Here is a 144,179-nt window from a genome sequence, read left to right on the forward strand (position 1 = left end):
AATATTTCTCTATAACTGGTTTGCATTATTTCAAGAAATGGTCTTTCATACAGAGGAATTTCCTACACAAAGGTAATAAAAAGTTCTCTGATTACTTCCTCGATAGTGGGTCCTCCTCTTCGTTAGATGAGTGAATGGTATAAGAATCATTCCTGAAAGTACTTCCTTTCCTCAGCCATCACGGCATGGTGGGATTTGCAAGGCCACAAAGGCCAGGTCTGCATTGCGCTGGGCCTGAGTGTTTTTGGCAAACCTTGGCGGATGTGCACCCTTCTCCAATCCCTGAGCAGCCAGCACACTTTCGGACGAGACACGTCAGGCCGCTGCACCGCACACATTTTGATGGATCCGGCGAGGGTGAGGGGGGAGCTAAATGGCTGGACTTGCCTATAGGTGTTTAAAAGGCCCCGAACAAAAGCCTTGTCACTCAGGGTTCTGACCTCATTGGATTTCGAGGTGGTTCGAAAAAGTGCATGTCGCCAGAGGCTGACGCAATGATCCTTTACAGATCATTTCCATGTACTTTTTTTCCCTTTCCTGAACATTTTTCCTCCTTTAAGCACTGCTTTGCTCAGTGTGGAAATACTCATGATATGCAGTTCCCCTTCCCTCTCCTTCTGTCATCTTAGTCGAGGTCCATAAATGTCTGTTATAATAAGACAGCCGTGTTAACCTTGACAAGAGGGCATCTTTTCAGAACTTGCTGTCTTTCTCTCACTTTCTTTTTGTATTATATATATTGTATATATTTATTATATATATTGTATATATTGTAATTTAATTACCCTCACTTTGATATAACACACCAAGGGCCCCTATGCCCTTTGACCAGGAACGAAGGGGGGGAACTCATCGGGATTTGAGGCAGCAAGTTTTATTAGCGTGTATGGAGATTCTGTCAAGTGCTTGGGCTCTCAATCACACAAATATGTCATTTTTGATGAACAGCTCCTATTCCCTGTGGGCTTGATAGCTGTCCAATACTGGCGTGTCCCCAGGTTTTTGCGAGCCAATCACTAAGTCATTACCAGTGGCGTTTTCAATGGGTGGCCCACCACTATAACTCTTCGTGCACTTTCGCAGAACACTGTGAAATTATGACTCGTGTCTTACTGCGCAATCCCTTTCCCATCATTGTTTTAAAATATGCACTTTCACGCTGCGATTTGGGCTTTCACCTTTTGGGGCTTGTCGAACTCATGTGGTCTGGGCAATATACACTGGATCTGGTCGTAATTTCATCCTTCCCTGACCGATTATTCATAATCTGGCATCATTCCATCGCCACTCCTGATATAGGGATACTTTTATTAGCGTTCGCCCATGTCCTCTTAGACCGACTGCAGGTCAGAAGGCTATTGATATTAAGAGATGTTGGCCGAGCTAACCTTAGCTTCTCATCCCTCTTGTTCGAACCTGTATGAAAAACAGGCAGAGAGAACATTGCTGCTGGCAAAAACACGCCGCAACCCTAACGACTCCGATTCACGAAACGCTTTGGTTCGCCTCCGACATGGCGGGTCGTCCATCGGGTGAGGGGAGTCGGAAAATACAAGCAAAAGCAATCGAATCAGGGAAAGTTACCGAAAGAATGCACAATAGAACCTGCCGCGCGGCACAACATGTCAAAACACCGAAACAGAGCGTCAATGATGTGCAATACCTCTTCCTCGAACTGCTCCGAGGACTCGAATTGCTCTAGCCATGTTATTTCAAGCCCGAAATGTCTTGTCACACCACAGATAACCCTTGCATTTTAATACAGAGAGAAATGAATGGAGGCGCCCAGTGATGGTGCCAAAGATAACTCTGGCTGTTAATCTCTGACAGAGATCGGTCCAAAACTAAGCTGATTACACTGTGTTGTTTTTAGCGACTCTAGCAAGTTAACCACTGTAAACAACAAAAACATACCTCTCGCTCCGCACGGTTGCCTGTGCCAGAAGCTGAGGAGCTTTATTACCTGTTACACCTGCCCCCGTGGATAAATCAGCGTTATATTTTTATACCGTTTGTCATCTCTGCTATCCCGATGCAATACATTAGTCGTGACCATGAAAGGTTTTCATCAGAGAGGGATCCAAGTGTCAGACCATCAGCAGCCACTCTGCTTCGGAGAGACCCTTCAGAGTCCTTTTAGACAGCTCATACATAGCAGTGTAGAGGAGAAAAAAAGCTAACGCATTAACTAACAAGGTCAGATGTGTTTCTTTGGTGACATTTCCAGCTCATGCTTTGCTCTGTGGTATTTCCTTTGGCCGTGCACTCGTGGTGAACCACTTCAAAGTCAGACAGCTTACCGTTCTTCAAACAGTGCGCACCATGCTTCCTGCTCTCTCCACATGTTGGAGCATATCATATGTGCATGTAAGTGGATATAGAATTCATAAATGTTTCATCCTTGCACCGTTTGGGTCTGTGCACATGAAAGGGCCAGGATAGGTTTCATAAGATCTACCACATGTGCACACGGCCGTAACTGTATGGAGAGAGGCCTGTCTTCAACAGAAGCAAATATTTAGGTTCGCAGTTTAGAAAACATGACATATTCCAGTAGGTTTAGGTGTGCGCATACGTCTTACTACATTCTAAACATCCGTCTTGGACAATGTTATTATTGCAAATGATCCCTTCATTGTTAAATTGGTTCTGTTTAAGAAAAAACAGCATGTTGTTTTTGGAAATGTTTACCATTTATATTATTTATGAAAAGAACTTTAGAACCTTTACTCTGAACCAACTCAATCATCACCCAGATGTGAGTGGGGAAAAAATGAAACACTATCATTGCCCGCATGTCTTGTTAACAGTAAATCGTCTGTGTGTACATTGTAAATCAACTTGTATATATTCACAAAAGTAAGTATGACAGATGAATGCGCTTAATGCGGGATTTGTAACATATTATTCATCTGAACAGCATGTTCCGCAGCTTGGACTCGTGTGTTGCCCAACTCGCTATGAAGGCACGGTTACAATGACCAGCTGTCCCATTCCACTCTGTTGGAGCACCACCACCGCCTCCACCCCGAGGCAGACTGACAGCATACAGCAGCTGACCCACCATGTAAATAGTGTGCATTTTTCCGAAACTCCCCGAGTAGTAACTGCACCATTAAGGGATTACCATGGTGACAGAATCGACTAAAATCCCTGGTTCTGGGTAACGTCCTCACGCCACAAGTCCAGGAAGACATGTAGAAAAACATCCCGGAGGAGAGGTTTTGGAATGGTGGCCCACCGCAATGCTGTGGGGAGACAGGCGTAGCCTTGTTTAAGGGCCTTATCAGGCAGGTGAAGGGGTCCATCGCTCATTTCCCAGGAGACGGCAGGGGAAGGGATGGGTGGGGGTGCCTCTCTGGATGGCTGTTTGTGGACCCCTTCAGCACACATTATCCATCTTTGTAAGCCAGAAGATGGCAAATGGACTCATTGCCCATGTGCAAATGAATATGTACATTCCTCTGTGTTTGTATGTGAATATGTACATTCCTCTATGTTTGTATGTGTGTGTGTGTGTGTTCTGTTTCAGCAGGCTGGGTGTGCCTCCAGTACAGTATGTGTGTATGTATGAGCAAATGAATATATAAGCAAATGTACAGTGCCTTGAGTCAGACAGAATAAACAAGTACAGTGCATCTTATGGACAGTCTGATTTGACAGGTTGGGAATTGCATAAACCCTTCTCAACTGTCTCCTGTTAAAACTTGCATATCTTTGCATTCAAACTGTACTATATCTGATTGGGAACGTGCCGGCGTGGATGAGTAATATCTTCTGGATTAACCATGCAAAGGGCTGGGAGCCATTGGAGAATGAACGCTGCCCCGTCTCCACGCAAAGCATACGCCTGAAGTCATCGCGAGTCTGCTTTCTCTCTAGCGCCCATGCAATATGTGTTGCTGACTTCATAGTTTGTTAACCAAAAAGAGGGTAAATGATGACTGGATGATGTCACTAGACACCCCCCCCCCCTGCTTCCCGTGCGATGGTGACAGGCACCATTAAAGGTGAGACGGAAAATGCAACGAGACAAATGGCCGCGTGGTGCGGCGCGGTTCTCTGGCCCGCGGAGAGCAATCCAGCTTGCCAAATGGGAGAAAATGAGGAGAGTAAGAGGATATCGGGGGAGTGCTACATCCATTTCATACAGTATGTGGCGCGAGCCAAGCTATGCTCATAGAGCAACAATTAGTGAAGGCCTCAATCAGGGAGATTTTTTTGTAGGCTCGTGTATCATGACTTGTGTCAAACGGTGGTCCAAGCCGCTATAAAACTGGGAGGGTGGGGGGATTCTGGCGTCTAGGATGTTATATATTTATTTATTTATTTATTTGCTTGGTCGCTAACAGTATTACTTACTTATTCGTTCGCACGCTTATTTATTTAGTTATTTACTCGTTTATTTAATGTTCCCTGCGATTGCTCCACCAGTCTTCCCCTGGCTGCGGATAAGGTTGCCATGCTCATAATGATGTGGGAAGCAGCCACAGCACTCCTCCACTGGGTATCGCAGGCTGAGATCTCCTCCCTAGATGAATGCCCCCCCACCCCCTCACCCCCACCCCTTGGCTGTGGAGTGCGTGTGTAATCAGTGGGAGCGGGTGAGGTGAGCGTTTTGGGGGCAGCGAACGCTGTTTTGCAAGAGCACACAGACCACTGCAGACAGCCTTTTGTTACCCAGGATGTTGTAAATAACTAAATGGAGAAGGGAAAAAAAACGAGATTGAATGGGCTCGGGAGAAAAGCCTCGGCACTGTGGTCGGTGTGTGAGGTGGGCTGCTTGGCTCAGCACATTCTGTGCTGCTCTCTTCGGCATTTGTTTTATTTTTTGGGAGGGTGGGTGCCATGGAATTGACTTTAAGGAATTCTGGCTCATTAAGTGGTTCGGTTTAACGTTCCTGGTGAAATTTGACTTGATGTCATTGGGTGGGTCTGTCCTGGTTTGTCTCTGGGAGTGTGTGTGCATGTGTGTTACATTGCATGTGTGCTGCATCTATGTGCGTGTGTGTTGTGTATGTGTGTGTGTGTGTGTGTGAACTGTATACTGACCTGGGAGGACAGTGGGGGGAGGATGAGGTAGTCTATGTTGCCAGGTCTTCTGTAAACACCCTTGTGAAGAGGTACCTCCTCCCACAGTGTGTGGAGATAAGAGCTCGAACTTCCAGCTCTAAGCACTTATTTGCGGACCAGGCCCTGATAACACAGATTAGGGCCGGCTAACGGCGGGGCGAGCCTCAAACAAGTGCGCTTTGAACAGCCCGTTAGCTCAGAGAGAGAGCGCTGATTGTGCTGACATCAGTGGAACACCTGGGACGCCGTCATCTCACCAGAATGCTACATGCACCAGACTTCTGAAGGAAAGGAGTGTCTGTCTGTGTGTGTGTGAGAGAGTGTGTGTGTGTGTGTTTCTTTCTATGAGTACATGTGCATGGGGTCATGTATGTGTTTTGTTTGTGTGTGTGTGTGTGTGTGTGTGTGCGTGTATGTACTGTATGTGTTGGCGCATATGCTTACATGTGAGCGAATGGTGAATCTTGTGACCCAGAACACAATCCTTCTGTAGGCCTGTTCTAATTTCATTTATCTTAATTTGTATTCATTTGCCTCTTCACAGCTGGCGGAGATTGAATTCATTTTGTATGCATACACAGCTGTTGATTACACATTAAAGCATGCCTCACATTTCACAATGTAAACTGCTCTGTGACAAACTTCATTAGAATGATGTTCAGGTAATCCTGTGACTAATGATATAGTCAGTGCTCCAATGCTGCGGTTAGGATTTAAGAAATACTATCACGACACACTCAGCCAATGTTATGATTCAGCACACTGGAAACATTAGCGTTTAGTCATCATGTACGTATGGCATTTTCAGGTCACATTAATGGAGTTTACAGCTTGAAATCACTCATAAGGGCATGAATTAATTTGCAAGTAACAAGTGCATAATGATATTGTGCACAATATAACAGGTGCTAAAACAGAAATAAGCCCTCTTGCTAGCTAATGTCTGTTCTGTGGAACTGAAATCAATATTAGAGTACATTCTTCATGGGTTTTATTCATCACTCAATAATAGATCTCAATAATGTCTTATTAACTATGATGTCAATGTCCTTTTGCCACAACCTGACCTTATCAGTTGAGGCAACAAACTCGAAAAGGTTTCTCGGTCATCTGGCGGTGATTTCTCCCCCCTCTTCTTGGCGCTCCTACTGGTGACGTTGACACATCTGGGAGGTTGAGTCAGTTTGAAGGGGAGTGGTGATGGTGTGGTGGTGGGGGGGGTGAGTTGCACTTTAATCAAAACTACTGATGGACAGGAACTCGCTTACCTTTCCGTAAACTTGACCTGAACTTTGCCATCTTGGGAGAAGTCACTGGGACGGGATGGATGGAGGGAGGGAGGGAGGGAGTGTTTGGGGAAGGATGGAGGGGAGGATTTGGGTAGTGGAGGGGTGGGTGTGGGGGTTCGGGGTGTTGGTGAGGTGGTTGCTTTGACAGGGGACAGACCCTCTCTCCCCGGTGTTGAGTTCGCCCACACGCCCGAAGACGGGGAGGGGATAACTGGGAATGGCAGCGGGGCTCAGCCTAATGGCTCCGGGTGTCATTCTCCCGCCGCCCAGCTCCAACATGACATCAGCCCTGCAGGCATGTGCCACGCCGCACTGTTTAAAGAATCAATCAAGGCATCCGCCACAGGAATTAGTCCAAGGTGCTAGGACGCAGACTAAACATGTCTCTCTCTCTTTCTCTCTCTCTCTCCCTTTTCCATCGCTCCCTCTCTCGCTCCCTCACTCGCTCCGTTTTCTGTTCTTATCCAGGGATACGTTATCAGTGGTATGTACCCAAACCCATGACAAGCCTCTCTCTCTCTCTCTCTCTCTCTCTCTCTCTCTCTCTCTCTCTATCTTGCTCTAGCAAACTCTCCCTTTCTCACTCTTTCTCCGTCTTTTTCTCCCTTTCAGTCTCTTTCACTCTTTGCTCGCGCCTATAGCCCTGGGTGTCTATTTAAACACCCTCGAACAGCCTGGGCTTCCATTGTGCGCCATGTCCTGGCTCCCGCTCTAAAGGCTTGTTTGCGTGAGATGCCATGAGACACCTTTCACAGTCTGAATGGCCACTTCACCATATACATATATACACACACAAGCCTGCATTTCCAGCACTGCTGGGGGAGGCTCCTAAATGAGTCGTTAAGCACCCGCCCTGGTGACAAAGTGTGAAAGGAGCCATTGTGGGACCCTTTCAGTCCTCCAGGAGAGCGTGGGGGCAAAAAAAGGAGCGGGGATTTCTGAATATGACAAGGATAAACTGGGGAGGGGGTCTGGATGGGAGAATGGGGCTTCGGAACGACGTTATTGTGGCCTGGAAATTGACCATGCAAATGTCCGTATTGTACGCTGGCCCCGGTTCAGCATTGCCATGACAAAGACCGACCCATAGTTCAAAATGTTCTGCAACAACCCCCCCTCCCCTCCCCTCCCCTCCCACACACACACACACACACACACACACAAACACACACACACACACACACACACACACACACACACACACACACACACACACACACACACACACATTCGATGTATCGCAAACAGCTAAGCCAGGAGTGGATTACGCAAGCGTGTAATTAATTCAAATTGTCCAGCTTTAATGGAGCTGGTAAATAGAGCAGATGTAAAGATCTGAAGGGGCTATAGCGCGGGCTGCCTCTGAGCCTATAGCAACCAGACTTTTCTTTGTGTTTAAGGATTGCAAGTTTTACTGTACAGAATTTTCATTTGCCTATATGCTTTATATAAATACCATTTTTGATGCTTAAAGTTTGTTATTTGAGTTTTTATTTGTGAGGCCATGTGAGTCAGTAAACATGGAAACTAGGACAAGGATGATAAAGTCCTCCGTGCTTAAGCAATCAGTGAGCTAGCTAGATGTAGGACAAGTTTATGTTTTCATTGAAAGAAGCATACCATATTTTCATTGAAAGAAACACCCTTTTCAAGGGTGTCTTGTTTATTTCACATTTTAAACTTTCTCCTCTGTTTTTTTCCTGCCTTTACTCTTCCCCTTTTTAAATGTTTACATTCCTGTGTGAATTGTGATCAGAGATTGCGTGTCTATTAAGTTGCTGTAAATACAAACAGCTTGGGCATTTCCCTTCTTAGAGCAGCTACTGTTGCAGAATAGCCAGCTAGGGAGAAAAAAAGCATGTGTGTGTGTATGTGTGTGTGGCGGGGTGTGTGTGTGTGTGTGGGGGGGGGGGGGTCTGTCTCTGAGATCTCAACTCACACAGTCACTCTCACAAAAAAAAAAAACTCTACAAAGGGTTTTACAAAAATCAAAATATCTGTTTTGTACCCTGACTCAGGCTTTCCAGTTGTAGGTCTTCCCAAAAACATCTCAAAGAGCTGAACGGCCGAGTAATTGGTGGTGGCAGGCGAGCTTGTTTCCCTTTGTTCTTTTCGATGCATTACGCACTCTTGAGAGATAGGATTCGGCCACATGACGAAATATCAAACGCCGTATTCCCTCACATCAGTGTTTACACGGCGGGATATGGCCCTGTTACAGACGCCATCCTCGTTGGCTCCGAGTGGTGCGACGGGTGGTGGGGCGGGGAATTGCGAAAGTGCGTCAGCACGCACTGAATGAGCGAGCCAGCTCTTTTGGACAAATGTTTGCGCATGCTTTTTGTCTTTGGTAGCCTGGGTTATTTTGGGTTTGTTATCACGGGTTTCCTTCTCCATTAATTCTCACACCAGCTCCACCCCCACCCGAGCACCACCCCCATGTCCACCCACAGCCACCACCACTACTCTCTGTACTCATCATGTGAAACCGAACCCCCCCCCCCCCCCCCCATTTTAAAACCACCCACCATTAGAGGTCATATATCAGCAGACCCGCAAGGGAAAGGAGGGGTGGGCTTGGGTGGACGTGGTCCCTATCTGGTCGTTCAGGGCCTCACCGGGCTAGACGACGTCATGGCAGTGGCCGTAATTGGGACTTGACCCATCACCCCGAGCCTTTCACCGCAATATCCTGCCAGGCACACACCTCCCACAAATACACACAAACACTCTCACACACACACACACACACACACACACACACGCACACACACACACTCATACACACACACAGTAACACACTCTCCATCAACTCCGTCGGCAGCAGTGATGCAACTAGACTGTCTGAAGCACATTTATCTTAGGCTGTTTGTTTTGTTTTCCTGAGGAAAGCTTTCTCACTTTCATGGTAACCAGCAGCTTTAGATCTCAGAGTTCAGATGAAACTCAGGCACCAATTTTAGACAAAAGTGAATTTCTCCACTCATTGCTTCCACTCATGCCTCATGCTATATAATACACAAATGGACCCAGTAGGTGTGTGGGTAGACATGCATTTCTGTTTGAATGCATTTTTCTGTGCGTGTGTGTATGTGTAAAAGCACATGTATCATACATGTTGGTGTGGGTAATTATTCATTTATGAATGTAATATATGTTGGGTATGTGTGTCCATAATTATTTTGTGTGTGTGGGTGTGTGTGTATGTGTGTCAGAGCAGCTTGATCAGACCCAGTGTACAGGGACAGGGCTACCACACAAGCCTGGGGTTAGAGAGCCTGTAAAACGATCCTCACAAGCTGAGCACATCCTCTACGCTGGGGTCCCTGTGTGCTGCCTCCCTCTAACACACACACACACACACACACACACACACACACACACACACACACACACACACATACCCTGTGTGCTGCCTCACACACACACACAGACACACACACACACACACACGCTCACTCACTCTCTCATACACAAACAGACACACTCACACACACACACACACACACACACACACATTCCTCTGCAGTCACTGTGCAAGGGGCAGGCTCAGAGTGTGCTGGAAGCCTGGAGCAGCTCTTCACCCACTCACTCGCTCTCACTCTCACTGGGAGTCAGAGGGAAAACGAAAGACACACAGAGAGAGAGAGAGAGAGAGAAGGAGGACGACAACAGGAACTAGGGGAGGTCTGACGCCACACGCGCTCACACTCTTGTACGGGACAATACAAACTTCTTGTCTGTCTACGTGCACTCCGGTTGCCTGCTCAGTGCGTTAGGAGAACCACCACCACCACCACTGAGCTCTCGGTGCCTCACATGGTGCACACACGCTGTCACTGGGCAACACGTGCAGCGCTGTTTCCCGAGGAAGAGGAAAAAAAAGGAGCCTTCAAACGCAGAGTCCTCCAGGCCAGCCACAAGGTCTGTGCAGCAGGACTGTGTCTTGTAAGCAGCAGGGTTGTGTTGGAGTGTGAGTACATGTAAGAGGAAGTGTGTTTGTTTGTGTGTGTGTGTGTGTATGTCCATGAACGGATCAACGATGCCCTTAAGACACTCTCTCCCTAGGAGGTCCAACATGGACTCGGACGTCCAGCATTCCAAGGCTACGGCTGGGGCTTACCTGGTGGCCCTCTAATTTTCAACCCTGACCACTCTGGACACCTTCTACTTCAACAGATAAACCTCACAAGATCAGAAGATTACATAAACGTCACGCCAGCAAGAACACCACTCAAGTGACCCCTCGAGAACTCACTCTTTTTGTTCTCTTTCGTGGTTTTTCTTTTTTTTTCCTACAAAAAACCTTCCCGTCAGTTGCAGACATGCTTTGGCGTAGGTTTGTGTGTCCTCTCCTCTCCTTGGCAGCCCTTCTGGTGGTTGCCAGCTGCGGAGTGGCAGAGCCGAAGAGGAGCACGGATGGCACCACTGCGACCTCGGTGGGCAAAGGTGGCAGCAGTGGCAGCAGCAGTGGCAGCAGTAGTAGCAGCAGTAGTAGTAGCAGCACAGCTGGTGGGAGGGAGGGTGGCGGTAGCAGCAGCAGCAGCCGGCGCTACCACCGTGTCCAGCACGGCCAGTGCACCTACACCTTCATCCTGCCCGAGGGCGAGGGGGGCCCCGGGGGCACCCCGTGCCGGGAGGCCAAGGCGGGCACCCCCGCGTACAACGCCAACGCCCTGCAGAGGGACGCACCGCCACCCGAGCCGGACTTCTCCAGTCAGAAGATCCAGCAGCTGGAGCACGTCATGGAGAACTATACCCAGTGGCTGCAGAAGGTAAGAGACACTTATCGGCACTCTGGCCACAGAGTGGACGTATGGATCCCATATGTGCAAGTCCAGATCTCGGAGGGAGATTAACGCGGTTACGGCACAGCAAAGGGGGAGTAATAGAGATTATGGTTTGGATTTCGCTTCGCTGTCTTTGCCTGAGGATTAGCTTCATTGCTTGTTCATAAAGAGAGTTTGCGGTGTGTGTGTGTGTGTGTGCTTGAGGTCTATAGAAAATTCTGGTTTATTTGATGATGGGATTCCTGGGACTGCCTTTGTTTTTGTTATGTGAAGCCTGTGTGTTGTTAAAGAGATTAATTTATGTCCTCCGAGCTTTGAGTCGCTGCAAAGTTGCAACGGGTTGTCTAAAATGGGTTTCAGAGTTAACTCCCACAATAATAGAGCCTCGTTAGACAATATTTACTTAAAATCTTTTCAAAATGTGTCATTTCTACCCCAGATAATTATTGATTCTGAGATAGGATCTTACAGTCGCCATATAAATTAGGGTGGTGACCTTTCATTGCTCTCTTAGTTTCAGCGATCCTACAAGTCATCCTTACGTGTGCCATAGCGGCATTGTGCCTTGCAAACAGAGGAAGGGGGATATGTGCTTCTGTGCAGCTCATCGAGTGCACAGATGTGGGGTCTGGTTTGGACAGCAGAGCCCAGTAGTGGCCATTTGTCAGTCACCCGGACCCCTTCAGTATGCTGTCTCTTTAATGACAGGAAGTGCAATACCCTCGAGACAGCACTGGGGAAGAGCTTCAGCTTCCCTAATGTGGAGCTAGCCACTAAAACAGGAGAGAATGAAGAGGAGAAAGAGAGGGAGAGAGAGTAGGGAGTGGGGGAGAGGGGGAGAGAGAGAGAAGAGAGAGAGACCGAGAGAGAGAGAGAGAGAGAGAGAGAGAGCAAGAGAGACTTAACCGTCTGGAGTTTTAGGACAAGAAGTCAGCAGATTTGAATGTTTTAGTGCGAGAGACAGATTGTGTTAAAAATGTAAATATGCTGGGGTTTGAACAGGCACCACTGGCTTCATTTTGGAGACGCTGTTGGCACTGTACACTGTGAGGCTGTGATAAGGGGTGTCGAGGCTGTCGAGGCTGTGAGGCTGTCGAGGCTGTTTGTCTTGGCCTGACGGGCCACTCACGCTGCGACAGAAATGAACACGCTCAGAGCAAAGCTGGGTTTGCTGACAATCACATTCGAATCATTCCAGAAATAAGCAACCATCACGAAATGTACTTCACGGTAATTAATTACAGTTTGACTTATTAGCTGCAGAGCGAGGCTGACCTTCAGTCAGCCTGATGCATGAAGCCATGCTTTTCCCATAATGGGAGTTTGAAAGAGAAGCCCCCCTTTAATCAGTTAATGTTCAACTAATAAATGGATCTCTATGTATTTATCTTCTGTTTGGGCTTTGTTAACTCCAGCTTTACCATAGAAACGAGAATTAACATGCATTGAGCACAATCTAAGATGTAAAGTGATTTAATAAGGCTTTCATCCAGGGGACGTTGCATTTGGCAACTAGACTGCTTTTTTGAGCTTTGCGACAAGCTGTCTCCAAGAGGCAAGCCTATCTCTGAAATGAATACATGTACTAAACAAACTCACTTAAATACTCTGAAGCCTTTGCATGTTTACGTTTCTCTGTATTATTGGGTTTTTTCCTGAAATGGACTAGTAGCCATGCTGTGATTAATTGCTTAATCACAGCTATTTATTTTTGTCCAGTGTTGGCACAAACAGGGTAAATGACCAGTGAGATGGATTACTTCTGTGTTCCAAAATGAATTGCCCTCAATATTGTCAATTGTTGTCAAGCTTACTGTTGGCCTTACTAACTGTATCTCACTGTTCTTCATGCTTGGCATGTTATTACATTGGACTATGTTCTTATATGGTGCTGGACTATGTTCTTACGAGGTCTCACCATTTCTTTCTTTTTCGCTCTCTCTGCTTTGCCCCTCTCCCTCTCTCTCTCTGTTTGTGTGTGGGTGTGTGTGCATATGAGTGGCCGCCTGTGTGTGCTTCTGATTTGAACATTGCCCTGTGAAATAAGGTGATCTATAGAATTCTTATAATAAAGAACAACTGTACGCTCCTAGCGAGCAAATCTGAATGAAAAAGAGATGTATGGCGGGTTCAGTAAGTTTAACACACATGCCTCACATGGTATCTTATCTTAGCGCTTCAAACATCCTGAGAGAACATTTTTCTGGCCGATAAAAACTGCATTAACGCAAACTAAAATACATATTGTATATCTGAACCCATAAAGCAAGGCCCACTAAAAGCATAACGTCAGCTAGAATTAGTGATGTGGTCTGTGAGGCCCCGTTTTTTTAAGCTTCGTTTTAGTTCTTCACACCAAAGTGTTTACCATGTACTTCAGGGATGATGAAATGTTTCATCTTCTGTGGGGAGGACCAGCATGTTGAGCGAGAGGCCTGACCGAACACACACACTGTTCAGTAGAATCCATCTGTCCGTCAGTGCTGTAAAAACACACATAAGCAAACACACACACACACATACAGTACACACACACACATACATGCGCACACACACACACACACACACTCTACACTCTGGGGCATTTGCCGACTGAGTTCTGGCCTAATGAGGCTGTGAGACGAACCTCTTTTGAAACACAGAGAAAAGAAAAGAGGGGAGCTCAGGAGGTGGACGGGGGGGTGGGGGGGGGGTGAAGGCATCTGCCAACAGCACCGATGTCGTAATGCCTTCTTCAGCTCCACAAACCGGACGTCTTTATGGACCTCGAACATTTCTCATCCCGCAGCAGTTCAAAACAAAGAAGACAAACCGCCTGCGATTCCTCCACCAGCCCGTCAGGTCCTGGCGTTGTCCTCGCACGACTAGAGAAATATTTCATCACCAAAGCAACAGGCAACAAGCTTTGAGTGACGAGGCAAAATGAGCCAATGCTCGATTTAAAGCATGAAGGGATGAAGTCGCAAGGCATCTTACTCAATAGCCTCAAACCGCACAATGCTAATTCTCTGCTAGCCTAATGCGGGGAGACATAAGGACACGATTAACATATTTCATCTGACAGCAGATATGCCCATCAATCTTAATCACCTGGTCCCTGCCCAGCAGTGTGAGACGGATGTCCAGATAACACTGGCCAAGGCCCTGAACTGAAGACAGACACTGACTCAGAGGCCATTCATTCTCACCGCTGTGTCGGGACACTTTCTGACATATGGGGCCGTTTGCCCAGGGCTTTGTCCAACTCCGGCGGTCCAGTCGGAGGAATTCTGTTCTGTTCAGAAGAGGAGAGAAGGCACAGATAACATTCTTAACCAGTCAAAGGTGGCTTCTGTTTGTCCAGGGATTACCACGGAGGCTGCCAGGGCAAAGAGAGAAGAATTTAGCTGGATTGCCTCTGATCTTTTATCATTTGTTTCAGGAAAGCAGCCTTCTTAAGTACCCCCTGCAAATTCTAGCCCTGGCTTCTTTTTGCTGTGCCAAAATGAAAGAGACGTTTAAGAAATGGTTTTGTCCTATTTAAGGAACCATTACTGGCAGAGTTTAAAACACTTAGCCAAACATCTAAAAGTGAATCTTTAAATTGTATGCTTTCAAACATTACCTGTTCAAGGATATCTGTGTGCACATGTAATGTGCAGGTTTATCTGTGTGTGTATGTGTGTGTGTGTGTGTGTGTGCGTATGTGCATGCTTGCACGTCCGAGCCTCAAGAATTCGTCCTTCTAAATGTTTGAGTGCAGTCCATTTTGGGACAGGCGGCCTCCCTAAGCTGCGAGTCTATGTGGGAGTCCGCGGGGAGGGGGGAAGTGATAGATCTTCACACTCTCTGTGTCTGGAGGAGACTTTTCAGGCTCATGTTTCTAAAGGAAGGGCCTTGTGCCAAAAAAACTGAGATGCAGCGGCTTAGGGAAGTGAGAGGGATTCAGGGGTGGGGGAGGGAGGGGATGAATTTGTCCATATCTCTGTGAAATCCTCATTGTTCTGCCTTTCGACTCTAGTTATGGTGGTGATGGCTTGAGTAAACACCTTGAGTTTAATCTGGATGCCTGACATGGACAGCTTCTGAAAGCTTCCCCGCTCCCCTTCAACATGCATTTGGTTAGAAGGGTACAGTGCAAACCCCCACACCCCCACCCCTCCCCATCCTCAACTCCACCTTCCAACTGGTGCTATCTGAGGCCCACACAGCATGCCTGTGCATCCAGGCAAAGACCTGGGCTATTTTCGGGGTGACTTCCTCTGTATCAAAGTTTGTTTTTGCTGATAGTGTGGGCCAAAACTAACAATCAAAATGGCGGCGGTGGGGGACGAGAGGGGAGAGTGCTGGAGGAGGAGGGATGGTCAACAGACTCGGAGGCTCTTCTTTTCTTTTCCTTTAGGCCTTTCTGTTTCCTCTCTGTCTTTCTATCTGTACTTCTTTTTTTTCAGTAACCGCTTTGCTTAACTGTATATTTTTTCTCCCAACAAGAACAAAGACAAATGAATACACCTCAAAGCATAAAAAAAACAACAGTGATGAGTCTGTCTCAGTTTCTCTCTTACAGTATTACTTCTTACGTCTTTTGTTTCTTACTGACTAATTCTTCCTTTCCGTCTTTTTTTCTTTCAATTTTCCTTTCTCTCACTTTCTTTCTCTTTTACTTTCAAAGCTCAAACAGATATTCACCAGTGTCACCAGTACCAGTCCATTCGCTCAAACCCGTGTCCCTTCAAGGGGCTTAAAAGAAAACAGAGCTCTGTGCTTAGCACATCAGGGGAATAGCCATGGAAAGCCATTACCGGGCAGTGCCACTCCACCCCCGAGTGGATATGAAAGCTGAGTACGGCATAATGTGTTTCTCCGGTCTGGGGGAAAAACAGAGAACCAGGGGCTACCCGGAGGGTTTGTCACTCTCGATATGGTCAGTCACTTTGTTTCTGACCTGTATTTCTTTTCACTTCCACCACAAATTCATATTTCAACAGGGTCGTTAAGCTCTGCTCTGGCGTTGGGTGTTTGATAAAGGGCAGACAGGGAGTCCTAAACTCTATACCTTTGGCTTACGAAACCAAATAAATGGTCGGGATAATTTCCGAGTTAATTTTTTTCCCCGCATGGAGGCAACCGGCAGGTCTCTCTGGATTTCTCCCTACGTGAGCAGCATCATTCGGACGTGTGGTTAAATTTCCTGCGCCTCTCTAATGAATCACCCTCCAGTGAGCTCTCTCTCTCCGCACAGGATTTATTGAGATTTAATTGCAATTATATTTTCGTATTTTGTTAGGTGCGTCGAGCATTCCATTTGTCCCAGTTCCTGATGTTTTTGCTCATGGGCCGAATCTCAACAGCGAGAGAGTGAGAGTGAGCACAGGATAAATTGAGAATTTCCTGAGCTGCGTTTGGCTTTCCGCATGCCCTCGGGTGTATTTGCTGCTGTAATGGTTGTCATTTTTCTTCCCACTATATAACCACAGGTATTGTAAATCACTGCTCCCGTATGCCTTTCAGGTAACAGAGTCATCGATAACATCGCAGAGTCGGATTGGTCATGTCTCGGTGGCGAGTCCATTTGATCCCCTTTTTCGCAGGAAAAAAGGACTGTTTCAGAGTTTTATTCTCCTGAAGGGAATGGATATGGGCTCTATTGTTTTTGGGAAGGAGAATTAAAATGATTTAGACAGCTTTGCAAAGTAAAAACAGAGCTGGATGTATGCATTAGCAGTTGAGCACCGGTTCAGTTTCTTCTGCAGCGTATAGAGAGCACTTCAAACTGGTGCAATCCATGCAAGCCCAGCAGAGCAGGTGTGCATCTTTCATTTTATCAGTGATCCATCTCTCACTCGGTAGACACACGTGCAGACGATCACTCAGACATACAATAGCCCACATCCTGTAAGTCTCATAGTCACTGAGACTTTGTCCTCTTTAACTGGGGAAGTGGGGAAGGGGGGGTGATTGCACTTGTGTCAGTCCCTGGTGTCGGGCCTGCATGTTTCATGTTATAGGCCTCTTCTGGAGAGGGTTTGTCTCGGTGTCTCAACATTTTACTTTATGGGTCCCTTCAAGACAGCCAGTGTTTTTTAAGCACCCCCATCCCCCACCCTCCACCACCAACCCCTAGTCTCCAGTCGTCACAGCTGCACTCTCTCAGTCGTGTTTTCATCTTTCGGGGGACAGATAGCGTGGGGAGACATGAGACACTCAGCTATTTCAGTCCCTGACACAGAGCGAAATAAATAAGAATGAAATGCTGAGTCGCACGTCTCTTTTTAATCTCTTTTTGGAGCTCACACCATCTTTCTGCTCCTTGATGCTTATTTTCTTAGCTCCATCATAATCTCTATCTGACAATTATTAATCCCATAGATAAGAGGGTTGTTTGGTGGACACTTTTTGTCATAGGGGAGTGGAGGCTATGGTGATGTCACATTCCTTTATCATCCTTGTTCTTATGCTTAAAAGCAGTACCCCTTCCTTAGTACACACACACACATCTGGGTTTCTCATACTGTATATGTAGATTTTGTCCAGTTGCTTGCCAAAGCCCTGGACAATATAGGGACATGGAGAACGTAATTTCACCTTATCATGAGTGTAGATTCTTCAACTTCTTCAAATCTAAAGCATCGCATGGAATGGATGAAAGAGTTGATGAGAGAGTTTATGTCCAAACAGTTAACACAAAACACACGGAAACATATAAATGACCAAACAAAATTTAGAGAAAGCAGATACCAAGGACCTTGCAATGCACTGACTGAGGGGAGGAGGAGATTGAAAAAGGCAGAAAAACAAGAAAGTGAGGGAGATTTGTGGGTATTGTTATCATATCCTCAGGAGCTCTACTATGCTTTGCCTGTGTGGTAGCAAACTGCATAGTATATTGTCGTGGCAGTAGCAGTTAGCTTTGCAGCTGTGATCATGTCCAGTGCAGTTGTCATATGATCATGGAAACTTTGGCAAATCATACACAGTTGTACATATTCCCTTCAGGACTACAGATCCTACAGCTTGTGTGTATGCAGAGTGTGTATTACAGAGCAGGCAAATTGGAAGCGTCCAGAACTCAGGACAGGGCTGTGTGTGTGTGTGTGTGTGTATGCCCTTCATATATTCACCAGGCATGGACACAGCATACAGTTATCCATGTGTAGGTTACATGCACATGTGACTATGAGTGAGTGGCGAGGGTGTCAGAGCGCAGCTTTAGAGGCTAGGCTCTGCGCTCAGCGTGATGCCCTCCACCTCCCTGCCCTCCGCCCCGCTCCCCTCACACCCAGCTCCGGGCTCTGGAGAGCGTCTGAACTGTGGCCAGATCCCTGTCCCGCTCGTCTGGGACCGCGGCCAGCCTTCTCACATTCCTCACAATACCCGGGGTGTGGCTGTCAGGACCAACTGCAGATAATTGCTGAAGATGTAGATATAGGCCATCGAGTAGTCCCTCCACACCCCCACCCCCGACCCCCCCCCCCCCACCACCACCACCACCTCCACCACCACCACCACCACCACCACCACCTCCACCTCCCTCTCTCTCTGTCACAGCAGCCGGTGCTGGAGCTTTTAGAGGGCAGAGGCCAAAGGTCAATCTACATTATGCTTATCAGAGGAAGAAATAACACTTCAGACCCATTATAGTAGCAATCTACACAATTCCACACCAATTACCCCCGTGGTAGAAGGTTTCAGACACTTGAGGTGAAGTTCTGGCCTGGAAAGAGTAGTTAAGGAAGATAATAGCTGGTCTACCATGTTACTCCTTCACAAGGGCATGTATTGCACTCTCACGAATATCCGTTTCATGAAACAGGTCTGAAAATTGCCATTGCCATGGAGAATGTAAAGCAGTGTTATGTAAGAGCCGATTTGTTTGACCATAATCTTCAGAGCTGTTCTTTGAAGGCCATTTTAATCTCCGATTTGTAAGATTGTAAACAACAGGACCGGAGGGACGCTTTTCCTAAGCATCAGCTGCACCATCATTTCTAAAGATGCGCTGCAAGACACAAGGAAACTTCCATCCGTTCCCAAGTACTTAATGTCATGACATGGCAGGCTAACACGGCATGTTTGTGACTGAAGGTCTGGACAGGGCCTCCAGGGTTAATCTCCAGTTGATCTGGCACGCCTGTGTTTGGACATTAGCAGCGAGAGCGAGCGAGCGAGAGCATCTGTTCGTAAGCATGGACAGGATCTGCTTCTGTGGTCGTCCTGGATGACCTCCGAAGATGCCTGCTCCCGTAGTGGATTTGCACCGAGAAGCTTCTTCATGTGGGGTCGAACGAGTGCAATAACCATCATCTCCAGTAATTTTCCATCCATCTCACCCACAGAGAAACCTATCCACACTTGCTGGTGTATATTGCTGTTGAGTGGTGCAGCATGTACGTACCAAGGGTATAATTAGCTGAGACTGTGCACCACAGATATTTATACCACAAGTTGAATATTATGACAACATAAAACCACAAGGAGGGTTAAAACTTGCTACTTTCTCACTTTCTGTGACCAAGGCTCTGTGTGAGTTGCTAAATGCGTGTGCAGGTCTGAGTATGTGGTGTGTGTGTGTGTGTGTGTCTTAGAGGGGGGTTAATTGTTGTTACAGTCACATGTCATTGAGGGTATGCTGTCTAAACTCATTTGATCTCCCCCCTGCTTGTCATTGTGTGTATACACACTTTTGCAGCACTTGAGTCTGAAAAAGCAAAAATAAACAGTGACCCAGACAGATGAAAGGAGAGGGGATACGGCGACCCAGCACTGCGTATCCTCTGCTCTCTCTCTCTCTCCATCTCTTTCCATCTCTCTCTCTCTCTCTCTACCCCTCCACTGCACCCCTTCATTCTTTCCCTTTCTCGCTTTCTTGTGAGCACAGAGGGCACTGTATTTCAGCAGGGCAACGGATACCGTGGCAGATCCCAGACAGTAGTTTACTTGTTGCTCGAGATTGGTCATGGAGATTTATGGAGACCTGAGGCTCTGGCTGGGTGTGCTGCGTTTCATCTACATAAGCACTCAAGCACTCTCAACAGACCAGAACTAAGACATTGTGAACTGCAAAATGGCCTGATTCGATCTAGATTTTTCCATTGCCATCACATTTGAAGCAAGACTTGTCTCGTGTAAATCAGGATGTAGATTATTTAGATGTGTGAATTGATTTGGCAAATGAAATTACTGACACACTCCTCCAGCAGAGTATGTGCTTTGTGTTTTCTATTTTGTCTTCTTGGAAAACCGGTGCAAATTCATTGGTTCCTTGTCTGTTGCCCTTTTCTGTCAAGCAACGCGGATTTAAGGCATTTTCCCTTGTTTTCCCATAAACCTGCATCAAAGCACTTTAATTTAGCACATGTTTTTCTGTTTAAATGTGAAAATGCAAGAATGTTTGGGTTGTTGTTCTGAGGTTTTTTTTTATTCCTTTTCACTTGGGATTGAAAGCAGACAATCTAATCTACCTTGTCTATCCCAGTAAATCCTGTTTGGAGTGGGTAGTGATAAAGGAAGATGTTGCCTGACTACTTTAACACTGTCATAAGTGCTGCAGTGCTGTGTGGCCTTAGTTCATAACAAAACTGAAGTCTCATTCTGCTCCATTGGCCAGCTCACATCTGTGGTCAGATCACTCAGTTTTATTTGAAATGTTGAAACAGTTTTGAAGATGAAGTGTGACACCACCATGTCAGTGTGACTGCTCTTGGTCCCTGTGAGAAGGGCCCACGAAATAGAAATGTACTGAATCATCATCATCTTCTGCTCTCTACTCAAACTAATGTGAATTCCTGCTCAGGAATTCACAGGCCCATCTGGTCTTCTTTTGTGTCCATTGGAGAAGATTAGATTTGGATGTGTGTGAGCAGAGTGAAGGTATATTGACAGCCCCCTCCACCACTCCCACCACCCACCGCTCTGGCAGTCTTACTGTGGACTACTCTGGTGTGTCCTGCACGGGTTCGGAGATGATGACTACTGCTGTCAGCGCCGCTTCTTGGTCTTCAAAGGGCCCAGAGCAGACCCCAACGGGCCCAGAGATGAGGCATTGTATGGGGTCACCAGCTTCTTGGGATGGGGCTTCATAACTAAGTCCTGACGCAAGCGAGTCTCTGCAAAATATTAACGCTGAAGTTGTGCTGAGCCTTGTGCGCTGAGAGGCTCTCAGCTCTTTTTTAAGGGTGTTTTTCAACATGGGTTTCCTGTGGTATCCATCTAGTTGAGATGCGCAGATGGAATGCCAAGTCGTGCAGGATTACTAAGTCATTAGCTCTCTCGTTCTCCCTCCAGGAGGCTGCCCAGTGGAAACATTTCCCATGTGCTTTTCAGGATTTGGCAGAAAGGTTTTTTTTAGAGAGAGAGAGAGCTGAACTCAAGGCTGGTACTGGGGGTCGGTGCAGGTCCCCGATTGTTTTGCCACTTGTTTACATTTCCGCATTCTGGGGTCTTGGGTGAATAGTTGCATTTCCTCTCCCATACATCTAGATAAAACACAATTAATTGGGAGGGAGCTATTTGAACTCACCCGAAATTGCCCAGATATAAGAAGGCGGCCGTAATTCGAGGATTAGAACAAATATACAGTCATGTACGCAAGCACTGCCGAGAAATATTTACTCTCTGTCCCCACAATTTCACATGAATGATGCAGAGGGCAAAGTGCATCAGTCATAAGTCATGAATTTCACAACAAAACTAAAAACTGCCAGTAGGGATTGCATTACTGGGACTAAAGCCGCTTAATAGAGTTGGACCGATAAGACGTTGAGACAGCAAAGCATCCGGTTTTTAACACATTAGGTACAGGATTATAGGAGACGTGAACAGTGGGTCTGACTCGTAGGGTGTAATTTCAATGTCGTCATTTGGAGATGGCAAAATAATCCATGTCTAGACTAACTGAGAAATCCTTTTGCAGAAAATTGATAGTCATAACAAGTGAACATCCACATCGCCACTACCAAAAATTCTGGAAAAAAGTGGAAAGCAAACGTTTCTGTTGGATGTGAGCCTCGCAACCCTTCTGAGGAGTGCTCTGACAGTCAAAGCAAACAATCTCCACCTTTAGTCCTTTTATGTTTTGGTCAAGTTTGTGTACTCAAGGCAGTGTATCAAAAATGAATGGTTTTTCACTTTTTTTGCTCAAACTCTTTTCAGTTTCCCAGTTCTATTGACTCTTAGCTCCAGGCTATACGTTCAGCAAGTCCCCAGTCCCTCCAGTCACCGAGAACACATTCCAGCCTTTCACTGGACTGATATAAAGTCATTAAACTTCTCAAAATATCAGCTAAATGGGGTGGTCCTGCATGGATTAATCATCGTGGGGTTTTTATAAATGTGATTAGGATGAAAAGGGAGAGATTACTGGACTTTAGATATCCTCTCGCGTTTAATGTTGAATGAGCATGTAGTCTAAAGAATGCAGCTCTTGTTTCATGATGGTACCTATAAAAACATCTGGCTCAGATTCATAGGGTTATAATGTGACTTTTTCTCAAAACATTACTCTGTCCTTGTGAATATCTTTTGACCTTGGCATAAGATTATAAACATAGCTGTTCAAAAAAAAACATAAGATTAATTAACTATATTGGCACATTATTATTATTGTTCCATACTATTAAATTATTTTTGTTCCATAAACAAATCTTTTATCATATTGCACCATGAATTTTGATCCAATTTAACAGCAAAAGGACAAAATGTTTGTTGTTCCTAGAGCAAACACCCAGTCTGTAGTGTATTTGTCCTATTTGCCATACACGTCATGGTAAATGTCATGGTTTTTAAGTTGTTGGAAGGGTGAAGTACATGTTGCTCACCATAGTCTTATCATACATCAACATATTCACAGCAGTTCCCATAACAAAACATGATGGCTAGAAAGTAATACGTGACCCATGGCAGTGAATAAAGAAAGAACATGATGCAAACTCTTTCAGTGACAATAAAGACAAACTTGAGTTTTTCATGTGAATCATGTGCTACACATCAATACGGATCAGCCTGCTTTATAGTTGAAGTTAATGTCATATGCATCATTACTTGTATCAGTACTTCCATATTATTACACACACTAGCCTTGCCTTGGCTAATCTTACACAGTTATTGCATTTAGAACTATATAGACATTGTATTCATTTACCAGTACAGAGAAAAATTCGAGAATAAATTGGAATCCATTGAGCCTTCAGGCAAGCACAGCCAACTGAGGTCTGTGTTTGGTTAAGCTACCTCATAATTGTAATCCATACTGTTAATTTTTAAATCAAGTGAAAATAAATAATTAGAGATTGAAAACAGATTTCTCTGGACGTCCAGAGCTTGGCAAGGGGAGGTGTTCTCTTGGTGTCAGGTGCCTGGTTAGCTAAAGCTTTTCACAATGCTTTATTTTTGATTTCCCTTAGCCTTGAAATACACCATTACCATGAGGTATGGCACATTGGCAACTCCAAGCAGTATATCAAGCCATAATCAGATTTGCTTTGATTTACATGTATTTCCATTCTTACCCCAGAGTTCTTGTTTAGATAACTATCAAATTCTACAAGGCCAAACCGAAAGGCAAAGAACGTTAATAGTTATTTAAACAATAATCAAGCACGATAAATCATGCCTTTTGTTGCTGTAAAGCTGGACTCTTTGTTTAGGAATTTGTAATAGTCTTGTAGCCATTCAAATCAACTCAATAGAATCCTAAACTCATGCACATGTATTTGGTTTTGCATATTACTATTGTCAACATTAATTTACAATGTCTAGATATTGATTAACTCAGATGCATTTGTTTTGTTTTTATCTTAAGAAATATGTTCAAATTGTTTTGTTAGATGACAAATCAGAATAATTTAAACAAATAATTCAAATGAAGGAAAATGAGAGACTTTGTAGAGAATTCCCTATTCAGCATCTCTGTCACTGGACAGAGTGTCATGTTTTTTTTCCAGTCACAAGTGGTACATTGTCTCACTTTGCTGTTGTCTTTTCAACATCAAGCTAATTCTTTGTGATTTTGAGGGATGGTTGGTTTGGTTTCAGCTTGTGTATACAAATGACACACTTGGACGTGTTTTCGGGGGCATAATGAAATGAAATCAACACAGCCACATCCCTCACGGCCAGGGCCCAGAGAGGCTCTGGCAGCAGGGGCGCTTGTTTTCAGGATGGCAGTCCCGCTCTCCGCGGATGAGTTGCACCCTGGAATCAGGATCCAGCCAAGGGGGTTGCAACTAGTGATGAGTCAAGGCACAGGACCACCCACACGCGAGACCACTGCTCCAGCACCCCCAACACACACACACACACACACACCAAACTGGCCGAAGAAGTAACACATACACACATCTACAAAGACAGAGAGAGACAGAAAAAGGGCTATGGGGGTGGATGGATGATGTGATCATTTACACAGCATTTTGTGTAAATGATCACAGCAAGTGTGTGTGTGTGTGTGTGTGTGCATGTGTGTGTGTGTGTGTGTGTGTGTTTGTGTGTCTTTGAGTATGCTTGTGCGTGTGAGTTAGAGTGTGATAGAGCTGTGGCAGAAAAAAAATGAGGCAGCTGAGGGAGTGATTGTGATTGAGCGAATGCTTGGAAACGAGCTCACGGTACACAGGATCACAGAGGTTAACTACATGGCAGCCCTAAACTGTTACTTCACTAATCCTCCGTCCACACACATAGCCTCCCAGGCTCAGTGTGACTTATATAGGCCCCTACAAAACAAGCCTGGGCAGTGTGAGTGACTTATATACAGCCTGCGCTAACTTATATAAGCACAGTGAGCGAGGGTGCCCAGGGCACAACCTTGTAAACTCGGTTAAAGGCCAAAGCCGCAAGTGAGTTATGGCCATATACCTCTGACAAATAGGTTTCAAATAACATGGTAAACATACCAGTTAATTATAGTGCTGTTTCAGTCGATAAAGTGATGAGGGTTTTACCTTGTGTAAAAAAAAAAAAAAAATACTGGAAGCTATACTGCTCTGTAATTCACTTTATGGTGTTGATTGGTGTTAATTACCGCTTTTCAGTGTCCATTACTGTGATTTCAGACGTTCCTCCTTGGAGAGGGGTGGGTGGGGCAGGGGAGCGAGGCTTTTCCAAAATCCAGTCCACCAGCATAGATAAGCTAAGGTTTGACACTACTCAATCTGGGAAGTGTCAAACTACGCAGACAGGCCCTCTGCTTTCTTGCCGTGACTGTACTGCCTCACACTGCTCGATGTTTACCAGACGTAAATCCTGTCTGGCTCCCAAAACACAGCTTGCTTTGAGGAGCGGTAAACAGAGTGCTAATCTATCTAGAGACACAGTGTGTGAGAACTTGTTTTATGTTCTTCCACATTTGTTTCAAGAACTTACAGTTATCCATTTTTTTTAAAGTGTGCTTTGGGTCGGTGTGTTGTCCCCTCACGTCTCTCTCTCTCTCTCTCTCTCTCTCTCTCTCTCTCTGTCTGTCTCTCTTTCTCTCTCATTGTGTGTTTTGCACTCACACACACACCACACACACGTTTTAAGCACTATCCTCACTAGGCCAACAGCAGCTTAAGCAGATTGTTTTACCATTAACTGTGGGTCGTAACTCCGTTCCCAGTGCTCGTAAAAAACAGCTTCAAGCGATCCAGAGACGAGGTTGAACGTGCTACGGACTGTGCTTCTGGCCTCCGTAAATGGTGAGAATGAGGTTGGGGTGGTCATGGCGACAGGGGTCGGCGTGTCAGACACCGTCGTTAGCGCGGTATCGTGGGGAGTCTTTGCTCGACCTCGCCAACCGACGACGGCAGATTCCCCCCTTAAAACCTTTGACGCTGCAGCTCTGTCAAGGAGCAGTTTGGGAAACGTTAAATTCTGTTTATGCAGCTATCACTTAGCTAGAGGTGATTATAGTGGAAGGGGAGGCTGAGATTTAGAGACTCAAAAAGACCAGCTTCAATGTTATTGCACCTTCAGGAATGTCCCAAAGCATAAATCCTCCCCGTCACCTCAGAAAATATAGAAATGGCGAGAGTAAGGGGGAAGTCTAATGTATGTCGAGATTTGTTTTCATTTTTGTGGACAGGCTGTTATAGTTTAAAGAGTTTTTCCACCTCAGATTTCAAACTGGGAAGGTTCTATTTCGGATTGATGGAAAAATGGTAGCCCTCCACAGACTTACAAATCAAAGAAAAACCCCTGAAAAATAAATGTGAAATGAAAGCCAGTAATAATGTGCAAAACTACTTAGATTCGTATATCATGTCGTGTTGAAAGATGTATTCACCAGTCAAGAAAAATGCACTGTAATGTAAAATAATCACAATTTACCCTCCTTCCCAGGCCAGATTTAATCTAATTTTATAGTATGATTTCAATCAGCTAAAATATACTCCCGAAAAATCTTCCAAATAAACAAAATCCGTAAAAAGATTAATCATTCCAGACTCAAATGTCAAATATCCATGCAGTGACTTAAAAATCACTGCATGGATATTGTTATGGACCTTGTAGTTTAAAGGTCAGATTTGGGCCCGTAGATAGAGGTGACCCAGGCTCATTTGGGGGTGACCCCTGGTTGGTGGGCGCTGGGAAGATGTAAGCCAACCCTTCCAGCTGCAGTTAGGCCAGGCTGGATGCATTTCCCATCCATTCCAGATCATTTTAGCACGACTGAGGACCCAATTACAATTAATGGTCCATGTGCACTGCCACATTGATGAAGAACTCCTTTTGACTTATATATTTGCTGTAGATGATTGTTAATTATGATGCTTTATCTGACCTCTCTCACTCTCTTTTTCTTTCTCTTTTACACCCTCACTTCATCTATTTAACTTTTCATTAATTTCTTCTCTTTTTTTTGATTTGTTTAGAATTTTTTTCATCCAAATGCACTTTCACATTTAGTTCTGCTCCTGTCGTTACGCCAGACTTAACAAATGCTCCACGTTATTGTCTATTAAACCACAAGTGAGTGTTACTTTCTCTCTCAGCTTCTTTGTCTCATGCACAGCAGTTTTTGGTGCAAGATAGGAAAATAAGACTGGAAAATAATGTGACACCCAAACTTGGCAGTTTTTTGTCTTCCGCCAGATGTATTTTTACACAAAGTTGGGGGGGGGGGGGGTGTTTGTGTAATCTTTTCTCCTTGGTACTTTCCGTTTATGAGGTCCGTCAGTGGACGCCATGAGTCAGGCCCATTCCACCTCGCTGTGTTCAGGAGGATGATCTCTGAGCTAATGTTTCTGCTGGGAGCTGGCAGGTCACACACACACATACTCATTCAAGGTGATTTCCAGGGCTCAGAACTACGTCCAAAAGAGTGGTACGATAAACCTGAGATGCATACGGGGGGGGGGGCGTTTTGAACAGATCTGTGTTGTGCAGTGTGAAACCCAGTTCTCCCTGGCGCTTGTTAATCGAAGACACATTTTTACATGGTATGCAAAGCCAATTCAGCGTGAAATTAATATTGCTCTCGCAGCGTTCTGATCTCTCCATGAACTACTGATTAAATGCCAGTTCAATCAGTTCTAATAGCTGAGCTGTATCAGCAATGGCTTCGGACTCTCTGTGCTCCTTCCAATTACCTCCGCCTGGGCCTGAAGATTTATTGAAAAGTGACACTTAGATCAGCTCTCAAAGGCTTCACAGCCAGGGAACCATATTACATGTGCAAGCGATCCTCAAACAATGGACACTTTTTAGTTAAACATCAATGCCAAGAGGGGATATTGGACCGTTATTGCTAATTCTTTATGGCAGACCATTGATGATGGCTGCTGGGTAGAGGCCCCTCGTAGCGAAGGAATGAAACAAACTGTTTTAGGTCGTCTGTCTGGCACCGCAGCATTCGAAAACTATTATTTTATGTAAGGAAGAGGGAAACGACAAGTCCCTGCTCCCCTCTGCACATAAGGAGGACCCAGTTTTGTGAACGTTTATAGTGATTTCACGCTTATAAAGCCACATAACCTCTGTCTATTACTGTGTCTCCAGCCAGACAGACATGTGCTATTCGACTTTCGAAACATTGCGGTTTTAGCAATTTAGGCCAAAACAAACACACATCTGCCATTTTTTAGGCCAATGGGACATTTGGTTGGCAAGTCATCTGTTCACACCATAGCAAGCTGTGCTCTGTTTAACCAAATATTTGGTATCATTTAGTCTTTGTTTTAGGACCACATCCCACACAAATGGTGGTGAAAAGATTGAACCATAAAATCATCAATTGGGTCTGCTTAGGTGCTTGCCTTGAGCATGCTTGCCCAATGGTGTCAGAGAGTCATGCAATGTATCATGTCATATTATCAGTCCATAGACGTGAGTCAGACAATCCTGTTGGTCCACTTTCTATCCCACGGGCCTGCATAAGAATCCTCTGAGCATTGGTGTTAGGCTCAACGTAGTTACAAGAGAAAACTTTGTATTTGGAGACATGGAAAAGAAGAAACCAAAACAGAATGAGCAACTCGGTTGTCACCTCATCTCTCCACCATACATGACTCACAGGCAAGAATCTCCCGACGCCCCCAGACCTTTCCATTGTCCACTGATTGAATCTGCTCACAAAGCCTTGTCTGAAGTCTTTATTCCTGTCCGATGCTATCAGTGGCTTTCTTGCAGTCTTAATGGGAAACTATTGCTGTGTAAGTCGCATTAGGGCGTGGAACTGTGGAATGTTTGGACATGGGGTATTTCTGAGGGGATGCTGACCCGGAGAAGACAGTTCAGCCGAGGCTCTGTGTTTGGCGGTATCAGACGGTTGATCATCCAAATATGTGCCATGACTTTTCTACGCCGTGTCTCAGAACTGTGAAATGGTCAGCGGGTCAGGGCTGCCGGCATGCATCAAGCTCCACGGGACCTAATCCACATTAAGATCCGTGGACTGCGAAAAACCCCGCTCTGGCCTTGTCGTCCACACTGCCAGAGAGATAAGGATGAAAAAGGGCTTTCAAGATAATCTTTGTGTCTGTCTTTCCATCTCAATCCTTCAGCTTTTCCTCCCTCCCTACACCACAAATGACCCACATCTGCTTCCACCTACAGGATCGCCTCCAACACCCCTGTTTCAACTCATCTGGTTTGAGTGGCTCATTGGAAGGGCTTTGTGTTTGCATAATGTTTAACGGAAATGAAGGATCATTTCTTTTCATCTTGGAGGATGACTAGAGGGAACGATAAAGCATTCTTTGAAAGACTCCCAATCTGTCAGCGTGTGATTAAAAGGCCAGCTTCACAGTCTGCTTCTGTTTAACGAAACTGTTGCTTTTACCTTTTGTGTCCTTACATGTCAAAGTAGCCGGCCCAAGTTTGATGTCTTCTTATCTTCGTTGTCATATACAGTTATTTTCTCATTCATTGCGTTGACTCCTCAAACAAACGGAGGCCGTTTATCTTGTCATTCCTCTCTCTTCTTTGTCTTTTCCCCCTTTTGAGTCTTACTTGACTTTTTTTCTGTGTTGCAGATCGAAAGCTACATCAGGGAGAGCATGAAGATGGAAATGGCGCAGCTGCAGCAGAGCGCTGTCCACAATCACACGGCGGCCATGTTGGAAATGGGCACCAGCCTCCTATCTCGGACGGCGGAGCAGACACGCAAACTCACAGATGTGGAGACGCAGGTATCGGTCACACCGCCACCCCCCTCGTCCCTCCGTGTTATGCCTGACCTCACATGCTGACTCGCCTTAGCAGTGGCTCTGTTAATAGCCCCAAAAAAGGCAAGGGGGACTCTAGCCAAAGAAAATACTGCTGCCTTATACTGCAAATGCATGCTCCCTTCTATATGTAATGTGCATATGTTTGAGATTTTGTCCCTCTTATATCTTTTCGAATGAGACAACCCAGATCATTTGGGGTCCTTAGTGTTTCACCGCTTTGTGTGTGGGGAAAGAAAGATGGCTTGCTTTGCAAAATGACTTCCTTTATAAGTACCTGAGTAATATGTAAGCATTACCATATGTCGGATGACTGTTTTTATTGGGGCTATTGTCCATGCTTTATTGCTTTTCTGTAGTCTGCAAGTTTTCTGCAATCAATTTTTTTTGGACCACATTGCAATGTACAGCTTACTCTCAGAAAACATACAAGGCTAAGAGGTCCCGTTGTTTTGGCTCAGGTCCTCAACCAGACATCAAGGCTGGAGATTCAGCTGCTGGAGAACTCGCTGTCCACCAACAAGCTGGAGAAGCAGCTCATGCTGCAGACCAACGAAATCAGCAAGCTGCATGACAAGAACGGGTAACTACACAGCGGCCCACTCACACTGCCTGGCTTTCGTATCTCAACACCGCTCCTGTAGACAGCCCTTTCATCATGTGCTCCGCATTCGTAAACCTGGACAAGCCGTCTGTTTCGTAATGATTTTGCAATGCGTGCATATGGAGTTAACTTCTGGACGGCCGTCTAGTGTCGTGTGTGGAATAGCACACCGAGGGGTCTGTCCTCTCATCGAACGCCCAGCATTACTGTCCCCAGTGTGCGTCGCAGCATAGCAACTCAGCTGCGTTGGGCGAATTCTCAGTATGTGACTTTCAGATTTCCTCCGTAGAGAAACAACATCTCCTCTCTCTGTAGAGCAGAGAGATTTATGCACATGTATGAGTGCAGTATTTGGAACAACATCCCAAATGTACAGTATAAAATTATGAACTCCTCTTGTTTTACAATTTGTTATTTTACCTTGTACTTACCCTCATTTAGCCATTTGGGATGAAGGATGGATTTGGGATAAGTCAATAAATGATTGTATATCATGTAACACAAATGAACAGTTAAAACGTAAGATGTGGGGATTCAATTTAGACTCATTCTCTTCAATTCAGAGATGTTAATCTGCGAGTGGTATGGGGAAATGCATACATGTTTGTTTTGTGTGCAAGTCATGGAGATTCGTGTAAATGTTTATGTTCCCATTACCGCGGTAATATGTAAGGTGCCCTTCCTGTAGCCTAAGCGTATCACAATGTAAACTCCATACCCAGGCTTTTGAGCTCAGGCTATTTTCCACTTCCACTTCAGCTGATGGCTTTTTGGCGCTCTTTCCATTTCCCTCCTCCTCTCCCTCTCTCCACCTATTCATCTCTCTCTCTCTCTGTGTTTCTCCAACTTTGTCTTTTCTGTCACTTTTCTTGCTCTTTATTTTTATGTTTTACTCACACTTTCACACTTTGGTCTGGAATTTCTCTCTGTCTCTCTGTCTCTCTCTCTCTCCCTCTCTCTCTATGTATGTATGTATGCATGTATCTCCATTCTTCTCTTTCCTACATTACATTACATTCACGCCACCAATTCCTCCATCAATTATCCCTCCATTCACACCTCTCATCTCTCATCTCTTCCTCCCTCCTTGCCCCCTCTGAACCTCAGCTTCCTGGAGCAGAAGATGCAGGAGATGGAGTCTCGGCACCGTGAGGAGCTGGAGGCCCTGAAGGACGAGAAGGGGGACCTGCAGTCCCTGGTGGGCAAACAGCTCAGGGTGATCCGTGAGCTGGAGGACCAGCTCGGCCGAGCCACGGGGAACAGCTCAGTTCTGCAGAGACAGCAGCAGGACCTGATGGACACGGTCCACAACCTCCTCAACCTCTGCACTAAGGAAGGAGGTATGTTGCCGTCAGATGTTAAACAGGTTTGATGTATCTTCTCCAAACAAAACAAAAGATTGTTGCCACAATGTGATCTGAGCTGAATTACAAAATTAACTCTTTTTTTTCATTTCCAATTGTTTTACAACTTATTGGAGTCAGTCTTTTCATTGCTGCCATTTTAAACACAAAACGTCACTTATGTTCCCATTTTTTATTTGAAAAGAAATTGAGTCCCACAGTAGTCCATAAATACTGCAATACCCTCATATTTGTTACGGGCCATATGGAACCCAATGGCAAACAGTTACACTTTGTCCTCTTGTCATTCTCCTTGAGGGTGCATGAGGTGGGGGAGGAAGGTCCTGACATTTGCAGACCTAAATTCTCTTCGCTCCCCAGGTGGTCTGACAACATTCTAAACACATCTAGGTAGAAAGGCCCTCCAACACCTAATACCCATACGTTTTCCCTCAGGGTAGTAGTCAATGCCGTATTTCCCAAAACCATAAACTACGCTAACCAACCCGGGAAACCATTTATCATGCCACAAAGCCGTCATACTTGAGTGGGTGCACAGTTGGCCTGTCTCCTGGATGGTCATTTATAGAAACTGTTTGTGGGCATCAAGCCATATGGGCTTATCAGCTTGAAACACACTGGGTCGTGGTTAGCAGTGGAGTGAAATGTCAAACAACTTGAGTGTGAGTGTGTCTGTGTTTGTGTGTGTGTGTGTGTGTGTGTGTAAATATATGTGTGAATGAGAGTAATGGACTCCTTTCTTCCTTAGTGTCTCCCCCATTGCAATAGCTGGGGAGCGTGGGACTTCCCCTTTGGTCCTTGGTGCGACCTCAACGGTTTTAACTCTTAGGCATGAACTCATTACCCCCAGTCCCTTTACAGCAGACCACGGCAGCCTTTTGCCCCCCCGCCTGCCCCTTGTTGTCCTGTGGTCACAGGAAATTTACCCTAGACGTCTGGGGTTGAAGTCTTCTGGGTGGTAAGGGGGAACTCAGTGTTCCTGCCCCATTCCTTGTGAGAGCTGCTTCCTTGCTGTCCTTGTCCCCACTCACTCTCACGCATTTAAGTTCTCAACAATCTGCACACCAGGCGTCCTCTCGCCCTCGCATATTCAAGTTCTCACCAAGCGCCCACTCGCCCTCACATATTCAAGTTCTCAAGGATCTGCACACCAAGCGATTAAGCAGGCTTGGGGTCAGTATCAGAATTCTGCTACACATCATGTCATTATCGCACGTTCTGGATTTATGATATTATTTCTGTTATTTTTTATGTTTTTTTTTTGTCAAGTTTCACAGATATTTGATACACTGACTGCTTTCTGTCAAGGCTTTCAAAAACACTGTTTCTAGCTGCTCTGATGGGAAACTGCCCACTAACAGATTGGGTTGTTATCAGCAGAGCTCCTCTGACTCACTGTAGCCTACGAACAAAGAATAGACATTCAGTTCAGTTCCAGTCAATCTTGAAAGTTGTCTTTCCTGTCATTCGCTCATTTCTCTTCCAAGCACTGATAAGTGACTTGCTTAATGACAAGTGAAGGCTGAATGATGTCCACCCCCTGCTCTGTGGTTGGTCATTTCCTCTCTGGTGCCGTGACATTATTGGCCGAGCAGCTGCGAAGGGTCACCCTCTCCACCTCTGGCTGCGAGAGTCAGACTTTAATGGGCCCTGCGGGAGGGACAGTCATCGACAGAAATGCAGAAAGGTAGACATCTGAGATTGCCTTTTGTACGTTGGAAGGCCCCTGTGGTCCTAAAGCACCAGACTGTGCCAAAGCTTAGTTTACCACCCCACCCCACCCCCGGCACCACCACCACCACCACTTCTCTCTCTCTTAGCTGGGGGATGGTACGATGGCGGGTTTGTTTGCCAAACGAATTTGTGTTTTTCGTTTGGGGAGTTATGAGTATCTCATACCATGGCGTGGCGTCTGCGTGAATTAGCCGATGTTTTGAAAGCTGAGCTTAAGCATTTTCCTGAACTCTGTGGCTCAAATCATCAGTGACAATCTAAGTGAGTAAATCTCTCTTCTTAGAGGAGTTACAGCAGCATCAGTTGCTTGTTCATGCACTGGGAAAAATGATGTCTTGTTCTGCCCTACTTTAATTAGCTTGACCCCCTTTTTTCCAAACACACTGGAAGCCAGTGATCTCCTTGTTCCGTGCTGTGCCTCTTTTCTTGTCACCAGATACAACACAGTTCAGATTTGTAATCAAATGACTATCTAAATATTTTGACCTTGTAATGAGCCACGCAGTCATCATTATTGGTTGACATCAGCTTTGGAAGGCCCTTTAAAGCCCTTGGCTGTCAAATAGGATTTTTTTTATACTATTTTCTTATCCCACGTAATGAACAGAATCAATCATTTTTACAGCCATGTTACCAAGGCCCTGAAGGATTCTTATTCAGTCCACACTGCTGGCCCTAACCAGAAGCCTGCCTGAAATAAGCAAGAGTGCGCTCGTTTGAACACAACTCCAAACTAAATATTTCAGTTTGCAAATATAGCAAATGCATGTGCTGTGTAGTGTAGTCTGTACTATTAGCAGCCAGATAACAAGTTATTTTTAGTAGATGTGAAAATATTTTTTTTCTTCGCAAAGTGTAGGGTTGTTTTTATCCTTTGCTGTTTTGCTCAATTTGGCGTGCAACCCTGCCAGGTCTCTGTTAGGTAATGTTGATTATCTTACACACACAGCACAACATTATTTTGCAAGCTGGCAGGCTGAGGACACTTTTAGATTTGTGTCGACTGCCTTTAAAAATGTTTGTCACCCTTGCAGGTTTCTAGTCAGCTGGAACTTTTTTTTTTTTTGGTTCTTCCCACATCCTCAGGTTCTGGTATTGCCAAAGTGGGTCCATTTTGGTCTTTTCAGCGAACCTTCTGATTTATGAAGGCGCTCGAGTCAGGCCGCACTTTCACATGGACACTCCTTTGAATACGAGTCCCAGCTGAACCGCAAAATGTTTGTGTGCAAATAAATAGTGGACAGATAAATACCGCTGTCCAAGCCTGGCCGCAGGGCTGCTTGAGCGCCCACTCCTGCTGCACTGGCTTTCTCTGACCAGCCTGGTCCGATCTGCCCTGGTCTGTCTGTTGTGTCACTCAGTGGCCTACTGGAATGTCCACACAGTGCAGGGGAGAACCACAGCATGGGCTAGCACACCTCTGGCTGACTGATCTCAGTTGCTTCTTAAGCTTACCCCACTTTCCCCCCAGCTTGCGGTAAATTGCTGCCTGTCAGGCCTGGCTTTTCTGTTGTGTTAGACTCTGTGGAGCAAGGTTCCACTCTGTCAACCTGTCACAGCGGGAGATTCTTGTCGCTGACACTCAATACTTTGTAAAAATGGTCGGAATAATAGACGTCTTTAACCAACAGCTCCCTCCTCCAAGGGATGCCTCACTCCAGGCCTTTTTTTTTTCTTGGGTTGGGGGTGGTGGGCGGATCAAAGCTAATGTTTAAGGATAGCTGACACATTTCTCTTTTCAGTGACATCTCTTTTGCATAAACAATCCCAACAGTAAAAACAATAGTTTGAAAGCCGAGATGCGCTCCATAGAGGGCCAAGGGGGGGAAAATAGAAGAAAACTTCGAAATCGGAAGGAATGTCCATAGATGTAACGGGGACCCGAAGAGTAAATATAAACCACTTGTTATAACAGGAACTTGAAATTTATAGCTTGTAGTATTTTGTCCTCAGCCCCTTGCTTGGTTTCAAAATATTCCCGCCATAATTATCTGCAGATGGAAATAGACACAGCTGTGGCTTTGAGAGTCCTGTCAGAGTTAGACGCCCCTCGCGCTCAGAGCAAGAGATCAGCCACTTGATCTCACTCCCTCACACAAAATGTGTCACTCACTTCGAGAGATTTCTCTGGATAAGATATTAAGGATCCTCTCAGTGCTGTGTTGTTCAAGCAACAACTCCTCTGTGTTTTCCTAATGTAGGTCACTTAGATGAGCCAAGTGCAAGTGGGGATTTAAATGGACAGCATTTCAATTGGTGGTTAATTTGTATTACGCTGTTCATGTTTACTACCAGTGTGGTAAACAATATTGATTGATATTGTAAAACAGACAAGAATTTCCTGTCACAAGACAGCCATGTTCTTGGAAAAAATCCTCACAAAAATGTTCTGCAACATCTTGACAGCGATAAACTAGATACTAGATGACATAATGTATATCAGTCGATGATGAAGTTCAAAGCCAGTGCTGTTGGGGACTGAGTTACCCAATTAAGTGATTGTCCCAATAACTGCCAATCACTTGCCAAACTCCTGGGCTTAATTTAATCCTTCAGTGCATGCCTCTCCCTCATTGGATGCCCTTTGAGCATGACATTCCAATCACTGTCCAACACATTCTGCGATGTAGACCACCTGCCCACGAAGTTGTATAGGCTAATGGAAAACCAAAAGCAACAGCAGCTGTCATGGATTGGATCTCATGACAGTCTGTGACCGCAAGCCACAGAGTTCAGCGAAAGTACCTCAGAGATTTTGGTCCATCTATTGATTTTATGGATGAAAAAAAAAAAAAAAACGGTCCGTTGGAAATTATATCTCCTGTGCTGACAGATAAGTGTAGGTTTTGACAATGAGACTCTATCTGCCCCTCCGTTAACCACAAATGTTTATTAGGCTTTGTGTGTGTGTGTGTGTGTGTGTGTGTGTGTGTGTACATTCTGGCAGGGGGATTGGGGGGGGGGGGTGTATAAGGACTAACTGTACCCCATGAGTACTGTATAGGATTTTGTTCTGAGTGCTATTGAGAATCTCATTCCATCTCTGCTTCTCTTCACAGTGATCCCAAACAGCACCAAGCAGACAGAAGAGGAGAAGACATTCAAGGACTGTGCCGAGCTCTATAAAGCTGGCTTCCAGAAGAACGGCGTGTACACCATTCAGATCAACAATCTAGAGCCCAAAAAGGTACAGCAGCAGTAAGCTCGGTCAGAGCGACCACCACAAAAGTAAAAAAAAAAAAAAAAAACGACATGAAGAAAAAAGAGAGAGAACAGCTAAGCAAACTGCATGGCTTGCAGTTGTGAAAGTGTTACTTTGCGATCACCAGGGGTTTTGGTTTGTTTCTGTGTCAGGCCAGGCCAACACCTTGCCCCGCAGAGAGAGCGAGCGCTGCCAGTGGGCAGTCTGATAGATCTAGGCTGTGGGTTTAAGAATAACCAAAGGCTGAGAATGCATTTGGCAGGCTCGACTGAGTGTGTGTGTGTGTGTATGTGTTCGTGTGTGTGTGTGTGTAAGAGGTGTGTGTGTGTGTGTAAGGGCTGAGTGTGGGAGGGGTGAGTGATGGTGGTTTGTTGTGGAGTAGAACAGGTGGCCACTACCTCCACAGGGTGATGTTAAACCAGAGGCACCTTTGACTCTCAAACAGTAGAGAAAGATACAGTTGCAACTAATTTGATAGCTCAATCACTGGGATTTGAGTAAAGAACTGTGTGTGTGTGTGTGTGTGTGTGGTGTGTGTGTGTGTGTGTGTGTGTGTGTGTGTGTGTGTGTTTGTGTGTGTGTGTGTGTGTGTGTGTGTGTGTGTGTGTGTGTGTGTGTGTGTGTGTGTGTGTGTATGTGATAGACAGACGGACAGAAAGAAAGTGAGAACAGGAAAGAGTAGAATCCAGGAGTCCAAAGGGTAGGAGGTTGGGGGGGGGGGGGGTCTGCTCGTTTCTACTTGCGGTCATGTCGGCGGTGCTTCCCTTAATTGCATCCAGACTCAGTTGTGTGTTTTCAGCTGGGCCAGGATGAGGTGAGAGTGACCCCCCCCCCCCCCCCCCCGCCCCATACCACCCCCCCCCCCCCTCAACCCCACATCACCCAGCCCCCCACCCCCTTCTCCACAGCGATCTGCTCCGGCACAAAGAACTGCTGCAGCGGAGCCACGGGCTCTCCTGTTATCAGCTTATACTCTACAGAGGTCACTCCATTGCACACAGGTGTCCACCAGCGCACCAGCACTTTGATCTTGAGATACAACACCCCCCCCCACCCCCCACACACACACACACACACCCCAGCACCCATCTAATCAATGAAGAATTCAGCTCTGAAGATGTGTGGGGGGGGGGAGCTAGGGTGGAAGGGAGTATCGGTAAAGGTTCATGGAGGCGAAAGGGCTGATTTCCTGTCAGGGCCGGCGTGTTTGTGTTGCTGGCGGAAGGGGGAATAGAGGCCTGTGATGGAGGTAAACTGATGCTGCGGGGGGACACTGCCAGACTTCCCAGCTGTCTGGCTGCAGTGTAGGTGGAAGGGGGGAATGGGAAATGTCCTTTGCTGTGTAAAGAGTAACTGTGTGTGTGTGTGTGTGTGTGTGTGTGTGTGTGTGTGTTTGTGTGTGTGTGTATGTGCGTGCGTGCGTGCATGTGTTTGTGCGTGTGTGTGTGCATGTGTGTGGTGTGTGTGTGTGTGTGCATGTGTGTGGTGTGTGTGTGTGTGTGCGTGTCTTTTCACCAAGCAGGTCCACTGCAACATGGAGAGCGCAGGGGGAGGATGGACTGTGCTTCAGCACAGAGAAGATGGCAGCGTGGACTTCCAGCGGACGTGGAAAGAATACAAAATGGTGGGCATTCAGACCGTCTCCACTTTGTGGTTTTAAACAACATTTTTTTGCATCAATCCCACAGCCTCAAAAACAACAGGAGACCTCCGTAAAAGAAACAGTGGTTCCCCCCTCCAGTCTCTATGAAACGGAACATTTCTCCCTCTCCCTCTGTGTAGATTCCAGCGCTCTGCATAAGCAGATCCGTTTGCCCCATGAGGACCGGAGCTGAGGAAGTGGAGAAGTGTAGCACTCAGAAGCATACACATTAATCACCGGCATTGTTTAATCACACGCCCTGCATTACGGCACGTCAAATTAAGAGCCATGTTTGTGTCGTGTGGGATGTAGTATTATAGCCCTCTTAAGATAACACATGCTAGATCATATCTCCAGCCCCCACCCCCCCCCCCCCCCACACACACACACACACACACCCCCTCATGCGTGTGCAATGGGGGCTTCATCTGCATTTAATTTGGGGCATTATGAGGAGTGAGAAGAGGAAAGAGCTGCATTTCCAGTGGACCTCAGGGGGGAAACTCTGCAGAGCTGGGAGGGATTCACCTCCAAACTGCAGATGCAGAGATCGCATATCTCGCCTGGCACTGTTGTCAAAGGGCATGACTCAATGTTTTCTCTTCATTTTCGGCAGGAAAACACAATATGCTCCAGCAACAATAACAATTTATTCGGAGGTTTATGTACTAATATGCGTGGCGTGTCCTCTTAAACGGGGGTAGACAGATTCAAGTAGTCAGGTTTCAGCTTGTGTTTATTGTGGGGTTTTTTTTTTCACTACACAGTCTAAGCCAAAGCACAAGTATGCATGGAGATTACACAGTGAATTAAAACTAATAGGACGCTTAATCTGACCCAAAGGTAAGTAAGTAAAATATAGCGTTTTTCAAACCATGTTAGTTCAAAGAACGCCGTCCCGGTTCATTTCTAAATATTGATTGTGCGTTGGACAGGATGCTTAGACACTGCAGCTGCATGCTGAGTCGTTGCGCACCCAAGCCTCCCCCTCATTGTTTGTAGCGAGCGACACAATGCCGAGCACTCATGGAAAAAGCTGCCAAGGCAATGCCACTGGGACAGTCCTCTCACGATACAGGCTGAATTTAGAGCTTTTGCTGCTCATTCGAATGGTATGAGGTGATAGAGGGAGAAGAGGCTGATGATTGAAGAGGGGTGGTGGGTGGGTGGGGGGGGGGGTTGAACAGGCTGGCTAGCAGAGACAGCAGGGCCAGCTGGTTAGCAGCGATGAGGGAGCAGTGGCCGCCCTCCAGACGCGGATTAAATGAAAGACAGAGGACAGAGTGGACCTTGGCACTGGCATGGACGCTGGCATCGGCCTTAGACGTTGGCATCAGCCAAGGTGCTGGCACAGAACTAATCCTTTTATGGGCCCCAGGCGGGTAACCATAGGTGACTTGGGGCGCTTTTTATAGTGCGCCTTCATCGCTGCGGACCTTTCGGTGATAAACGGCGAATTTCAGATGCAAAAAGCTGGGCTGTTTCGTTCCTAAACAGAGTGGCCTTGTTGTTTTTTGGGGGGGGGACACGCAGTGGGAGAGAAGCCAGAACCACAAACAAAGTAAATACGGAGTCTTTTAAAAGTGCCAGCACATACAAAGCCATTAAGAGCCTCACAAAGCATTTCGAAAGATGACTGCAAAGACGCTAAACAGATGAAGGAGGCGATTGAGGTGATGGCTGTTATTGTCCATCTCAAGTCCGGCTGTGCACTTAGGACCACACACTCAGAGGCAGCACGCCTCGTGGTGACAAAGTGCAGGTGTTCCTTTTAACTGTAGACCGTTATAGAAATACGATGTCGTTAACAGACGAGCACTCATTTTCATTTTAGCTAAAGCTGAAGATGAATCAGAGAGAGAGAGTAAGTGAGTCAACATGGTCAGCATAAACGGAAGCTAAGAGCGGAAAAAACTAATCAGAAGTCAAATTAATTTGTGGCCGTGACTAAGGCTTTTCTTGTCCACCCACATGGCAGGATATGCCTCAAGCGAGAAGAATGCCCTGTATACGGACTCCTTCACTCTCTTTGTAATCGACATAACTGCTCAGCATACAAACACACACGCCAACACACACACACACACACACACACACACACACACACACACACACACACACCCACACACACACACACACACACATACATACATACACACACACACACACACACACACACACACACACTACACTCACTTACAGACACCCTCACCGAGTCTCTGCCTGCTCCTTTCGGAAAGGGTTCATATTAATTGGAATATCAGGCCAACTCCATTATTGCTGTCACGCTGATTTATTTTTCTGATAGAAAAGCAATTCGTACGCAGTCCCTGGTGTGGGCCACTGCTGTCAGAATCACTTTGCTTGCATTCTGAGTCACTTCAACATCACATCCAATCTTCTCAATAGCTTAAATGATTTCAAGAGGGCCATGCAATGCACATTAGTGTTGCCAGCGGAACACATTGCACTATCCAGAAGGCCCCAACAATTGGAATGATTTGCGATGCGAGCTCGGAGAATGGGAAGAGTTGAGACGCTAACATGGCGTGTGTGTGTGTGTGTCCGTTTCATCTGGTCTTCATTCTCGCTGCTATAAACAGGTACGGCTGGCCATGCGCAACATCACTCAGTCCAGTCCAACGAATCCTCTAATGACCAGCACGCAGGCACCTGCTCCAGCTTAGAGCCGGCCGACTGAAAAGCCAGTTGTTTTACTGGTACGCTAGCACACCAATGAGGCTTTGCTGAGGCTATTGGAAGCCCGCAGGGCGCAGGCACACCCGTAAATGTCCATCTGTGCCTTAGCACTGTCTGTAGACCTAATAAAGATACTGCCGAGGCATTTGTGTGTATATTGTCTTTGGTTTGCTAACGTGTGGGAAAAAATGAATAGTTGAAATCCTCCTTATACTTTTTGCCATTATTAAATTATCTATCTCTCATAAACCCTAATGGAAAATTCCAATATGTGAAGATGATATCGACCCAGCTCCGAACTTGGAAGGGGAACGTTCCTGGAATTCCCCACGGACTCTTTTGAGCTTCATCGCTGGCCTCTGCCCGCGAGTCGCATCACTGGTTTCTCATCCGGTTTCCTCTTCTCTTTCCTTCCTCCCTCCGCTCGTCTCCTCTCCTCTGTTCCAGGGTTTTGGCAGCGTGTCTGGCGAGCACTGGCTGGGGAACGAGTTTGTCTACCAGCTCACCAACCAGCGGCAGTACGCCCTGCGGGTGGAGCTGACCGACTGGGATGGACACCAGGCGTTCTCCCAGTATGACCGCTTCCACATCGGCACCGAGAAGCAGAACTATAGGTATGTTTTCCTCTCTGTTTTAGGTCTTTTTTAAGTTTGCAGGTTCCATAGAAACCAGCAGGGAGGCCTAAATATTTGTCAAGACTGGGAAATAATGAATGTACAGACATTTTAATCAAACATCTCAAATACATGGATTTGTTACGGTGCAGTACGTGTGTCATACAACTACAGTACATCACACCAGTTTAGAATGCCACATTTTCACAATGATTGTTACCCACACAATCACTCTTTCTGAGCAGAGCTCTATGGCTCTATGGCTCTTTAACATGATATGGTCAACATGACATGTATTTTTCTGGGAGAAAGGTAGTGTAATTTCCACTAGTTGAGCAATTGCGTCTCCATTCTAACGTCAAGGCCTCATACCTGATGCAGCAGGCACTCAAGGGCCCTCCAGCACTGAGAGTGTCCTCAGAGCACTTCTAGTGTTCACTGAACTGGACTGTAGTGTGTCCTGCACTTGTGCACGCCATACCAAGCCTCTAACCGAACCAAACCTGCTAGAGCTTGGCGATAAAATTGTTGACACCTAGACTGTAACTGACTGACGTCTGACGCTCGAGAGTGGGACTGCTTTGGTTGTACTGGAGGAGATGTTGAGGGAAGCGAAGTAAAAACATTGGAACTACCCGAAGATTTAGAACAATCAAAGAATTTTTAAGGGGAGATGGTCTGACATTTCCAATTTGGTCGATTAGCTAGATCAGGTGTCCCCACTGACATAGCCTCCTTCGGTTTCTCGATGTCCTCCCCTCAACTTTGGGTGGATTTCCGTTTATTTTTCAAAGCTATTATATTATTCTTCATTCTGAAGGGAAAACAGGCGTGCACCATTTACAATCCTACAAGTCAATCAGGCTTCAGGGCCTGGAGTTATCCTTCAAACGGAGATGTCAGATTGGAGCCACGGCGAGGGTTTTCCTGAAACAATTGTCAGATCTGATTTGTCGGAAACGTCTTTGAGCGCGTTGATGACAGGGCTTGCTGTGAGCCTCCCACCCAAAGTGCGAAGCCCCTGCGTTCGCTAGAGTCAAGGCTCTCTCCAGGTGATCTTGAAAATGCTTTTCATGGGCAAAGCCATTGGGAGAGATCAACCAATTTGTTATGATTTGGTGCAAGGCTGTGAACGGGGTTACGTGTTGACCTTTGGGTTCTCTAACCGCAGGCATCATCACTCTTTCTTTGTCCTCTGTGAATACACTGAACTTTTAGACCATGTCCGTCATTCATGCACTCTGGATAGTGTTCTCTGGATCGCAAATGTGAAAAATATATCATTTGTATCTATCTATTGTATCTGTTGTGTATGTATCTATCTATTCTACTCACTACATCTATTACTGTCCTCAACATACACTGCACACTCACAAAACATGTGCGCACACACACACACACACACACGCACACACACACACACACACACACACACAAAATTGAGTTTGGAAGTTGTCTGAAAAGGAGAAGAGCTGCACTAGCCCAGTAGGTGTGTTGATCTCACAGACTCCTTCTTGGGGCATTTGATAAAACAAACGTTTGCTCCAGGCTGCCAAAGACCAACTGGTGGAGAGGCTGCCATGTGAGATAACAGCTCTTTGGCACCTCCGCGGCTCAGCCCGAAACCTCCCTCGACAGCTTCTCCAGCCGGCTCTTGCCACACACACACACACAGAAACAAGGGAGATTATGCCGGCAGATAGCGTACAAAGTTTTACTCTCTGCGGTTTGTGTGGAGTGCTGACTGGGGGAACGTTTGCAGGCACACCTCCTGCTTCGCACGCACCAGCATAGAGGTGCACACATTCACTGTCAAACTGCTCACACATAATGTATAGCGCTGTATGGAAATGAACATACGCTATACCAACACACATATGTGATATTAACACACACACACACACACACACACACACACACACACGCACACGCACACGCACACTCACACACATACACACACACACACACACATGAACATACACTTCACATACATAAACCCAGACAGGAAGGCCCAATGTATACATACTTTATACGTGCACTAGAAACCACAGAGGATTATTTAGCATTAGGAGTATTATAAAAAGCACGAGTATCTCCATTTATCACAAACAATGTGGATGGTGGCCAGCTGGGCCCCTCTGTGCCAAAGCCTGCTTGCTCTCGCCCTAAATACGAAGTTAAACGGGAAATTACTTGCTCTTTAGAAATGCTGTAATTGCTGGCTGAAACATAAGAATGTAATCCTGTAACCTAAATCAAAAACAAGGGCTAACTGTCACATTTATAACCATTTCTTCTCCGTAATGATTTCCAAATTGTTATACGCGAGGAAAAGCTGAATCAGGCTGGTGCATTTGGCTTTGGTCAGGCTTCCCTGCAACTGTATTACAAATGTGAATAAAAGACATATTTTCTGGATTTAACGTTATTAAGCCGGTTTTGGAGGATTAGGGTGCATATGTGAATCTGGTGGAGCGACACATCATATTTATGGGAATCACAGCCGTTTGGGGCATTGTGTGTACTAGCATTGTGGGATGGTGGCACGGTGCCCAAAAACTGCCTCTGTTTTCCAACTTTAGAGACGTGAGGTTTTTTTTGACTGCCGTGTTCTGAATTAGTTGTTCTGCCCGTCGCAAAAAATAAAAGAAACATCAACAGCCACAGTTCTAAAAGTGGACAGCGGACCCCCATCCCCCCCCCCCCCCCCCCGCTATCGCTAGTGCTCCGTCGCTGGAACACCGAAAGGCGCTGTGAGTGAGTGAGCGCTATTTGTGGCTCACGCTTTGTTACCCGCCTCTGCCCTGACCCCTGGCCCCCCCTCGCAGGCCCAGCGAGCAGCCGTTCTGCCTCTTTGTGTTTGGGAGTGGGGAGGTAAACAGGTCATCATAATTACAGTACGCAGAGCATGCTGTTTTCCCAACAATTTGAGCTGATGGCCTTGGCCCAGTGCGTACATGTCCGCCTTGCGAAACACCAGCCGCTGTAAACACTCCAGGAGAAATGCCTTTGTTGCCGCAGGCTACAGGCAGTAATGGAAGGGTTGCTTCCACTGTCGTCCCTCGGAGGGTTGCTCTCATGTGGGTTGCAGTCCATTGTTTTGCGCGTATGCACTTACAATGCCCCACAGTAATATCCCTATCAGGTACACTCGTTAAAAACGGCTCCGGAGAGCACTCTGCAGTACGTGGAGAAAATGGACAACAAATATAAAGACTCTCTATGTGAAATAGCAGAAGAGCATGTATGTATCGTGAGTGTGGTCTTGAGCAAGAGAAAAATTACACATAACAGCAGCCATATCATGTGTTGGAATGGTAGAGCAGAGGCCAGGATTTAAAAAGGTGGATGGGAGGAGGTGAACAGCTGGGCGCGATGCCAAGGTCCTGTTCCCCGCCTGTGTACACTGCTTATGGATACTGATGCTCTTAATTCGCCTGAATGAAACAATCAGCTGCATGGACCTGAGTGGTAATTGCTTCAAGTGATCAATAGTGTCACAATGTCAGGTTGGCCGGTCTCCTAAGCATCACTAGGCTGGACTGAAAGGCCAGTTAGTCCTGCCAATATTTCCTTTAAAAAAAAGCTTCAGTCCAACATAATGGACTCAAAGCATAATCTTGATCCAATAAGCTACTTTTGAAGATCCAAGACAGGACTGAGAACAGGAATATTTAAATGCAATTACTTCCACGGAAAATGTTTTCCTTTTTTCCCTGTTGGTATGTGATATGTTTTCCTGTGTGGTGTCCTTTTTGTTTGGGGGATGTGTGTGCGTGCGTTTGTGTGTGTGTGTGTGTGTGTGTGTGTGTGTGTGTGTGTGTGTGTGTGTGTGTGTGTGTGTGTGTGTTGAAGTGGAGTGTGCAGCAGAGAGTTTTTTATTTTTTGCCGTCTAGGGAAACATTGCTTAGACGTGTGCTCAGAGGGGGTCAAGCGGTCAACCTCGTAAGTTGCAGCGGAGGCTCTGACTTTGCCACGTCGTGTGCTTTCATCTCTTCAGAGGCGCCCTTCGAAAACACACATCCGTAGAGAAAGTGGCTGTGTTTGGAGATGTTTAGGGTTTAGGGTTAGGGGTTGTTACTGGTCATCTGGTCATCTGGCAGGGCCCAGCCTGAAAAGCACTGACCCATCGCCACTGACATGGCCTTGCAGAGACAGACTGACTGTAGTCCTGTTTAGACAAAGCTTTGTGTATTTTAATGAGAGCAACACTGGAGCCCTCTATGTCTCTCTCTCTCTCTCTCTCTCTCTCTCTCTCTCTCTCTCTCTCTCTCTCTCTCTCTCTCTCTATCTCTCTCTCTCTATCTCTCTCTCTCTCTCTCTCTCTTGCTCACAGAATTCTCTGAAGTCCAGGAATAGATGTAATGTGTATGCGTTTTTTTGTGTGTGCGCAAGAGAGTGTGTGTTGGTTTTTATGTTTGCTTACATAATTGCTTTGCTTGTTTCTGTTTCTGTGTGTGTGTGTGTGTGTGTGTGTGTGTGTGTGTGGAGGCGGGTGGGAGGTATAGCAAGAGACAGACAAGGATTCAGGTTGCATGCATACGTGTGTGTGTGTGTGTGTGTGTGTGTGTGTGTGTGTGTGTGTGTCAGTGTGCGTGCCTCCTTCCTGCGTGCTGAAATAAGACATGCATCTCGCTCCGCACACTGAGTGGGATGAAAACGTCTTGGCGTGTGAGACTTGAGTGAATGCGCAAACACAAGTGAGGTTTGGACCAAAATGCGCCCCTGGTGAGTGTGTGGCTCCGTGTGTGTGCACTCGAGCAAGCCTCCGCAGAAGAGCTGCACTGCACCCTATATGTTTATTCTCAGAGACAGAGTTTTACATCTTTATCCAATATCCCCCCCCCCTTCTCCTCCTCCTCCTCCTCCTCCCCAACCAATGCCTAAGCCGGGGGATTTCTTACTCATGGTAATGGAAAGAGCCCCCGCTGGAATCAGGAGATCTCCGCAGAGGCATTTGATGTGGATTTCTGTGGAGTGGGACTTGGCAGCAGGAGCCGTGTAGGAGGGCATTTAGGAGGTGCCGGCCACGTTGTGCACGACTCGCAACATGGTACAGTCTGAGACCGGCCTCGTCTCTCCTTGAGATAACCTCGGCTCAACCCCCTGTCTGTCACAATCCATTTGAAGCATCCAGTGTGCTCTGACTGAGTTTTCCCTTTCTTAGACAGGTGTGGATAAGAGAAACAACTGCAAAATTACTCCCACTACGAGCTGTCATTCTTGCATGGTTACATAGCTAGAAAGACTGGATAAGATCAGTTGTGTGTATCTCAGCCGAAACCATATCGTATGAAATTGTAATTTGTGTAGTGTGTTGGGTGCTGTAGTTTGATGTAAGAGCAGTGTTAGATCAGTATTAAAGTTGCATGGGCGTGAGTTCCAGTGTGTGTGTGTATGTGTTCCAGGCTGTGTGTGTGTGTGTGTGTGTGTGTGTGTGTGTGTGTGTGTGTGTGTGTGTGTGTGTGTGTGTGTGTGTGTGTGTATGTGTTGTGTACATATGCCATGTGTCAGGGTGTAATGTTGGTTTATGATGTTAATGTGTGATGTGTGAATGCACGCTGATTAGCCATGTGTAGTCGTGCGATTTGTGTGTCCAGTGTTTAGATGCACCCTGGACACGGCCGGTAACCCCAGGTGTGATCGGCACAGTCCGGTCATCATTATAATGAGTGCCAGGTGGAAAGTGCAAGACAACAGATTTGGTTGCGCTGGACTCCACTAGGAAAGGAAAAGCGACCAGCAGATTCGGTCGCGCGTCTCGTTTCCAAGATAAAAGGAGCGAGTTTGAAAGGCTTTTTTTTGCCCTTACCAAGAAGGAGGCCATCTTTGGGCTATTAATACCGTATGTTAGAACAAGTGAAGGCTGCTGACGTGCAGTGTGGTAAAGGGAATGCTATCCAAAAAAGGACAAGGGGCAAGACGTTATTGAAGGGATAGCATTCCCAGAATAACGAAGCTCTGCGTGCGCACATGTCTACCTTCACCCTCATAAACCTCCAATCATTTATGAAAATAAACCATTTAGCGGCACCTCAGCAAAGGTGAAGGGATGTTACGAGTACACTGAAATGAAATCGCCTGGCTTTTTTCATGTGGGGCTGGAATGGGCCTAATGAAATTCTTCACTCGGGTTAGCAGACAAGAGGGAGCGTGGTCTTCTTCAAATTTGATCTGGCAGATGAGGTTGAAGGGGTGATGGGGGTCTGTGTACTTACATGGGCTTTGGCATAAGGTGGAAGGGTTGTCAGCACCCATCTCACTCTAACTGAAGCCAGATTCAGTATGTCTTGCCAGTTAAGAGGCAACCTTATATGTTTCTCTCTCTCTCTCTCTCTCTCTCTCTCTCTCCATTGCTCACAGGTGGAACTTTGGCATCTTTTGTGAATCTCTGTGCTGGATATACCCCTCATTGCGCGTTGTGACTTACAGCGCCCCCATACTGTTTGTCTGACTTTCCCTCCTGCTGTTTTAAAGATGCTCTGTGCGCTGGTAAGCTCCACGGTGTCTCCTACACCAAGGAGGCTAGTAGCTGCTCTGTCCGTCTGTTGCCTCCGGCTCAGAGTGATTTCTCTCCGACGTTAAGGACCACCCCACTGCTATAATGGATTTGTCATTCAGGGGTTTCCAAACAGTGTGCTCATTGCACTCTGCTTTCATAAACTCAGGAGCGCCCTCACAAATTCCCCGGGAAGAGAGGGCGGCTGTCAAAAAAAAAAAAAAAAAAAAACATTGCCGAAGCAGGAGGCATGTTGGTTCAGTGAGGAAGCGTTGGAGGGTTTGTCTCCCAGACGTGCTGTGTAAACCTTTTTTTTGCCCCCTCCATCAACCCCTCTCATCTCTCTCTCTCTCTCTCTCTCTCTCTCTCTCTCTCTCTCTCTCTCTCTCTCTCGCTCAATTTCACTCTCACTCTTAGTATTAAAATGAGCCGGCACAAATCGAGATGTCTCTACGGAGCAATGGTGCTGTGATTGGTATTAGGGTATTATTATTTTTACGAAACTCTATAAATGTTTCCATCTCAAAGACCTAATCACAGCCTTCATTCAGGAGTGCTCCTGGGGCAAGTCCTTTCATATTAACTGTAAAATGAAATAGGCGACACACGGAAATAATGATGAGAAATGAGAATGTTACACCCATCCCTTTTTCTCTGTCTAAATGTCACATATCCGGTGATCAAGGAACACTAACAAACCGCAATCGCTTTCGATTATTAGAAAAATAAGATGGCTGGACACCAAGCCCTCTTCCCTCAGGGGGTGTCATTGTGTAAGACTAAATAAATCATTCCTCTCCATTCCTTTCCCCTCCACACCCGCACCACACTCTTTTCTGCACTTTTCTTTTTTAGTTTTCGTCGACCGTAGCTTTTGTTAATGAGCCTTGGCCAATCGTTTATAAAGTTATTTTCACTGAAGCCCATCTGATAGAGGCAGTGAATAGTCTGTAGGGGGTTGTGGGGTCTCCGCTGGCCATGTGGATATTTAACCCCCCACCCCCAAGTGAAATACTGCCCTTGTGCTGTGCTAGCACGGCCAAGACGAGACAACCCAGCGTCTGTGTGCACAGGAAGACCGTCTCTTCCCCTTCACTGACTGCTGCCTCGGGTTGTCCTACTTAGCACTGCCGTCCAGTGCTACATCGTATCGTGTCTGACATGAATTCTCAAGAGGCTATACATGTTTAATGTCACAGTGTAGTTAGCCTCAGGTAAATATGCAATGTTGATAGCCAGCTCGTACGTCCAGCTTCCTGTTTGAGTTGGAGTTGCTCTTGTGGTCGTGGTTGTGTTTTTTTTCCCCTGGCTGATGTTGTCTGTTTACTGTTCCATCTGTTCCATGTGTTTTGTGGTCTAACATGAAGTACAGAAAAGCTTTTATGCCTATGCAACATGACATCCAGCCCAGTAAATACAAACATTACTTAATCAGAACACATGTTGTTTAGGAGCTGGACCCATGACCCTGGCCATTGGGTGAGAGTTGAGTGTCCGTAGAGTGTCCAGTAAATATTTCATTTCATACATCATAGGAAGCCAAGGAGATGCGGTATGCCCCACGCTGTGCATGTAGGCCCACAGCTGGTAGACTTCGTAACGTCTGCAGCTGTAGCCATAGGAGGTTATGGCTCAGTTGCCTGTGATGACAGAAGTCTGCCTTGACACCTGCCATACAGATGGGGCTAACATTTCCTAACCTCTTCTACACTAGCAACCACCAGCGCCCAACTGCCTGCAGTGCCTACACACTATCTTATGCCACCAAAACAAGTTAATAGCATATCAGTAACCTTTTAACATAGTGCTAACGTAGCCAATTATACACTATTGAAATCTGTGTTTCACTTTCAGCATGCTGCAATTTTGATAGATTTATTGCTGTGTCAATACTGGACTGTGTGTTTGACTTGCAAAATGTCCTCAATTCACTCACTCTTCCCGATACTTAAAGCAAACGCCTTTCAAATTGACAAAGTACAGTGAGCTTACATCATAAGCAATAGGTCTGTTTTCTGCTCGGCAAACTCAAGGAGATGAGAGATGTTTTGCAGTACAGTCTTGCACAGGCATTTTCCCTGGCTCAGCAGCCATGACATTTGAATAGCACTTCATTTGCTCTCAATCTTCTGTGCCTGAACACTTTTGGGGTGACAGGTCCTACTTCTGAAACCTTTCACAGCCCTTGTAGAGAACTGTTTACGGAAAAAAAAACGCAAAACAGTTGATAAAAACAGAGCCTTGGGTACCCTGTCAGGCCTCATGCACTAAAACTGTACACATGGACTCCGAGCCGTTTTCAGGCTCAAAGCAAAAGTCAAACTCAGAAGTGAGATTTATGACACACGCGCAGCCCTTGAGCATTCCCGTTAACAGCAGTGGGTTTCAGGAAACCATTTTGCGCTGAAACGTAGCATGTGTGTTCTTATGGGTGTTCTTTTTTGCTGGCGTTGTGCTGCTCCTTGGCTCGCGAAAGTATCTTTGGGGAGCGGGGCTGTGCCGCACGAGTCGTCCATAATAAGACTTCAGAGAAGCGGGCGCTCCACCCGGCTACTAATGATGGGGGTCACAGCAGGACGGACACAGTGGAAAGCATTCACTCTGGTTCCCCCTTCCCTTTCATATCCTCCCAGGGAGCCCCGAGCCAGCCCCCGGAATGGGGCTCCAGAACTGACCATGTCCGAGTAACAATGGTGCGCAGCATGAGGCATGCGTCACTCACAGCTTTTGCATGTCAAGATCTGTTTCTGTTTTCAGATAATGATTGCAAGTTGAGAATACAAGTTCGTAATGGGGAACATGAGGTTGCATTATCAACTGTTTGCATCTTCCGCGAAGACATTGCGGTTCAAAGCAAACCGGAGTCTCGCACATATGCAACTCGGAAGAGAGTCCCCCCCCCCCGGCTTTGACTGGCGAAAGGGAGGGAGGCAGTGGCCGGTGGGGGCTCCAGCAGACGGCTTCCTCCTTGTCCACCCCCTGTGGGCATCACACCTCAGTCCGGGGCCCAGCAAAGCGTCGCGCCTCGGGGGCATGCAGGGCCTCATAGTTCCCTTTCTGTCCGAGCGGCCGAGGGGGTGGATGTCGGGAGACACAGGGTGGTGGCGCAGGGAGGAAGTCCTGATTTACAGGTTCCACATGTGCAGGTTAGGTTGAGCGGCCCCTGCTGAGTGAACTGGCTGCCTGTGGATTGAGGAGGGAGAGTGTGTGTGTGTGTGTGTGTGCGTGTGTGTGTGTGTGTGTGTGTGTGTGTGTGTGTGTGTGTGTGTGTGTGTGTATGTGTGTGTGTGTGTGTGTGTGGAGGATACTGCCCAAAAGGAACTCCTCTCAAAACACTGCCAAATGTGTGTGAGTGAGTATGCACAGTGTGTGCAGCAGCAGTGCAGTAATTCTAATAGAATGGATCATTTCATTCCTAAAGTCTTTATCTTTCACAGATTTGTTCAGTTCCACATCAGTGGTCAATGGTAGTAGACTGCCATCCGTGGTTTAGTGACCTCTCCTTCACCTCTTGTCAATCACCCGATTGAATGATATGTTGTTGGCTGAGGAATTGCAAAAAAGATGTATATCTTATATTCTCTCTCTCTGTCTCTCTCTCTCTCTCTCTCTCTCTCTCTCTCTCTCTCTCTCTCTCTATCTATCTTTCTCTCTCGCTCTCTCTGTCTCTCTCTCTCTCTCTCTGTCTCTCTCTCTCTCTCTCTCTCTAGGTTGTTTCTGAAGAGCCACACGGGCACAGCAGGTAGGCTGAGCAGCCTGGTGATCCACGGAGCAGATTTCAGCACCAAAGACGTGGACAACGACAACTGCATGTGCAAGTGTGCACTCATGCTCACTGGCGGTAAGTCTGCGGCTCTGCACAAATTTGACACTAATGAGATGCCCTCAACACGACCTTCCACCAACATACCATCAACCGAACGCTCCGAGACAAACCCTTCGTCAAAGAGTTTACCGGATTTGAGGTTTTATCTGTTGCCAAGAACCAAACTGTCAACTTTTGCGTCAACTTTCTGCGGCTAAAACCCAAGCCGGGGCCATCGCACCACGCCCATCCGACACTCACGGGTTGAAAGCGTTGGAAACGGTATCTGAGAACGGGGAGTCAAATGTACAGGCCCAAGGGCTCGTGAGGAGTCAATAACGTTTAGTGGTTTCCTGTTTGGCAGAGAGTGTCCGTCGTGAAGTAATGAGGTTTGCATGGAACTCCTACGCATCCCGCGTGAGAATCCCTCACCCCTTAAGCACAAGGCAGGTTTCTCCCCAGTGCCTCTGCTTGACTGCATTGGCCATGGAAGGCCCCAGCACCAAAAACGTCTTTCAAGATTAAAAATGACAAATTCTCCTCCCTCTTGTTGGTGAAAGAATCGCAAAAGTCTGTGCCAAATCTGGGTTTTTGCAAAGGGCGCTCTCCAAGGTGTCGGATCTCAAAGGTTCATCATCATCAGCACCATGATGGCCTGATCGCCTTGAGAACGTTTCCTCTCCACACTTATCTGGATCTGTGCTCACTCCCTTTTGGTTCAGTTGTCATGGCAAGCAGGCAAGTTTGCTTAACAGGACCCTGAGAAAAAATGCACGTTGGGACGTTCCATATCAAGGTTACCGGCAGTGATCGGGCGATGAGGATTAGGCCTCAACCACAAGCCCCTAGGGAAGGACACTCAATAGTGTGCATTCACAGGAAGGACAGATGAGAAGGGTGTTGATGGATCAGGACGGCTTTAGTTCTGACAGCCTGGCTGCTTTGGAAGGCTAAAACGAGCAAATTTCTGAAGAATTCTCATCTCATTCATTCATCTCCATGACTTGTGTGTGTGTCTGTATGTGTGTGTGAGAAAGTGAGAGTGAGTTCCTATTTGTGTGTGTGTGTGTGTGTGGGGGGGGGGGGGCGGGGGTTGGATTTGTTTCAATATCTCAAAGTTGTTTTATATGAACCCATGAAATGCCTGACCTGGAAACAGCAAGGACACTGACCCCGCCAGCAGGCTCCGATTCGTGGCCATGGTAACAGACCCCCCTACACTGTTCTCCAGTAGGGGACTTCTACCACAGCGCTCCCTGACCAATGACATGGCAGCTGTATGACACTGTGGGAGCCTTTCTAGAAATGTCACAGCCCACTGGTATCTTGACATATGAGCTGGGGGTCAGAACTCGGCCACTGGTCACTGGCTGATTGGCATACTGCATGGCACGCTGTTCCAAGAAACACAGTTGAGGGTTCTGCTTTGTTTGTATTGTCCAGTCATACCACCCCACCACAAGACTGAGAAATTCTTGACCAGTAGTTCATAGTTCAGATGGTGCATCGTTTTTATTGAAACACATGTGGAGGAGTAGCAGCAGCGTGCATTCTATGCAGAAATATACACCCAATGTAAATAATGTAATGTTATTGAATAGGATATACTATATTTACATTTGGCATGAGGTGCATCCATGTAAATGAACTGTGCATAACCCTTTACAGTAATCTCCTGTACCGCCTATATAAAAGGGAGTTTAACAAGTAACAACTTTAGCCATAAAAGCTTGCAACATTTCAAGGGCCAAAGAAAAGCACTCTACTGTATAAGGAGCCATGTGTAAAAGGAAACTGGAACACACAGGGGGTATAGTGCACACTTCATTGGGCATGTTGCTTGAGCAAAAAGTTGTGAGACATGACAGGTGGGTGAGCAGTAAAATACACATATATAGCCATCACAACGGCAGCAGCAATGTACAGCCAATATATGAAGGATGAGCGAGTCTGGCAGTAGCAGCAATTAAAGTTTGCCCTTGAAAGTACACTCTCTTTAAATAGGCTGCCCGAGTGGAAACTAATCTCCAGGTGCTCAACACTACAGCCCATGGCATTTTAGAAGAGTTTCCTGGCTGAACCCAAAGATGTCTTTTATTGGCAGCTGTTATGTGCATTCTTTTGACTTTATATCTTATATCTTTTGACTTTATGTGTGTGTGAATGAGTGTATGTTGATATAGTATTATAGACAGTGCAAACACAGGTTTTCTTACAAAGCTTAGAGCTTGCAGAAGTTATTTCTACATTGAATGGTGCCAAATAGTTCCCTTGTAGCAGGCAGTTGTTCTTATCTAAGGTGCACCTACAGGGGTACTGCACACCCTTTCTCCAGATACCATCAGGAGCATCAGGTGCTGCCAGTCATTCTTAACCTGTACCATAGTAACTAGGCCTCTCTGGAATGACAGCTGAACTTTTAGCCCTAGACATTTTGGCCCTAGCCTTGTGTGTATATGCCTTGTTTTTTTTAAAGAACCTTCCAGAATAAGTCCAAGAAAGCAGCTTAATAAAGTTCTGTCAGGACTTATTCAGGACATTTTATAACCGGTATGCTCCATGTCAATTTTGACTGATTTTCTCCTGAATTTCTCTTCTCTTTACAGGTTGGTGGTTTGACGCTTGTGGGCCATCAAACCTCAATGGCATGTACTACAACCAAGGGCAACACGTGGGCAAACTCAACGGCATCAAGTGGCACTACTTCAAAGGCCCCAGCTACTCACTCCGGGCCACCACCATGATGATCCGACCCCTGGACTTCTTATAATGACCCCCTCCCCTCCCCCCCTCCATTCCATACAGAGCACTACTAAGAATGTTCCAGAACAGTGCTTCTCACTGGCATCTTTGCATGACTCCATCCCAGCACCTCCACTGAACTCGTCTGGCGAGCCTTATACTACCTGGTGGCAAGTGACACTTTTGCCTGATAACCTCTCTCCAGGAATTGGGATGGGGGGAATTTCTGGGGCCTATTCTTATCATGGTGTTTCTGCCATGGTAGGTGCTTCAACTCTTTGGGACTTTTTGGAAGACAAACTTGGTTCTGTTATTTTTACATCCAAGGTATGAACTTCAAGTGCCATACACTTCTCACTCCAGATCAGAGGACTACTGTTCTTGCCTTTGATGGGATGGGATGGGCCTGGCCTTTGGTTTATTTGGCGGCTAGGGCCACTCAGCAAACACCCTCCATCTGGAAGGTCATTGGGAAACCAAGAGAAGAAATGTTTGAATTGTTTTGTCATTGCCTTTTTTTTCGTAACATGGATGATCAAATTGCACAATTACCTTTGGGACATGAGATATTTTATATTTTATGCCTTTTTTTTGTATACCAGTACTTTAGTTTGATACATTTGGAATGCTATACTCTTTTGTAAATTATTTTCCCAGGCAACCCGAGAAGACGAATCGTTGCACACCGCTCCATTTACAAGGTCACTTACAGCATAATACTTGTAATATTTGTCTTTCATGGGCAACAGAATGGAACAATGACTCTGAGAGCAAGGCCATTGGTCAATAGTTGTGCTGCAACATGTACTGTATGCTTGTTGGCCTGCCAAAGACTGTTGATTAGTTCTAGAGTTCATACTGCCCCCATTGTTGTTGTTGGCTGTGGCCTATGATAAAGGTTGATCCACATTTATTATTGGATGTTTTACAGCCAGTGCCAATACTCCAAAGTGCAATAATTTCAGCTCAATGTCAGCGATTGCATTAGCGAACATAAAGAGAATGCGACATTGCAACATTGCTATGCAAGGTACATCAGCATAAATCACAAGAAGAATTGAAATAAAAAATGATGGGCTGTTGTATTTCATTATAAATACTGTATTCTGTGGCCATTAAACTAGATGCTGGCAAAACCACAAAATGTCTACATAATTAGATGCTGGAACAAAAGGGCCATTTGTGTATCTGACAGTGGCAGATTAAACATGCCAGGATTCCTGGAGATCTGCTGCTATAGTGGTGAACTAGTCAACAGTTTTATATTTCAATCAGGGCCAGACATTAGAGTTGCAGGGTCAAAACTCAACAGTTGTCTTGTTCCTTCAAATTAATGTTATTTTAGGTAGAATAAAATGTTTATCGGGAGCAAGACATTAGACTACCAAAGCATCTGGTAGTTATTAAATAACATCTTTCATTCTGATACAGTTCTACTTACATGAGAACATTATACAGCTTACCAAGATGCAATTTCAATTGGTAAAGTAGCCTACAGTGTTGAACTTTGCAGAAAGATGTACAGGTTGATTAGCTGATGAAATGCCCTATGTTGACACCAAGGCTACTTTGTAATCAGCAGTAGCCTAACGCAATGAAGCTGTTTCGTCAGAAGCTGGTCAGACAGCATGTGTTCAAACTGCAAGTTAATTTATTTGCTCAGATACAGTACAGGTCAAATTACAGTTCAGTACAGGTCAAGTTACAATGGCATAATTTTACCAGCATCTGGTACAATAGTCAATGCTAATAATGTAACACAGCAGCCCAGAGGCTTCAGTGGGGAAGTCAGTGTGGGATGCACATTGCGAATGCTGAAAAGTTCCCTTTTACAAAAACATAATCTTACTTAGTTGCTAAACCCATTAAACCCATCATATCCCATCAGTCATCCCCACGGCCCTTATACTCCAAGCGGTCCCCGTTCAGAGCTGCTGTTCTGAATATTCTCCCTCACAGTGAGAGATGGCCTCATTAAAACCTGAGAGGTTGCCTCATAAATAATGTTTTTTTTAAGACGTTACCATCTTCATCTGTGTCTGAGGCACTCTGATCCATCATCATCGGTTGAGAAAAACCCATCGCTGCGTTGGCAGCTGCAGTCATCATGGCCTCCTTTCATCAGCCAGGTTTAAAATGCTGTTTTAAAGCATCCCAGCTGAAGCCGTGATAAAACGAATGACTTGCTTCAGTGCTCTGCACACTTCTATTACAAAACCACCAGCATGGAGCGACGACTAGCAAGCATATTTTCAGTTTATCCTTTTATTGAAGGCAGGTACTCTTGTAAAAATAAAATGCCTCATTGTATCTGGTGTGTGTAGCGCCTTGACCTGACATGTTTATTAACATACTAAAATGGTGTAACTGTAATTTAATATGTGTACATATAAAATAACTTTCCTGAGGAAAGCACTGTCATTTATATATCCTCTGCAGGACCATGGTTTTCATTCTGAAGTAATAAGAATAACAATAGAAAAGACCAGTGCCTTCAATGACTCTGCCATTACCTCATAAAAAGCCGTTGTTTTGCCATATTATTTAAACTCTTATTTTTGTATCAGTGGTCAGAATTTCATGATGCTAGACTGAATAAAACCAAGCATGTGATGCAGTTTTGATTGCGGACTGGGACTTAGGAAACCTGTTGATTTTTGTTGACTCAAGTTCTCATTTGTTATTATTGCTGTTCTGCTTTTGATACTTTTGCTTTTTTAATACAAGACTACCAACTGAAAACTGCACTCACAAACACACACACACACACACACACACACACATACCACACACAACACACACACGCAGACACACAACCACAACCACCCCATTCACCAGTCCACCAGCTCATTGCTTGCTCCGCCCGCGTTCCGCATGGAGTCACGTAGCATGACAAAGGACCCGTGTGGACACACCACCCAAAAAAGAAAGCGAGAGGGGGAGTGAGTGATTGAGAGACGGAGAGCGCGCAAGAGAGAGCACTAGAGAAAGGAACGAGTGCATGTGGCCTTTTTCATAGACGAGAGAGCCAGATGGTGCTGAGATAAAGCACTGGTGCTATTGTCCTATAGGGTGGCCAGAACCCTCTTTAACACAGGGGTGGGGGGGTGGGGGGTGCAGCTTGGGGGGGGGGGCTCTCACCGCGGTGACAGATTGCCGAGGTGTCAAGCGATGCTGCCGAGGGAGCCTCCAGCAGCTCCATAGCTGGCATTCCTGCGGCTAATCAGAGGTTAAGCAAACGGCCATGCCGGCCCGCTTGCGGTGGCTTATCCCTCATCACCGCCACTGACCCGCAGCACACCCGCCGGAATGTGCCGGCCATCAACGAGCTCATGGGGACAATGAGAGGAGAAGGGGATCATCAGAAGGAGTGATGATACACACACACACATACACATGAACTCATGCATAGAAGCAAACAAACACCCTCAAGGAGACACATGCACTTAGGCCGACTCGACACAAAGACACGCCTCATCACCTGTGTCAGCAGTGACCCACGGAAAAAAGACACGTGTTGTCATTCACACCCACACATGACTACATACTCGCACTTACACATGCACACATATACATGCAAAAAACACTTAGACATGCACACACAGAAGTTCATGTATTCAAACACCAACACCATCGCCCCAGGCCCAACCTGCTAGCCAGGAGAAAGATACCAGAGTTATCTAGGTAGGAGTTACACTAGGGAAGGGGGTTTGTCATAGAAATGGAAAAGAATCCCTCAAGAGGCCACACATGTCACACTCGGAAAAAGTAATAGATACAGTAGTAGTTGCCAAGCACCCCCATCACACCACACTATGCTAAATCGTGACAGAACCATCCCAGTTAGCTCCAGCCTGGACAACATTAAAAATGGAGGGTTGGACGCAGAGCTGAGTCCTATAAGGGGGAAAGCTTCAGCTTGGAGAGCTAGGGTAACAAAGCTAGCGCTTAGTTCAACCAATGGTTGCACAGGGTAGTGACAAGCCATACAACAAAGAAAAATAGAAACCACATCTAGACACAATGGGACGAATGGACAACAAATAAACTATATAACAAAATCAGTCCATGTACACACACGTGAGGCATCTCTCAAGGTTAATCAAGACATGAAAAGAAATGACAGCATGGGAAGTAATCATGTATGTTTTCTGAAACACTTTGCTGCCAACACCGGCAGCCAAGCAGCTCTCTGCCCTGGATGGTGGAGGGAAGATAGTCTGGAGATACAGATGGCAGGTAAAAAGTTACCCTCAAGAGATCTACACAGGTGGCCTCAATCTACCCTTTTAAGCACACACATGAAAGCAATCCAAGACTGGCTGAGCATTTGCATCCTCTTCATTCTTCACCTGCAAGTGAAAGGCTAGAGAGCATCTGCTGATGACGGACACATGAGCAGTTGTGTTCTGGCCGGTGGAGATGAGAATGGACATGATGACATGTTGCTAGGGTCCAGTGGTGGAGCAACAGCAAATGACCAAGCAGAGGAGTCCCATGACATCTCAAATATTTCAGATGATAGGGAAGCATTGATCCCACCAACCACCCCCCTTCACACACACACACACACACACACACACACACACACACAGACAGAGAGAGACACACTCGCCCACTCCTTACCTTTTCGGGCCCTTGGCTCTGAAGACTGATCATTTCCTGTTTGGTCAGACTGGATGGGACAGGGGGGTGTTTGGGGTGGGAGATGGAGACCCGCAGGGAGCGTGTGGTTGACCAGATGAGTGAGGGCAGGGTCTGTGCCAGATCAGATAAGCCCCACAGAGAGTACCTGCAGTGTAAACACTAGGAGCCAATTTAGCCTCCCAGAGACAGCAAACTCACCACAGCGAAAACATTAATCACGATAAACCTGATGGGACTGATTAGGAAAATACATATACATGGAAGCAGAGTGTCTGCACAAGAACATATCAGATGTTTGGTGATATATCTCTCTCTCTCTCTGGTGTTTTGCTATTTTTACCTCAAGAGGGAGTCTTTATTACTTTTTTGCAGAATACTTTATGTGCTATTTAAATACAAATTCAGAGAAGATCCAACATTGGTAGAATTTCACCACAGTTAACTCTTTATTACCTTGGTAGTCACAAGATTATTTGCAATAGCGTGAACGAGAAGTGTTTAGGAAACTCTTGGAATCTGTTTCAGGTGGAACACTCGAATGAGGTCATTTAATATAATACAGTAAAACCGTACAACGTGGCCACTGAACTCTTGTCAAACAGACACAGTCCAGTGGTAGTTGCAAGTCGGTGATTTATAGCGCTGATGAGAGAGCTGTAACACGGTGAGAGCGTCTGAATAAACCCCAGATGTGTTTGAGAGACAACTGAACTGCGGCCTTTTTTCGTGTATCTACACCCAGAGTGTGTGCTTTTTCTTGCAATCGGCAAATATGTATTCAGATTTGCCTTTTTCGCCCTGGAAATTGAATTTGCCTTCAAACGCACCAGGCTCCCATCCGGAGATGCTTGTGTCAATGTCATAATATTTCTTTCGGACGATAACGCAGTTACCGTTGGCAGATTCAATTTGCCTGTCTCTATCAATGACAGCTGTTTATCGCCGGTGCGGGAGATTAAGGTGAAATGGTCATCTGTCAAAATAATATGGCATGCCAACTGCATAAAAAAGGGGGGCACAGCAAAAGCAAAGCACAGGCAGTTACAGCATAGCATAGTGTGTGGCCAATATTGTGTATTCAGAGTGACTCCTTGATATGTCAACCGTAGAAAGGCTCATTTTGGGTCTCAGTCTGGGGTAGGCACGGATGTTTAGAGGGTATAATGACTGCATGGGGCATTTAGGATTTGATTGTGTTGAAAGCCAAGGAGAGCGCAAAAGGAGTTAAGATTCTGGAGTCACTTCGAAACTCATGTTTGCTCTCAAGAATGTCATAACTAATGGCTCAATGATAATTTTGAAGTTATTGACTGTTTATTAACATGCTATAAAGTATGCACAGAGGGCTAATGTTGATTGATGCGGTGCTTACAGGAAATTTTTCTCTCGGTAGAAAATGAATCACATGTAATAAAAGGAAACCATTTTTGTATCAGCATACAGCAGAAGAAAAGAAAAAAAATCTCCATCTCTCCATTGGACAGGCTGTTGAAATTCAAATCCATGGCTCACTTTCCCCACTGAATTGCAAAGATTAGGTGTTAGGTCAAGCATGTGTTGTTAATGGCCTGATTCTACGAAACCAAAATTACATGTCTTCTTGTGATCCAACGACGCAAACCCATCTTTTCGCATCGCAGACGAGACCCAGAAACAGCCAAAGCTCCGGCAGTTGGCACGAAACCAGGCACCAAATAAATCTCCTCTCCTTCAGAAATAAACACAAAATTTTATTTTAAAATATCCAGGATGCTATTGCGACACTCGGGATTGGACGTTTCCAGGTTATAAAGGATCTATTAGATCATAAGGACTTGATTCCGGACTTTTTATTTGTGAAGTGTGAGACAGGGAAATATTGGCTTGAGTCGCCAGTCGAGGGGAAATAGATACAGCGTGGGCTGGCAAAGAGGAAGGCGGCCGGGAAGGGGTGCATTTCAGCGAAGTCCCTGTGTCATTTCCTAACCAAATAAATGGAAGAGAACAAAAAGTGTAAACACCGAGTTAAGCTGGGGGAGCGGCCTCCCCTGTCCAACTGGAAACCTCCCTCCTCCCTCCCCACTCAAAATTCTCAATAGGTGTTCACAGTGATGGATGGCTTGCGGTAGTGAGAGTGACACTTGGTTTAGATATGGTGTGTGCATATGTGTGTGTGTGTTTGTGTGTGTGTGTGTATGTGTGTGTGTGTGTGTGTGTGTGTGTGTGTGTGTGTGTGTAATGGGGGGTGGAAGGGTGGTGAAGGGGATACTCTTGTGTGTGAATTTGAATGTGTGTGTGTGTGTGTGAGAGAGAGAGAGACTCTTTACGTTCCTTCGATTACTGAACGCTCATATATCCACACATGCACATACAATACTTAGTCTCTTACTCACTCTCTCTGCTTCTCTATCGCTTACACACACACACACACACACACACACACACACACATGCAAACACTTATTGGTCCCACACTTATTGACACTGTGTGTGTGTGTGTGTGTGTGTGTGTGTGTGTGTGTGTGTGTGTGTGTGTGTGTGTGTTAGGGGGTAGTATTTTCTCTCTCTCTCCTCTCTTCTTCAAACATTCACACATACTCAAGCACATGAGACCATGCACACATACTGTACACTGTCTTCCATTCTTTGTGTGTGTGTGTGTGTGTGTCCACATTCTTACACTCTCTCCCTCGGCCTCTCTCTCTCTTCCCCTCTGGTCTGATCAGGCCCAGGGGACTGTCCGCCGTTTTGACCTCACACCACACGGTCGCCCCGTCGTCGTGACAAACTGCCACGGCCAGCGCTGGGAAGCGGCTTTGTTTATTTGTTTTGCGTGACAGCCCCGTGACATCAGCTGTCTCTTTTTTTTTTATTTGACGACAACATTCCACACATTTCTTGGTGTTCTAGGGAAAACGGTAGCCCTTCCCAAGAAAACTTGCATTGGCTTTTCTTGGGGGGGGGGGGGGGGCAGCTGGACAGGCATGTTCAAGTGATGGACATATTATGTGATGGGCCCTATGTTTTTCCTTGGATTCATGTGAAACTTCACTCGAGGCATGCGTTCAAGGACAGCCAAGAGACAGCGATAGAAAGAAAAATGGGAAAAAAAACTGAAGCAATGCTTCACGATAACAAACGAACAAAATCCATGATATTGAGACAAACTGTCCCACAGTTTCCCCTTGGCTGGCACAGAAGCATTCAGAGCCGAAAAACAGTTGGGAAACAGTTGCGCCATTCGCATGGAGGAGGGAAATCTTTTTTTCATTAATGTCTCATTTAAATTCATCCTGATGTGGAATATGTTCTCTCCCTCCATTCCCCTTTGGAAATGTGTCTATTTAGACAGCTTAAAGGGAGTGGATCTCTCTATGACGAGCTGTCTGGACAGCTCTTGCTGGGAAGCTCTTCCTGGATAACTCCTTTTCGGCCTGAGATAACGAGGTGTGATGTCTCACAAACAGACACAAGCTCTGACCAACGCTCCTCCTCTGCCAGAAACCTCGAACATTCTCCTAAAGCACGCACTGACTACACACTCAACCTCAGCCCTACATTTGCACTGCATGTTTTTACAAATAACTGTCGAGCATTGGCTCGATCTTAATGGCTCCAACAACAAATGCCTCTCTGTTTGTCTAAGGAAATGACTTTGAATCATGGGGCCCATCTAACATCTCTGAAGTGGCCTTTGAATCAGACCCCTGCCGCCCGTGAGATGTTTTCCAGGTGGGCCGACAGCCGGGACCTGCTTGGCGTATATTATTATGCTCGCGACTTGAAAGTGTGTTCCTCATTGGGAAATATAGAGAGGCTGCCAGTTATCTTAATAGATTAATCTTTTGTGTGTAAGGGAGAGGCCATTTGAGTGTGTGTGGGGGGGACTCTTTACTGAGTCGCCCCCCCTCCCTCTACCAGTGGGGAACCTTTAATCATGTCGTCTGACAGAGATAGGGGACTCCTTAATCATGTAGCGCACCAGTGCAACAGGGGGACCCTCTCAATGACATGCCGAGATAGGGCACAGGAGGCAGGTTTTCTCATTGTGAATATTCTTTCCCACTCTTGAAAAGATATACTCTCTCTGTCTCTCTCCGCTGTTTATTCACTCCTCAGTCCTCGTAATGCACTCAGAACTCAGGCTGTCACTGCATTTTTTACTGATGATTTATCGACGATACACGTTATTAAAAAAAAAAAGCACACACACACAATTGCTCAGCAGAAATGCCCTGAGTGATACGTTAAGAGTTATGTGCAGGATCACCCCGGGGTTTAGCTTGCGAAACCATTCCCGGTGGGCGCCGAGACTCGGGGGTTCGCTCGTAAAGGCCCGAGCAGCAGATCCCTGCGGATCAATGAGGGTGAGTTTTAGAGGACGTTAACCCGCTCTGCGAATAGATTACGACACGAAAGGGAAACGTATATATTATGGATCTCAAAAAATGTACAGTATGTCCAAGAACATTCTCTCACAACCCAAATGCTAAGCAGAGAAAGAGAGAGAGAAAGAGAGAGAGAGACGGCCTTTGTGTTTTTACTAGGGGACGTTTCAGCAAGGTCAGCTCGAACGTGGAAAACATGAAAAAGTGAAGCGTGAAGCAATTTCAAGCTGATTTGAAATGCAGTCATTTTGGTCTCCTAACCCCTCAAAAATATCTACTCAAACCGCATTTCAGCGCTGTGGGGGAATAAGCAATGAAGCTGTGAAACTGATGTGGACTCCATCCCCCACCAACCCCCATTCCAGCACATGAAAGGGCCCATACTTCTCAGGCTTTGGGCTGAGAAGGTGGATATCTGTGCTCCAGCATATTTTGACACACAAACTAAAACCACAATCTAATGTTGTCAGGGCCCATTGGTAACTGCGGTCCCCTAAAGTGTGAAAGAAAACGTCTGTTTGTCCATGCTATGTTATAGCAATTTCATGCTTTATTTGAAGGTTATGTTTACCAAAGCCTGAATTAACCCGAGCCAGGAACCCCCCGCTAGGTAGAGAAGAGAAGGCTGGCTTTAAACTGGCCTCCTGATGGTCTGTGATGGACTTGTGAAAATAAAGGGCGAAGTGGGAATGTCCAGTTGAGGTCGAGCAGAAGAGATGAGGCCTTTCATTGGCCATCACCCTCTGGGCTTTTCACACCACCCAGCCCCACGCCAGTCACCCCGAGCGTGACGTGTCAGGAAGACAAAAACAAACAGTACTCATGTTTCAGGAAAAGTGAACCCCCCCCTCCACGTCTCCTCACTTCTCCACCTCATTCCACCCCACCCTGCTTTAACCCCCACCCGCCCAGCTCACCGCACCACACGCACCCCACCGCACCGCAATGCATCATGGACGTGTCCAATAAATCCAAATTAGGGAGCCTTCGCGCCGCTCGTGGCCCAGGGTGAGATCACCCTGCTCCCCTCCGTCCATTCGCTTTTTCCTGTCGTCCCTCGTTCTCTAGGGTTGGGATTTCCTCCCCTGACCGCCCCCACCACCCCCACTGCCCCCACCAACATCACTTTCACCTCCACCATCCCTCAACCTCCCCAACCATGTTTGTGCAAATTCATGCCCCCCCACCCCCAAAACCTCCATGTTTATTTATGGGGGTGTTGGAGACATCCAAACATAATCAATAACGGCACGTCACAGGACAGCGCTGTCAGATGGGGCCGGGAGGACATTCGGAATGGGGGCCCCAGCTTGCAAAGCTTTGCTTTCACAGGAGGCGAGAGCAAGATTTGTTGGTGCAGTCCCCTTACCAACCACACACACACACACACATACACAGAGACACACACACACAGACACACACACACACAGACAGACAGACAGACAGACACACACACACACACACACACACACACACACACACACACAAACTCACATACAGATGTCCACTACTGTATTTAGGTTCTGCTCCAGATATACACTCATGCTCATGCACACACATGTTACTCTGCCTCATGCACACAATTAACGCACACACATCCACTGCTCTGCCCAAGCACACACAGTACACAAACACACACACACACACACACACACACACACACACACACACATCCAATGCTCTGCCCAAGCACACACAGTACACATACAAACATACAAACACACACACACACACACACACACACACACACATCCAATGCTCTGCCCAAGCACACACAGGACACATACAAACACACACACACACACACACACATCCAATGCTGTGTCCGAATCCCAGTCAGGGACTGGAGGGTCCGGGGGAGGCGGTGGTCTAACGATGTGGAAAAACACACACCGCGTAATGGACGCCACACGCTGTCCGCCTTCATCATAAACACACTGCATCATTATCTCAAATTGCCGCGGTGCTGGCCGCACACCGCACCAAATGTCATGGGGAGTGTTACTCTGGGACAGTGATTCATGTTTGGGCTTTCATTAGGATAAGAATTTAATCCAAAAATACCTCCGCCTGAGTGAGAGAACAAATCACACGTTCCCCAGGGTGCAAAATCAGGGATTATTGCGCGGCATTTGTTTGCAGAACGACCCGGAGGTGCCGTGTCAGATCGGCAGAACGGCAGAACTCCAAAGGAATCGAAAACGCCAGGACCCCGGGTCTCCAGCAGAGGCTGAAAAAGCAACATATATTTTAGGGTTTAACAACGGTATTAATCATGGCTCTGATTGCAACGACGCAAAGCCAATTACGCCCACGCTGCACCAACTCCCTGCGCTAAGCAGCCCCCCGCCCCCCCTGTCCCCCGTCCCCTGTCCCCCCCCCCCCCCCCGTCCCTCACCCCCCCCACCTCTCAAATAATCAGGGGGTCCCCGGCAGCAGAAAGGGCACCAGGTTGGAGTCTGCACAATCAGCCGTGATGGCCAACCAAAACAAAACCCCGGGAGTGAGCGGCCACTGACCCCTCAGGGACTCAAAGCAAACAAAGCATCACGAAGAGGAGGGCCAAGATGGAGACGTTTGATATGCAGCAGGATGCGCAGGTGGGCTCCCTCTCTGGCCCCGTCCATTTGGAGCACTGACTCTCCGCAAAAAGACGTATGGCCCAGCAGGTAAGCCGAGGGAAAGGTATGCACGCATGGGCCTACCAGCTGGTCAGTCTGAGGGGGGGTGGCAGGGCCAAAAGGGGGATTTCGCAGGAGGCCAGGGAGGAGGAGTGTGACGGGTCAACACCTGGAAGGGTGCACGAAGCCAGCGTCAGGCCTCCATCCTGATGATGAATGGTATTAATTAAAGCAGGAGGCAAGAGCCAGAATGGAAACCATCCAACCCAGTGTGGTTGGTCCTGGGTCTTTGACAAGAAATCCATAGTAAAATTGGGAAACTGGGCCAACCACACAGTGCTGCAGTGGGTCGGGTTTTAATTGACAGTACCACATAGGATGTGTTCAACAGTACAGTGAGCGTTACTCAATTGGACCGACTGATGAGGAGGAGATGTATTTCCTGTTGACTTTTGTCTGTCACAATTTCTTTATCTTGGCTACAACGGGGACTCATGTATAAACTATGAGAGAGAGAGAGAGAGAGAGATGACAAGAAAAGAGAGGGAAGATGACTCTTGGGAAGTGTGCACTCTGACCATCATTGCATATTTGTGTTCATTAATAATTATGTCCTCTGAATACTCCCTCTCTCTCTCTCTCTCTCACACACACACACACACACACACACACACACACACAAACACACACACACACACACACACACACACACACACACACACACACTGTCTCTCTCCCTTGGTTGTGTGTATATGCGAGGTAATCTGAGGTCAACTGACCCCTCTGTGCAGTGGCTAACATGGAGAGGAGCACTGCATCTCGCCGTGACCTCAGAGTTCACTCTTCATCCATCACTCCCTCATTGATGCTCTCTCGTTCTCTCCTCCTTTCCACAAGAAAGCCCACATGTTCACTCACTGGCCAGACACCTTGTACCCTCCTCACCGACTCCTTAGATTTAGAGTGGTCTTTTAAAAAAATTGGAGTCTCTTCAAAAGGGCAGTTGTGCCCCACTGGTTAGGGCTTCGGGCTTGGAACCAGTGGGTTGCCGGTTCAATCCCTGACCAGTGGGAACGGGTAAAGTGCCCTTTAGCAAGGCACCTAACCCCTCACTGCTCCCCGAGGGTCACTGTAGCAAGGCAGCTCACTGCTCTGGGTTAGTGTGTGCTTCACCTCACTGTGTGTTCACTAATTCACGGATGGGATAAAGGCAGAGACCAAATTCCTTGTAAACGCAAGTATACTTGGCCTAGAAACCTGAACAAAAAGACAAAAGAAACCAAAGAACAGAACATGCTTTTATTAGTCAAGTACTGGCTGTTCATAGGCTGTAAGTGACATGTGAACCATGACTGATTCTCCAGATCAGATTGGACAGAGACGCTGTAATTTTAGGCCAGTACTGTGAGATTAAGGCTCCCCATGGGTTTGGTTGTGTCACCGTTTAGTGAAACCTGCTATGTCTGGTCTAGAGGGCATGCAGACAGCAGTCTTGGCGCTGTCACTGGCTCCTCTCTGGTAGATGTTTCTTTGAGGCCCTCTGCTGTTAGGCTGATGTATGCACATTTTGCATAGAATATAACAGTGAATCTAAATGTAGAAACCATATTGTCATATAAAATATTACACCACAAAATATCACATCTGGCTATTACTATTGTGTATCTATTACTTTATTAATTATATTTAATAATATAATTAAATAATAATATAATATTTATAATAATAATAATAATAATAATTATAATAATAATAATAATATTAACATTAATATAATTACTGTGTATCACAATTACAAGTGTAATAGATACACAATTACTGTGTATCTATTTATCTCAAATATTGTTATGTGTATGTTATATATTGTAAATTGATAACTTGCTGAGGTTTACTGACTGTGTAGGCTGATAGCATTAGTTGGTTTGCTGATGAAATGTTTTTTACAACTTAATTTTTATACCAATGTGTTGAAAACCAAGAACACTAAATACTCTGGATTTTGGTGAGGTATGGTATGTCTGCAGCCTAAATAAAACAAAACAATAAAATCGATGGAGTGAGGATCACAGAGAGATGCAAGAATTTAGATAAGGCTGAGGTTAAGGAGGCATTACAGAATTCTAAATCTGGCCTAAGCAAGCTTGACAATGACTGTATTTCTGCAATGTATTTACTTACCAGAACACAGTGGTATGAGCAAAGGTGCATTATGCAGTTGTACCCAGTCAAATAGTGTGTACAGTAAATATGCATGTGTGTGTGTGTGTGTGTGTGTGTGTGTGTGTGTGTGTGTGTGTGTGTGTGTGTGTGTGTGTGTGTATGTATGTCTGTGTGTGTATGTGTGTGTGTGTGTGTGTGTGTGTGTGTGTGTGTGTGTGTGTGTGAGAGAGAGAGAGAGAGAGAGAGAGAGAGAGAGAGAGAGAGAGAGAGAGAGAGTGTGTGTGTTTGTCAGCACCAGGGATGTTCATGAGAGCAGCTGTCCCTCCATTCAACCTGATCCTGTCCCAGTCACTATTAATAACACCACATCTAAACACACAACTAAAACACTGGACTTGTCAGCAGTTGGCAAACTAATGAAGACACACAACACAGGAGCACATGCCTACACAACCCAACGCACACGCACATGCATCCCCACGTGGCCACACGCACTTCAGGAACAACTTCACAGAACTGCTTTACTGCCCCTTCCCTTCTGTGCGTGTGTGTGTGTCTGTAAAAGAGAGAGGGAGAGAGAGAGTATAGTTGTTTCTGTGTGTGTGTGTGTGTGTGTATGTGTGTGTTTGTGTTTGTGTGTGTGTGTGTGTGTGTGTGTGTTTGCGGCCTTTATGTGGGCCAAGAGTGAGCTGCCAGGTGCATTTGCAAGACTATCCCTCTGCATACGCAAGCAGGAGCCGCACGTCTCCTTCAGGTGTCACATTCTTCAAGTCATCGGGGCCTTGTCTTCTCTCCGCGTTTTTTTCCGGCCAGATCGGATGTCTCCTGCCTGTGACCCGCGTCTCTCCTTCGGACAGCTGCGGCCCCCGGGCCTCTCCTCTTAGGCCTCCCTCCTTGTACACCTCTCTCTCTCTCTCTCTCCCTCACTTTCTCACCCCTCTCTCTCTCTCTCTCTCTCTCTCTCCCTCACTTTTTCACCCCTCACTCTTCCTCTCTCTCTCTCCCTCACTTTCTCACCCCTCTCTCTCTCTCTCTCTCTCTCTCCCTCACTTTTTCACCCCTCACTCTTCCTCTCTCTCTTTCTCTCTCTCTCTCTCAATCACTTTCTCACCCATCTCTCTCTCTCTCTCTCTCTCTCTCTCTCTCTCTGTGGGGTTTCAGGAGGCTGGCAGGTGACTGTTTTTACCTCCAGTGTGGATTTCTTCTCTGTGGCAACGCGGCCCAGAAAGCTGAAGTGACAAGCCTGCGACTGTGCAGGGGTGCAGAGGGGGCTGTTGGAACCCGTTAGCCTGATGGCTCCTGCCTGCACATTGAGACACTGTGTGCTGTTGAGCTTCACAGGTTCCACGCTCCACTAATGCCACTGTGCTTCACATGTGTAAATGTTTGTCTTGGGGTCTGGGTTACCGGTGATGCAGACAAATAAACACACTAGAAAAGGAACTGTCCCTTGAATGAGAAATGTGAGACTGCGATCTCCAGTGTGGGCTATTGCCAGTGGATTTATTTACAGTGGTGTGGCTTTCAAAACAGTAGCAGGCCGCTCAGGAGGAAACAAGTATTCCTCAGTTCCCTGCCCTCTCCTTACCTGGACTTACGTTTAAGGGTCTGGCGTTTCTATGGCAGTGTGTGTATTTTTAGGGGGGTGGGGTGGGGTATGAAAGAGACCCATACTCTAGAGATTGCCTGTGCAATATGGCTTTTACAGCAAATGCAAACAAATGTCTTCAAAAAGATAATAGTGCATTCTTAAAAGTGCATGCACACAGTTCCATTATCAGTTTATTGTAAAAACAATAACAAAAAAACAAAACTTAAATACAAACACACTTTTTTCAAATACTAAGCACCAAGATTGGTATTACATAATGTTGTAAATAAACCTATTCATTGCCTACTTTGCATTTATAGTGCAGCCAAAGGCAATATTAAATATTTAGATTTTAATTTACTTCCAGACTATGTTTGGACTCCAGTCGTGTGCACAACGGAATAGAAATTCTCTCTTGTATAGGGAAGGACAACACCATAGCCTGAAGGACAATGTTACATCTTTGTCTGAACACAGGACTGTTGCCTATATATCATTTCATAATCACACAGGCCGGCACAAAGTCACCTTGACTAGCGTATGCCTGTGAGCTTACGTGCCACATCTGCTGGGTGCGAAATGACCTCCACCTTTCCATGATCCCCACTGGTATTCTGTTGTTTAGTGTGTCTGTGTAAACATGTGCCGATCTGTAACTGCTTAAACATGTGTAGAAGCCCATTTGCACACACACACACACACACACACATGGACACACACAAACACACATACACGCATGCACGCACACATTCACACACACACACACACACAAAACATAGTTTTTCTTGACTTTTTCTACCATATCTTCAAAGGAAAGGTTCTGTAGTTTCTCCTTGCAGCACTTTCTGCACAGATGCAACACAAGAGTGCTTAAACAGAAGCAAAGGTTCCAGATGGTTCTAGATCTTTCTTTTAGTCCCTGATGCACATGTGCTGCTTGTACTCCCATAGAATGCCATGACAGGGTGGAAGGACTTGTTAATCCACTGATTTATTCACCCTCAACATGTCTGGCCTTGGTGCCGATCTGTCTAATGAGCAGATGCACTGTCTAGGACACCGATACACTGACACCTGATGACAAACAAAAGGCAACACCACTGTGGCCTCAAACATCCGGATAAGACACGCAGATCTCCTCGGCTTTGCATCCGGTCTGGGCCACTCGCCATTCAGCCTCTAGTTCATGCACTCTCGCTGTCTTTCCACCAACTCCCTCCGTATCGCCCCGTCTCAGTGGGACTTAGCGCATGGGATCCCTGTTTACCCCCTGCTCCACACACACACACACACACACACACACACACACACACACACACACACACACACACACACACACACACAAACAACACTCTCTCTCTCACACACACACTAACCCCCCCCCCCCCCCCCAAAACCCCCTCTTAGGCTCTGCCACCACTCCAATGGCCCTGCTGATGAAACGTGATCTAACCACTGGTCCCCAGGGTCACCAAGTGTCAGGGAAAGACGATCGTTGGGGAGCCGGGCATGCCAAACATACTTTCCAGCCGTCATGTGGGGGTTCGCTCCCCTCTGCCCGGGAGCCACCACTTAGCCACAGTAGCAGGCTACAGAAGGACACCCGTGAATTGGTGGGCAGTAGCAAGAGAATTTTAGATTGTCCGGAACGTTCTACAAAAGAGGGTCCACTGTTATTGTCTTGGAGTGCGTAAGGCACGAGCAAGAAGGCAGCCTTTCGAATGCAGGGAGGGGCTGATTGAGTGGACTAGGCTGAGGTCTGCAAGGGAGAGCAGGACACAGGGGGGAATATGTCGGAGTCAACACCAGCGGAAGGGGGGCCGAGGAAGCCCTCGACCAACAAGAACATCAAGAAGCTGCGGGCTATAAGTACAGTGTGCGGTCTGGCGCGCAGCTGGCAGAAATGGGTCTCCCAGAACGAGGAGAAGCAGTCGACCGAGCCTGCGGGATGGTCACCCGGTGACCCGGACCCCCCGCCGGGTGAGATGAGGAAGCCCCTGCCCAAGGTGGCGCCGCTAAAACCACCAGCTAGTGAGGCAGCGGATGACGACAACGAAGGGGGCATCAAGACCGCGCTGGTGGTGAAGACTGTGCAGAGCAGCGTGACGGAGAGGAGCTCCGGGGTGGGCATGCTGGCCGAGCGGCTCGGGAGGGACCCCTCGGCCGGCGACGAGGTGGACCGCCTGCTGAACAGGAAGCAGTCGCCGACGCGCCGCCGGATGGGCGGCACCGTGTCCCAGATGACCAAGACTCTGAAGGAGACGCGGAGGAAGAAGAGCGACACGGACGACAGCGGCTTCTCGGAGGCTGAAGAGAGGGGTCCAGAATCAGAGGGAGTAGCCGAGGATGGGATCATGTTGAAAAGGCCTACTGGGCCAGTGTAAGTTTAATATACATTATTATATAATGTCCACCTCTAACAAAAACACTACCATGCCACCATTATGTATTAACCATAGTTAAGATGCAGATTCTGAAATATAATGACACACATTGAATGCTGGGTTGGATATTGAGATATTATTTGAAAGTTTTGGACATGAACTTGGCTCACTTGATAGATTGATGTTAGATCAGTATAACTTGGAGGCCATATAGATCTGTAGTATTGTAGGTCTTAATAGTATCTTTCAGTTAACTTAAAGGTATTTACTGTAATGTCCTTTAAGATTTAGGTGCATTTGCTATTTTGGCAGGAACCTTTTTTCCACTTTCAAGCACCGTATCTCTCCTTACATGTGCCAACGTAAATGAAGCCATGCGGGTGTATTGCGTTACACCCATGTGAGAGTGCTGAGCAAGCGAAATTAACTTCAGACGCACACTGTGAGAACCGAAAGACATTATTCAGATGTAGAGAGTAGTTAGAGTAGAGAAATAGTTACTTACATAGAAACTTTTTGGTCACAATTGGACACATATTAAAGAAACTCTTGTGGCTGAAACTGTGGTTGTAACTCAATCCACTGTTGCTGCTTGGCTCTCCAACGTTCTCTCAAATGTCTCTCAGGCTCCGAAAGACCGGCGAGGACGCCGACAAGATCAACGCTCTGTCCAAGGTGCACAGTGCAGTGGGCAACCTGGCCAGCCGCTGGCAGAACTGGGCCTCGGACCACGAGGTCACCCAGAAGCTCAACCCCTTCAGCGAGGACTTCGACTACGACTACTCTATGCAGACGCGCCTGCGTAAAGGTGAGGAAGGCTACGGGCGACCCAAGGAGGGCACCAAGACGGCAGAACGGGCCAAGCGGGCCGAGCAACACATCCACCGCGAGATCGACGACATGTGCTTTGTTATCCGGACCATGGCTGACCCAGACCCAGACGGCCGGACATACGTGACATTCGGCGAGCTGTTCGACCGTTACGTGCGCATCTCCGACAAGGTGGTCGGCATTCTCATGAGGGCGCGCAAGCACGGCAAGGTGGCCTTCGAGGGTGAGATGCTCTGGCAAGGACAGGATGATGGGGTCATCATCACTTTGCTCGTGTGACATTGGTGGCAGTGATGAAAGCAGAGACTCCCCCTTTGTTTTGATATGTAAATTATGAATGAATGCGCTTAGCTGCTATGGTTTTATTGAGCTTGTGAAGTGATCACAGTGGTATCCACATTGTTACATCTGTCAGATCAACCATGGAAATCACCTAATGCACATTTACCTCAGACCAACAGAATAGTCATACAGTTTGGAGCCCTATTTTTACTCTCATGTTTGTGTGTGTGTGCTGCTGATGGAATTAGCTTAATTACAAAGGAAACAAACACCAAAAAGGGAGTGTAATGCTGATTAAGAATCAATGACTGTGCAGCTGTGTTCTATGTTTTAAGATTCAGAGGTTTGTGCTTCAAAGTTTTTTGATATCATGCATTATTCTGACACTGTTGTCAGAGGACATGCAAGACCTACTTCTAGGATGTTATGTGGATTAAAAAAAAGACCTGAACCGAGGTAGGTAATAAATAGTTACACTTTGTACACTGAGTATCATGCTGTTAGAATGTGGTCTTCCTCCCTGTGTGGAGTTGCTGAATGACATGGCAGATGGAAAAACCCTCAAGTGAAAGGTCACAACACAGATACGCATGTGTCTTTGGCATGTGTGCAGATCTGAATTTTGGTATGTTACCATGATATCCAAAGGAGGGCAGCAGAGAGCTACATTTTCTCTGTCCTGCTGTATACATGTGACCTTCTCAAAGTAAAGGGTAACACTAAAACAAGGGGCTACATTAAAGTTTTTGGAGAAAAAGATCAGGCAGTCTGCTGAGAGACCTGCCCCAATAGGCAGTATTGGGCCATTAAACCACACAATGATCCAAAACATACAGCCAAACAAGGCAAGAAATGGTTAACAGAGAACAATATTGTGGCCCAGCCAGAGTCCAGACCTCAATCTGTCCAAAAGTGAGCACAAGGCCAGAGTGATTGCAAAGAATCGTTCCTGCCTAAAAACCTGTATTGCTGCTAAAAAGATGCAGTCTAGCATCATTGTGGAGACATGGAGAGGCTTGGTAAGTATTATAAGAACCATTTTGAGAGCTGTGAGGCAAATAAAGATGTTTCCATTGGTTATTTAAATAGGGTAGGTATAATTTTGGACACATCATTTTTCATATAAATGTTAAAAAAACATGAATATAAAAATGCTTCTGATTCCAGGTTTCTACCACATTGTCTTGCAACCTTTTGGCATGTGGCAGTGTAATTTTCAGTCAGAACAAACATACTGATAAAGAGAAAATCAACATTCAATCAATATTTCCCAGGGGTATAAATTCAAGATCAAGATTCAATACTTTAATTGCCATACAACAGAAGTGTTAGGAATTTGCTGCAGTGTGCTCTACAACAGACAAGACAACACCAAACAAAGATAAGAAGCCAAAGACATAGACATAGACATCAGACATACAGTAGTACATTCATCCATGGCTCATCCCTACATAGGCAAGAGTCAAAAGTGGCAGTTGACATTTACAGTTTACCCAAAGTTCAGGATTTAAGTTCACTTCCAAAAGTGCAAATGTCACAGGGTGATGATGACAATAAATAAAATAAATATACTGCATAGTACTGTGGCATAGCATGAATACAATTTAAAACATATTGCTAAAAAAAAAAAAGAAAGAGCAAAAACACACTATCTAAGACCTATGCTGGCTTGATCTGCTTCCATAAGGTATTGGTGCAAGGGTGGAGAGTTATTTAAAAATCTGATTATACTACAGTATGTGCTATTTAAAAAGCGGGAGGTCTTTGTGTTAATAGCCCTCAGCCTTCTACCTGATGGGAGGATCTTAAGGAGGTGGTTGGCAGGATGAGTTGCATCCAGCAGGATTTTCATGCCCTTGCGTTGCATGTGGGCCTTGTAGGTTTCTGCTAAGGGGGTGAGTTTGCAACCTATGATCTTCTCGGCCGTGTGAACTATTCTGTCTAGCTGTAGCCTGTTCTGAACAGTGGCGTTTCCATACCAGACAGTAATAGAGAAGGAGAGAATACTCTCAATAGTGGCGCGATAGAATTGCAGCATCCCCTTGCAGGCCACCCCAAATTTTCTCAGCTGCCGGAGAAAAAAGAGCCTCTGGTGGGCTTTGTTAATGATACCGCTCAGGTTGTCTCCCCATTTCATAGAGGATGAGACTATGGTCCCTAAGAATTTTGTTTTTAACTGTAGGTAGTACCGATTTGTTTTGTTTGTGTTTGTGTTTTGCGTTATGTAAATTTTGATCCAATTTGACTGCTTTGCCATGTTGCCCACCCAAACTTTCTACCAGCCCACCCAAATGTAGTAGGCTAGAACCGGCCCTGCTAGTAAACCTCTCACTGAGCACCATAAGACAAGTGCTAGCAGCAGATGTAATGCTAACAAGCCTGTCTCTTAATCTGAAGGTGCTACAAGTGAGCAGGTTTGTGTCTAGGGGTTGAACTTTGCAGTCAGGACGATGAAGGTTGCGTGATATTGGTAAATGGTGTTATTCTGACTTACCATCATCAAATTTATAGAAATTAGGAGTGCTAAATGTATCCTCTGGTAATAGTTTATTCTCTGACCATTCAAATGTTGAAAGAAGATTGTGAGATGAATTGCTCTCAAAGCAACAATAGGCTTTGTGCCCCTTTCTGAGATATGTTTTACAGGTAGCTAGTTCTGGTATTCAAATTAATTTGTATGATGTAGACAAGGGGTGTTCAAATGGTTGTGAACCAGGGACCATCATTCTGACTAAGGAGGTACCCCAGGACCACCACTGAATGAACTGAATGTGATTCCCACATTGAAACTACATTACTGAACTGAACTAATCTGGGGAACATAGGACCCTGGGAACATAGGGATGACCCCATGTAGTGAACCACACAAGCCACGCCATGCACTATGCTCTGTGATCCAGTTGGACCATTTCATTACAATTCCTTTTCCAACTAGGGTTAGGGTTAGGATTAGTTTGTAAAGACAAAAGCTATTCAAGCTTTTTCGACTGCCAACTGGGCTGTTGTGGTTTGAAAGGGTTCCGTATGATACATTAGGTATTTGCTATTTTGAATGTACGGAAGTGATATAAAATTGGATAAACACCTACCACAAACTACCAGAGCAAGGGCGTCCCTCTCTACCTCCAGAAAAACTTGGAAATTTCCACTCCACTCCATTATAGACAGAATACCAGCTGAGATCAGTTGCATTTTTCTTTTCAATCAGGACAGTAGTTTTCAAATTGCATTATGTGCTAAATGCAATTAGGTGGTTCTGAAAAAAATTGAATATCATGGAAAAAGTATTTTTTTTCATCCCATAATTTAATTCTAAAAGTGAACATTTTCACTAAATGACATAAAGTAAACAATTTCAAGCCTTTTTTTGTTTTAATTTTGATGATTATGGGCTTACAGCTCATGAAAAACGAAAATCGGGTATCTCAAAATATTACAATAAAAAGTTCATAAAACAGAAATGTCAACCTTCAGAAAAAAATAAGTCGATAAGTTATAATAAGTCAATTTATGTACTCAATGCTTGGTTGGGGCTCCTTGTGCAAGAATTACTGCATCAATGCGGCATGGAGGCAGTCAGCCTGTGGCACTGCTGAGGCATTATTGAAGCCCAGGTTGCTTTAATAATGGCCTTCAGCTCGTCTGCGTTGTTGGGTCTGTGTTTCATTTTCCTTTTGGTCCCTTTTCCATGATGTTCAGGTCAAGCGAGTTGGCTGGCCAATCAAGCACAGTAATATCATGGTAAACAAACCAGTTACTAGCAGTTTTGGTATTGTGGGCAAGGTGCCAAATCCTGCTGGAAATGGAAATCAGAATTTCCATAAAGCTTGTCAGCAGATGGAAGCATGAGGTGCTCTAAAATCTCTGGGCTTGATAAAACACAGTGGACAAACACTAGCAGATGACATGTCACCCCAAATCAACATTGACTGTGGAAACATCAACCTGGACATCAAGTAACTTGGATTCTGTGCCTCTCCACTCTTACTCCAGACTTTTAGGACCTTGATTAAATCCTGATATTCAAATTAAATGCAGAATTTGTTTTTATGTGAAAAGAGGAGTTTGGACCACTGAGCAACTGTCCAGTTATGTTTCTCCTTAGCTAAGGTAAGGTGCTCTTGTCTCTAATTCAGGAGTGACTTGACACTAGGAATATGCCAGTTGTAGCCCATTTTCTGGACACGTCTGTGTGTGGTGGCTCTTGATGCAGACTTCAGCCTCGGTCCACTCCTTGTGAAGTTCCCCCAAGTTCTTGAATTGGCTTTGCTTGACTGTTTTCTCAAGGCTGCGGTCATCAGTTTTGCCTGCACATCTTTTGCCATCACACTTTTCTTATCCAGTAAACCTTCCATGAATATGCTTTGATATAGCAGTCTGTGAACACCCTGCCCTTTCAGCAATGACCTTCTGCAGCTTACCCTGCTTGTGAAAGGTGTCAATGAGTGTCTTCTGGACAACTATCAGCAGTCAGCAGTCTTTCCCATGATTGTGGTTGTGTTTACTGAAGACTAAGAGATAAAAGCCTCAGGAAACCGACATTTCTGTACTATACTGATAACTGATGATATAACTGATTTTTGATTGTCATGAGCTGTAAGCCATAATCATTGACACAAAATTGCTTGAAATATTTCAATGAATCTAGAAAGATTCACTTTTTGAAATAAATTGTGTGTGTGTGGGGATTAACTTTTTCACGATATTCACATTTTTTGAGACACATCCGTATATATACATACCAACGCCACTCTGCCGTGCTATATCGCTAAATCAATGAGGAAATGTCAATGAAAAAAAACTTTTGTCTTCTTGCACATTGACTGGAATTCACATACCATCTTCATAATAATAGCTTGCTGACATAAGCACTGGCATCAGGTCATTAGAGTTTCCTGAAACAGAGTTCCCCTGATACTGACACTTTTGGGTGACCTGTCAGGGGATGAAGAAAAGCTTCAGAGCAAAGTAGCAAGATATCCTGGTCCACAGGTTCCAGGGCCTCAGACAGGGCTGAAGGTCCACCTTCCATCAGGACAATGACCTTAAACAAACACATGTGAGTGTGGTAAAAGTGTAATACTTTCAAAATCCAATGAATAAACACAACACTCACAAGCATTTCGGTCCATGCCTGCATGAGGGATTTTTGATTAATCATGAGTAAAGAAGTAATTGCAAATGTTTGTCTCTGATCTCGACTAATAACAACGCACCCAGCAGCAATGTGAAAAATGAAATCAGACAATAGGGGAACAAGGCATTTTCCATCTTTATGTTCTCTTCCTTGTTCAATGGTAGTGCTGTCTACGAACCAGTAAAACAAGAGGACTCTGATTTCTTAGATCGGAAAAAAAAACTCCACCGTGTATCTAACTATAGAGGCAAAGTATGCGACAGGAAAAAAAAAAAAATCCAGACTCCCAGCCTGTGGAATGCCACACCTCTATAAAACTCTGCTCACTGGATTGTTCTCAGCATTCGGAGCACTCGCTAGCTTCCCATGCACTGAGCCTCTAACCATTGGTACAGTGTAACCTATGTTCCAACTTATTTTAAAACATTATTTGTAAGCAACCTTGAAAATGATTAACATATATGTGATGATAGGATTGATAAAACTGCAATGCAATTGATAATGTGTGCATGTGTATATTGTTAAAAAAATAACATAATTATGCATTTATTTTTGTCTTTAACTACAGTCTGGACTGCGCACTAAGTCAACAAGGTAATTTCCTGATATAAGCTATTCTATTTGTTTTTCACATTTAAAGTCAGTGTACATTGGAGACTCTAAGAACATAAATAAAAAATAGTTCAGAAATGCTGATGCTGATCCTCTGTTCTACAGAATGCGGGCTCTACTTGTCTTCAGTGTTCTCCTGGCTGCTGTCTGGGCTGACCGTAAGACAAACACACACATACACACACACGCAATATTAGACTAGATTAAACTTAACTACACTAAATGTACCATTACATAAAACATAACCTTATATACCCAGTTGTCAGTTGATATTGTGTTTAAGAAAGCAAAGCAGCATGCATATAACAACATTATGTAAATAAGTTAAGCCTAATATGTTATAGAGAGCATATTTTACTCTCTCAAGTCAAATTACCTTGGATGTGCAGCAGAGGCCATGTGGCCTGAGAACCTTGAAGCAAGCTGGAAGGTTTTTAAGTGACCAAGTTGTATGTGCTCTGTCTCTCTTCCAGCCTCTGGCTTCTCATTTTCCCCAGCTGTGGGTGGGGGATCTGGGACCTCTTACACCATTATAGGGGATGGCCGCATCACAGCAGTCAGAATCTGGGATAATGGATACATCCGTGGGTGAGGCACATTACCAGTGAATCTCTGTGTGTGAATGGGATCGCTCAGGAATCTATGCACAAATCACCAATTTAATTTGATGAATCTGTAATTAGGCTACAGTATTTTCTGAAGAGATCAATGTTTGCATTTTAATCGTTATTTTTAAATTTAAAATGGCATTATCATCAAATGAACACACGTTTGCTAAAATAATTTTGATACTTTAATTTATTTTTTTAAGAATATGTAACATAGTCTATTGTTTACTGGTATTTATCTAATTCCATTAGGCAATCCATTAGATATTTTGGAATTCTCTCACAGACAACAGAGCAATGACAAACAACAAAACTGTTATGACTGCCTGTTAGAGAGTAGCCTATGAAACAGCCAGAAAAATGCCATTTCCCTAATTTGATTTTATTTCCTATTCTTTAGCCTCCAGGTCCGTTATGGGTTCGAATGGTCGCAACTTGCTGGTTATACAGGTGGCACCGAGCTTGAGTTTGAGCTGTTTGACGGCGAGTTCATCGTTCAAGTCTCCGGCAAGTTCTCTCACTACATCCAGTCTCTCTTGATCGTCACCAACAGGGGGCGCTCCATGATTGCTGGACAGCCATCTGGAACTACCTTCAACATGTACGCCGTCCATCCAATGGCCGAGCTCCGATTCCTGAGCGGCCGCTACCACGGAGGTCTCACCTCTATCGCCACGCACTGGGCAATTCTTCCCATGGGCAACATGGGCGTAAACGGTACTTCTGATTAACGGAAGGGAATGAAGAACAGCCCAATACCATGGATATAACTGCCATGCCTACTGCTTGGCTACGGTGGCTACATTATCATCAGGATATTTCACCTTGCATCAATTCAAATTATCTCAGGGACACATCACACTCTTGTTCGTTGTCTTTTGATTTTTTAAATGCCTGATATGGCCTGTCTGTCAGGGTATTTGTCTGTCACATCGAAATGCATAGCTAACATGCATAGCTAAAGTTGGGAATTGTTCTGTGGGTGCACTTCAGTATTGCTTTCTGCTTTTCTGTCACATAGGCTACATTATGTGTGCGTTGATGCCATGTGTCTGTGTATGAAATTTGTATTCATGTTACATAGCTTTCCACACTGTAAACCAGTGAAATGAGCATTTATTGAAAAATTGTATGTCGATCCCTGCAAAGCTTTTTGGTGCTTGGCAAAAAAATAAATACAAATAAAGTTCATCTTGGATGTTTGAAATAGCCTACCTCCTTGATAGGCTACCTTGATGCATGTAGCCTAAATATGACACAAGGAATAAATGGTTGCAACTCATATGCCATAGATTTGTTTCCCAGCCATTAAGCCATTATAATGGACACAGTAGGCCTATAGGATGTTTCTCATTTTTCATGTTTAAAGGTGCAGTCAGCGATTGCGCAGAAAGTTGTGTTCGTTTATGTTTATGTTTATATTCAAATTCATTAGCAGATGTTTTTTCCCCCCAAAACAATGTGCATTATATTTTAACCAAAACCATCTTCACATTTATAGAAGTTAGGAGTGCTAAATGTATAATCTGGTCGGCTAAGGGACTGTTTATTTGTTGTTCCATGTGTTCCGATTAGATGATTAAAATTCTCAAGAAACTTGAGGCTGGTATGAGGGAGTGTATTGTGTATGTGAGCAACCTACAAGTTAGTCATCTTGCACTGGATAATTTTCCTGAATCTCAACATTATGATCACAAGTCTGGGCAAATTATTAATTAAATAAAATTTAACGTGTTGTTTTAGGCAATACATGGGGCAACTTGTTGCAGGGCAACCACATAACCGGTAAATGTTTTTTTAAAGCTGTCATCACCATAGGCACAATATTTAGGCTACCTCTGTTAGGCCTACAAAGTAACGAATTAAGGAGTATTTCCGGATCGGGGAAACCTTTTGGTCCGCGGTTCTATTATTCAATTGTGCCGCAAATTAACAGACAAAAGCCGGGCGAAATTTAAATTCATGGCTCCATAGACCAGCAATCTACTCGTCGAGGAGGCTCATAGTTTGAGAAAAACTGCAGATCATAGACAGAGAAAGCTCTGGGAAAGTCCTAGGCAGGTCCCTCCACTCGGTAGCCATATTGCGACGCTTTTTGGCCACTATTTTGGCAGAAATGCGCGTGCGCAAGGCTTCATGACACCAATCTTGCTCCAGCGACAAGATCACATGAATACGCTTGTTCGACTTGATGCAGATCTGCTCAAATCTGACTTGATGTGATGCATGCTAGGTTGAACAAAATGCATACTGGGATGGACGCAATTCATACTGGTTAAAAATCCTGTCCGACTTCTGTCAGCCGGGAAGGGACCAAGGGGCTGGTGAATTCCCGAAAGTTGAACCACCCATGGAGCTGTGGTTATCAACTCTCTGCTAACCCCATAGAATGCCCATTCATTTAGGATTTTTTTGAAATCATAACTTTATATAACATATACCCTGTGCCAACATTGTAGCTTCTGTATTATCTTCATAAACAATAGAAGGCAAAACAGCCTCAACTACCTTGTATGTAACGTTGGGTTCCCGTAATATAGTTAGCATGTCTGGTTGTAGGGAAGCTAACTTTTGACGTAATTTGACGCAATTATGCCTGCTTCTTTCTGTCGCACAGGGAGCTAACCGTATTGTTTGGATAAGAAGCTAAGTCCAGCCAGCACGGAAACTCATGAACAAATCTATGTAGCCTACAATAACTGTGTGTTAAGGTAAAGCATTACATAGAGGCAAGTAAACCTAATAAAAAACGGCACTAATGTTAATCATATCAGAGGTTTTCGATGGATTGACAGTAGGTCGGAAAAGTAGAAAGAAGATTAGGCTATAACTTTTTTGTTTTGTTTTACCATGACTGTGTTTGAAAATGATCATGTCTGGTAGTTTCAACATGAACACGACTTGATATCACTTGTGAGGATGATATTATAATAATACATAATAATAAATGTTTAACTTTGATGACTTTGAAGGCGAAGGAAGTGTGAGAAGAATTTCTGCGTGAACCATCTATCAGACAAGTTACAAGATTCAGTTCGATGGCTAACATCACCAAGTTAACGGTTTTACGACAGACTAATTGTAAAATATTTTTTGCAGCTTAGATCATTTCTATGAGGTGTCCAGAACAACATACTAAAAGTCCTAAGAAATCCTAGTTGAGGAAATATGTTAAATTCTCATCAATCCGAGATGTGTGCCAAGAAGGCCAGGCAACAATACATCCCCAATGGGGCTATTTTTTTCCCCTTTAACCCGTCTCAAATAGCCTGGGTTAGCCAGGCTACCTACAAATGAGCTATACACTAATCAAATACAGGCTACCCAAAATGCAAAATGCCATTAAAAAAAAAAAAAAAAAAAATATATATATATATATATATATATATATATATATAGAGAGAGAGAGAGAGAGAGAGAGAGAGAGAGAGATGTTACCAACGCCATTCTGTCGTGCTATATCCTTATAGAATGTCAATGAGGAAAACTTTTCTCTTCTTGCACATTGGCTGGAATTCATTAATAGTACCTTGCTGACATAAGCACTGGCATCAGGTCATTAGAGTCCCCTGACACAGAGTTTCCCTGAGACTGACACTGCTTTTGGGCGACCTGTCTGGGGATGAGGGAAAGCTACACAGAGCAAAGTAGCAAGATATCCTGGTCCACAGTTTTCAGGACCTCAGACTATGCCGAAGGTTCACCTTCCAGCAGGACAATTACCCTAAGCACATAGCCAAGACAATGCAGGCTAAAAGTGAGTGTGGTAAAAGTGGAATACTTTCAAAACTGAATAAATATGACACTGCATTTCTTCATGTAGGTTGTGGGGATGCTTTTCATGAGTACAGAAGTAATGACAAATGTTTGTCTCTTTAATCTGGACTAATCTGGACAATAACAACTCACCCAACAGCAATTTAAAAAATGAAGTCAGACAACAAGGAAACAAGGCATTGTTCCATCTATATGTTCTCTTCCTTGTTCAATGTTTGTGCAGTCTTTGAACTAGTAAAACCAGAGGACTCTGGTTTCTTAAAACTGAAAATAACAACTCCACCGCTTATCTAACTTTGAAGGCAACAAAAAGCATTCGGAGCACTCAATCTCATGCACTGACCTAACGTGACTGCAGGCTCTAACCATTGGTACAATGTAAACTTTTTTCTGATGATAGGATTGATTACAAGAGCAATGCAATGGATAATATGTGCATGTTTATAATGTTAAAAAAATAACATTATAAATAATTTATTTTTGTCTTTAACTATGGTCCGGACTGTGCACTAAGTCAACAAGGTAATTTCCTGATATAAGCTATTATATTTTTATAAGCTATTGTATTTCTTCTCATTTCAACTCAGTGTACATTGAGGACTCTCTGTACATAAAACCAAACAGATGCAGTTGTTTTTTCAATTCCAAAAAAAATACACGTCTCAGTGTTTGAATTCCCTTTCTTGTAGCATCCTTTCATGTGGTTAATGGTAAGCTCTGTCAGTCGCTTTGGATAAAAGCTTCAGCTAAATCACCAAATGTAAAATAAAAATAAAATTCGCACTACATGAACTTGCATATGGTACTATGGTGCATTGGCATCAGAGGGGCCAAATTGTTTTGGTTCTGCCATTGTGCAAATGAACCGGTTATAACCACGCAATTGAGCAAAAAAGCGTAAAGAACGACAAAAAACTGTTGGTTGTTCCAAACTTTTCCATTTGAGAATGATGGAGGATACGTGCTCTTGGGCACTTCCAATGCTGCAAAAATGTTCTTATTCCCTTCCCCAGATCTGTCTCGCAGGTCTATGGACAATGCTCTCAACCTCGTGGCTTGGTTTTCACTCTGACATACATCATCAACTGTGAGACCTTACTGTATATAAAGAGATGTGTGCCTTTCCTAATAATATCCAGTGAATTAATTTAGGTTGACCTTAATCAAGTCTCAAGGACCATTGATAGAAGTATGCACCAGAGCTCAATGGGTTGGCTCCATGGCAAGTGTCATAACAAAAGTAAATGAAATATCAGTCTTTTTATATACATTTACAAAACACTCCAAACACTTGCTTATCATGTGTAGATTGATGAGAAAAAATAAATAATTGATTCCATTTTAAAATGAGTCGGAAACATAACAAAATGTGGAAAAAGTGAAGCGCTGTGAATACTTTCTGTATGCACTGTATACTGTAAGAAATGCACAGGCAGGAATCCACAGGAATGTCATTATCATCAAGATTGCTTCACCCACGGAAGTTAAAGGAAATTGGAATATGAATTCCAATGAAGTTCATTCCACACAATGGGCTCTATTGGGCGCTATTTTCCACCTAGCGCATGGCGGAAAACTCAATATTGGCGTGTTGCGACTCATATGCTCTCTCAAGCAGCCTCCTTCAAATACGCCGTTGAATGTCAAAATACCGATGCATTTATTTGACATTGCGTTAAAGGGAATGACAGATGTCATTCTCATTAGTTTAAATGATGTTACGCCCCAAACACACCCATGACTAATTAAAAAAAACCTAGGAACACCTTGTTGCGCCATGCGCTAGACATTTGATAACGAAAACCCTCCCAATGTGGACTGGACATCCTATAAATTTCAATAAGCTTTTGACGAGTGACGATGTGCTTTAGAATGTCATGATAGGGCCCAAAGTCTCGCAAGCAGATTTCTTCAAATGCGCCGCTGACTGTTAAAATACCGATGCATTCTTTGAAGTTGCACTGTGCGCTGTTAAAGGGAATGACAGATGTCATTTTCATTGGTTTATGATGTTAAGCCCAAAACATGACTGTTTAACCTTATACATTTCCACCCCTATTTTGAGTTTTTCCTCGAAATTGCACACCGCCTACTTAAAATGGCCCTGTTGCCACATACTTTGACTTACAATCAAGTGCCTGACCTCTTTGGAAAGCTAAGGCCTTGTAGAATTTTTTGGTACCAATAGATTGACTGTGTGATGAACTATCAGAGAGCGGCAAAGGGTAGAATGATAGTTTTTTTTATAGGCGGTTATGTACATCTCTAGAAATGACCACATTCTGCCCTCTTGGTCACTTATTTTCTCTTGAAAACACCACTGAGGCCCACTACCAGGTCTTGTGAATCTGTATGTCAAAGTAGATCCTTATAGGATGATGTATGACTGTGTGGGACCCATATTTGTGTGGGCATACACATGCGTTTTGCTAAGTGTCCATTTGGAGACTCCAAAAGGACCTTTGGTTACCCAAAACTAAAATGCTTCCTATACAAGAACCCCTTTATGTAGAACCATGATCTTGGTGTCAAATGAAAGGTTACACTCTCTGTGTCATGTTGCTTGTACCTGGAGTGCTTTGCAGTGGCTGTGCCACAATACCCTGGCAAACGAAACATCAAATGATTCACATTCAATGCAATAGAAATGTATTTGTGTTGGCAACCACGGTCAACAAAATGGAACGTGTTATGAACAACTGAAATAGTCTCGGCCACCGGCTCCTCTTCCTCAGACACAGGATCCTCAGCTCTTGTTTTTTTGCTTGGCGGGGCCCAGTCTTCATCGCTGTCACTGAAACAATTGTACAGATGGAAGTTAGGCTCAGACCCACTAAAGTATATGAAAACCCTTCCCAACAACTTATACAAATGATATAAATGTGTGTACTCAGGTCACACCTCCCCCTGCTCTCTCTTTTACACACACACACACACACACACACACACACACAAACACACACTGCATTCTCACCTAACTCCCCTCCCCCCCAGGTACCAGAACACTGTTCACACTGTTCACACTATGAAACAAAGCTAAATGAAAAACTATGCACTAAACATTACAAAAGCAAACTAAACTGTATCTGTAACTGTATATGGATATAAGTAGTCTACTCACAGCTCAAAATCGGGGTCCTTCCCAGCTAAAAAGTTCTGCTCCTCCTCGGAGTCGCATTCCGAGAAAATGCTTTCTTCTCCTTCATCGATGTCCTCCAGATCTTCAATGTCCTCGGGTTCTTCGACATGTTCCGTCTTTTTTTTGTCTCTTTGGCATGTTTTACGAACAAAAACCTTCAAAAACATGTCTCTTGCTTGTTTAGTAACAAACTTCCAAACCACTGCTTCGGAATCTGGTTACGCATGGGCTATGCGCCTTGAGTTTAGCCGACAGGGAAGTAGAATGGGACGATGTGTCACATGTCTAAAGAAAGCTCTCCTCATTGGCTACACGGACATCTAGGTCCCATCTCATTGGCTCACTCAGACGCAGCGCTATGACCATTCAAAGACTGGTTGTCAGATTCATCGCTTACGTGACTCATTGGCTTTGATGGCATCTATCTCGACTCTCATTGGTCCTACAGACATGTAATGGGTATCGATGGAATCAGAAGAGCCTCGTGAACACGCGGAGTACCGTGAATCCAGCGACAATAATGGAAGTAAAACCGAAATATCTGGATTTCCGCGAAAAATAAGTGTTTACTTCGCTTCTTTTCGTATGTATCTGTTTTGTTTGTACTGGCGTGTACAACTACTCAATATATTGGCAATATAACAATGTAGATATTTTACATCTATGGATTCTTACGAAAATTTCAAGACCAAGCATGCTGGGCTAACTTATTGGTACGGCCATACAGACAAGTGACAAAATATGAACGCAGCAACTTTGGGGGGTGGTGGAGGGGGGTATTCTGATATGTTATATATCGGGATAAACTTATATTTTACACACGAAATATATGTTAATTCATGGAAAGCTTTACATATATCGATTCTTGAGTTTCTCAGCTTTAAAATGGTATATAGCATGACTATGGTAGTTCATGATAAGGTGCAAAGAAATGCATGGGGGTTGTTGGGGGGAGGTGGGGGGCACTGTATTTGCCCGAATACGGGTCACCCGTAGTGTACTGCTGTTTAAGAAACCTAGGAATGCCTTGTTGCGCCATCCGCCTGACGTTTGATAACGAAAAACACTCCCAATGTGGACTGGACATTCCACTAAATTTAAATAAGCTTTTCGCCAGTGATCATGCATTTTAGACTGTCAAGATAGAGCCCAAAAACACTAAACAAACTTTTGAAAGGACTCTGGATAAACATGCGCTACCAGTTTCTACCAGAGTAGGGACGTCCTGGATACCAGCCCAAATATAATCCCACTCACAAAATTTGAGGTCAGGAAATTTGTTGATGAGCAACAACAAAAAGGCTGTCAAAGAGAAACTAGACATTAGATTTCACTATCGCGCCTGTTGTACAAGATATTGACAGCACAATATCTTTAAAAAAACGAATATAGAAGAAAGAAATGTTCTTGGCCATTCTCCCTACAGGATTCACAGCGCTGATTGGTTAGGTCTATTAAACTGTGTGCAGATGCCCTGATGAAGGCCAATATGGCCGTAATGCGTAGGCCCATGTGCTTTAAATGAAAGGTTTTTTTTATACTTTTTTAACCACAATTTCTTTCTTTTATGGATTCTCACTTCGCCCGTCGCAGAAGAGCACCTGAGCAAGGAACTATCTGAAGTCTCCTGAGCGCCCTAAGCCCCTTTGTGTCTTCAGTCCTCTCTGTGTGCAGATGCATTTCCCCCCTGTATCAGTGGAAACGCCCCATAATCACATCTGACTGAATCAGTATCAGACTCATATTCTAAATAGAATTGAGTTGGCTACACTAGGCTATGCGCGTCCCTCTCTACCTTCAAAAAACTCCCAACTCTTCAGAGAGTGTACCTCCACTTCTAGCACTACCAATAACTAGACATGCTAATTCTAGCACTTACCACTTCTAGAACTGACACTTACCTCTGTACGAGTAGTAGCCTATGACTGCTCTAACATGTTTATGTGGCATTGTACTTTGATTGTTTCCCTTTTTTGTAAGTTGCTTTGGATAAAAGTGTCAGCTATGACTAAATGTAAAATGGACATGGAAACAAACAATTAAAAGCAGGTGTTTTTATTAGGTGCAAAGGATGAGCAACTGGCAAACTGATATTTGTTTTGCATGAAAATAGCCTACAAACTCTAAATAACTATTCACACTAGCTGGAGTTGTATCGCTACTTTTGTTGAATAAATTCTTCACATTAAGCTTAGCACTGGTATTGGCCCTCACAAAACAAGCTGAACAATGAAAATCAGACAAGGAGACATGGCATTGTTCCATCTTTATTTCCTTTCCCTTGTTGAATGTTAGTGCAGTCTACAAACCAGTGAAACCAGTCGGCTCTGGTTCCTTAGAAAAATTCCGGAATACCAGTCTGTGGAACGCCACACTTCTATAAAACCAGAGGTTTAAAGCGGAGCTAGTAATCAAGGATCTTTGGTGAAGCTCACTGGTTTGGCATGAGCATTCAGAGCACTCCATAGCTTCTCATTGGTACAGTATATGAGCTTTGTTCCAACTTCTTTTTAAACATTATTTAAATATTGTTTATCTGTATTATTAAAAAAATAACATTATGCATTTTGCATTTTTGTCTTTAACTACAGTCTTGACTGCGCACTAAGTCAACAAGGTAATTTCCTGATATAAACTATTCTATTTGTTTTTCTCATTTCAAGTCAGTGTACATTGAGGACTCTTAAATTATGTAAATAAATAGTTCAGAAAAGCTGATGCTGACCCTCTGTTCTACAGAATGCGGACTCTACTTGTCTTCAGTGTTCTCCTGGCTGCTGTCTGGGCTGACCGTAAGTCACACACACACACACACACACACACAATATTAAACACACTAAATTAAACTAAACTAAATGTACCATTAGATGAAACACAATGTCATATACCCAGTTACCAGTTGTTACTGTGTTTAAGCAAATAAAGCATATAAACAACATTATGTAAATAAGTTAAGCCTAATATGTTATAGAGAGCATATTTTACTCTCTCCAGTCAAATTACCTTGGATGTGCAGCAGAACCTGAACAGAGGTCATGTGGCCTGAGAACCTTGAAACAAGCTGGAAGGTTTTTAAGTGACCAAGTTCTATTTGTTCTGTCTCTCTTCTAGCCTCAGGCTTCTCATTTTCTCCAGCTGTGGGCTCGGGATCTGGGACCTCTTACACCCTTTCAGGGGAGGGCCGCATCACTGCAGTCAGACTGTGGGACAGTGGATCATACATTAGAGGGTGAGGCAAATTACAAGTGGATTTCTGTGTGTGAGTGCTCATAATCGCCCATGGATCTACACAGTTCACCCATTGCATGTGAAGAATCTGTAATTACTGTATTTTCTGAAGCAATAATTGTTTACATTTTAATCATTATTTATTTTTTTAATTAAAATGTCATTGTCAAATGAACACAAGTTTGATCAAATAAATGTGTTACTTTAATTTGATTCTTTGAAAATATGTAACCTACTGTTTACTAGTATTTATCTAATTACATTAGGCAATCCATTAGATAGGCTATATTAGAATTTTGTCACGGACAACTGAGCAATTACAAACAAATAACAAAACTGTTATGACTGCCTGTTTGAACCTTTATGCTTCAAAAGTAATGGTCACACAGCCAGAAAAAAATGCCACTTTCCTGATGTGATTTCCTATTCTTTAGCCTCCAGGTCCGTAATGGGTTCGCATGGTCGCAACTTGCTGGTAATACAGGCGGCACCGAACAGGAGTTGGAGCTGTTTGACGGCGAGTTCATCGTTCAAGTCTCCGGCAAGTTCTCTACCTACATCCAGTCTCTCTTGATCGTCACCAACAGGGGGCGCTCCATCATTTCTGGACAGCCATCTGGAACTACCTTCAACATGTACCCTGCCCATCCAATGGCCGAGCTCCGATTCCTGAGCGGCCGTTACAACGGGGCTGGTATCACCTCTATCGCCACGCACTGGGCAATTCTTCCCAACATGGCCGTTAACGGCACTTCTGATTAACAGGAGAGAATGAAGAACATCCCAATACCATGGATATAACTGCTACTGCTTGGCCACAGTGGCAACATTACTTCAGTCTTGCTTTCTCCTTTGTCTTAGCTGCATGATGTGTGCGATGAGGCCATGTGTCTGTGTATGGAATGTGCATATTTAATTGCTTTTTATTATGTAGACCACTGAAATGAGCATTTCAATTCTATGTCCATACAGAGTTTTTTGGTGCTTGGCAATAAAATAATAATAATAAAGTTCATCATATGTTGGACGATTCAAATACCTCCTTTAATGGAAATATGAACACACAGTGAATAAAATATTGCAACTCATATGCCAAAGTGTTTAAAGGTGCAGTCAGTGATTGGCAGGAAGTTGTGTTTGTTTATGTCTATTTAAGTTTATTCCAAAACAACATACATTATATTTTAACCAAGGACCAAACAAAACACACCAGAGAGGTAGCTCATCCCTCCCTTCAGTATTCCCAGAGAAACTCACAACCTACTTCAGACCTACAGTACAAACCTGCAGAGGCCGTTTTTTTTTTATTTTTTACAGTGTATAGGCAACTCAAGCAATGGGCCGGTAGAGGATTGTTTAAAGAACATTGCTGAATGAGACAAAAATATGGGCAACTTTAAATGAAAAGAACTAGATTGATAAGGAACATTAAAACATGCACAATTACACACATCCCCTCTTACAACACACCCTATTACACAAACAAATACACATCCCGACTCAAAACCCAAGTCCCAAAACAAGCCCTCTCTTTGAGGTCCATGGCATGTTTTACTGCACGTCATCTATCACGCTGTGTCCTAATTCACCTTGATCTCAATCAGTGACTACTTTGTAGGAGGAGTTGACCGTTTGGGTTATATTGTACCATCATGATGTCAGTAGTTGATGATTTCAAGTCAAGTCACTTTATTCATACAGCTCATTTAAAAACAACAGACCCAAAGTGCTTTATAGCTGGGGCAGGCAATGTAGGCTACATGATGTTAGAAGGAAGTTCTGTTGCAATTTCGTGTTGCAGATTCAGTTCAGTGTGCAATGCTATCAGGGGCCCTTTTTCAAGAGAACTAATAAGCTACACCTAACTATTTTAATATAGTTATTATAACATGCTGGATTTATGACATCTTAAGAATTCAAACAATTTGTATAGAGCTGATAAGGTAGGTTAGGCTTACTATTGTGGTCAAATGCAGTCTCCAGGAGTGATGAAGTTGTGAATTGTGACATATGGGGTGAGTTGTATGACTTGTAGTAGTTGGTGTTTAGACTCCAAACAGTCACACTATGTAAATGTATGTAAATGTACATCAGATTTCTAGGCCAAGTATACTTGCATAAGGAATTTGGTCTCTGCATTTATCCCATCTGTGAATTAGTGAACACATAGAGCACACAGTTAGGAGTGAGCTGCCTTGCCACAGCGGCGCTCGGGGAGCAGTGAGGGGTTAGGTGCTTTACGCAAGGGCACCGCAGCCATTTCCACTTGTCGGGAATCGAACCAGCAAAATTGCCAGCTTAAAATTGCTTAGCCTTGCCTATATGAATAGCCTGCTTTTGCAGCCTGCTACACAATCCTAAAAAATCGGATATTTTACGCAGTAAAAACTCCAAGTAAGAACCAAACCAGATTTTGTTCAAATCTACACTTTAATGACAAATGCAAGGCTCATCAATCAAATATTATTTTGAAGTATTAAAAACATTTTTGTTTTCAAATTTATGAACGAAAGTGGCGGAATTTGGTACTTTAATGATATTTCTTTCACAAGAGAGCAGTCACATGAGCACATATAATGTTTTAGCTCATACAATATTGGTTGCAACTGCTGCAATACCTCTTGTACCCTGTTAATTGCCGCACACATTTTTTTTTTTCAGGACGTATTTGTTCTGTTTTTCCCATCCATATGCAGTTATGTTGTTGTTCAGTGTAAAACTTGTTTTGAGTAAACACTTGCTGCTTTTTATGTCACCACAAGTACCAATGAAAGGCTATTCTGTACTCTACATAGCACAAATATGAGGCTGTGTTTGAATATGATCATCCTCTATGAGGAGTTGATGAATGATGTGCTACATGGACAAGCACTTTAGTGGCAGGTCAGAGCTGCACTGGGACTGGGACTTCACCTACACATTTAAACTTGTGTAGTTCACCCAGATGGCAAGATGAGGGTGATAGAAAGCAACCTTTACAATTTCTTCCTGCACAGACAGGATCCTAAATGCTATATGTAGGCTAATATGAAACTAAGCCACACAATCAATAGGACGGTCACACTTTAGTAATAGTCCCTTTACCCTTTAAATGGGTTGAAGGTAGTTTTTGTATCCAGATACAATAAACACCGGAAATAGCTCTCAATGTTTCAAACTCTGAGAAAAAAGAAAGACTGGCAATGTCTTCAAAATAGACTCCATCTGTTCTGTGCTGATATCAAAAATGCTTTTGTATGTATCACATCCCATCCATATTGCTCTCAGTGGAGCTTCTCAGTCACATGTGTGACACCCACATCAATCATCCATCTCGATTTCATCCAGGAAATCATACGTATATCTCATAATTCTTTCGCATACGTCCCGTGCTTGGCACTGCAGCAACATCATTTTTTGTTCCACCAGCAAAGTGAGTGAGATCCCCTATCACATTAGAACTATATGTATCACTTTTTACACCTGCGATCATTGACTCACTCTCACTACAGGTCAGGTTATACCTCTCAAATCCTCTCCCCCTTGAATGTTTTGTTTAGTAGCTTCAGTATTTAGGGGATGGCTAAAAAATACAGTAACCACAACATGTATCAAAAGTCAAATGGTTTATTTTTGTATTTTGAAAATATTAAAAATACTCTTTAAAGAGTGCATGAATTCACTTTGCAAACCTTCTATATCTGTCTATTTAATCTATTCCTTCATCAGTACACTGACTGATTAAGTGGACAGAGAGCAGTTTTTCTCTGCCTAGAGACATGCCATAAGTCTGCAAACAATCAACAGGTCAACTACAGTATGCTGACCTGTCTGTTACATCTCATAGCCTAAATACTGTATCAGAGATGTACTCAAAAAGTCACAACTGAACTAGTCAAATGGTGTTCCAATTGGATGATTATGTTAAATTGCCTACTGATTATTATAGTTCTCAAGAAAAAATAGGTTGCCCGATATCAAGGGAACATACCACAACACTATTCAGGAATATTACTCAGCATCATTGCTCATCATTGCTCCAGTTTTGGAGGACACATCAGTTGTTCCAAAGTTCTACCAAAAACAGGCAACCTTATAAGTGTGGGTCAGCAAGTAACCATGTGGTTGGAGCTAGTGGGTTGGTGTGAGAGAGGGAGTTTATTGTGTGTGTGATCAACCTACAGGTTATTCATCTTGTTCTGGATCAACTTCCTGAATCTCAAAATTCTGATCGCAACAAGTCTGGGCAAATTACTAAGTCAGCATCAGTCAGAGGCTACATTCATTGTTTTGCACTTTTATGATGTCATCACATCACCAAAAGTATTGGTTTTACCAAAACATATTTGCCAGTATTTTTAAACTGAAAAATAAAGTAGTTTAATACAAAATGATCAGCCATTTTCTTCAACCCAATAAAATACAAATGACAAAATACTATTTTGTATTTGAAATTAATATTTTAAATACATGCATCATAAATGCTGCCCATCCCTGTCTGTATTTCAGTCTGTAGCTGTTTGTATTGTCTTTTCAGTTGTTTTCACTGTCTTTGATCTTTGTCTTTGTGTTGCAGAATAGGAGCTTGCTGTAAACCTTAAACTGTCTTAACTGGGTAAAGGCTAAAACTGTAACTGAATTGTTACCTTTAATCTTTTCCTTGAAGAGACACATTTCTATGAAATGAACCTTAGTTTTAAACAATCAGAATGCTAATGTCTGATTTACGGTCTCTCGTCACAAATGACAAATATGCTAAAACTTTTCCTATCAACAACAAAAGAAGGAAACACAACAACAAAAACACTGTGTTACGTTTATATAGCGTTTTTCTCAACACTGCACTGCAGGGAAGGGGAACCTCACTAACCACCACCAATAGATAGATGCATTGAAAAATTATTCATTTAATTTCATCATTTATTTCATAGCATTTATTGAGGAAGTTTTTTTTGTCTTCCTGCGTATTGGCTGGAATTCAAAGGAATGGCATCTTCATAAGAAATAGCTTGCTGACGTAAGCACTGTCATCTGGAAAGTTACCCATCACTAACGTTAGTCATCAACGTTTCCCTGACACTGAGGGGAGCTTGGAATGTGAACTGTAAGAACACCGTGAAATAATATTATCAGCAAGGGACTTTAACCTGTTGAGGAGTGAATTATTTTCCTGGTTTCTTCTAGAATTCTAATATTTGTGACTGTACTCCTCAACAGGTTAAAGAGGATTGCAGACAAACAAACAAAAATAATAAAATGTGACTACGAAAAGTAGCTGTGCATTTACCAGAGATCAGAAACTGAGTGTCGACCTGTCTGGGCAATATATAAGTATATAATAGGCAAACTGGACTGAGACACACACACACACACACTTTTACTTTTGTGACCTGAGGTATGGTGCCCATACCCACCAAACAACAACAAGGAAACTAGGCACTGCTCCATCACTATGTTTCTTTCTTGTTCAATCTTGTTTGTCTACAAACCAGTAAAACCAGTGGGTTCCGTTTCTGTGATCTGAGAAATAAAGCCTCCATAGAGGGACTATGAATTCCAAAAATGCAACATAAAAAAAAAAAAAAAAAAAAAATCCGGAAAGCCGGTCTCTGGAATGCCACACACATAGGCTACTATAAAACTCTGCTCACTGGTTTGCTATGACCATTCGGAGCACTCACAAGCTTTTCATGCGCCGACTTAACCTACTGTAACTGCAGCCCTTAGCCCCCTGTCTTCTCTTACCATCGGTACAGTATGAGCTTTGTTCCAACTTCCTTTACTCATTAATTGCAAGCGATCTTAAAAATTATCAAAATAATTATTGTGACTTTTTGGGAAATTATTATTTCTATATAATATAATGTATGCAATAAATACTGTATGCATGTGTATAATGTTGTAAAGTAACATAGCATTTTTTTGCATTTACTTTTTTGTCTCTACAGTCTGGACTGTGCACTAAGTTAACAAGGTAATTTCCTATTCTATTTGTTTTTCTCATTTCATGTCAGTGTACATTGAGGACTCTTACAGTAGTTCAGAAATGCTGATGTTGCCCCTCTGTTCTACAGAATGAGGGCTCTAATTGTCTTCAGTGTTCTCCTTGCTGCTGTCTGGGCTGCCCGTAAGTAGCAGACATATACACACACACACACATTCCTAGTTGTCGGTTGTTATTGTATATTTATTATTTATTTATTATATATTTGTACTATTTTATAACTACCATATAACTAAGGTTTTTGCAACCAATACTAACATGTGAATTTAAAATGTAAACAAGTGGCATTACAGTTGACTGTAAAAAAGAGGAGACTACCCTCCAGGATGACCAAATTGTTTTATGTCCGCCACAGAGCCAGAGGAAATGACCAGACATGTGGACTCGAGTCACATGATTTTAATGACTTCAGACTTGACTTGATAAAATTCTGCATGACTTGCGACTCGACTTGGACTTGAATACTATTCACTCGAGACTTGACTCGGACTTTGCCTCTTTGACTTGTAATGACTTGACATGTCTCGAATCAAAAACTAAATTTCCTGATCGTTGACCAGTCACCCCAGAGACGCTTTCCCTCCGCGACTAAAAAAAAATAAAAAATAAAAATAGCGGAGACAAGTGGCCAGAGCACAGTTCAGTGCTGCCGCTACCCCCACACGTGTTACGCACTGTGAGTAGGGCACCAAGAGACCAAGGAAGGACCAACATTTAGCCAATAAATAGTAGCTTTACTGCAAACTGATTTGCACTCTTGTTAGAGAATGTTTAATGTTAAAATGCACCAACAGCATGTTACATAAAGATGATACTTTTCGAGACCTCTCCATGAAGATCCAACTTGAACTTATGCTAGCCTACTGCATTTAATTGAGAACGCATCTAAGCACGCACGAGAGGGAGAGAAAACGAGTAGGTTCCAGCTGGCTTGTCATTGTTGATGATAAAAGGAAATCGTGAAGGCAACAAATACGAGATTAGAGAAGATTGCGAATTTATCCGGTTCTCACTAGCCTACTGTTATAAACTATGAGATCCAGGTCACTATGACATACTAGCTGCACTCACTGTGATTTGGAAAGTGGACAAGAATATGAAGAGTTGTCTTTGCCTTTGTGTAATGGAACTGGTGAGTCTTGAAGTATTCTATAATTTATTTACATGAAGCACATGATATGTAGATTGAAACGCATTCCACTCAGCTACTGTAGCTAGGTGGCTACTGGCTACCAGGCTCATAGGCTAATTCACTTTTAATTGCAAACAGAAAATGTCAAGCAAGCGTCATGTCATACATGCTTCTCTTTCCAAAGGAATGAAAGCTGTTTGTGCCAACTTAATATCATGCTTATCATTGTTAATATTGTGCTATACATGTGGCACAAACAATGTTTGAGTTTGTGGACTAGCCATAGGCTGAATGGAGCTGGTAAAAAAAGATCATTATGAGAACGTGTGGACAGTGGCACAATTAAATGGGCTTAAAGTGACAGTGCACCATTTACAAATGAGATAAACAGCATCAAATGTGTAGTATTTCTTGAGTCTATGAGTCGCCACTGGCAGACAGCCTAATAATAATATAATACCGATAATAATAATATAATAATAATAATAATAATAATAATAATAATAATAATAATTGTTTGCAGGCAAATCTGTGGCATAGCGCAGTGAAATGCCATCAGTCAAATTATTACTCATCCTTACAGTGGGCTCCGCAATTTGGAAAAACAATATATATATATTTGCAGCTGTGCTGAGTGTCATGTAGCTATACGTTTTGTACAGATTACTCAGGTATGCACATGTGTATATTACACAGGTATGTGCATGTCGTAAAAGATTGCAAGACAGAAACATTGAACATGTTTTAATCTGTATTTATAAAAAAAATACTGTGGATTAGATGTAAGTGCTAAAATTATGATCGATAGTCTAATAATGGCATTATTAAGTGAAGAGTACCTGATGACTTGTTTAGGACTTGAAAAAGATTGGGACTTGGACTTGGACTCGACTTGGCTTTGATGTGACTTGGACTTGGACTCGACTTGCCCTTCTCTGTATTTACTTGGGACTTGACTTGGACTTGACTGCTAAGACTTGGGACTTACTTGTGACTTGCCAAACAGTGACTTGGTCCCACCACTGGAAATGACCACACCTACCCCTGATATATTGATATACCTCATTCTGATTAATATATAATAGAGGGCATATTTCAAAATACGTAGTGGAATGTAAATAGAGGTCATGTTGAAGCATTCACTTGAAGTTTTTGGTGACCAAGTTCTATTTGCTCCATCTCTTTTCCAGCTTCGACCTTCTCATTTTCCCCAGCTGTGGGGTCAGGGTCAGGGACCTCTTACACCATTACAGGGGAGGGCCGCATCACTGCAGTCAAACTGTGGGAGAACAACAATGGACACGTCCGTGGGTGAGGCAAATTACTAGTGAATCTGTGTGTGAGTGATCATAAACACCAAAGGATCAAATTTAAATTCATTATTTGTCCCAGATGGGCAGTTAAAATCAGACTTATTCACTTCATGGAAAGAGTGGGACTCATGATTGGGATACGTTTCCAATGATGACAGGCGTAGACTTTGCATTAACTTCACTGGACTTCATTAAATCACTGGTCCAGCCTAACCAATCTCATTGATAAGGGATTCCTAATGTTACTTCCTACTTCGCCTAAACTTTAAAAAATGACAATAAACAGCATGCACTCAGGAAACAATGAATGTAGGCCTGCCTTTGCTGTACATAAACGCATTCTTCTGACTGCAATTTTTGATGTTTGCAGGTGTTCCTACCATTTACCACAATTTGTTTAGATTTTTCTATTAAACAATTATAGCATCATCCTTTCTCATTGCTGATTGGCAGGTCTTTTTCGGACCTGATGGAAACATTAGTAAATTATGATGTTTCAGTCAACTATCTCCCTGAAAGGAGATCTAGGAGGGCGTGGAAACTTACCCATATTTAGAATAAATAGATGAAATCTACTGGAAGATAACTAATTTGAAGAATCTGCCATTACTTTTTTTCTGAAAACATTTGAAACAACAAAAATAATAGTATTTTTAAGTATGTATTTAAAACGTGCTATTTTACATCATGATGAATTATTGTTATTTAGGCCTATGTAATTCCAGTCATTTTTGTCATCTCTTTACATATAAGTGTAATGTGATAGATGTTTGTCTTGGACATGAGCAACGACAAATAATAAATCTGATATGATAACTGCCTGTTTGGGCCTTTTCACTATGGGAAACTTTCAAACTATCAGAAAAATGTTTCTATTTCATCAGCTCTGTTTCACTGATTTGTTGTGATTTTATTTACTATTCTTTAGCATTCAACTCCGTTATGGGTTCTCATGGTCGCAGGTTGCTGGTTATACGGGCGGCACTACCCAAGAGATTGAGCTGTTCGATGGCGAGTTCATAGTTCAAGTCTCCGGCAAGTTCTCTCACTACATCCAGTCTATCATGATCGTCACCAACCGGGGTCGCTCCATCATTGCTGGACAGCCATCAGGAACTACCTTCAACATGTACCCCGTCCATCCAATGGCCGAGCTCCGATTCCTGAGCGGTCGCTTCCATGGTGGCCTTACCTCTATCGCCACGCACTGGGCAGTGCTTCCCATGGCCATGAACGGCACTTCTGATTAAAAAAAATCAGAAGAGAATGAAGAAGAATGGCCCGACTTAACTGCTTAACAGCAGCTCTATCTTGAGGGAGCTTTCTTCTTGGATCAATTCAATTTATCTCAGGGATCCCACACGCCTTTTGGCCATCTTTTGGAATTTTGAAATGTCTGACACACCTTTGTCCTCAGGAATGTGTCTGTTTCACATCCAAATATATATACCAAATTGGGAAATTGTTCTGTGTAAGCACTGATTTTGCTCTCCGCTTTTTCTGTTACCAATGGACATGAGTGTGCACTGAGTCCATGAATCTGTCTTCTGGGAGCCATGCTTATTCTGCGTAAGAAATTCTTTCTTCTGTGAATTTGAAATAAAAACCTTTCTGTGAAATTAGTTTTACAATGATCATCAGCAAATCGCCAGATTTCTTTCAATAGGCACTCTTGTTTCCTGTGTTAGTCTACTACTCTAACTTGTATTGGCATAATCCTGTGCAAGGCACCTAGGCAAAGCTGTGAAATGATTAAACTGACATCAAAATGAATTATGGTTAGACTTCTCATTCTTCATTCAGTGGAAGTGGACATTCTATTGTAGCCTACGGCTTTATCAACTTTGTCAGTCAAGGGTCAGTTTGATTTTATCACAGTGTTAATTTGTAAATGTAGCCTAATGTCAATCAAACTATAGTTGGTCTGTTTTTATTAAAGGGGCTATATTATGCTAAACTCATGTTTTCTGTGCTTTTGTACTACTTCCATTTGGGTCTCTCTCTACAAACACTCCAGGTGCAAAACAAAACAGTGTATTGAATTTTTCTGAGCTAGTTGAGAGAGGTTGATGTCGGAAACTATGCTCTTCTGTGAGCTAGTCAGAAATGTCCCTTATTGAGGAGTCACAATAACAAAACCCGGCCCTACTTTACGTCAATTCAAACAGAACCGTCAATAACGTTTGTCACACATTGAAATCCTTCAATTAAGTTTTAATGAACTAGATGTACCGCAGAGTGGTACAAAATATGACCGCCGCCCAGTCCAGCACATTTTTTCCACAAAAAAAAATCACGCTGAAAGGCCTATATGATTCTAACTGTCTCACTAAATTGCATTATCCACACTCAATTCTCACTGGTATCTGCTAGACAACAAGTACCAAAACATGATTAGTTCATAGATTTCACATGTAAAATTCATTTTATACAACCCCACCTCCATCTTGCCTGTTCATAATTCTGAGAAATTCTTGATTGTTTGTGTTATGTTTATGTTATGCGTGTGGGTGTGTGTGTGTGTGTGTGTGTGTGTGTGCATGCTTGTGTGTGTGCCTGTGCATGCAAGCGTACATATGTCTACTGTGTGAGTATGTGTCATACGTATGATTACTGTGAATGTATGTGTGTATGTGTGTGTATCTGTTTGTGCACATGTGTGCACATGAAATGGGTTAACATGACCCCTGGAGGCAAACATACGGAAACAAATGGTCATCCTAGGCCCTACAGTTCTCAAGATATTCATAGAGAACTGTGTCTGCCCTACCCTCCTTTCGGGGGGTCCAGTCCAGCGGGGGGGCTACAGATCAAAACGAAAAATGACGGTTCCATTCTATCCATGTGGGGGTACATGCCCACCAAGTTTTGTGTACCCCGGTCTTTCAGTGTCCCGGGAATCCTTGTTGGTGTACGTCCCTAAATGTACACATATATTATTTTATTGTAAGGCCCCCCATGAACGAAAGTACACAAAACTTGGCATGCATTTGGAGGGTGTCATAATGATCCTACACTTTTAATTTTGTGGAGTTTTGACCTTGTCAGCCAGAGATATTGTGATGAAAACACCAAATTTTTTGCTTTTTAATTTTTAACTAGGTGGCGCTATACATGAAATAAGTGGTAATGGGATGGGTTGACATGCCCCCTTAAGACCAACATACATAAAAAAGGTGGACCTCCTAGGCCCTACGGTTCTCGAGATATTCACAGAAAACTGTCTCCGGCCACCTACAGGCTAGTTGGTGTATAGTAACATAAATTAATTTATTGTGTGGCCCCCCATGAACGGAATTCCACAAAACTTGGCGTGCATACAGATGGTGTCATAATGATCCTACACTTCCAATTTCGTGCAGTTTTGACTATGTTAGGTCACAGATACCTTCAATTACAACACCTCATTTTTACTTTTTTGTGTTTAACTAGGTGGCGCTATACATGAAATGAGTGGTTATGGAATGGGTTGACATGGCCCCTTGAGATCAACATACAAAAAAAAAAAGGTCCTCCTAAACCCTACGGTTTTCGAGATATTCACAGAAAACTGTGTCTGCTCTACCCTCCTTTCGGGGGTCCAGTCCAGCGGGGGGGCTACAGATCAAAACGAAAAATGACGGTTCCATTCTATCCATGTGGGGGTACATGCCCACCAAGTTTTGTGTACCCCGGTCTTTCAGTGTCCCGGGAATCCTTGTTGGTGTACGTCACTAAATGTACACATATATTATTTTATTGTAAGGCCCCCCATGAACGAAAGTACACAAAACTTGGCATGCATTTGGAGGGTGTCATAATGATCCTACACTTTTAATTTCGTGGAGTTTTGACCTTGTCAGCCAGAGATATTGTGATGAAAACACCAAATTTTTTGCTTTTTAATTTTTAACTAGGTGGCGCTATACATGAAATAAGTGGTAATGGGATGGGTTGACATGCCCCCTTAAGACCAACATACATAAAAAAGGTGGACCTCCTAGGCCCTACGGTTCTCGAGATATTCACAGAAAACTGTCTCCGGCCACCTACAGGCTAGTTGGTGTATAGTAACATAAATTAATTTATTGTGTGGCCCCCCATGAACGGAATTCCACAAAACTTGGCGTGCATACAGATGGTGTCATAATGATCCTACACTTCCAATTTCGTGCAGTTTTGACTATGTTAGGTCACAGATACCTTCAATTACAACACCTCATTTTTACTTTTTTGTGTTTAACTAGGTGGCGCTATACATGAAATGAGTGGTTATGGAATGGGTTGACATGGCCCCTTGAGATCAACATACAAAAAAAAAAAAGGTCCTCCTAAACCCTACGGTTTTCGAGATATTCACAGAAAACTGTGTCTGCCCTACCCTCCTTTCGGGGGTCCAGTCCAGCGGGGGGGGGCTACAGATCAAAACGAAAAACGATGGTTCCATTCTATCCATGTGGGGTTACATGCCCACCATGTTTCGTGTACCCCGGTCTTACAGTGTCCCGGGAATCATTGACGGAAATTTGGGCATGCGAAAAAGAAAAAAAAAAAAAAGAAAAAAAAATCTGACTTCGCTGCGCGGCGGTCATAATTATACTGTAGCCTTTACTACAGCACACTTCTAAATAATAATGTATGGTAATTCAATTCAATAATAATTCGCCCTCTATGCAATACCACAGTTAGTTTACATACATTAAACTTTTACCTTGAACAATGGCTACATGAAGTACACCATAATACTGTCAATGACAATTCGTGTTACCAAATATGTGTCTTTGTTACACAGCAAGTGACCATATGAAAGTTCAAGTAGGCCTAATAGTTAAAATGGTACCATATGAAACGAAACCAAGCGCTTGGATTTGAAACTAACCAGGGGGTCGTTTCTAGAAAAGTTGGCAAAGACGTTGCTCAACCACCATGGTACGACGCAACTTGCGACCAAACAACGACATTGTTACACCTGTTTCCAGAAAGCATCATACCTGTGTCGCAATTCGCTACCTCCGACGTTCGAACACTGTAGTTCCAACAATGTTGTTGATGATGCAGCGATACATATCATTGGTGGAAAACAGTGGCAACGTATAATACCCCACCCCCTAGAAATTCTCTGCCACGGCCTATGTTGACATTTTTCTAATTTAAACCGAGTGATTAATGCTGGCATTGTCATCGTCATCTGCAAAAACCTAAACCTATTGCAAGTAGGCCTATATAAAACATTTTACTGAAGCCGACCATGTGCCATTATTTGTGTTAAATATCTATGTTGGAAAAATATATATATAGCCTGGACGAATGTCTGGGTATAGCAAATAATACGGCTATTAATTGTCTCGTGGCTTAACGGCAGCGCGTCAGTGCGCTACGCGCTCGGCCGGAGTTCACATCCGATCTCTTCTTTTCACCTCTGAGTAAGAGTAGGCCTACGAGACACAACAATAGGTTTTGACCATACATATTTATGTATATAGTTATTCTACATCGAGAGACCATAGGTACAAGACATCAGTCAAAAACAATTGAATCTACGTGTCACACTAGTTCACCTGCAGGTAGCGAGAAGCAAGAGGACAATCTCACATCATAAGAAAATCGAACCTACAACAAGTCATCTGCTTAAGCCACTACACCATGTATCACTGCTTTTGTAAGAGTGAAGATTATAATACTAAAAGCAAGGCAATACTCGAATTAACATAAATAGCAAGAATGAGCCAAGTAGGGGAGTCAGTGTCTTAATCAAAATTAAGCTACAGGATAGATCAATCATTGAATCACAAGATAAACATCCACTCCGCAATTTTTGGTTAGGCGGTTGTGATTTTTGGTTAGGCGCTCCGGACACCAACAGGAACTACCAATGAACGACACAAGTGCGACTGCCTAGGGGCAGTAGTTCAAACGACCAAACTGTGCGTCCTTGTTTGCGAGTTCGAACTTCCTTATCTAGAAACACCAAATCCAAGAACGATGGAGCGAACTACCAAAGTTGCGACGCAAGTTAGCAAACAACGCTTTCTAGAAACGAGCCCCTGGTTGGGGCCCAGCCGTCACGTTGGTGCACATAATGTATAATCCAATAAATGTCAGTAATCCATGTTAGTACAGAAACGATTAACGCAGGCTGCTTTTACACAGTCCCATGTCGCTATCTTTCCTTGGCTTCACTTTGGTACTCACGCAACCTCGAACTGCTGCTAAATGGCGTGACCTCACACACTGGCCAGTAGATTGATGTCCCGGCAAGCGTTTGGTATAGCTGGTTGAGCAGGCTACCTCAGCTTCACTCGTCGTCTGTCTGTTGCTTCCCTTTCACACACACACGGGAACGGTAGTCTCTGGCAAACCACAGTCCAGGCACACAGCAAGTCAGCTACTTAAAGAAATTATCCGGAGTAAAATGCACTTTAGATCAATTTACGGATGATTGGGAGTACATACGTTGAGTTGACATTAAAATCATGTCATTCGGATGTGTTTTGAGAAAGTTCGATTTTACCGTTTTTAGTCAAAACTCGTTAGCCTGGAAGTGACCCGGGCATGTCATTTCGCCGCTACAAAACGCTATTTTTATACCTCTTCTACAGTTCCAAACAACATTACACTTACGTGGTAGTGAGTAGAGGGTCCCTAAAGCCAAACCGAAGTATCCCGAGGTCTTTATGTGGTCGGATAGAGTCCAGAATGAATTTCATCAAGCCAGTACCTTTCCGGAAATGTTGCTGCTGCAGCTGCCATCTTTAGGGGAAAGTCCGTAGGAGTCCATTGCCAAGGGTGGAGTAACACGCTCTGGAAATTCACAATTTCGTCGCCGAAAAAAATAGTCCAGTATTTCTTTCGAAATTGAAATGAAGTTGTATGCAACAGCAACGCCTCACGCGAGACGTCACGTGACATTTCAAAATTCCAACCTGTTAGTAAGCTAGGGTTTGCTGTTGCATACAAACTTAATTTCAATTTCGAAAGAAATACTGGACTAAAAAAAAAAAACGGCGACGAAATTGTAAATTTCCAGAACGTGTTACTCCACAGTGGGCAATCGACTCCTACTGTTGCCCCTCGCCCTCGTCCATTAATTCAGTATAACAGGACACCTCGGCGGCCGTTATCCCTTACATAAACAATTTATTCGGAGACACGTCAGATCGTAACAACATTCGTTCAGACAACGTAGCACACACAGCGACAAGCTCTCAAACAATTACAACACATAGACCTGCTGTTGGTACAAATAGGCTACTGCATTAGTAGTAATACCCACCCAATACAATAAGGTTCCCTCTAGTGCCCGATGGGCAGGCTCGGACTGGTAATCTGTACAACAGGGCAAATGCCCGGTGGGCCGGTCCACATGTGGGCCGGTGACCTCCGGGATTTTTTTTTTTTTTTAAAGTTATTTAGCCTATTTGCGGCCCGTCATGTAGACCTAGGCTTAGCCTATAAATGCAGTTGCATCCATTTGGATTGAGGGGTGACAGGTCAATCATTTTGGCCTCTTCATGACAGGTTCAGTGTGTGTTACGATCTCGCCCCCCTGCCCCACCCCTCAAGTGGATTTGTACAAGCAGCCGCTTGGTTTGTGGGGAAATATAGCCTACGAGTCCATGCATGGTAGCCTAGGCTATATAAGTGCCCTCTGCTGGCTGGTGTTCACATCATCGCAGTTTAACCGTGAACAGCAATCAGAGGTGTCTAATTTTATTCCATAGATATATTGTTTTTATAGACGTCAGTTGCATGCGCTACGAAGAGCTTCCATTTACTGCACCATGTAGGCTACTGTAGTGCGGTTTGTCTGTCAACTCCGGGTACCTACAATTTTCGCACAACTTGGTGGAAAAGTGTAGCACAGGTTAAAGAAAACCTATTCATGTTTGGACTCAAAAGGAACTTCAACGTATTTCCCATATAGTAGCCTTTTAGCTCACAACGACAGTGAAAGTGGAACTTGGAAAGTGGAAGTCTCTCCAGTGTTACATTAGATGCACAATCAATCGCGAGTCGATGCACGTAAAAAGTATCAACTGGTAGCCTAGGTTAGTAACGAAGGTAGCCTAAATGTGATGATGGCAAAAACGTTTAGTATACACTTGTGGTGATAGCCTACAGTTAATGTGAATCGCTGACTATAACCAATGTAGAAGATTTGCACCAAATAGGCCTAAAGGCTGTGGTTGTGTTTCTACAATATGTTGGCACAAATCGTAATTTCTGTCAACTATGACGATCTCCATGCATGTTCAGTAGCCTATATTTTTTATTTAGTCAAGCAGTGACATGTGGTTTAATCAGTGTTGGGCAAGTTACTTCAAAATAGTAATATATTATGTATTACTTATTACTGTCATTTCAAAGTAATTCATTACATTATAATATTACTGTTTCTGAATTGTAAGGCATTACACTACTACATTACTTTTAAGTTACTTTTACCAAAATATCTAGAAATATGGATTTGGAATTCTAAATGCAGTTTATTATGCTCAATGCAGCTCATTGCACTTCTAATGGAGGGTGATGTGGTACAACATAATGACTGAGCTAGGCTTAAGGCTACAGTAGAATGCAATAGGTGCAGTGATGGCTCATGATGCAATACAAGGAACAATCATAGCCAGAATTTTGTTTAAAGAAGACAAAAGGTCAAAGTCTGGTCAATTTTGATAGAAATGCTGTAATTTTAGGCTTAGGCCTACTCATTAAAATCAACAGAGAGCCCACTACTGGATACTATATATAGTATATATATATAGCCCACTACTGGATAATAATATAATAATCTTATTATAATTATAATAATAATACTGTAATAATCTTTTCTCCAGATAGCCCACTATTTTTTTCCTACCAGTCGGGGATCGAACTGGCCACCCTTTAGTCACAAGTCCGATTCCCTAACCAGTAGGCCATGGATGCCCAAAGTAATTGACATTAATGCTATGGCTGCAAAATTAGACAAATGTTATGATTTGTTGGCTGTTCATGCATTGTTTGGTTGTGACAGTGTGTCATATCCATATGGCAAAAGGAAAACCTCATCAATCAATTTGATGCTCAAGAGGAATCTTGATTTGAAGAATTGTACAGATATACTGTAGAAGCTGATGAGCATGAAGGCAGGAATGGATTTCCTTTCTTGCCTCTATTATGGAAAGACTGTTGAAAGCCTCATCAACTTGATTCATGCTATTCACCAAGAAAAGAGACCCTGCTAAAATAATCTTCCTCCAACAAGAGAATATGCAGCGGAACACATCAAGCGTGCATGGCTGCAAGTCCTTCTGTGGAGAGCTGCTGACAAAAAAACACCTCCAGTGTGAAAATAGAAGATGGAATTCCTGTGCCTGTTCATGGCAACACTGACATTGCACCCAAAACAGGTCTACAGCTTGTTGCTTGTGGATGCAAGGCAGTGCCAGCATGCTCCAGGGCCTCTTGCAGCTGTCAGTCAGATGGACTACCATGCACCACCTACTGCCATTGCAAAGGTGGTGAACAGTGTGCAAATACAAATTTCTACACTTTCAGTGGAGGATACTGATGACAGCGAGGGAGAAATATCTGATTGAATGAATGTTTTTTGGAGGAGACATTTGATGTTTGTGATGTGTACAAGGCCAGCCTGGCAACATGTTCTGTATATAGTTGCTTTCAGAATCTGTGAGAAAGTTCTACTTTGTTCCTTATAACTTAGTCTATTTGATTAATTGTTGAGGGTTGATACAATTCATATGTCTCTTGTGGTTGTTGCTCAGCCTACCATTTCAGCGGTGTGACGTTACCAGGCTTTACAGTTATTATGTTCTCTGGAGGGACTTGAAATCATTTTTAGCATGTTTTTATTGACATCATTGATTTCTGTTTGAGAAAAGCTTTCATTTGATACCATACATGAAGGGTTTATACAGTAATGTGCATCTAGTTATTTTTTATGGTAAAAAAAAGGGGGCGTGGCAAATTATGTCATTTAAAAAAAATGCTCAAGGGTGCCGGAGCGGCACCCGTCAGATTCTGAGTCTACACCCCCTAAACTATCAATTTATGCAAAAAAATTGCATTAGTACCTTATGTCACACCTATCCTGGGGTTCTACCTGACTATAGTAGGAAGACCTCAAAGACATCTGAGACAAATATATACTGACAGAATGAGGAAAAAAGCTCGGAAAATCATTGCAGATAGTACACAACCTCTTTCTAGCCAGTTTGAGCTCCTGAAGTCTGGGAGGCGCTACAGAGTGCCTCTGGCAAAAAGTGTATTTAAAAAATCCTTTATTCCAAATGCCATCAGTATCCTCAATCAAACAAAGTGACAATATCAAACTGAGATGCTATTTTTTTTACTCTTTTTTAACTCTTATTTTTGTGTATTTTTTAATTTAAATCTTATTTTGTTCTATGTATTTTATCATGATATTTCAACTCGTATGTCTGAGATGATACTGTGGCTGTATGTCTATCTGTCCTTTATGTCTGGTGAGCCAAAGAAAAATGTCCACCTTGGTGGACATTAAAGAATTATTCTATTCCATCAGACACACAGATCCCAGATGCACCCCTCCCCCTCCCCTTACACCCCCCATCATCACAACAGATCAAGTGAGAGCTCAACTAAAGAAACTGCACACCAATAAGGCAGCGGGGCCTGACAGACTGTGTCCAAGGCTACTCAAGGCTTGTGCTGCTGAACTGGGGGAGCCACTGAAGCACATCTTCACTGGATTACAGATTACCTGACCGAGCGACCACAGTTCGTCAGACTAAAGAACTGTCTCTCTGACACTGTGATCAGCAGCACCGGAGCGCCACAGGGAACTGTGCTCTCTCCAGTCCTGTTCACCCTGTACACATCTGACTTCTGCTACAACACCGAGTCATGCCACATGCAGAAGTTTCTGACGATACTGCAATTGTGGGGTGTATCAGGAACGGGCAGGAGGGAGTACAGGATCATCTTCAACTCAACACTTCAAAGACCATTGATGGGGTCAATGTGGAGGTGGTAAGCACCTACAAGTATCTGGGTCTCCACCTGGACAATAAACTGGACTGGTCAGCCAACACTGACACACTCTACAAGAAAGGGCAGAGCAGGCTGTACTTCCTGAGGAGGCTGCTGTCCTTCAATGTGTGCAGCAAGCTCCTCAGGATGTTCTACCAGTCTGTTGTTGCCAGCGTCCTCTTCTATGCAGTGGTATGCTGGGGAGGAAGCACAAAGAAGTAGGATGCGGGGCGAATTGACAGGCTGGTAAGGAAAGCTGGCTCTGTAGTTGGAGCTGAACTGGAGTGCATCACTTCAACATCTGACAAAAGGACCCTGAACAAACTGATCAACATCTTGGACAATGAGTGCCACCCACACAACAGCACTATTGTTAAGCAGAAGAGCCTGATCAGCTGGAGACTTCGCTCACTGCCTTGCACAACAGACAGACTGAGGAAGTAATTTGTCCCCAGGGCCATTGAACTATTCAATGCTTCACTTAAGGGAAGAGGAGAGATAAACTTATCTGCATAGTCTGTCTGCCTCTTCACCCCCTCCATGTTTGGATACTGTCTGTCCACGAGCCACTTTTTACCACTGTCTTTCTGCCTCACTGTTTGCGTGCTATATTAGCACATATGCATAACCCCTCCCTCCATGCCACAGCCGAACTGTGGCCACACTTATACCTTTTCTTAATATAGTTATATATATAGATATATAGACTTTATTCTTGCACTGTTGCACTGTTGGACTTACTCATTTGCACTATCGCAGGACACTCACTCACACAGAGCACCTTACCTTACCTTACTATGCACAGAGAATCACAGGCTCAGTCCCTGCCTCAGTCATTGCAAGCGCCTCTTGATCTTAATCACCCACTATGTGGATACTGTTTTTAGAATTGATTTAGATTAAGTGTTAGTTAGTATAATTTGTATTTTAGTATATTCTTTATCTTCTACTGTCCTTATTGCTTAGTTGTGTTTTATATACTTTTAATTACTTTTTCTGCTGTTAGTGAATGAGTGTGTGTTGTCCGACCGCCCATCTGATCAACCAACCGATAGACCAACCAAACGTCATACCACCCACTTTACTTCCATGTATCAGAATAATTGCCTTTTTATAAGCAGCCTACATATAGGCTACCTACATGAACTTACACGTATTGTAGCGACCTACACGGCCCACTGTGTTCTATGCTTGAATTTTGTGCTTTGTGTTAACAAACTCATTAACTGAACTCTGGCTTTTGGTCGGATGCTACAGTATCCAACATGTGCCCAGAATTGGTGAAACATGTACCTGTAGGCTACTTATTCTGTTGGAACATGATGGATACATTGTGTTGGAACATGAATAAATGTAGAAAAACTGTACAATGTTGAAACTTCATTAAATTAACATTCATTAGCCTATTTGTGTCGTTATTACACTCTAATAAATGGCTGTACTTGTACAGTACAGCACAGCAAAATCTATTCAAACTGCAGTCCGAAAGATACATTTGTTGATTGAATCAACACAACTTGCGTCTTTTTAACACATCTCTGTGTCCAGATAGGGACAACACATTCCTTTTAAGAATGTGTAGGTATATGAAGGCTGCTTATAAAAAGGCAATTATTCTGATACGTGTCAGTAAGGCGGGTGGTATGATGTTTGGTTGGTTGATCAAATGGACAGTCGGAAGGTTTTTGGCACGATTCCCGCACCATACTCGCTACCTGCAGGTGAACTAGTGACACATGGATTCAATTGTTTTTGACTGATGTCATGTACCTATTGGTCTCTCGATGTAAAGTAACTATATGCATGAATATTTATGGTCAAAACCCATTATTGTGTCTTGTAGGCCTACTCTTACTCAGTAATGAAAAGGAGAGCTAGGATGCGAACTCCGGTCAAGCGTGCAGAGCGTCGACGCGATGCCATTAAGCCTGATATACCCTGAAATTCGTGTAGAGGCTATATATTTTTTCCAACATAGGTATTAAATAATGAATAACAAATAATGACACATATTGGTCGGCTTGTCAACTATTTTATATGCTTGCAATAGGTTTAGGTTTTTGCTGATGGCAATGACAATGCCAGCATTAATCACTCAGTTTAAATTAGAAAAATGTCGACATAGGCCGTGGCAGAGAATTTCTAGGGGGTGGGGTATTACACGTTGCCACTGTTTTCCCCAATGATATGTATCACTGCATCATCAACAACGTTGTCGGAAATACAATGTTCAAACGCCGGAGGTAGCGAATTTCGACACAGATGGTTTCTGGAAACAATGTTGTTGTTTGGTTGCAAGTTGCGTCGTACCACGGTGGTTGAGCAACGTCGTTGCTAACTTTTCTAGAAACGAGCCCCAGAATAGGCTGTTTCTGGGCTGGGCCTGTTGTCTTAAATGCAAATGAGCTGTTGTTGGCCACGCCCCACTCTGGAACTGATGCTGCTAACCATTTGGCTCAGACTGCCTGAGTTGTACACGCAAATGTAATGTAATTGCCGGACTTGTAGCACGTTTAGCGTTCCAGTTTGTCTTTATGGGAAAGAACATGGACGCCACCAGGGCAGCAGCTGTCTCTGTAGTGCTGGGCGATTACCTAGAACACATGAGCAAGCTTGTGGCTTATCTAAATGTAGGGCCCTCTAGAAATATGTGTTACTGGACCCATTTCACTATTTCCCTATTACTCTACATTTAAGCTGTGGGACTCAATTTCCCAAAATCCCCTAATTTAGTTTTCTAGCAGTTAATTGCACTATATCTGTTTTCTTAGATATTTCTTTGTCAATTTTAAAGACAATTTTTCATGTAAATACATTTGCAGTTTGTTTCGTAACTATTGAATTAACATTGTGAAAGATTGTAATTCCAACGACTACAAACCCATCAGTCGCGCTAGTGACAATAGCTCATTCACAGCCACACTGGATTGTACAAGCATACCAGCAACAGGTCTTAATTGGGCTTTCCTTGTTGAAAATACCACGAGTCAAAGGATTAAACACATCAGGTAAGTTGTATTCGTCCATAGACTGTACAAGACACTGTTAACTCATTGAGTGCCAAAATGCGTTGAATGCCAAAAACGTAATATTACGTTTTTAGCTTTTTTTTTTAAATTACGAAACTAGACACTCTAACACACCTTATATGTGATTTTGGGAACTCTGTGATGAATGGAAATGAAATATATGACGATCGAAAACTCATGAAAATGCACAATCTCTGGACATTTTATCATAACTCGGTTGCCGCTTTGGGTCGAATCAGTGACACATGCACGTCAGCTCAAAACCAGGCCATTTTCGTGGGTCTGTCACTAGGTGGCAGTCTCGCTGATCACTTCCCGGAAAGTTTACAGGCAATACTTCATATTTCATGAAAGAAGTTATATCTCCATTTCTAGAAAAAGCTTGGGATTTCTCAGGAACAGAGGCGTGTAGAAATACACGGTTTGCATCCACTGAGAGCTTAAAGTCTCACCTTTTAAACGAGCCATTGTATGTGTGCATAGCTATAACACAGAATATGCTGTGGCTGTACAAAATTCATCAACAATGGTCTAGATTGCTGGCACTCTAGGACAAAGCTTCCGAAAACAGCTTGGCAGTCAATGAGTTAAGTGACATACTGTAGCAGGCAGCAAGCAGCAAGATGTAACCGTTAACTAGCATAACAGCTAACTTTATCGTTTCATTACGTTGGTGATGTACATCGTTCGAGACGAGAGATGTAGTCCACTGAGCGGATTCGCACAAAACCAACATAACTTTTTAAGTCTATCGAACAACAGTACTTTGTTGACGTGAAAAATTATCTTTTAAATTCACACACATCATATGTGAAATTCGTGGCAGAATTCAAACAGGACCAAAAAATAATTGTTATCTCTCCATTAACTCCCATTCATATTTTTTTGAAAGATAGGTCCCATGGACCGGGAGTAGAATGGTGTGATTTTGGCTCTCTATATGGCCGTTTTCTACACATATCCCACCCCTTCCTCTGCAAAATGTCGACATGTGAATACATTGAGCCAATCATATGGTGTGTTGTGAAGACATCGTGCCAATCATCAAGGATGGGCACAAATACATCGAAATGTATTTCTAAATAAAATACCCACCTTAAAAATGTATCAAAATAAGCTACAAAATACAGCAGCCAAAAAATGTATCAAAATAAAATACTGTATTTTTGTATTTTCAAAATACTACGAAATACTTTTTTCTAAAAGCCTTTTTTGTCTATCCCTTCACTTGTACACTACCTGGAAGAACATCTGAAAGCAAGAGACTCCTTCAATAATCAGTCAACAGATTAGATATGCTCACCCCTCATGTTAGACATCCCAATATAAACCTCGGCCCTGAGAAATGTTCGGTAACTCAAGGAACCCTTCCGTTGAGTGCCAAAAACGTAATATTATGGGGTTTTTTTTATTACTAAACTAGATAACACACCTTATATGTGATTTTGGGAACTCTGTGATGAATGGAAATGAAATATATGACGATCGAAAACTCATGAAAACGCAAGATCTGGACATTTTATCTGGACGTTTGATCTTAACTTGGCTTTTGATGGTTGCCGCTTTGTTTCGAATCAGTCACTGATTAGCCTATCAGTGACATGCATGCCAGGTCAAAATCAGGTAATTTATTTTCGTGGGTTTATCACTATGTGGCAGGTCTCGTTAGATCTCTTCCCAGAAACTTTGCAGGCAACACTTCTCAGGTGCTGAAGGTAGAAATGAAAAAGTCGAAGAAAAAGATATTGCAACAGGTGCGTTTTCGCCAGACAACACTGGATGAGTCCACCTTTCTACTAAGGCCACATTTACACATAGCCGGGTATTTAGAGAAACGAATATTTTCCCCACTCCGTTTTCACTAATAACATCGTGCACACAACATTGTTTTCAAAAAACTTGTCATTTACATCAACCCGCATAAATACGCTGTCGAGCGCCATAATAACTATGCCAAACCTATGGGTGGCAGTGTAGGGAAAGGAATAAAGCCATGCTGGCCAATCAAAATCCTCAGAATCGACACCAACGACTAACACGAGCGACTTCCGGTTCCTTTCAAAACAGCAAACATGGCGCGAAGTTCATTTGTATGGACAGACAGCGAAGTAGAGTTACTCCTTCGTGTAGCGTTAATTTTGCACAAAAGTAAAAATTAGTAGCACCTTAACAGCATCCATGATAATCCTGATCAGTAGCCAAAGAAACTGTAAACATCAGGCGCTCACATGACGTTAAGGATTTTCTGGCGCATAATGTGACGTTTAAGAAGCTAAAACGCCGTTTATCCCCATAGATATATACACTAGATGTCGCCTTCTGCTTCTCAGCATGAGTCAACACCGCCGCCATCTTTGTACAGGGATCTGAAGCGCTAAACTAGTTCTCCTGTATTGTCAGCGTTACCTATTTAGCGACGTTTGGCCATCCCCAGCGATAGAAAACCGTTTTAGCGATTAGCGACAAATTTGGGAACTTCTCACAATGATGGCAGATCGGCTTCTTTGTTGTTGAAACGTAAGAAAATCACCTTTCTCATGGCTTTGTCATTTATGAATTCAGCTACATCTCGTTTGCCCATGGCACTGACCCATGATTATAAAAGTAACGACTGGCGTAGCCTATGTAGTAGCAGAGGTAAATGTTCTACAGATCTACAGCAACTTCTGGTGAGATTACAACTTACATGAGTAAACGAAACGAGGGGTATGTGGCCTCAACCAGAGCCTGTCTAGAAGAGCCTGTTTACTTTCATTGTATCGAACCTGGTTGCAGTTTACTCATTGTTCCTCTAGGGGCCGCCGCTAGCTAGTGCAGAATGAATGGGAGTCTATGGGGCTAGACGGGTAAAATGTATCTTTATTATCGTCTTAAGCTTAGTTTTCTCTAGACTCAACCATAAATACATGCATGTCAGTTGGAACAACCCAAAAAACTAGATAATTGCTTGAGATTTTGACGATTTATGGTGATTTTATTTTCGCTAGATCTTTGCCCAGATTGACGCTAATGCATTATAGAGGAGTGGATCACTGAAGCAAGATGGCGTCTCGATTGACGCATTCGTTCCAATGAACAGCAGTAGTCAAGGCGACATCTAGTGTATATATCTATGGTTTATCCCTGTTGACACGGCAGCACATAACCAGCGTTATCTGAAATCTCCACTTTGGCCGGAGGTTTTAGAAATCATCGTTTTCTGTCATAAAAACGGGGTTTTGGTGTAAACGAGAGGCCAAACCGCAGGGAAATATCTGCGTTTTCCCTTCGTGTAAACGGGGTCTAGGACAAGATGACTCTGACCACGACAGGTCAAAAACATAACAAGGAGGGACTGAACACCGTGCTGAGGAGGGAGTTCCATCTCCACCACGAGCCGGGCCTAGCGGAGTGGGTGGTAGGCCGAGTCGTGCTTGCAAGAGCCGCCTTTGCCAGAGTGCCGAATATGTCGGTGATAGTGACTCATAAAACGCAATATCTCCATTTCTAGAAATAAAACAGGGATTTTGATGAAAACTAGCCACTGTTTAGCTTGGGATTTCTCAGGAACAGAGTCTCACCTTTCAAACGAGCCATTGTATGTGTTCATACAGTGCTGGCCAAAAGTATTGGCACCCCTGCAATTCTGTCAGATAGGCCTAATACTCAATTTCTTCCAGACAATGATTGCAATCACAAATGCTTTGGTATTAATATCTTCATTTATTATTCTTGCAATGAAAAAACACAAAAGAGAATGAAAAAAAAAGTCAAATCAATTATCATTTTACACAAAACACCAAAAATGGGCCGGACAAAAGTATTGACACCCTCAGCCTAATACTTGGTAGCACAACCTTTAGACAAAATAACTGCGAACAACCACTTCCGGTAACCATCAATGAGTTTCTTAAAATGCTCTGCTGGAATTTTAGACCATTCTTCTTTGGCAAACTGCTCCAGGTCCCTGAGATTTGAAGGGTGCCTTCTCCAAACTGCCATTTTGAGATCTCTCCACAGGTTTTCTATGGGATTCAGGTCTGGACTCATTGCTGGCCACTTTAGAAGTCTCCAGTGCTTTTTCTCAACCCATTTTTTAGTGCTTTTTGAAGTGTGTTTGGGGTCATTATCCTGCAAAATTGCTGCAACATATATGCTGCAAAATTTGTTGATAGTCTTCTGACTTCATAATGCCATGCACACGGTCAAGCAGTCCAGTGCCAGAGGCAGCAAAGCAACCCCAAAACATCAGGGAACCTCCGCCATGTTTGACTGTAGGGACAGTGTTCTTCTCTTTGAAGACCTCTTTTTCCCACCTGTAAACTCTATGTTGATGCCCTTTCCCAAAAAGCTCTACTTTTGTCTCATCTGACCAGAGAACATTCTTCCAAAACGTTTTTGGCTTTCTCAGGTAAGTTTTGGCAAACTCCAGCCTGGCTTTTTTATGCCTCTGGGTCAGAAGTGGGGTTTTCCTGGGTTTCCTACCATAGAGTCCTTTTTCATTCAGACGCCGACGGATAGTACGGGTTGACAGTGTTGTACCCTCGGTCTGCAGGGCAGTTTGAACTTGTTTGGATGTTAGTCGAGGTTCTTTATTCACCATCCGCACAATCTTTCGCTGAAATCTCTCGTCGATTTTTCTTTTCCGCTCACATCGGTTAGCCACAGTGCCATGGGCTTTAAACTTGTTGATGACATTGTGCACGGTAGACACAGGAACATTCAGATCTTTGGAGATGGACTTGTAGCCTTGAGATTGCCCATGCTTCTTCACAATTTTGTTTTTCAAGTCCTCAGACAGTTCTTTGGTCTTCTTTCTTTCTTTTATCCATGCTCAATGTGGTACACACAAGGACAGAGGTTGAGTCAACTTCAATCCATTTTAACTGGCTGCAAGTGTGATTTAGTTATTGCCACCACCTGTTATGTGCCACAGGTAAGTAACAGGTGCTGTTAATTATTCAAATTAGAGAAGCATTACATGATTTTTCAAAGGGTGCCAATACTTTTGTCCACCCCCTTTTTTATGTTTGGTGTGGAATTATATCCAATTTGGCTTTTTGACAATTATTTTTGTGGTTTTCCATTGAAGACAAATTAAATGAACATTTTAATATCAAAGCATTTGTGATTGCAATCATTTTCTGGGAGAAATTGGGCATTATCTGACGGAATTTCTGGGGTGCCAATACTTTTGGCCAGCACTGTAGCTATAACACAGAATATGCTGTGGCTGTACAAAAATCATCAACAATGGTCTAGATTGCTGACACTCTAGGACAAAGCTTCCGAAAACCGCTTGGCATTCAATGAGTTAAAGGTGTCCTGCCACACGTATTTCTTACATTACTTTGTGGTAATGTGGTAAGTTCTACCATGGACTCTAACATTTTTTGTGGAAAAAATGCCTTGGTTACCTTGTTTCAAGCCATTCTAGCTGGTATAGAAAGCCTGCAGGAAGACTCAGTTTGCGACAGTTCTCATTAATATTTAATATTCAACAAGCTAAGCTGCTTGACTCTGATTGGCCAACAGCTAGTCGGTTTCGTCCATAACATTACAGCTGTTATCAACTCATTTTAGCTTCATGGCATGAACTTAGCTTGGCTTGCAAGTGCTAGCAATGTCCAAATGGGCATAAAACCTGCTAGGCTAGCGAGTGCATTAAACCTGTATAACAGCACTTCCTTGAGTTGACAATAGCGTTTTACTTACGGACTGGGCATTGGTTAGCCTGGAGGACCAGACCCAATCTGAAAGATTAAGGGTCTGGCCACGAATAAGTAATGGCCCAACTCGAGGGGCGGCACCAAGCACGCATTTGAAAATCTCACTGCACGCAATTGGATAACACTATACGATCAATGTTAACGCCTCTGGCCCGCCTATATCAGATACACAGATATGATTGGTTCCCCGCAATGCAAGGGGCAAAAGTTACGTGCATCATTACTCGTTGCCAGAGTCTCTCGCTGAGCAAATGCTTCCGCAAGAACTCTGGATTCCAAGGGTAGACACTGGTCTTAGACTGATAGATGGTAGCCTACTGCTCCAGGCTTCAACAGCAACCTTTTTGCGAAGCCTGTGGCATTGTTCCAAAAACTAAACTGGAGTCATTTGATCCTCAACTCTGGGTTTTTAGGCAACATGCATTGTTTGCATCAGTATGCATGAAGTTCTGTTCGCATAGCGCACAAGCCTGTTCACAAATAGTACGGAGCCCTAGAGGTGTCATCGCAAAATGTTTTGCATGTTGATAGAATGTCCGCTCGTTTTACTACATTGTGTGCTCGTTTTACTAAATTGTGCTATCGTTTTACTATATTGTGCACTTGTTTTACTAAATTGTACACTCGTTTTACTAAATTGTGCGCTCGGTTTACTAAATCGTGTGCACAATTTACTATATTTGTTCTCGTTTTACAATAGTGTGCGCTCATTTTATAGCCTAGAAATCTAGATGCGCCCCTAGCGGCAGGAAATTACATTGCTGCCAGGGCTAGTCTAGCAACTCTCCGTTGGCTTGTGAGGTCCTGAAATCGAAACTTAATCAGGCCAATGAAATCGTGTATAGAGTCGTTAGGTGGGCTTAACATAATGATTGATGGCAATGGTTTGGCTTGAATTCCCTGCTACTTGAAAACAAATAAGATGGATGTTGTTGGTGAACAGTGTGACATAGACTCATAGCGCTGCCACTGTCCTATTGCGTGCAGAGGGAATAGAGCATCACAGTCCCGCCCACAGGAGTTTCCGGAAGTAAGAATTCAATGCAATTTCTCCATTGACAATTCGGGTATAAGCCATAAAAACTTAACTGCACATGGTAGACTCAAAACCAGCTACGGCTGTACTAAGCGATTGTGTATGCTCATATAGACGCCAAAAGTTCACGGGGCACTAACCTTGTTTTGAGATGAATGTCTTTTATTCGCAATGTCTTGGATAAGTACTTCATTACCCACAATCCTGAACAATCCCACAATCCCACAGTGATGCCTCTGATTGGTGGAAAGGCCGTTAAGGTCATAGTTTGAAACAAAATCAGCGAAAATTATTGACAAAGATGGCGGTCTTTTACTGCCTATGGCAAAATTCTAGGGATGGGCAGAACGAGGCTTTGTGAAACAACGAAACGTTCGAAGCAATTGCGCCGGAATGTGTCGAGGTTTCGAAACAATCCGACACCCGTAACTCCATGTTAGCAAAACTAGCCACTAGATGTCACCATCACATTTTGACCGTGAAGCACAACTGCTTCAGACGAAGAATATAAATAGCCAACATGGAACGCAAGATTTCGTCCACAGCCACGTGGTTGAGTGGTTAACACATTTGCATTCGGCCGGAGCGTCCGGTGTTCGGTTCCCTGCTGGTGCTTAGAAATTTCAGACTATGCCTTCAATAACTAGAATATTTTTATATCTGCCAGTTAGATGTTTTGTTATTTCAGTTTCATAGTACATTATCCTTTGGAATATGCTGGAGAGGAAAATGCTACAATGGTTTTAAAATGTAGGCTATGCTTATGGCCCAGGGTTTTTTTGGGGAACATGTTGTAGGGGAATAAAGGATACATGTGAAGCAGGTTAGACTAAACAGGTACAACATGGGAAAAATAAACAACACATTTTTTGTATGTCAACATACATTTTTATTTAGGAATAACAGTTGTTCTGCCGTCTTGGCATTTAATCTGTTTCTTGTTTTTGAATAAACCTCCCCAGCCTTGGACAAAATTCTTTCACAAGGCACACTTGTTGCTGGCATGCACAAATATTTTTTGGCCATCACAGTTAGGTTTGGATAAACCACTCTCCTCTCCTGCCAGTATTTCAAAGGGTCAGCTGTTCTTGAAATAAAGGCATCAGTCATATATTTTTTTACTTCTGCTACTATCTAAATATTAACGTCACTAGACTATATCTATCTAAACTATCGCTCACTGTCTGTCTCTAGCCTGTCAACTAATCTATATCACTAACCTATCAATCACAAGAATGCACTATAAATCGCTATATCTCTATATGTCTCTATGTCGCTATATCTCTCAAAATCTCTCTCCTCACAAAAAACCCACAAAGATAGGATGTGTTTGAATGACTTTTAAGCATTCTGGGACTTTGTAATTTAGATCAAACAGGTGTTTACTCGGGTAATTGGCTCGCGCGGTAAGGTCCAAACCAAATTGAAACACCACGAAGCCATGGTCACGTGACATGGGCGTTTTGAACCACACTTCGGAACACTGTTCGAAACACTTGCGTTTCGGAAGCTCGACACTGTTTCGAAACGTCAGCTTCGAGCGTCACATCCCTAGTTTTCACTCTGCCATGTAATGCTGGATCTTCAAGTAAACAACAGTGAAATGTTAACTACAGAACAGACTCCTGGTTATTGCATCAGAGTTTAACTTGTTGGATAGCTTCAGTTAATACCAGGGGCGTCACTAGACCTTATTCACTGGGGCACGTGCCTTAGTAAAAGTCTCCAGTGCCCCAGTACAATTCTAGCGCTGCTCTCGCTGGAAATGGCATTCATGAGCGCATCTCCGACCGTGCCTGCTTTAGTCTTGACTCGAGCTTGTCACTTACCAGCCAATAAAAAAAACAAGGGGAAAAAGAAAGGGGCCATAATAGCCAATCAGGAAATAGCACCTCTGTAGCTGGGTAAGATTGAACGCAACAACCAATGAAAATCGTTCACATGATTCTTCCGAGTATTTCGTCCGCTGGAGCTCGTTATATCACTTTGAGCACAGAGTAAGTCGTCCCCTGTTTTAATGTTACAACAAATTCACAATTTGTTTGACAGAAAAAATGACAAGTTGATCGTTGTTAGAGAATGTTGCCCACATAATTAGCATCTGTTTTTCAAGCGTCGTAGCCTACATTTAGCAACAGTTTACCAGCTTGTGTTCTCTCCCTCACACACAGACTCACACCATGCGTAGGCTGCATGCACACATGCGGACAATTAATTATGATTTATAGAGAGAGTCCTGTAAAAGTAGCCTATACTGTTTGTGAAGCTGTCCTACTGTAAAACTAAACATAGCCTTCTGATAAACTATTCAGAGATGGATATCAGACAATTCTTCCTGAACAGAGGGAAAGGAACAGTGAGGAGAGATGAGGAGGACGAGGGAGGTATGATAATTGCCCATATTAAAGGTAACATTTATGCTTGTAATAGCCAGTGCTGGGATTTGATCAATGGTTTAAAGCAACACCAAAGAGTTTTTTGTACCTTAAAATAATGTTTCCAAAATCGTTTCAGTGGTTCATCAACTCGTAACAGGGTGAACGGCACTTTCTGCATTCGCTTCGCGGCCCTCTATCGGCTATTACCGCACTATGTAAGTTTGCTGCATCGGGTAGCGGATCTGTAGTTCGATGGAATGAGACATGAGAAACTACAAATTTGACTTGCATCTGATGTCGCAATACATCGTACTTTCATAAAATCATGCAACTTATTCTACCTTGTCTGTGGACATTGTTATTTGCAAAGCCGGTGCTCGATAAACAAATAGTGCGTGCGACAGATGAAAAGTTCTTTGGTGTTGCTTTAATGGTAAACTTAAATAAGTTTTCTGCATTTGTAAATGTAGCCTATAATAATCTACACAGAATCAGAGTAGGCCTACACAGAACCAGACTCTGATTCTGTGTAGATTATTAGGCTACATTTGCAAATTATCACCAAAAGTCAGTATGAAGGCTTTAGTAGGCTATTTAAGCTACAACAAACTGCAGTATTGCCAGGATGACTACAGGACCCTTGCCTGGGAGGGAAGTATATCTCAATTTTGACTAAAAATAAGCTTCTCTTGTGTATGAAAGCCTAATAAATTTATGCAGTGAGTATACAGTAGGCCTACTTATGCCTATGTGTTTGGATGTTGCTGGATAGTGGCTGCTACAACAATTGAGGGAGAAAATGCTGGAGGAGGAGAAGGAGGAGGAGAAGAAGGAGGAGGAGGAGGAGAAGAGAGGGGAGAAAGAGCACAGGCTGGGCAGTCCAGTACCAGGCAGGAGAAGGAGGAGAGAGACAGGCAAGAAATGGATGAGGACATGATGGGGGCTAGACGTAAATCCATTAATTCATATTGCGTGCACATTTAAATGTTTTTTTAATATATATTGAGTTGGGGGCCTGTGCCCCAGCAAAGCTCTAGGTCTAGAATCGCCCCTGGTTAATACACTGCAGTGAGGACAACACAATGTCATTAAACATGGAGCCATACAATAAAGTGGTGGTATGAGCGTTTATTCAATGCAGGCGTCTGCACGAGAGAAACTGAAACTAATCAATAACGTTGGTATCAAAGCTTCCCTTAACCTGTTGAATGCTATTTAATTGTTTAACGACACTTGATAGAACAACATTGATTTTTGGAACTTCCATAGAAACAGAGCAGAGACTGTATAGCACTGAGTATTGTATAGTCAAATTTGAATATAACGTGGCCAAAAGCTATTGTAGCCTTCTTTCTATCTGTTAAAGATCAACAGATCAGTGATTTACGCCTATCTGCTCGCCAAAAATGATGGTATTGTGTTTCCTGAATCCTTACATTCAGGCATTCAAATTAAACTTCATTAAAAAAACATGTATTTTTTTTCTCCAATAGTACTGTAATAATCTTATTATAATAATAAATATAGTATTATAATAATAATACAGATTCCAAAAATAATTCCGTGGAAATGCATGGATTCCAGTTGCTGCTACTGGAAGAAACTGTAATCCATGCATTTCCACAGAATTATTTTTGGAATCTGATCCCTTATCATACCTGTTCATTCTTACTCGTCGCTCGACTTATCCTGACTAAATTCAAGATGGCTGCAAACGCTAAACTTCGTGAAGATACTGTCTGTATAAATTGTATTGTAAGTAAACTACCAGTGCTTTTTCAAAGTTCTCAATGTCTCGTTTTAAATGTCAGGGCCCTCGGAAGTCTACCAATGGAGTGTGGAGATACATTGAGCCTCGTAAATGGTGTAAAACAGTGATTTATTTGCATGGCTATGCCGATGCCGAGGCACCACCATTGACCGCCTTGTTGGTAGCATCGGCTAACTAGCGCCAGATTTCGGAGTGCAGGGGACAAGCCGAGATGGGCTATGAGACATACGTTCACACTCGGTATCATGTTTCAAAACACTTTAGGTCAAAATCACACCGGAATTCTCCTTTAAAATAGAAGTATTCAATTAAATATTTAATATGGTGTGTCATCATCTTTTTAATGCATGTTTAATGTCTTTCAATCAGTCATATTTTACATATTTTATGAGATTAAAAGTAAGGGAAATTACATCACTATCTAGATCTTTCATTAAGCAATCAGAGGTGAACGCACAGCATCTTATCATGGACACGTCCCTCAAGTAAACTATTAATTCATAGCACTTTTCATGTGACAAACCACAACAAGCATGGACATTACATGAACCCAATATGAGAAGATGTAATTTTCACAAACATTTACTCAAAAATACAAAATACTGATCTTAACAGATTTTAAAGGATTAAGTTATTAAATTAAAGATACTGCATCAGAGTGTCAGACATTTATAATATAAGAGCTCATAAGACCTTGAACTGACAATAATGATCTTAACAGAAAGGATTAAGTTATTAAATCAAAGATATTGCATTGGAATGTAAGACATTTATGAGAGCTTGTATAAGGGCTTGATATAAGAATCAAAGGGTGGCCCCTAGTTCAGATGCATCCTGCGAGTGGTGTTTCCTGTGCCATGCATCTCGTACCCCATATCGTCCACACTGGCAAAGTGGCGCCCAGGGAGGTGATGCCCGCACTGTTGACACGGCCGCTGAGGATCCTCAGTTCGCTCTCGCTGTTGGTGGGGTAGTGGGTGAAGGACAGGCCCAGGGGTTGACCTGCGGCCGGGAAACGACCTCTGTTGGTCACAAACTGCAGCTAGATGAAGTTGTTGGGGTTGTACTTCCCTGACACCTGGACGATGGCCTCACCCTCGAAGAGGGACATCTCCACGTGGTTAGTTGTGTTGCGGCCAACCCGAGGAGTCCAGGCGAAGCCATACTTCAGCTGAAACCTGAAAGTGATCAATCGTATAAGAGGCAGGTTATTCTCAGTGTAAAGTCAAGAGGGTTAAAATTTTCAGTTTAAAACTAAAGCTGCCTTCCCTCTCTGCTGAGGAACAGCAAAAATAGAGGGAGGTGATATAAATGGCCTTCATTTTTGGAGCAAGAAGCTTATTTTCCAAAAGCAATAGCCAAACATGGCTAACATGCAGATCTATATTTACATCTTTAAAAAATACACTGCAAAAGTAATCTAAAATGATTTAAGTATTCTACAACTGATGGCTTAGACTATTTGTTTTGATCAGCACAACACATGTGAAATCAGATAAACTAAGTAGGCTACGACATTAAGTTTGCATATATTACCCGGTGACAATGTTGTTGTTCTGCTCCCACATTCTAACAGCGGTAATTGGGCCAAATCCAGACGTGGCATACCGGGTTCCGGTGCCGCTGCCCACGGGTTCAGAGAAAGAGTACCGATCCGGCTGGACTGTGAGACAAGAGGAGAGTTCACACGTTAGGAAACGTTATCACCCATTGCCATAGCAACCCTCATTATCACCCACTTTCACAGCTCATTTCCCCGGCGCCGTATGGTTTGACGGTGTCACACCTCCGCCGCCGCTTCCTGCCGACATTTGCCGCTGTGAGACTGACTCACTGCATTTGTTGGCAGTCAGCTGCTGATCGTGCAAGCGGTGTGGCGGTGCCGGGGTTCATGGCCTGTTGTGTACAAGTAGGCTACTCACACTGAGCCCAGGCGGTCGAGCACAGAAGACACAGGGCCAGCAGCGCAAACATGTCTGCAACAAGACATAACATGACCTTCACATCAATATTCAATAAGTAGCCTAGGCTACACATTGTACATGTTCATATTCATATAAGTAAGGATGTCTGTTGGAAACATGAAATCAAGAGTATTCTTTGAATAATTCTAAATTTCACCTGTAGGCCTATCACTTTTGACCTTGAAGTAAGACAGTATTTAAGTAATATTAAAGCCAGCCCTTGGTGTATGTATAGTTGTTCAAGGTGTTTCTTTATATAAATTAATACTTTGAAAATACACAACTTTTAAATCTTGGGATTTGTCTGAAAGACTCTCACCGTCTCTGTAGGCGTAGGGTCCAAGGAGAAGTTGGATATGAGCTTCTGAGCAGGAGATTCTGAATGATGTCTTGCCATCTGTCTGCTTACATTTATACTGTTTTCAGTGAATGGTAATATTCCAAACATACAGTTCAGGTTACTCATCTATTATTCGACTGGTAATTGCAAAACCCTTTCTGTACAATATGGCAGAAATAAGAGAAAGGACAGGATTGCAAAATGTTTCCCTGACAAAGACAATTAGGGGACTTTCAGCGATTGTGTTTAGTTAAGATATATTTTCCAGTGTAAAACAATGGCTTTGTAGCCTATATGAACTGAGATCGAATCCTTATGTGTCATTTATGGGGTGGATCCATCGCAGTAGAACATAAAATAACAGAAAAGTGTGTTGAACACAAAATCACTATTTACGACAGGTTTTATGCTAAAAGTAAGATTTACAACATTATTAATAGATAGCCTACATTAGTTGGTTTGTGTGAAGGGATTTAAAAGGTTCAGTTTCAGAGTTTTGGTTTGTGTGGTGCTTATTGTGTTATTGTGCGTGTTTTTTGTTTTTAGTTTTAGCTTCTCTTTGGTCTCATGATATGAAAGAGGTGCAAAAGGTAAGAAATTACAGTAAAAACTTATGTCTGAAACTGAAAAGGTGACACTGGGTGAAAAGGCTCTGAATCAGGGAATATTCATAGTGATATATTTCCTGATATGTGTAATGGTGTAAAACCATTGACTTAAATTCTTGGGAGATGGGAGCACATCATATGTAGCACCTAACATAAATCTGATCTTACCAGCTTCCATGCCCCATAGATCTTTCCATTTAATCCGTCTTTTTTCCACCCCTTCCCAGTTCACCCACTGCCCTTTTTTTGCCTGCGACACTGCCTTAGTACATCTTACAGCCTCCTCCTGTCTATGCATTTCCTCCACTACCATTTTCCTCTTTTCTCCTGCAGAAGCCTTACTCCACAAGGGTTTACTTGCACCCACCCCTAGACCCCCCCGCCCGTGCTGCACATGGCCCATTATATCCCTATGCTTCAATGCTGATTGAGCTTGCTTAACTGCCTGCTCTGGGTTCCACTTCCTCCCTGCATTAACTGTTACCTTCCATTTAACAATTGAGAGACTGCTAGACTTACTTGGTTTCACCTTCATTCTGGCCCATTGCAGATTACCCAGCAACCTGTTGGTGCATGGAACGGTTGTCGTCAAGGTTGTCATGTCGTCCATGAAAGCCTGAATCGGGGGGAGGTGTGGCCCTCCCTGCAACTTCTCCCCGCCCACTACCCATTTTGAGGCCCTAATGATGACCTCCATTGCCATAGACCTCTGAAGTTCGCCTACAAAAAAGCTGCCATCTTTGACATCCGGTATCTGGCGATTTTTCCTATGGGAAAATAACATGGGGATTTTGAATAATCGCACCTGTTAAAGTCTCGTGGGGATGAAAAAGTCTGAAATGCAGACGTTTTCCTGAACACACTTTTGTCCTCTGCCTTCGAGTGGATACTGTGATCTCCGGTAAGTGAAGGCGGCACACTTAGATTTTTGCTACTCCAGAGCTAACTTGCAATGCAATTTGCTATAGGTAGTTAGCTTCAATTAACAACCGGATCTCCTTATATGGGCAAAGATAGCCGTTTTGGATCTTTTTTGGCGAACTTCAGAGGTCTATTGTAAAAGCAAGTGGGGAGATGGTACATCCGGCCATGATTCCTATCTCAAGTTGTTGCCAACCTTATATAGTGAAAGGTAAAAGCAACAAATTTGAGGAGATATGGTACCCATTCTTGTCCTTTCTGGAAGAGGGTGGAGGTAATGGGATGTCAGATGTGAGTAATACTAATACCGACTGAGAAGCTTTTTATTTATTTATATTTATTTTTATTTTTTTTACTTTTATCTTTATTTTAGGCTCTGTTTTTTCTGTTATATTATTGTTATTTTAATTTGGTGTATGTTTGGATTGTATGGTATTTTTATTGTGCTGTACTGTCCTTTAATTTCTGTGTTTAATGTGTAGGCCTAATTGTATGAAAGTTAAAATCTAATAAAAAAAAAATAGATACATTAGTTGTACAAAATGCCTATAAACATCCTGCATCCAGTATCACCACCCTTAGATATTTCCCCCTTTTTTGCTTTATAAATTCATTTATGTTGGCCTTTTTTACAATAATTTACAAATGTCAAAGTGGAGGCAGATTTCTATAAAGAATGTTAATTAATTAATTAAAATATATATAATGTAGAATAAGTGGTTGCATAAATATTCAACCATCTTAAAATGACTGACCTAAATCAACAGCAGTCAAGTCAATTGGTGCTAGTAGTCTAATCAGTATTCCTGGCTACAATTCCACCACAATGACAAAATACTGTACCACTCTAAGCAAATCTGAGAAAATGTTATTGAAACGCATAAGTAAGGGGATGGATACAAAAAAAATTCAAATCACTGAACATCCTCTGGAGTTCAATGAAATCCATCATTAAGGAAAGTAAGGAATATGGCAAATGTGTGAATCTGCCTAGAGCAGGTCGTCCCCAAAAACTGAGTGGCCATTCAAGATCAATTCTGGTGGGGGAGGCCACCACAAGACCAATGACAACTCTGAAGAAATTAAAAGCTTCAGCAGTTGATATGGGAACTCTGCATACAACAACTATTGCCCGATTTCTTCACCAGTCAAAGGTCTAGGGCGGTGAATACTTTTTATAGGCACTGCATGTGACAAGTGACAAAAGGAAAAGGTGTAGTAACAATATAATGACATGTGTATTTGTAACTAATTACACATTCATGTCATATATACACAGGATTATATTTTAACCAGTAGAACAGGCTTGGCCTTAAGCTCAGTTTAATGGTTCAGTTAATGCATTTCACTTCCTCGAACTAGGAAACGGAAACGAACACAGCACGAACGTCATTAAAGATCAACTGTATTGTGTTCAAATAGTCATATTAATTGAGCAATCCATTATTCTAATTGACTTACATAAGGTACGCATATACTGTGAAAAAAAGGAAGAGAGTTTGTCACAGTTACTAAACCATAAAACATGAAATTATAGAAACTCATATTTTTCTTTCAAACACAATGTTATTATGTTGAACTGACATATTTTGCCACAGCAATGAATTATCTAACAGAATCATGTAAGATCAGTGTGAAGCACCTAAGTACTGTACCAGGAAGGCAAATGAACACAGGGGATGTCTAGTCTCAAACCGCCTACTTGCACACTTCAAATACTTAGTTTAAGTATATTGTGCAGATAATGCCAAAACTCAGTGCACTGAAAGTACCCGGATGAAGCCCTAATGACTGTCAAAAAGCTCAGTGTGGAACAATGAACACTACTTACACTAAACGGGCGCCAACAGGCATCAATTCCGGTAAATCTTTTTTTAACATAAGTGTTCCTTTTGGGAAAACGCTAACCATCGAAAAGTGGGCACTACTGAAGCAAGTGCTCAGTGCACACTAGCAGTGTACTAACAGAAGTATGCGGTTTGAGACACAGTGGTGTCACCTTTTCATTGAGTTCCCATGAGCCAAGAACACTGAGATAAACACACAGCTATCCATGTTGCCAAAAGTTTTCATATGGATTTTCTTAAAGAGATTTATGTAGAGATCAATTTGGAGCTGGGCTGTATCGTATGTATGCTTTCAGATGAACCATGCTTTGCTCCCAACCATGAATGGGTATTGAACATGCACAACGTATAAGTGGTTCTATGATGCATATTTTCCACCCCAATGAATGCTTCTGAATTTTGGGCACAAGTTAGGCACACTGTTGGGAAAGCACATCATGACAGGCGGGGCTTCAGTGATGTCACCTGTGGTGGTAATTTGGTTAAATGCACACCTGTCCTGCAATCATGGCTCACAATTAGTTTCAGACCTTTGTGAAAAGACCGTCGGCCCGTGTTGCACTCATGTGTGTTTGCCTGTTGTGTGCCCGGCAAACTTGGACCTGTCTCATTTGTTTCATTTGGATTTTTACACCACCACCACCACAAGAAAACTAACTGAACATATTAAGAAAACCGACGCTTGTGCTATCCAGGAAGCGCGTTGGTAGTGAGCTATACCGGGGCAGTGAGAGCCACAGGTAAGTGACCTCTCACTGGAGCTCTGCCAAGCTGACACACACACACACACACACATTTAGAAGTCTTACTTTCTATGTCTTTACACCACATAGGGCCAGTGTGTAGGTTAGCATTTTTTGGTTTTCCATTTGGGTTGCGTTGCGAAGATTTCAGCTATAAACATTATACCCTAGACAACGTAGCTAAATTATTTGGATGCTGCGGCCTCGGTCACATTGTAGCAATATTCAGAATGTTTCATGTCAAGACTTCATCTTTGAAGTCTTTAATCTCAAAATGATCTTCCATTAACATTGATGTCACAATACTAAGTACATCTGAATGCCTACTCTCAGTATATTACATTACATTACATTACATTTAGCAGACACTTCTTGACCAAAGTGACTTACATGTCAGCTACATTACAAGGGATCACATTGTCCCCGGGGCAACTTGGGGTTAAGTGCCTTGCTCAAGGGCACAACGGTGGAAGCCGGGAATTGAACCGACAACTTTTTAGGCTACTGCACGCTAGCCCAGCTCCTTAACCGCTACACTAACACCGCCACCACCAGTATATGCCTCCACCTGGGCAGATTCCTGTAGGCCCTAGATGGGTCAAACCTGGGTTACCCATGTATTAATCCCTACATGGAGCCCATAAAGCGCTCATCATTAGCCCATCTGGGCTAACCCATGTAGAGCTACTATGGAAACCGAGGACAAAATGAACTGAGCCCCAGCTGGGTAGCCCATGGGGCCCACTTATCAACCCACAACTAACCACCACGAGTCCCACCTGGACGTGTTGGCTGGGTTGTTTTAACCAGCATTTTGGACGGATCCAAACATTTTTCATAAACAACGGTTATCGGATGCGTTCCTGAGCCCATGCAAAGATTTCCACAAACAGATCTGTTTTTGTTGCTGTGCCATCGGAGGTCCTGAAGACCACAGCCATTCAATACTGTTTTTCAGCCATGTCCTTTGAATACAAAGATTTATCTGGACTGTCTGTATTTTAATGATACCTTAGATGATGAAATCACTTTTTTCCCATTGAGGATTAATACTCTTTTTATTGTTGCAATATCTTCCCACACACTGAATAGCTCTGCATCTTCATTTCTGAGAGACTAACAAGAATGCTACTCTGGCTGCACAACTGAAGCACTCCGTTCGCGTAGCATAAAAAATAATTTTGAAAGACTGGTCTAATTTTTTCGAATGTACGCACCGCTACCACCTCAGGGGAAGCTAATTGTTGCGGCAGACACAACGTGAATGGAATGCTTCAGTTGCAGCCAGTGTAGCCTCTCTGGGATGCTCTTTTTTTATACCCAATCATGGTGCCAGTTTACTTAATTAGGCGTACATTTTTCACCTTTTGTTTTCTTTAGCATTACAAACTTTCCTAGCCTTTTTTTTTGTTCCAGTCCCTATTTTTTAAGGTGTGTTGCTGGCATCAAATATATAATATATTTTTATGAAGTACCATAATTTGTCAGTTTCACATTTTGATATGTTGTCTATATTCCTTTTGCAACTAAACATGGGTTTACGTGATTTGCAGGTTATCACATTCTGTTTTTCATTTACATTTTACGCATTATCCCAAGTGTTTATTATCAAGTATTTATTCAGATATTACCACTGATATTTATTCTATTTTTTATTGTTTTATCAATCCATTTGATCTTTTTTTATTATATGTGTGATGAATAGAGATCACTAGAGGCATCATATACATGCAAGGTGATGAACAAAGTGTTCATCTTCTTTCCTTTTCTCTTCTCCGATATCACATTCATTTACTGTTTCTCTGCTATCAGATGCGATCTAAATAAATTCCCAGCATATTTCTGGTTGAGTTTCATCACACATCTAGTTAGCCTGCCTCTGTGCTGGGGATGCAGGATGTAAACTGATCCTGCTTCACGGCAGGTACGATACACCGAACTTGCAAGCGGGATATTCCTCCTACAGGCAGTAGGGGCGGGCGAGAGAGTCTTCATTCACCCTGTAATGAGTCATTTAACCATATACCAACTTACGAAGATGATTAATTAACACAAAAACATTGCCTGGTGTTCCTTTAAATCTCAGCATACACAATAAAAGATAATGAAAGGTCCACTGCATTTTAAAACTTACATTCATTCCAGAAACAATTTAAGGTTTGATTACAGATTTCAGTAGAGGATAGCATTTATATGAAATATAGGATTTATGTTGACAAAAATAGAAAAGTTTATAGCTGAGAGATCAAAAATGTCTGAGGTTTGAAAACTTTCAGTAGGACATTCGCACAGGAATTCACACTAATTTATATCAGCATTGCATTGGTGTTAGCTCTGTATTTATGCCAGTGCATTGCTATTGGACACGTCCACTCTTCCCCAGTGTGCCCCCAGAGAGGTGATGCCGTTGCGGTCAAAGCGGCCACTCAAGATGCGGAGCTCGCTGCCACTGTCTGTCGGGTAGTGGTTGAAGGACAGTCCACTGGGTTGCCCAGCTGAGAGAAAGCGCACCCTGCTAGTCACAAACACCACCTGCTGTATGAATCTGCTGGGGTTGTATTTCCCAGACACCTGCACTATGGCCTCGTTGTCAAAGAGAGTTATCTCCACTCTGTCCGTGCTATTCTGGCCTACACGAGGAGTCCAGGCGAAACCCATACTTCAGGTGAAACCTATGCAGAGAGAATAGAAGTCAATAAATATACAGATATAAATATATACTATAAATACAGAAGAATGAAGATAAATAAACAACGTTTGAATATCAAGATCTTGATGTTTGATGGCATGGCATCCTACACTTAGAGTAGGCTAATTACAGTAATTCATAGGATTTAATAAAAGTTTATTTATGTGCATCAGAGGTACATGTTATTCAACATGAAAATATAATGCAAAACATATGACATCCATGGCATCCATTTTTGCATGCAGCTTTTATGCAGGGACTGTGAGATGTTTACCCGGTGATCTGGTTATTGTTCTGCTCCCAAACTCTGACCGCAGTGATACGTCCCTCTCCAGAGGTGGCGTAGGTTGTGCCAGTGCCTCTGCCAACAGGCACAGAGAACGAGTAGTAACCCACCGCACCTGTGAAGACAAGGAAACGCATGTCCAGAACATCTAAGTCATCACCAAAGCTCCTGCCCTCAGCACCGTCTGTCTGGCTGAAAACTGACTGATAAGGTCAGATATGATATTCTCTCAGGATCTTCGGGGATGTTTATTTTGACAGAAGCTTATTGTGAGATGTGCAGGATATGTACTATAATAGGACTATACGATCCTATGGCAGAGTGTTTAAGTTCAAACACCCGCAGTATGGAAGCACAGTATGGAAGCACTCACCCTGGACCAGCGTACTGGCAAACAGAAGTGACAGAGCCACAAGTTTGAACATCTGTATGAATAACAAAAGGAGTAGCAATCATTACAAACCCGAATTGAATAAATATGGAATGCTAAGAAAAGCACCATATATAAGTATAAGTATATATACTCTTTTGATCCCGTGAGGGAAATTTGGTCTCTGCATTTATCCCAATCCGTGAATTAGTGAAACACACTCAGCACACAGTGAGGTGAAGCACACACTAATCCCGGTGCAGTGAGCTGCCTGCAACAACAGCGGCGCTCGGGGAGCAGTGAGGGGTTAGGTGCCTTGCTCAAGGGCACTTCAGCCGTGCCTACTGGTCGGGGTTCGAACCAGCAACCCTCCGGTTACAAGACCGAATCGCTAACCAGTAGGCCACGGCTCCCCCTAAATGTGAACCATATGAACCATTTGCTAAAATGCTAATGAATACATTTGCAAGACCTATCTGAAATACATAGGTTCTCTGCTTATACTAATATTTGACAAAAAAAGCTCTTAAGCCTGTTAAGATTGTTTTACCCACAACTAAACTGATCTACAAGAACAGCTATAGAACAAAGAAATACAGGGCAATTAAATATAGGGTTCACCTATTTGAAAGTATACTTACCGTCTTTGCAGAGGTATGAGGCTTAGAATGCCTCCTGGGAGAGAACTCTAGAATAATGAAGGAGACTGTTCAGACTGGAGACTGCTTAGGGGACACACACATATATACCTGTTTGCCTAGTGCTTTTAAATAGGCGATGAGTAACGAGTCTTTGTGTCCATTGTATGCCTTGTTACATTGTCTTTATAGCATTCTTGCGTCACATTCCATGAGGTGGAAAACAATTGTGACTAGAATTTAGTAATGTTTGTCTTTCTGGTTCAACTTTATGGTTATTTCCAATTAAATCCCTTAAAAACGGTGCTTACAACTTTGTCACGTTTAACATTAAATTGAATGCAACATTTGAATAGAACGAATTATATAATCTATTTCAACATTTGAATATAAAGAATATCTATAATAATGGGAAAGAATTGGGCCAATACCTTTTCAGGTTTTGAAATATCACAGAACCTTGAGTGACTTTTGGCTTACATTCATTTTAATCCTTTGCATCACTAAGTTATCTTAAATCAAACTGGTTCTAGCTTCTTAAATGGATGGATAGATATTGCCACAGACCGATAAAATATATGGAAAACAGCTGCACACATTAAAAGACCGATCTAAACTTCTTTAAGTCTGCCCTGTCCCTTCCTGTAGACCACCAGTGTTATACATCCAATCCGGTCTGATGTCAAGGTTGGAGAGCCAGGGATCTGTAGCTCTTCAACCACCTTGATCTCTGCACCCAGGATAGAAATGGTGTTCAACTTGGCCCTGGCCTTCCTAAACCACCTCGAAACAGGTTATCCTGGGTCAAGCCACAACATTCCATCAGAGTCCATGTCATCTTGGAAGCAAATGTAATTTGTTGCCGCTAGGGTGCGTCTAGATTTCTAGGCTAGTCAGCTTCACCACTGAAATAATATTGATTAGAGCTATGTTCTATGTTTATAGATCTACATTCTAAATGAACTGCCGTAGGCCTAAGGCCCGGTAGTAAGTGAAGCGAGTAGGCTAGGGGCATTATAATGTGGAAGGAATTGAAAGCCAATCACACGAATCCGTGCACTATTTTATTCCTCTGTCTGAAACAAACTGGAGTCAAAATAATTGCTTACATCCACCGGCACACACGTCACAGCGAGGAAAGAGACAAACTCATTGAGCTGGCTCTACTGACTTCTCAAAAGAACAAACTTATCTTCCCTTATCGATCTCACAGCTGTGCAGTGTTCCTGCATTCACGAAAAAGAGAGAAAGATCCCAAAACACATAAGGACTTGTCTTACAAGATCTCACTGTTGCTATGTGTGCAGCCCTTTCCCATCACCGATCAACTGACCAATTACAGCCTCACCCACCGCACAGACCCACCTTGGGTAAATAACTACAGCCCCCACAATTCTCCGAGCAAACAGCGTTCAGTTCTTTGCGGTGCGCTCCACTTGACAGTGGCTTGCCTGCAGCAAGTGTTAACAAGCGATACGATTGTGTACAATGAGGATAGACTGAACACAACAAAATTGCGCCCGCGTGAACTATGAACGAATTAGAGAACTAGCAGAATGGCTGTTGAAGGTAAGCATGGCAAACTATTATGTCGCGTTTCCAAACTGAATGAATATCTCTGTTTTTCTGCAGTGAGGGATGAATAGTACGTCCATGATAAAAACAAGGTGCACAGTCAAGCGTGGATGCTGGACCGGCGAGCTTAGTCTATGATTGGCTAGTGTTAGTAGCGGCTCTCCAGCAGATCTTTGTCTTCCTAGTACACGTCCACAGTATACATTGCTGTGATGGTCTGAATGGAGCCTGCATGAGCTGAGATTAACCGAGTCACATTCTTTGAAGATTAGCGAATATTGTTTATCATTGAGCGTCTTCATTCTCTCAGCGAACTCGTTCGTCAATAACGCATGGACATATAGACAGAGATTTCGGAAAGTGCTTTGGCTAAATCGTCATAAATACAGCAGCAAAGCGGTTGCTGGACGTTAGTATATTATAGGCACAACCAACTGATGCACATAATAGTGCAACACGTTTCGTAATATAATTGATAAGTGTTGGTAAGTTCAGCCTCGCTGTCCACTCAGCAACCTGGAAGCGTTGAGGAACAGAAATCTGCTGTTTATTGGCAGGGCACCACAACGTGTCAATTTGAGCCCTCTTCGAGGCCCCTTTGTATAATCGTGACTCCCCAGGAGTTAAACCATGAGGGCTAACCTGCAGCAACACGGCCGAAATTGATACCTTGCTTGATAGTTTTGCCAGGCGTGTGAACCACTGGACATCCACCAAAAGCCAGACGTGCATCATTAAGCGGTTGCAGACATGATGCTCGGGCAGTCACCTCACCTGATAGGGGGCATTCTATGGATTCAGAATCCTATGCGAGGTAGGTGTGCCGATTTGTTTTAGTGTATGCCACTTTTAGAAGCGTGATTTGTCATTAGAAGACAAGTGTCAGGAACCATGTGCATGCTAGATAGATAATGACAAACCGGTTCCTTATCGTTGGTATCAGTCCGCTGACAAACTCGCTCCAGCGGCTGTGTGTTCTCGAATTGTCTACGTGTAAGTTACTTTAGATAATCCAACCTGTGTTTTTGGCCAACACCACCCTCGCCACAGCGTAGGTTAGGCACACACAGACATCCACACGGCCAGCAAGCATTAATGAGGCGTTATGTGATGTAACCTAACAGACCCGATTGTTTTGTTTTGGAAATTATGGAGCACGGTCGAAACAGCATGTATTTCAGCATAACAATCTTCTGTTACGAATGTATCAACCTGTTTTGTTTATTGTCAGATCACGACATTCTTTCGTGGGTAAAACAATTGAACAACATGTGCTGATTTGTGAGACTTGACAGAGAATTTGAGTATGTGTACTATAAGCAGACTTGGTTCAAGGCAACTTTAACAATGTTCCATTATGGCTGACTAATAATATTAATTATTACAAGCTTGAGCCAGGTTAAGTTCAGGATGATACCTGTCATCTTAATAGTGACACTATATGGTTGGAGGATCTGTCTGCTTAGATTGACTAGTACACCACCAGTGTGACCTCTTACCTCAAACTGATGTGACTGAAACTGGACAGGTGAAATTCTGGTGTCATCATTATGGTTACAGTAAGCCTAGGGCCTAAGAAGAACTTCCTGTTGTCATATTCTCTACTTCCTGTGGAAGCAGAACACACTGAAAGATGTAGGCAGATGGTGTTAATGATTCATAGCAGGTGAAATGCTGAAGCTGATCAAACATGCCGTTTCAGGTTTTAAACTCTGAGGTATTTTGCCTCATTATGGTGTGTTTTCCTCCATCCCTTTTCAGACTTTACGCAGAAAGAAAACTCAATGGCAGATTTGAACTTTTGTTACCTTCTCCCAAGAAGGTTATGTTTTTGATGTGATTTGTCTGTCTTGTCTGTCTATCAGCAGGATTACACAAAAACTACCAGATCGATTTTCATCTAGACCAGAGGTGTCAAACATAAGGCCTGGGGACCAGATCAGGCCCGCCAGCAGGTTTCACACGACCCCTAAGATGTTTTGGGCAGGAAGGGAATATTGAAAAAAAAGATATTCACATCCAGTTGTCTTCAACAATGTGTAATAAGCAATATCTCTATCATATTACAAATTGATTAAACATAGCACTACAAATCATCCTCAGGAAGGAAAATGCTGAAAAAAACTGACATGGTATTATTATTATAGTATTATTATTTCAAGATAGAGCAGTATATAACAACAGTAGGCCTACATTATCTGTACTCGTTTGCCCATAAGTGGGTATAGTAAAGATGAGTATACAGTATCATCAAACAACACTATGATACCCATGTAGAAAAATGATAATGACCATAACATTGGCGGCCCCCACAAGTTCTCATTCCAACAAATCCAGCACACTGCCTAATATAAGGATGACACCCCTAATCTATCTCATTCAATTTTGGAGTGGGTTTTCAATCTCAGAGCGAATCCATAAATTAGATTTTTAATAATTATATTATATTTCTCTTTTGTTAGCATTTGAAGATCGGCCTCACTCTCCAAGTGCCCTTCTAGTATTTGGAAAGTTTCTTTGAATTATGCTTAATTATTAAATTATTATCATGCTAGAAAAGAGGTATTACAGCTACTTGATATCTAAAAGTATATCCTCTCTCCTGTCAATATGAGCATATACCTTCTGTATAGTTACTGTAAGCGTTGTTGTTCCAGATGTATTATTTACATTCTAGCAAAATCAAAGCCATTGGTTTTCATGTAAAATGCCAGATGAATTGCACTTGGATTGGATTTCATTCTTTGTTACTACATGTTCATAAAGAAGGGCCAGGACATTTAGAATAATGCCAAATAATTGTGTCTTTTTCGATTATATTTTTGGAATGGTGATCAGTAAGACAGGGCCAAAAGACCTTGTGGGTTCTCTAGATTGGTAGCTGTAGGTTAGTAACAGTTGTATGTTCAATACCCGGCTCCCACCGTTTTGTTAAGAGCAAGGCACTTAACCCCGAATTGCTCCGGGGACAATGGCCCTTGTAATATAGCTGACATATGTAAGTCGCTTTGGATAAAAGCGTCCGCTAGATTAATAAACGTAATGTAAATGTAACTGTCTGGTGCGTGTAACTGAGTGAGTGCTGTGTCATCATGGCCCACCCCCTTCAGAGGTTGGGTAGCGTAGTGTGCCAGTGAGTGATGGAAAGGGCATGTTCCCAAATGAAACGCCCTCCTCAGTCGGCTGATTCAACCGTCCACATTTCCTAGTTTGCACAGCCTGAAGGTACTCTAGTCATTAGCGAAGCCCCTAACCCCCCTCAGATCTCTGTCCTATTGAGAATCAGACTGACTAAGCTGGTCTCTACTGAGAGACTCCAGGCCATACCTCTGTGAAAACTATGAATGGGCTGCCACTGCCAATCTCGCCTGTAGGTCGGCATCTTGAGTTAATGGGGGGACATGTTTTTTTTTTTTAGTTTTTGAACCAATAGGACCTTGTCACTGCTCAGAATGAGTTCATGATGCAATGGTGTTACAGTGCCACCCCCAGCTGCACAAAGAGCTGAAATGTACCCCTCTACAATATTACCACAAAAACATTCAGTCTGTGATTTGTGCAGTTACACACAACTGCATGTTTTGTCATCTTTTATATTGATATTAGTTTCATAGATGATAAGCCTCATGATGAAAAAAGTAGGATGAAGTAAGTGAAATCTGTCCTGCAAAAACTAGAGCTTCTGGCTTCTTCTTTCTTCTTAACAAGACCTTTCCTCTATGACGTTCCTCTCTCTTTGTTCAGCCCCACTTCGATGCTATTTGTCCACTGTAAAAAATAAATCCTAATATCCCTCATAGCCAAGGCTGTGATGTGCTGCTGGAGAGACTGTTTGTCAAAGCCTAAGAGGGGATGGCTAAATTGAGGCCCAGATAGTGGGAAATGCGGCTTATGCATCCTGACAGGCACTTTGTTGTTCCTATATAGTGGCCTCTCTCAACTTTTTTAATGCATCTGGGGGATCAGGAGACCCTGAGTTTATGGCTGCCAATGCGTGTGCCACCAAAGCATTGGTTTAGGTCAGACTTGGTTGGGAGTCCGAGCACATCACAGAGGCCTTGAGGTGGTAGTCTCGGGGGAATTGGGATTGAACAGCTTCTTACCTGGAGCACTTGATAGAGGATTGTGTTTTGGAGCCATGGAGAAAGAAAGAAAAAACAAACACAAAAGTGTCTCTTCCTTGTGCAGCCATTTAATTTCCATTAAGGGTCATAAAGTAGGTATTATATAACACTGAGTAATGCCCCTTGGGAATTGCAGTGAATGAAGAATGAGTTGATACAAGGGATCAAATGTTCTCAGAGCCCCTTACATATGATTTAGCACTTTGGGATGTGTGGCTAATTGGATTTTTGACTCAGCAAGGTAGCAGAGGCCAGTACTTTGTCTCGAAATCGGAAAAAATCTCAGCTTCTCATGCAGAATCCAGGAGCTTATTACATTCGCTGAATCTGGGATCAATATGGATTGCAGGATGATGTTTCTATTTATAGCTGTGGCCCATTCTATTTTTCCTAGCGAGGCCACTTCCCCATGAAGAAGAAGAAGGGCAAGAAGGTGTAGGCCTAGTCTAATTTTGGATCTTATTAATATTCAACTGAAAGGAGGCTGAGGCAGTGGGACTGAATTACGATACGTCGTGTGGCATAACTGTGCACAAATCACTGTAGACTCACTCAAGCCATTGTGATGGAAAGAAACTATGTGGGTCTGTTTGATGGAGCGTGGGGTCGGGGAAAGGGGGGTGTCTCAATGTCATCGCCAGACAGCTCATTGATTTGTTGTCTTAATCAGGCAAGGGTCGTATAAAATTCCCATGAACCTCCCCTCATCTCTCTGCAAGATATGGCCACCGTGAGCGATGGTTATGGCCGAGAGATGAGGCAAACCGTGCCGATGGTAATTCCAGCAGTCAGTGTTACACTAAATCAACTCGCTCGAACAGAAGTTCGCTTCAAAAAATGCTGTTGGCACACGGATCGAATCGATACTCATTGCTATGGAAATCCATACCGACCTTTAGTCTTGTATTTGCATGTGTGCGTCAGTCGTTTGGTGCTTGGTATGACAATTTAGGGTGATTCAGAATGGCTAACAGTGCTGAGGAAAAGTGCTTGAGTTGAAATGTTGGCAGTGAGGTGATGACTGGGTGATATTTGAAAGCCCATCTGCTATAGACTTTGAAGAGTCATAATTAATTCATGCCAGGTTCCTCATGGTAGGGCTTTGGAAGGTGACTGCAATATACAGTTACAGAGATTGGCATTCACTCTCTGGAAATGCAGTTCCTCTTCACCATGTCCTAAAGAGGAACTTTTAAAAGTTCTTCTTTGCATACCTTGATAAAGTGCTTTGATTAACCCCAAATTAAATGTTTTGTAGAATTGTAAAGGTCACATTTAAAACACTAACCATTTTCTCTTGTTGTAATTGATAATACAGAACATTTGGGTTGAAGTGAAACGTCTACCTTGTATGAGGTAGACATAATTATACCTAAGAGAGTGTATTTTGTCCCACAGCCAACAAACCTTGGAAAAAACTCCATCGCCTATTTTTAGTAAACAGCCTGTCACATCAAGGCACGCTTTGTCTCTCAAAGGAGGAAGGGGTTCTGAAAAAGAGCCCAAAAGTTCTTCCGCCTCTCTGAAATATTAATAGCTGTCCTTATGGTCCATATCTGGTAGTTTTTGAAATCTATTAATACTGCCTTCCTATATGCCGTTTCCTTTGCATCTCATGCCACAAAGTGATTGTCCCCCCCCCCCTTGTAACACAGTGGCTCACTCAGCAACGGGATCATTTTTAGCTCAGTTAGTGTCTGTTTAAACTGGGTCAGTTTTCTCTCTTTTTTGTTGTTTTTTTTTGTGAAGGGTAGAGGGGGAGAATTAGTGCAGAGCAGGGTGCATCTGTGTGGGAGTGTGTGTGTGTTTGTTTGGGGGGGGGGGGGGTGGGGGTGGGCCGTTGGTACTGTGGAAGCCCCAAAGGCCGCCAGAACTTTTTTTTTCACTCTCTCTCTCTCCTCTTTTCGCACAGTGCTAATGTCGTTCGCGCTGTCAGTGTGAATTAAGGGCCAGACGGCGAAAAAAGCCAGATCCCCATCCGGCAGGTTCTCACGGACGGACGCCCAACGACCCGGGCCAGGCGTTGACTGGCCAGTACCCAGAGCGCAAGCCACAATCCCAGCACCTCCAGTGCATCTCGACCCAAACTCTAGGCCTGGGGCTGACCCATTTTATCTGGGGTGGGGGGGTGGGGGCAGAGAGCTTGACGAGGTTCAACCCGCCCGGGATGTGATGTTCGCCGCCTCTGCTTCCCTCCCTTTTGATTTCTCCCTCACTATCTGTCTCCTCTTCAAAGGGCTCAATTATAACTTCAGTCAGTTTGTAAAAGGAACCTCGAGTGATGTGGCCTCGGCTGTTAAAGAGTGTCCTCTGGAGCACACGCACACTTACACACACATATCTCTCTCACCCACACACACACACACACACACACACACACACACACACACACACACACACACACAGACGCACACACAGACACAGACGCACACACCAATTTTCTCTCAGTGTAAATTGAGTTAGCGCAGGGGAACACATACTGTATTGTTCTGACCATCAGTCAAATCATTCTCTGTTCATACAAGAATAAAGACAGCCTGTCACCGTGTCTCAATGAAAGGGATTGTTGATATTAAGTAATTGATGGCAAAATGGTTGATGGGTGTTTAAGGGTCAATTATTCACTGACTGTCTGGAGAGAAAGCCAGAGCAATCTCTTTTCGCCTCTCTCTCTCTCTCTCTCTCTCTCTCCCTCCATGCTATCTACACGTTGTGGATTTTCCCATACAGTGTTGGCATAGGAAAGAGCAGCCATGTGTCAGTAGCTTTTGCCTGGAAGCCTGGAAGCTGTCATAACTCTCTGACCTCCCACACACACACACACACACACACACACACACACACACACACAGATTCTGAAGTGGCATATTCTGTAATATTAGCAGGCTTCACCTTCAGGGAGAATCTGTTCTTGGGCTCATGCTCCCCATCTGCACACACACACACACACACACACACACACACACACACACACTTATTAGGGTAAGGCCCTCGTGGCACACAGCTGGTCTACCTCTCAAGGCTTGCTTTCTGGGTCGCACACTCTTTCGTTCGACTCACACAAAAAAAAGAGAGAGATTGCGAAACACACACAGCCCCGTGCTCCACTTTGAGGCCCAGAGTTGCCCTACAGTACACAGGGCCACTTCACTTCGGATCACACATCACCAAGGTTCCCGCCTTGAAGCTCTGTGAGGGCAGGGGAGACAGCGGTCTATGGATGGGTTTTGCTGGGCTTAGCTGCCTGCGAGGGCTTTTTGAAGCCACAGAGGCTCTGTCTATGCGATGGGGGGAACGGGGACTGATTGTTCATTCAGGACCTCACCCGTGTCTTCTCCCTGGGTTTGTGAATGAGCAAGAACAGGAGGAGGAAAAAACGGTGGAGGAGGAGGTTGGACGATGTCTCAGTGATGTATCTCTCTCTTTTCTTTTCCCTTCCTCCTTCTCTCTCTCTCTCTCTCTCTTTCTCTACTGCTCCCTCTCTCTCTCTTTCCGCCCTCATTGCGCATGTCACAGCACCAAAGGGGAGAATGTTCCGAGCTATTTATAGGAACGGTTGCAGAAAAAAGAAAAAAGCAGCATCCCTCTGGCGCTCGACCCACACGTTCTCCTCCCCACCACCGCCACCACCCAGCACTGCTGCACCCAGGCTGCCGGTGAAATCAGCCTCCCTCTCCATGAATCGGGGGAAACTGAGCCATGACTGTGCTCAGTCGGCCTGCGCTTATTACCCCCCCCCCCACCCCCCCTCTTGTGTGCTTGTGTGGTTTCCCAATTTTCGGCCCTGTGCTGTGCCACTCTTCCCTCTTTCTTTCTCTTCCCTATCTTTCTTGTTAGCTCTTTTCTCTTGCTCACTTCTCTCACTTCTTCTCGACCATGATTGTTTTTTGTTTTTTTTCTCTTTTTCTCTCCCTCTACTTAAGGAACACGCTTAGCATGATGCATAATTCACCCCTCCGCTTATAGAAGTGCCTGTGTGCACAAGGCGTGTTCCCTGTGCTGCTCCGTGAAGGGGAAAAACGAGGTTTGGAGCGAAAAAAGAGAGATGGAGAGAGAGCGAGAGAGAGATGGAGCAAGGGAGGAAAGGCAGTGAGAGGGGAGAGGGGGAGAATTGGAGCCGAAGCGTGGTGCCGTGCCGTGCATCCTAAGTTTCCTTTGTTTGAAGAGGAGCGCTTGTCTCTCATCGCCTGACACAGAAGGCACATCAATGCCACCACAGTGTTCTCTGCAGTTTGGAAACAACATACCATGTGTGGCCTTGTCAGCAACCCATGAAATATTTGTAAATACACTTTTGTGTGTGTCTAATGCAGACAAATATTTAGTCTTGTATAACTGTTTGGTCTAACTAAATCACCCCTTTGGGGGACAAATTAAGTATCACCGATTCTTCTTCCTTTGCCGATAGATGTTTCTCAGATGTCTTTAAATCTTTACACTGTTTCAACCTGCGGGAATTTAGCAGTAGACCGATTGCCTTGGTTGGGAGATTTATGAGGACACTGCACTCACAGGCGCTTCACTGACATTTGATGTTTTCCGGTTGTCCTTAAGGCGTGAATGGCGTGTCGTCTGGGAGGGGCAGTTGCCCGCCTTCTCAGGCGACGGCTATGGGGAAGGGCACGGTTTTATTTTCTTTAATTCCTGGTCGGGTTTCTTGTAATTGCCGGCCGG

At 43.7% G+C, this 144,179-nt stretch overlaps 7 protein-coding genes and 1 long non-coding RNA gene across 10 annotated transcripts in view; 6 read left to right on the forward strand and 2 right to left on the reverse strand.

Moving 5' to 3' along the window:
* Positions 1 to 9,993: 9,993 nt before the first annotated feature.
* angpt1 (angiopoietin 1) lies at positions 9,994 to 57,306 on the forward strand. Of its 2 annotated transcripts, none has more exons than XM_076302087.1 (9): positions 9,994 to 11,137; positions 29,578 to 29,733; positions 30,231 to 30,352; positions 31,481 to 31,713; positions 36,531 to 36,658; positions 38,193 to 38,297; positions 41,463 to 41,629; positions 51,839 to 51,969; positions 54,540 to 57,306. In XM_076302087.1, exons 1-9 carry the CDS (start codon positions 10,688 to 10,690, stop codon positions 54,701 to 54,703), a joined length of 1,656 nt encoding a protein of 551 aa, XP_076158202.1. In that variant the 5' UTR covers positions 9,994 to 10,687; the 3' UTR covers positions 54,704 to 57,306. The 2 variants fall into 2 exon arrangements, with proteins under 2 accessions (XP_076158202.1, XP_076158203.1); XM_076302088.1 differs by having other exon boundaries at positions 38,196 to 38,297.
* A 14,469-nt stretch (positions 57,307 to 71,775) lies between these two features.
* On the forward strand, positions 71,776 to 74,007 carry abrab (actin binding Rho activating protein b). The gene is made up of 2 exons (XM_076301007.1): positions 71,776 to 72,440; positions 73,071 to 74,007. Exons 1-2 carry the CDS (start codon positions 71,851 to 71,853, stop codon positions 73,552 to 73,554), a joined length of 1,074 nt encoding a protein of 357 aa, XP_076157122.1. The 5' UTR covers positions 71,776 to 71,850; the 3' UTR covers positions 73,555 to 74,007.
* Positions 74,008 to 79,001: 4,994 nt separating this feature from the next.
* On the forward strand, positions 79,002 to 81,121 carry LOC143140928 (zymogen granule membrane protein 16-like). Its single transcript, XM_076302089.1, has 5 exons — positions 79,002 to 79,083; positions 79,263 to 79,288; positions 79,412 to 79,464; positions 79,780 to 79,894; positions 80,315 to 81,121. Exons 3-5 carry the CDS (start codon positions 79,413 to 79,415, stop codon positions 80,643 to 80,645), a joined length of 498 nt encoding a protein of 165 aa, XP_076158204.1. The 5' UTR covers positions 79,002 to 79,083; positions 79,263 to 79,288; position 79,412; the 3' UTR covers positions 80,646 to 81,121.
* A 5,196-nt stretch (positions 81,122 to 86,317) lies between these two features.
* Positions 86,318 to 89,115, reverse strand: LOC143140931 (uncharacterized). The gene is made up of 2 exons (XR_012990708.1): positions 86,813 to 89,115; positions 86,318 to 86,485 (listed from the first exon to the last, which is right to left on the reverse strand). It is a non-coding gene; the product is annotated as an uncharacterized LOC143140931 (long non-coding RNA).
* An 88-nt stretch (positions 89,116 to 89,203) lies between these two features.
* Positions 89,204 to 91,073, forward strand: LOC143140929 (zymogen granule membrane protein 16-like). The gene is made up of 5 exons (XM_076302090.1): positions 89,204 to 89,308; positions 89,422 to 89,447; positions 89,570 to 89,622; positions 89,942 to 90,059; positions 90,493 to 91,073. Exons 3-5 carry the CDS (start codon positions 89,571 to 89,573, stop codon positions 90,818 to 90,820), a joined length of 498 nt encoding a protein of 165 aa, XP_076158205.1. The 5' UTR covers positions 89,204 to 89,308; positions 89,422 to 89,447; position 89,570; the 3' UTR covers positions 90,821 to 91,073.
* A 4,609-nt stretch (positions 91,074 to 95,682) lies between these two features.
* LOC143140932 (zymogen granule membrane protein 16-like) lies at positions 95,683 to 100,443 on the forward strand. Its single transcript, XM_076302091.1, has 5 exons — positions 95,683 to 95,787; positions 95,986 to 96,011; positions 96,112 to 96,164; positions 98,364 to 98,484; positions 99,415 to 100,443. The coding sequence occupies exons 3-5, from the start codon at positions 96,113 to 96,115 to the stop codon at positions 99,734 to 99,736; spliced, it is 495 nt and encodes a 164-aa protein (XP_076158206.1). The 5' UTR covers positions 95,683 to 95,787; positions 95,986 to 96,011; position 96,112; the 3' UTR covers positions 99,737 to 100,443.
* Positions 100,444 to 123,775: 23,332 nt separating this feature from the next.
* Positions 123,776 to 125,728, reverse strand: LOC143140199 (zymogen granule membrane protein 16-like). Its single transcript, XM_076301008.1, has 4 exons — positions 125,684 to 125,728; positions 125,323 to 125,376; positions 124,937 to 125,063; positions 123,776 to 124,578 (listed from the first exon to the last, which is right to left on the reverse strand). The coding sequence occupies exons 2-4, from the start codon at positions 125,372 to 125,374 to the stop codon at positions 124,443 to 124,445; spliced, it is 315 nt and encodes a 104-aa protein (XP_076157123.1). The 5' UTR covers positions 125,375 to 125,376; positions 125,684 to 125,728; the 3' UTR covers positions 123,776 to 124,442.
* A 9,046-nt stretch (positions 125,729 to 134,774) lies between these two features.
* samd12 (sterile alpha motif domain containing 12) overlaps positions 134,775 to 144,179 on the forward strand; it is a 71,627-nt gene continuing 62,222 nt past the window's right edge. The window contains exon 1 of one of the 2 annotated variants that reach the window (XM_076302095.1): positions 134,775 to 135,375. In XM_076302095.1, coding sequence (XP_076158210.1) covers positions 135,363 to 135,375 — 13 coding nt within the window. In that variant the 5' untranslated portion in view covers positions 134,775 to 135,362. Of the gene's footprint in view, positions 135,376 to 135,451; positions 136,196 to 144,179 lie in introns of those variants that run through there. The other variant, XM_076302092.1, reaches the window with a different exon arrangement.

The sequence above is a fragment of the Alosa pseudoharengus genome, unplaced genomic scaffold, assembly GCF_046254945.1.
Source record: "Alosa pseudoharengus isolate Yale_2024_CS ecotype anadromous, Long Island Sound unplaced genomic scaffold, YU_APseudo_1.1 YU_APseudo_1.1_scf_23, whole genome shotgun sequence".
Classification (NCBI taxonomy): domain Eukaryota; kingdom Metazoa; phylum Chordata; class Actinopteri; order Clupeiformes; family Clupeidae; genus Alosa; species Alosa pseudoharengus.

Coding starts and splice junctions, on each gene's coding strand:
- LOC143140199 (XM_076301008.1), bottom strand. CDS start 125,374: ATGTTTGCGCTGCTGGCCCTGTGTCTTCTGTGCTCGACCGCCTGGGCT. Junction 125,064..125,322: donor CTCGACCGCCTGGGCTCAGT/GTGAGTAGCCTA, acceptor CTTGTCTCACAG/TCCAGCCGGATCGGTACTCT. Junction 124,579..124,936: donor AACAACAACATTGTCACCGG/GTAATATATGCA, acceptor GATCACTTTCAG/GTTTCAGCTGAAGTATGGCT.
- LOC143140928 (XM_076302089.1), top strand. CDS start 79,413: ATGCGGGCTCTACTTGTCTTCAGTGTTCTCCTGGCTGCTGTCTGGGCT. Junction 79,465..79,779: donor GGCTGCTGTCTGGGCTGACC/GTAAGACAAACA, acceptor TCTCTCTTCCAG/CCTCTGGCTTCTCATTTTCC. Junction 79,895..80,314: donor GATAATGGATACATCCGTGG/GTGAGGCACATT, acceptor CCTATTCTTTAG/CCTCCAGGTCCGTTATGGGT.
- angpt1 (XM_076302087.1), top strand. CDS start 10,688: ATGCTTTGGCGTAGGTTTGTGTGTCCTCTCCTCTCCTTGGCAGCCCTT. Junction 11,138..29,577: donor ATACCCAGTGGCTGCAGAAG/GTAAGAGACACT, acceptor TCTGTGTTGCAG/ATCGAAAGCTACATCAGGGA. Junction 38,298..41,462: donor CGTGGAAAGAATACAAAATG/GTGGGCATTCAG, acceptor CCTCTGTTCCAG/GGTTTTGGCAGCGTGTCTGG.
- LOC143140929 (XM_076302090.1), top strand. CDS start 89,571: ATGCGGACTCTACTTGTCTTCAGTGTTCTCCTGGCTGCTGTCTGGGCT. Junction 89,623..89,941: donor GGCTGCTGTCTGGGCTGACC/GTAAGTCACACA, acceptor TCTCTCTTCTAG/CCTCAGGCTTCTCATTTTCT. Junction 90,060..90,492: donor AGTGGATCATACATTAGAGG/GTGAGGCAAATT, acceptor CCTATTCTTTAG/CCTCCAGGTCCGTAATGGGT.
- abrab (XM_076301007.1), top strand. CDS start 71,851: ATGTCGGAGTCAACACCAGCGGAAGGGGGGCCGAGGAAGCCCTCGACC. Junction 72,441..73,070: donor AAAAGGCCTACTGGGCCAGT/GTAAGTTTAATA, acceptor AATGTCTCTCAG/GCTCCGAAAGACCGGCGAGG.
- LOC143140932 (XM_076302091.1), top strand. CDS start 96,113: ATGAGGGCTCTAATTGTCTTCAGTGTTCTCCTTGCTGCTGTCTGGGCT. Junction 96,165..98,363: donor TGCTGCTGTCTGGGCTGCCC/GTAAGTAGCAGA, acceptor TCTCTTTTCCAG/CTTCGACCTTCTCATTTTCC. Junction 98,485..99,414: donor AACAATGGACACGTCCGTGG/GTGAGGCAAATT, acceptor ACTATTCTTTAG/CATTCAACTCCGTTATGGGT.